The sequence below is a fragment of the Canis aureus genome, chromosome X (assembly GCF_053574225.1).
Source record: "Canis aureus isolate CA01 chromosome X, VMU_Caureus_v.1.0, whole genome shotgun sequence".
NCBI lineage: Eukaryota > Metazoa > Chordata > Mammalia > Carnivora > Canidae > Canis > Canis aureus.
In genome coordinates this window covers 32717038-32826394 of record NC_135649.1, presented here as the reverse complement: position 1 = coordinate 32826394, position 109357 = coordinate 32717038, and the positions used below count along the sequence as shown (strand labels likewise).

Here is a 109357-nt window from a genome sequence, read left to right as displayed (position 1 = left end):
AGGGGCTGAGGTGGGATGGGGAGGGACCGGTGTCAGTACTCCCCATATTGGCTTCTTCCAAGTAATGCAGGAATTTCCCAACTGTATTTGTCCACGTTCAGCCCAATGTAAAGGCATGCCCTGGTCAAGGAAGGAGGGTACAGGCCCCAAGGAACCCTGCCTCTGGATCTCTGAGCCCCCCTTTCCCCCCACTTTCTGGTTTTCTGTGATTGACTTTCCCATTCCAACCTATACTTGGATTGACCAGCCATCCATGTTTACTGCCCACCTTTATACACATGTATTAGCAAATATAATTATTACCTTTAAAAGCCCTGAAAAACCCTTCTCTTCCATCTACTGAAGTGCTGGCTCCAAACCCCACTGCAGAGTGCTGCCTAGCTTCCAGTGAGTTCATATTAACTATTTCTGGATGCCACAAAGTGCAACAAATTAAGTCCTGAAATAACCCACTCACGCGAAGTCCAGTTTTGCTCTCAAAATCTTGTTTCTCTTCCATTTTAGAGGTACATTGAAGGAATATTCAGCAGAGTCATGGGGGCAAGGGAGATCACTGCCCCTTTGGCCCTCAGGCTACCTATTGCCACTCCCAGCATACAGCTACATTCTCAGGGCCACATGCTCCTCCTATAAGCCCTACAAGGACCAGCCATGACGGGGGAACATTGTGCCCACAAGTGGCATCAAGCCCTCTGTTTAGGCCCTCTACAGGGATGAGTTCACTTGGAAGTGGCTAACTGTGATGACTGAAGTTGCTACATTTCACTTCCTGGGCAGAGCTTCATGCGTTCTCTTCTCATAGTCACTGGGTTTGGTCCTCCATCCTGATCAGGGAGGCTGTTTATGCCCAAACCCAAACAGCGGTCTTCTATTCAGCAAGCAGGAGTCATGTTCTTACACCCCGAGGCATCCACAGGCCCAGCTAATATCCATTAAATGTTCACTGCATGCCAGGCTCTTTACTAGGGTGTTTTGTTTTGCTTTTTAAGCATTTAGCTTCTCATTCGAGCCTCACTATAATCTACAGAGTAGATCTCTATTCCCATATTCTGGGTAAATAAACTGCTGCACAGGGTTGGTTATGTGACTTGCCTATGGTCCTCCCAGTGAAAATCCGGGCAGTCTGATTCCAGAGGCCACACCTTTAAATGCTACTATGAGTCACCCATGATGCAGTGGCGTGGACCCAGGACAGCGGCTCAGCTCGTGGATACCCTGCGGGGGAACTTCCAATAATAATGACAGCAAAACAGCAGCACTAGCAGCCCCCATTTATTGGGGGTGCACTACAGGCTGGGGCACTGTGCTCATCACAGTCTGGGTTAGTCCTGAGGCAGGTGCTATTGCTACCCACTGTTGACTGAGGACACTGTGGGGTCAGACAGCCTGGATTCCAGGCCTGGCCTCCCTCCTTCCTTGCTTTGTGGCCTTCCATGAGTTGCTTTCCCTTTGTGAGCCCCAGGGAGGAGAGTGGCAGGCCTTAATTCCTGTGTTCTAGTGTATTCTTTCTAATTCTAAACCCCCAGAGACTTACCCCTCTTCCATCTTTGGAGCCCTCCTCCTAAGTGACTACAAACTCAGGGGCGCCTGGCTGTCAACACGGCTTGCCCAGCTAGCTCCTCTCCCCTACCCACTTCTGTGGCTACCTGACTCTTCTCCCGTCAGCGAAATACGAGTGTAGATTTGGAGATCCAAAAGGTAAAACAAGGGAGAAAATCCAGATGCTGCAACCACATGGTTCTAAAGTCATACATCCCAGAGCCGGAGGAGGCCTGAAGAAATCATCAAGCCCAGTTTCCTGCTTCTGGCTGGTATTGTTCTCCATGAGGTCATGGCCAACTTAGAACCTCATATTTGATGCACACTCTACACATCAGGGGGGCTCCCAGCTGCCCCTCTTCACCTGGTGAATGTTCTGATGGGGGCGGGTATCTTGGAGATGGAGCTTTCATTGGGAAGAACAAAGAATTTTTTTAAAGCAGCTACAGCCTAGTTGGTAAGGCCCCTTTGGGGATGATTCTTTCTCGGTGTTTCCCCCTGCCCCCATTCACCCGCTGCCTCGCCTTTTTCTCTTCAGATGGCTTCTCCATTCAAGGAGCTTGTATTTCTCCCAACCTGCTATTTGGGAGCAACAAACTCTAGAGTCAGGCTATTTAGGTTAGACTCTTGCCCCCTGCCACTTAATACATATGTGATCTTAGCGGGTGATGAATGGGTTCCTCTCCTCATTTACATTTTTGTCCAAACATGGCCTTCTGGGGCAGGCTATTAACACATACTCAGCTGATTCCCCCGAAGGGGAGGGTTTTGTTGACCATCAGCAATACAGGGTTGTAAGTCCACAGACAAGGAACTTTTACGGTTGGTTAAAGGTGCTTTGAATTTTCCTGGGAGCAGGTTGTAACATCTTACTGGTTGCCTTACTAATTAATGAGTTAAATAAAATCTTGAACATGTTTAACATTAAAAAATAAATGAAGTGGGAAAGGAACCTTCTGGCACTCACATCTATCTCAAAGTTCAGATGTGGGGGTGTTCACCACAGGCATTTCCACCTATAGGAACTGCCAGGAAAATAGAGGCTCAGCTATAGTGGCAATTTCTAGTTCAGGCTCTATACAGACATTAAAACCTCTAGCTCATTCACTTCTTTTTTTTTAAAGATTTTTTTTATTTATTCATGAGAGACACACGGAGAGAGGCAGAGACATAGGCAGAGGGAGAAGCAGGCTCCCTGCAGGGAGCCTGATGCAGGACTCCATCCCAGGATCCCGGGAGCACTACTTGAGCCAGAGGCAGACACTAGCGCCGAGCCACCCAGATGCCCCCAGCTCATTCACTTCTTAATGGAACAAATGTTTGCAGGACACATATGCTAGGCATTGGGGTACAGAGAGGACCACAACACTCTGCGCCCTTGAGCGGCTCGCAACCTAGGGAGGAAAACACAGAGCGTCACACAGAGCATAGTGGTGCCTCAGAGGAAAGGCACCTCATCTTGCTTGGGGAGGGCTTCAGGGAAGGCTTCCTGGAGGAGGTGATGCAGGAGCTGAATCATGAAGGATAAGTTTTCCAGATGAAAGAATGGAAAAGGGTTGAGGAACATTCCAGGCAGAAGATACATGTGAAAGGATCTGGCGGTCTATAGAAAGAGGACTTGCCAGCCGTCCAGAATATGGTGAGCAATTCAGCCTCTCAGAGCACAGGGCTGACGGCAGAGCGGGAAAGCAGGGCCCGATCTCGGACACTTTCTTTTTGCCCTGACTTGAAACCACCAGCTGGCCTCGGGAGACCTGGGTGGCACACCCGGCACGGCGGAGGGGCCTCGTGAACGAGAGCCCTGCTTGCTGACCAGGTCAGGGTTTGTTGTGTAACCGCCACGGGTGACCTCTTGGCACCGTCTGACTTCTGGCGCTGAGCCCAGCAGCCCCCTCAGGGTTGGGAGGGGAGGAAGACAACGAGGGTTTGTGGGAATGAGAGCCAATCGTTAAGGTTTCAGAAATCTTACAAGCCAGTTGTTGCGGCCTTTACTTTAAAGATAAATTGCATACACTTACAATGAAATAGATTACTTCAAAAACAAATATACACACAATTAAATAGATTACATTAGAAACAAAGTATATACTCAAAGCTCATCACATCCTAATGATTGTACCACTTTTTACTCTTATACTAAGCTCTTATTTAGGTCCTACTGTGCCCTTAGGGTGGAAATGCTACATAATAGCTTGCCACTGAGCATCTCTTTCCAAGTCCCTGTTCAGTAACAAGTCAGGTCCCTGGCTGAAATTAGCCAGGGTGGGGGTATTTACACCACACTAGAAACTAGGCTCCCCTCCCTGAGAGCAATTTGCTGCATTTTTACCAGCACACCCTTGGCTCTGGGTCCTTTTCTTTCTCCCTCTCTGTACTTACCTCCAAGGCCAATCGCTGTTTTCAGGAAAAAGAGCAATCCTGAAAACTAATTTATGTGGATATGCGAAGTGCCAGGAGTCTAGATTTCTGGCTTGGGCTCTTAGGTAATTTGTTCTTCAGCAGAGATCTTCTGGAGTGGCCATGATGGTATGATCAAGAGATATTTTTAGACCTGCCTTTCCAGAGGCGGTCGAAATGTAGACGATAGGAGTACCTGGGGGGCTCAGTTGATGAAGCATCTGCCTTCTGCTCAGGTCATGCTCTCAGGGTCCTGAGATCTGAGCCCTGCAAGGTGGTCCCTGCTCAGCGGGGAGTCTGCTTCTCCCTCTCCCTCTGCCCCTCCTTGCTGCTTGTGCTCTTTTTCTCTCAAAAAAAAAAAAAAGTAAAATCTTTTTTTTTTCAAAGAAAGAAACGTACATGATAGACTACAATCTCCTACGCTTCTGCTTAAGATCATCGGTCAGCACCCACCCCTTTGAACCACAGGCTGCAATCATTCCCCCTGCTTAGGATTTCAGTGGAATTAAGCCACTGAATCCCATCCATTCCCACTGAGGTCGTGACAAAAATGGATGTACATTTTGTTCCCAGCCCAGGTACTCCCAACTTAGGGAGCTTTCCTTCCACCACCACTACACAAGGATTAAAAATAATAATCATAATCATAGCTGGCAGCAGCTAATAGATATTGAGTGCTTACAATGTGCCTTAACACTCAACAACAGGTCTATAAGGCAAATACTATTAATTACCATCCTCATCTTATAGACGAGCAAACCGAGGCTCAGAGAGATTGAGGAACTTGCAGGGAGGCACACAGCAATCAAGCGGTGGAGGGAGATGTAAACGAGGCAGTCAGCCTGTTTCCAGAGCTCTCCCATCTCACCACGGCAGGGAGCTTTCTCCCATCAGGGCTGCCCTGGTGGCCCTCCCCATGGCTCGGCCTGGGCTCAGCCCTTGCTCTCTCTGACCAGCCTTTTCCTCCTGCCTGGTCGTTGCAGGTTGGCACACACAGGGGCACTAGCCGAATGGCTGAACTTGAGTGTTAACGTGAGAAAATCACAGAAGCTGAGAAAGTCCCCGATCCTTGCCATCGTATGATCCTTCCAAAGAATAAAAAAACAAACAAGCAAGCAGATCCAAACTCAGGGTTTATATAAAAATTAATTTGTACTAAGCTATATGCAGTATGCTCTGGAAATGGAACGTGAATTTTAAGTCAAATGGTGAATATTGGCTTTGTCCAGTCCTGTGGGTGAAGCTTGGTGAATGTATGAAAAACAGTGTCCGTGAATGCAAGGCCTCGATCAAATGCTGCCCATCCATGTTGTGTTCTGACATGTGGCTTTTGGTAGCAGACGGTTCCTCACATTTACCATCAGGGCTACTGGGTTTCATGGCCCTGGCTCTCCCCGTAGCTTCTGGAGAAGCAGCAAAAGCTTGAAAGACCTTCCAGGCCAAGACCATCTTGTCCTGACGCTTTGGTCGTCTGAGCAGATGGTTGAGCTTTATTCCATCGTTCTTTATATTGCTGTACCTCAGTGGTTGTCATCATGATTGTGTCACACACAAATGCAGAACATTACATATCTGCTCTTTAGAAAAAGACACGCCCACGTGAACACATGCACACAGACGCACTATTTTAAATATACCCTGTGTAGAGTTTACAAACCTCTGAATCCATGAAGTCCATTCGTGTATTTTCTGTAAATGAACTTGCTACACACTTAAGTCCACAATCTTGAACAGGAAGCTGTAAGCCAGAAGTGTTTTGAAGCCACCAAGGTTAACATGAGAGCCCATCACAGTCCAGGGACTTGGTAGTGGTTCAGCACATCAGGATGATATGCTGAATTTGGACTTGACCCAAACTCCCAACTTTTCCAGTTTGAGAAGTTCAAGGACAGCCCCCCACACCTCCCTCTGACTCAGTCTCCCTGACATGCTGGCTGCTGGGCTACAGCCTAGAATTGTTTAGCTGTAGACAAGCAAATACAAATACTCACCAAGTCTCTCTGGGGCCATTCTGTGTAAAGAGAAAATGTATATAAGTTTTTCTGCCTTTGAGAATCAGCTAAAAGCCATATACATAGGTACGTATATCTGGGGGCTCTCAGCCCCCTGACATGTATCCATCACCCATCGTTCCCTATTTGCTTCCTGGCTTCTGATGTGGACCCTTCTTGGAAATAGTCCTCTGACTCTAGGGTTGTTTTTTTTTTTTATGATACTCACACACACACACACACACACACACACACAGAAAGAGAGAGAGAGGCAGAGACACAGGCAGAGGGAGAAGCAGGCTCCATGCACTGGGAGCCCGACGTGGGATTCGATCCCGGGTCTCCAGGATCGCGCCCTGGGCCAAAGGCAGGCGCCAAACCGCTGCGCCACCCAGGGATCCCGACTACAGCCACGTGGACATTGACTTCCTGTCTTACTCATCTGGTTGTCTCTGTCCTTGTCTCGCCACACTTGAGCCCTGCTGTCCTGGATCCATTGTCATATTTCCTGTTTCCCTCCCCTGATCCTTTAAGTGCTTATGTTCTTGAGGCCGGCATGACACTGTTCTGTCCTCTCTTCCCCCAGTAGCCTCTGAACACTGCATGGCTCTCCCAGCCCAGGGTCTCCCACAAAAGGGCTGCACCTTATTCTTCTGAAGAGGTCCATTATGGCTTTCTAACACAGATTTGCATTGAGATGATGATTCCCATGGATTTCAGCTTTGCCAAAACAAAACAAAATCCACGAAGGAGATTACACTTAACGTGATGAGCATTGCAAGATGTGTGAAATTATTAAATCACTATATTGTACACCAAAAATTAATATAACATTGTTTGCCAACTATAATACTTCAAGAATAAAAAAAACTTTTTTTAACCCCACAACTCAGGAAGCCACAGTGACACATTTTTTTAAGTCTAATCTGACTATCCTCTCTTCCTTTGGCTTCTACCATTCAAATCTCCCCCATTGCCAGGAGTAGCAATGCACCTCTCCCGACCTCTCCCACCCCTGAGCTGGGCAGCTAAAGACTAGAACATTGTTTCTACTTGGCTAAAGGAAAGACATCATCAGATTGAACCCATAGGCATATATGTGGGGGCTCATAAACAAAGTGACCTCATTTCATTCTCTTCAAACAGCATTTTAGCTAGATCAATTCTACTAACAGCCATGAACGCGGGGTGGGGGGGAGAGAAGGACTATCAGTTTACAAAACAGGATTATGGAAATCTGCAAAATGGGAGCTAGATAACTGTTGGGTGAACATTCCTCATTGACCTAAAAGTACATTGCGGGAAGAAAATAGTGCATTTCTGATAATGAATAAATGGCATCTCTCCCTAGCCTTTTAAAATTAACAGTGATGCATATACACTGTAATTTTTTTAAAGATTTTGTTTATTTATTCATGAGAGTCGTACAGAGAGAGGCAGAGACACAGGCAGAGAGAGAAGCAGGTTCCCCTCGGGGATCCCGATGTGGGACTCGATCCCAGGACCCCGGGGTCACGCCCTGAGCCGAAGGCAGACGCTCAAACGCTGAGCCACCCAGGCGTCCCATACTGTGATCTTTTCAAGGCAGTGGAACTGCATTCTGAATCATTGTCTCCAGAACTTATCTTGAGGAACATGATAGTCAAATGTTCCTAAGTATCTCCACTCATCTGGTCCTTGGGACATGAGTTGATACTTGTACAGGAACAATGTGCCACTAACTGTGCCAGTTTGGAGTCTCAATAGTTCATCTAGAAAAATATCGGAGCAGGAGGTTTAAGAACTCCAGGTGTTTTATTTTGGGAAAGTGCAGCCACGAAGCAGGCTGGGACTTCGATAGAGACCTGGTAGAGAAGAGAAAGCAGCATTAGGTAAGATGGAAGGTGGAGAGATTGCCTGGTTTGCCCTTGGGAGGGGGAGAGGGAGTGGAGTAGCGAGCTGTCCCAAACCAGTGGTGGCCACGACAGAGTGGCAAACTTGGGGAAATAGACATTTGTCCCTGTTGTGGGCTGATTTGTGTGCCCCCCCCACACACACACAAAATTCACATGCACAAACCCTAAGTCCCCAGAACCTCAGAATGTGACTGTATTTGGAGATACAGCATTTAGAGAGGTAATTAAGGTAAAATGAGGCCATCAGAGTGAGCACTGATCCCATCTGACTGGTGTCCTTATAAGAGGAAGGGCCACATGAGGACACAGAGAGAGGATGGCCATCTGCAAGCCAAGGAGAGAGGCAGGAAGCACCAGGCCTGCCGGCTGGACTTCCAGCCTTTACAGCTGTGGGAAAGTAAATTCCTGTCACGTAAGCCCTCCAGTCTCTTATTTGTCATGGCAGCTCTAGCGAACACACCCGGTCTCTCTTTTTTACTTCCTAGGCTCTAAACCTCCTGCTTATGGGGCTGGGGGAAGCCTCCACTGATGAGCACTGGGGGGCGGGGGGCAAGGCCTCTCTAGCAGCAGCGAAAGGTGCATCAGGATGGAGTTCGTCATCATTCTTGCTTGCACTGACCTGATCTTGGCTCCCTAGCCCCCCCCCCCGCCCCGCCCCGGGACTCTAGGAGCTACTAAACACCTGGAAATAACTACATTTTCTCCCTAAATCCATTAGAAATGGTTTCTGCGGCTTCTAATCAAGACCACCAACTTCTATGATTCAGGTCTACAAAGTCTCCTGAGGGTCACTCAGTTACAGATGCTGCTAAGTGTCAGGCAGGTTCAAAGTCTGCTGGGGGTGACGTCAGGCATCTCGGGCATCAGGCAATTTGGGCAGTGCTCCAGCCATCTGAGGTGCCGGCAAGGGGAACACCCGGCTGAGGGATTTTTAATGTGACCTGAGGCTCTGACTCGGACTTCTGATACCTCCAACCTTCCTCAGCTGTGTCTTAGCAATCCCTTGGTCTTCCTCGCTCCATTCCAGCCTGTGGAGTCCGGGCATGACTTGGAAGTTAATCCTTGGGCAGCAGCACGGACAGCTAAGGGGGTGATTCCGGATTTCTTCCTCCTCTGGAGGAACTCAATAGGATTACTCAACTGAAAAGGTGAAAATGCAAAATAAAACAAAAAAACCCAGGGGGTGGTACCTGGGTGGCTCAGTGGTTGAGCATCTGCCTTTGGCTCAGGGCACGGTCCCGGGGTCCTGAGATCGAGTCCTGCACCAGGCTCCCCGCAAGAGGCCTGCTTCTCCCTCTGCCTATGTCTCCGCCTCTCTCTCTGTGTCTCTCATGAATTCAAAAACAAAACAAATAAATAAATAATAAAAAAACAAAACGTGGATGGAACTGGAGGGTATTATGCTGAGTGAAGTAAGTCAGTCGGAGAAGGACAAACATTATATGTTCTCATTCATTTGGGGAATATAAATAATAGTGAAAGGGAAAATAAGGGAAGGGAGAAGAAATGGGTGGGAAATATCAGAAAGGGAGACAGAACGTAAAGACTGCTAACTCTGGGAAACGAACTAGGGGTGGTAGAAGGGGAGGAGGGCGGGGGGTGGGAGTGAATGGGTGACGGGCACTGGGTGTTATTCTGTATGTTAGTAAATTGAACACCAATAAAAAAAAAAATTAAAAAAAAAATAAAATAAAAAAAAAAAAAAAAAAAAAACAAAACAAAACAAAACCAAAAACCCAGGAGACAAATTGAATTTGTCTGAAGTAGAAGGCCTTCGGGCATTCCCTGTATGAAGGAGCATATTATACTTAAAGTTTACCCAATCCCTCCTTGAATAGTTAACTTTTAAAAACAAACAAACAAATAGCTTTTTCCTGGGGGGGAAGAAAAGGTCAGTAGAGCAAAGGTTTCTATAGCAACCTGGCAGCTGTACCTCTTGTAACCTATGAAATCATTACATTATGAGGTGCAAGTAGTCAGAGAAGAGCCTTCTGGGAATGGGCTGACCAGTAGTTAGTTACGTAACTGGAGTGAGCGAAGGTTTCGCCCGGGCCACTCCCCCAGTGGCCGAGGAGGAGGCAGCAGGTGTTTACAAACGCCCGAGGCCGGTCAGGCAGCCCCGGTGTGGGAAGGCTGTGGGGACTGGGAGTGTGGTGGCGGCGGCTAGGTCTTCAGGAGGGGGGTGCCGGAGGACAGAAGAACACGACACAGCAGAAAGCCTAAGACCCGGCTCTGCAAGCCTGGCGCTCCTTGGCGAGGAGACCCCCCACGGTCTGCTGCGCTGGCAAGAGCGGGCAGGCCTCTGTCTGGGAGGCCAGGGCGCAGGCGAGTCCAGGCCACCGGCCGTGAGAGCAGAGCCATGCGTGGGCAAGACACCCAGAAAGCCCAGGAGGTGCCTGCTCGTGGGTATACGCGCGCAAAACCCCCAACCAAGACCAAGCCCACGCTTGGGGGGCCAGCGGGGTTTAATTCCAAGATTAAATGGGCTAATCTGCCCGGGTCGCCACATCCCCTGCCCTCATTCGCATGCCACGACCTCTGACAACCACCATGGCCCTTCCCGTTGTGCCTGCAAGTGTCAGGTGAAAGCCGAGGATTAACACGGAGACTGCGGGAAAGGAGTACCCACCATTCGTTTCTTTCATCTCAGCGACAGCTCTGCAAACGCGACGGAAATAAATTAATCAACCCGTTTTCGTTGGGTGTGGGGGCCTGCGGGGCATTATGTAAGGCGGTTCTTCTATTCTGCACCTGCTGCTAAGAACGGGGTTCGATTTAGGGAAATTTGTTTCCAGTCTGGGTCATACACTAAAGGAGAGAGAGACACCCACCCACACCCTCCTCCGCCTGGGGGGGCGGGCGGGGAGGAAGTCTGTCACCTGATCAACATCAGCCCCCTGCAGAGGGGTCAGAGTCCCTAACCTCGCCAGGCACGCCAGTGCAAAACCACTTCCCGGACCCTAGAAGTGGCTCCTCGGTCAACCTCCTTTGGGTCTCGGAACCCACCTCTCCCCTCTCCATCCCCCCTCCAGGCAGCCAACTTGGGCACCTTATTTGTGGTCCCATTTGATCCCATTTGTCCGAAAGCAGGTAGGAGTAAAGATGGGAAGAAGGCGAGTGTGGAGTGGTGGGAAGAGGTGGCAGCTGGGGTTAACAAGCAGCCCTAGCACACTCAAGCGTTGGCTCTCATGCTAAAGTCCAGGGTCATTTCCAACTTGCTCAGTGACCTTCAGTCTTCCCTGAGTCACCGGGAAGACTCAGCTGCGGCTGAGTCATAGGCAGGAGGCTAGAGACTGTTTGCCTCTCGCATGCCTTCTTCTCTCTCTCCTCCCCTAGTCTCCCTAGCTGCTTGAGGAGGGGGCTGTGTCCTCTCTTCCTTTTATGAATGTCCTAATGGATTGGGAGTCACACAGAGCTGCCATTTATCGTCTATAGATGACTTCCTCCACCCGAGGCTTAATTTCCTTACCGACCATGTGGGGATGAAACAGTACCTCCATATTACAGTGCAGGATTATTGTGAAGTTTAAATGAAATAAGTCACGTAAATGATTTTTTTTTCAGAGTTCCTGTCACAGGGTGAGTACCTGAAGGTTGTGAATCATTAGGAAGTCATGCCCCCCAATTATTTTGGAAAGCTTTTGGCAAATCAGTCTGTGATGAGCTTGGTTAGTGAGAATGTTTTCCTTGGAACCTAATCACCCCAGAGGAGGAGGCAGTGACCCCATCAAATTTCTGCCTCTTAAAACCTAAGGACCAGCCCCAAGCATGTGTTTGGTCACATCAAAGGGCACATACCCCACAGAGCTGTGTGTGAGACCCGGGCTTCTCTCTGTGCCCCCCATCCCTTACCCCTGTGCATGGTAAGAAACAGATCATGCTCTAACTACCTTCTGTTTGTCAGACTTCTGCCAAGGGCAGAGTTGTCCCAGGCTTTTCCACAATTATGCTAATGGAATGGTTTGTCCAACCCATTTAGAAAAGTGCTATTGTTCTTACAGTCAGTAGAAAGTATCCTTTGGCCACCTGGATGCCCCCTGAGCTCCCTGCACCTCTGATGTCCCTTATAGGTGTCTCTTGGTCACTCTCACATACTCAGACAGTGGAACTGACCAGTCCTCAAATTGAAGGCTATTTTGCTAGTTTCTTTCTCTGGGAATAGTGCATTAATCAAGATGTTTTTCACTGCATGTCTTCCTTCCTTCCTCCCTCCCTTCCTTCCTTCCTTCCTTCCTTCCTTCCTTCCTTCCTTCCTTCCTTCTTTCCTTCCTCCCCTCTTTCCTCCTTCCTTTCTTTCTTTCTTTTTTCCTTCCTTCCATCCTTCTTTTTTCCTCCAGAGAAAGAAAAGTCTGCAAGTGAGTTTCCATTAAATGTTACCAGGTCTTTCCCACAACAGGCTCAGAAAGCCAATTTCAGAGCTGGTTGTGCTTTGACTACCCACCCCCCACCCTCGAAACAAAATGACCGATTTGCCATAGCCTTTCTTTTTTTTTTAATTCTTTAAATTTAAACTCAATTTGCCAACATATAGTATAACACCCAGTGTTCATCCCATCAAGTCTCACCACATAACCTTTCAATCCCAGATCATAGTCAGAAGAAATCGCCAGGCTTCCAGGCTCCAAAGGCAGTTTTTTTGTTTTTTGTTTTTTTAAACCCAGGAAGGAAGCTTCAGTATGGTTCACACACAAAAAGCCAAAGGCAAGATCAACGTGGATGTTTTAATTGTCTCTGAATCAGTCATCAAAGAACTACTGTGTGGGCGCCTCTGAAGCACCCCCTTGGGTTCCAAATGCAAAGAGGAGAGGCACATAAATGTCGATGATAAGGCGTGGGCTCAATGGCCTCATGCGGCTCCCTAATGACAATGACGCACTGGTGCGCAGTGCCAACCCTTTTCGCCCCCGGGTTACTGCGGGGCTCCTGCTGTCCCCTACCTGTCACAGTGGACTGGGGGCATGGGCAGAACAGGGCTGCAGTCCTGGCCAGAAGCCTGTACAGGCTTCCTCCGATAACCCCATGGACATGTTTTTAAATTGAAGCATATATAATTAATATGCAATGTTGTATTAGTGTCAGGTGTGCGACATCGTGATTCAATAATTCTACACATTACTCAGTGCTCACCGTCGAAAGGGGAGGCATGATCTGTCACCATACAAAATTATGACAGGATTATTGACTATGTTCCCTGTGCTATACTTTTCATCCCCATGACTGATTTATAACTGGAAGTTTGCTCCTTTCCTCTGTAACGGCATTTGTTTTACCTTAAATGATAATAGCTAATTTACCGACCCTTCTCCCTGTGCACCAGAAATTGTGCTAAACATTTAAGTGCATGATCATATGGCATTCACAGAACAACACTAAGAGGAGGAGACTTATATTTTCCCTGTTTATAGGCGGAGAGATAGAGGCTTAGGGGGGTCAAGTGAGCCAAGGTTATACATCACACCATACCACTCTCTTAATATTTAATTTACTAAGCTAATCAAGCCAATCCAAGAGGAAGACTACCCAGACCAAAGGGAATGTTCACACTGGCTGGTGTCTCTAAGGCAGCACGATAGAATTACATGTGCATTATTTATTTTAGTCCTGAGAAGATAATTTCCTGCATTAAAACTTGTAACTCTATTTCTGGGAGCTTCTAGCCCCCTTCTGAATGCTCTCAATGACACTCACCACTATATCACATTTAGGAATGGTAACATGATGAGACAGAGCAAAGCAGATCACCCTCCCTAATGGTGGGCCTCATCCAATCGGTTGAAGGCCTGCACAGACCACAAAGGCTGACCTTCCCCTAAGTAAACGAGAATTCCACCTGTCTGACTGTGAGCTAGGTCATCAGTTTTCTCCTGTCTTTGGACTCCACTGAGACATCAGCTCTTCCTGGATCTCAAGGCTGCTGGCTTTCAGAAGGGGAGTATAACATTGGCGCTCCTGGGGCTTCACCTTGCCCACTCACTCTGCAGATCTGGGAACTTGTCAATCTCCATAATCATGTGAGACAGTTCATTATAATAGATCTATCATCTCTCTCTTTCTCTCTCTTTCTCTCTCATTCTCTTTCACTGTAAATATAGAAGATATATACATAGCTCATTGGTCCTGTCTCCCTGGAGAACCCAGACTAATACATTGTGATACTTCGGTTGGGGTCCAAATCAATCAATACTCAGCCCTCCACCCTGCTACCAGCAATATCCATACCTGTGAATACTCCTAAATCTCTCTCAGTCTCTCTCTCACTCACTCCTTAGCTCCCACCTCTTGCTTTTGTTCCAAATTTAGAGTTAACTTGCTCAATATTTATTGAATGCATGTCCTAGGTGCTGTAGATGAAGTGCTGAATAAGAAAAAAAACCAGGTCCCTGCTCTCAGAGACCTTCTTTAGAATTAAAGGAGAGGAAGAATATAAACAAAGTAAACACATGAGAAAATATCAAGTAGTGATAAGCTCTATGATGAAAATGTAACCGAACAAAAAAAAGAAAAAAAAAAGGAAAAGAAAATGTAACCGAGCGATGTGATAGTGATGGAATCAAGTCAAGGAGCTAATTTGGTTTGGGAGGTCAGGCCTTCCTGAGGACATGATTTTTAAGGCACTAAGCGAATGGCAATAATGAGCCAACCTTTGATAGCTGTGGAGGGAAAAAGCTTGTTAGGCAGAGAAAAGGGCGAAAGCAAGACTCCATGACTGTAATGTGCATGATGTATTTGAGACACCGAAATCCAGGTAGAGTAATTGGAACATAGTGAGTAAGAAAGGGGATGGTACAACATCAGGGCATAAGGATAGGAAGAGTCCATATTGTATAAAGCATGTAGGATATGATTTAGATCTTCTCCTATGTGCCAGAGGAAGCCATTGCCAAGTTTTTTTAAACGAGCTTTACTCTCAGTGTGGGACTTGAGCAAAGGACCCTGAAAGTTTCATGCTCAACAAACTGAGCCAGCCATGTGCCCCAGTCATTGGCAAGTTTTAAGTAAAGGAATACCATGATCTGATTTATGTTTTTACAAGACTGCTCTGGAGTCTTATGGAGACTCCATATGGAGAATGGAGTATGTGTGTGTGATGAATTAAAGCAGAGAAACCAGCTAGGAGGCCATTGTAGTCACCTGGGAAAGAAAGGATAGTGGCTCGGCTTAATGTGGTGGTGGTATGGAGAATGGAGATAAGTGGATAGATTTGTGATATGCTTTGAAGGTAGAGGAAATAGGACTTGCTGAGAGATTGTAGGTGGAAGTAAAATAATGGAAGGAAACAAAGGTGACCATTAGGTTTTTGGCCTGAGCCAAAACATAGTTGGGACTAAAATAGGAAACACTGATTGGAAGTAGAAGAGAATCAAAAGTACTGTTTGGGGCATACTAAGTTTGAAATGCTGTACAAGTGGAGAGCTAGGTATACAAGCCTGGAGTTCATGGAAAAAAGTGAACTCTGGCAATAAAGTTTTGAGAGTCATCAGCATCAATAGTATTTAAAGCCATGGGACTGGATGAGATTGCTAGAGAGAATTTGTGGAGAACAAGAGTCTCAGGACAGGGCAGTCCAACACTTAGAGATTGAAACAGAGCTGTAGGATCCTGCAAAAGAAACTTAGAAGAAGGGGTTGGTGAATTATGAAAAAAATCAGGAGAGTACTCTCTAAGAGTAAATTAAGAGAGTGTTTCATGAAGGAAAGTGTGGTCAAGCATGTAGAATGTTGCAAAAAGGTCAAGGAAAAGGATAGAAAAATGATCACTAGATTTGGCGATACATCAGATTTCATCTAAAAGGTCTCTGTAGTGTCGGCATGGGTTAAGGGGTTGAGTGGGCAGGAGAGGATGGTAGGATTGGAAACAGGAGTATATACGTTAGAAAATCATTGTTATTGCAAGCACAAGGGAAAGATCATAAGCACTGAGACGGAGGTAGTGGTACTGAGGGTGGACAGGAGGAGATAAACACAGAAAATCTCTTCCACAATAAAACCAAAGTTCTCTTACAAACACTTCTTCCGCTTCACTTCAACTGTTCCTATTTCAAGACCTCATTATCTGTAGAAGCACAGGGCTTGGAAAAAACCTAGAGATAATCCAGACTGAGCTCTGATACAATGCTTCCTGAATTAAATAGTAAGATGTCATGCCCCTCGTCAAAAGCCTTCCATAGCAGGAAAAAGATTAACATACAAAAATCAGTTGTATTTCTCTATACTAGCAATGAACATTCCAAAAATTTAACTAAGAAAACAACTGTATTTATAATCGTACCAAAAATAATATCGGGGCACCTGGGTGGCACCTGGTTAAGCATCCAACTCTTGATTTTGGCTCAGGTCATCTCTGGGTCTGAGGATGGAGTCCTGCTTTGGGCTCCTCGCTTAGTGAGGAGCCTGCTTGAGATTCTCTCCCTCTCTCTCTGCCCCTCCCCCCACTCATACGCAGACAAGCGCGCGCGCGCGCTCTCTCTCTCTCTCTCTCTCAAATAAAAAAATCTTTAAAAAATATAATACTTAGGAGTAAATTAAACCAAGGAGGTATAAGATTTGTACACTGAAAACTACAAAACTTTGTTAAAAGAAATTAAAGAAAACTTAAATAAATGGAAAGCCGCCCTATATTCATGGATTAGAAAACTTAATATTGTTCAATGGCATACTTCCCAAACTGATCTACAGATTCAAGACAATCTCTGTTGAAAGCCTGGCTGAATTTTTTTTCCAGAAATAGACAATTTGATTCTAAAATTCATACAGAAATGCAAGGGACCCTAAACAGCCAAGACAATCTTAAAAAAAAAAAAAGAACAAATTTGGAATATGCTCACTTCCCAGTTTCAAAGCTTACTACCAAAGCTACAGTAATCTAGACAACATGATACTAGCATAAATATAGACATATAGGCCAATGGCATAGAATTGAGTCCAGAAATGAGTTCATGCATCTATGGCCAATTGATTGTTGACAAGGGTACAAAGACAATTCAAGAATATGCTCTTCAACAAATGATGCTGGGACAATTGGATATCCATATGTAAAAGAATGAAATTGTGTTCTTACTTCATATTATATATAAAAATTAGCTCAAAATGGATCCAGGATCTAAATGTAATAGGTAAGACTATAAAGCTCTTAGAAGAAAATAGAGGCATAAATCTTTGTGATCTTGGTTAGGCAATGGTTGATTAGGTATGACACCAAATGCACAAGCAACCAAAGAAAAAATGAGCAATTGGATGTCATCATAACTGAAATATTTCATGCTTCAAAGGATATCTTCAAGGAAATGAAAAGACAACCCATAGAAATCAGAGAAAATATTTGCAAATCATATTTCTGATAAGGTACTTGTGGCCAGAATAGATAAAGAACTCATAGAACTCAGCAATAAAAAGGCAACTTACTCAATTTAATGGGCACAAAAGATTTAAATAGACATTTTTCCAAAGAGAATATACAAAAGGCCAATGAGCACAGAATAAGATGCTCAGTATCATCAGCCATCGGAGAAATGCAAGTCAAAACCACCAGGAGATTCCATTTCACACCCCCAGGATGCCCTGTAAACAAAAATACCAGGTAATTCCAAGTGTCAATGAGGCGGTGGAGAAATTGGAACCCTCCTAGCTTGCTGATGAAAATAGAAAATGGTTCAATTGCTTTGGAAAACATTCTGGCAATCCCCTAAAAGGTTAAACATAGAGTTGCCATATATACCAGCAATTCCACTACTAGGTATATACCCCAAATACTTCCACTCAAAAATGTGTACACAAGTGTTTGTAGAAGCATCATTCATAATAGCCAAGAAGTTAAAATGCCACATATTATGACTCCATTTATATCAGATGTCCAGAATAAGCACAAAATTAGTGAAGTAGTGGTTTCTTAGGGATGGAGGAGGGTCCAGTGAAGAATGATATTGATGGCTAATACTTATGGGTTTCTTTGAAGAGGAATGAAGATGTTAAAATGGATCGTGTTGAAAGATGCATAAGTCTGTGAATATACTACAAAACAGTTGCACACTTACAGTAGGTGAATTGTACGGTATGTGAATTATATATCAAACATGTGTTTGAGGGATGCCTGGGTGGCTCAGTGGTTGAGCATCTGCCTTTGGCTCAGGGTGTGACCCCGGGATCCTGAGATCGAGTCCCTCATTGGGCTCCCCACAGGGAGCGTGCTTCTCCCTCTGCCTATGTCTCTGCCTCTCTCTCTGTGTCTCTCATGGATAAATAAATAAAATCTTTTTGAAAAAAACAAAACATGTGTTTGAGAAAGCCTCCCGTGGCTCCTCCTGCTTGCCTTGTTTCTCACCACTGTTCTACATCTATCCTCACCTCCAGCCACGTGTCAGTAAACCCCAATTACCAACCACACTCTCCTCCCTCCTAGCATTTGTTCCGTCTCAGCTGACTCCTTCCCATTTCTCAGGGTAGAAATCTCATCCAGCCTCATTTCCATTCGCTTCTCAATGGGCAGATACTCTAACCTGTACTGTAGCTATTGGCCATTGTTTTATGTTTTATGCCCATCATTACACTTCAATTCCTTGCGATCATAGTTCACGTCTGCTTTGCCACAGCGTGCAGCACCTGGCTAGGCCACAGTTCAGAGCTGGAATGAATTCACCGTGAACTAACAGGGTCCTCAGACAGGATGTTTCCTCCAGCCCTTTTTATCTTTGAAGTGCTACAATTTGTAGTTACCGTAAACTTTGAAAGTTTAGTTCTTGGGATCCCTGGGTGGCGCAGCGGTTTGGCGCCTGCCTTTGGCCCAGGGCGCTATCCTGGAGACCCGGGATCGAATCCCACATCGGGCTCCCGGTGCATGGAGCCTGCTTCTCCCTCTGCCTGTGTCTCTCCCTCTCTCTCTCTCTCTGCAACTATCATAAATAAATTAAAAAAAAATTAAAAAAAAAAAAAGAAAGTTTAGTTCTTAAGCTCCACCAGTCCTCCAGCCTCGATAGTTGTTTCATGACCATATCTGGATTCCTGCTGAGCTTTTAGCCTTTTGTTAGTCATCTGGTCATGGAACGCTAGGACTTCTAATCTTTCACTACCATTAATTAAACGTGTGTGTGTGTGTGTGTGTGTGTGTAATTTAAAAAATAGAGAAGGATTGAGAAAGAAAGGAAAGGAAGGAGGATGGGAGGGAGGAAGGAAAGAGAGAGTATCAATTGTGTATCAAAGGATACAAAGATGTTGAAGTCATTAAGAGTTAAGACTCATCAGTTCTCTGGTGCCTGGGTGGCTCAGTCAATTAAGCGTTGCCTTCCACTCAAGTCATGATCTCAAGGTCCTGGGGTTGGGCTCCTCCTTGGGCTCCCCGCTCAGCGGGGAGTCTGTTTCTACTTCTCCCTCTGCCCCTCCCCCCACCCCCACTCATGCAAGCTCTCTCTTAAATATATAAATAAATGCACTCCTTTAAAAAAGAGAGAGAGAGAGAGTGGGATGGTTGGGTGGCTCAGTGGTTGAGCGTCTGCCTTTGACTCAGGTCGTGATCTCAGGGTCCTGGGATTGAGTTCTGCATTGGGCTCCCCAAGGGGAGCCTGCTTCTCCCTCTGCCTATGTCTCTGCCTCTCTCTGTGTGTCTCTCATGGATAAATAAATAAATAAAACCTTTTATTTATTTATTTATTTTAATAAAACCTTTTAAAAGAGAGAGAGAGAGAGAGAGAGAGAGAGACTGTAGTCTTCATGGGTGGAAATGAAGGTGGGCATACACAGACAGGATACAACAGACCTAGCAATGCACAGAGGAAGTAACAACCAGCGGTGACCTCCTCAACCTGCCTTGCCCTACAAGTACTGGGACCCTTCAGGCTGCCCCAGTATGCTTTGAGGCCACATCTGCTTTACAGATTGGCTTGCTTAATTTCCAACCACATTGCTTTTCTTTTTGTTCTTGGTTTTGTCTTTTCAACCACACTGCTTTTGAAGTGTCTCATTCTCATCAAGTGTAAGAGTTTTGGTTATTTTTTCCCCTTGACTATGTATTAACTTGCTCTTACACAGATTGATTTTGTATACTGATTTATTTTAGCCTTTCTGTTGTCCCTTTTCTAAAGTTTAAAAGCCAATATGTTGAGAACAAATTCTTAATATAGAAGACATGATCTCTAGTCATCGAATCGAGTTACACTGTTTTTCATGAGTAACATACAGAAATAGAAAATGCCCATTTTATTATCACTGGCTTTATCTGATTATGCTTAAGAATGTTTTCACCAACTGCAGGCGAAAGCTATATTTAAATATAGGCCACAGATGCCCTCAGAAATAAGGGGGACAAAGACACAAATTTGCTAACACAGGAGTTATCCAATGGTTATTTCTATTAAAGGCACATTTACTTACTTTCTTGAACTTACCATAAATAAAAGTTAAGAGAATCCTAAAATAGTTTGAGGTAATCACAACTTTCTTTATATCCCTACAATTCTCTTTTGCTTTACTCGGTACTGACACCGATCTAGGGGCAAAAGAACTCAAATGGGCAAAAACCAACCACTGGACATTCTTGTTCTGATCAATGGAGGGTAGGACACAATGTATACTTTACTTATGCTTGGGGCCTCAAAAAATTTCCCCTAAAAATGTATGAATTGGCTTTCTTGCCTTGGCCTAATACTGATACTCTTCTCTGAAGTCTTCCCTAGACCAGACCTCCTGCTTAAAAATCTCAGCTCCCCTTACCTCTACCTCCTTAGCCTGTGTGTCTTCCTATCACTTATCATTAGCTCATACAGGAGATGATTTTGTTTATTGTCCGCCCACCTCTATTCCAATGTTGGGTTCATCCACGACTGTGTTTCCTCCCAGGCCTTCATTTTGGAAAAGTTTCAGAGTTGAGAAAATATTGCACAGTACAGAGAATTCCAGTCTCCTTGCTCTACTTGGCACCCAGTTTCTCCCACTGCTATCCTTGTACACCAGAAAGATGCATTTGTTGCAATTAGAGAACCAATGTTGACACATTATGATTAACTACAGTTGATGGTTTATTCAGATTTCCTTAGTTTTTACCTACTGTCTTTTCTCTGTTCTAGGATCGCATTAGGATAGCATATCACATGTAGTCATTAGGCCTCCTTGGACTCATCTCGGCTGTGATAGTTTCTCAGACTTCCCTTGGTTTTGAAGATCCTGATAATTTTGAGGTGTACAGTCAGGTATTTTATAGCCTGTTCCTCATTGGGATACATCTGGGTTTTTTTTTTCACACAATGTTATGTCAAATGTATTCAACAAAAAATTAAAAATAATGATAGCTTTATAAGTCTTGATTTCATGGGGACAGTGTAGAGCCTGCATTCATCATTAGTATTAGTAGTATTTGGTGTTATCCTGGCTTTTTATTCTTTGGTATAAATCTTACAATTAGCTTTTGAAAGAAAAATTGTGTTGGAATTGTATTGGATTTACATCTGGTGCTGTCTGGGGTTTTTTTGTTTGTTTGTTTGTTGTTTTGTTTTGTTTTGTTTTTTTAAGTAGGCTCCATGCCCAACATGGAGCCCAACTCAGGGCTTGAACTCAAACCATGAGATTGAGACCTGAGCTAAGATCAAGAGTCAAATGCTTAACCGACTGTTCCACCCAGGTGCCCTTACATGTGATGTTTTTTAACTTGAGTTTTTAAAAAAGTGTGGGAAGAGGAAAACCACAGAGGTCAAGTGCCATTCTCCTCACATCATATCAAGGGTACATGCTATCAATGTACTTATCACCGTTGATGTTGACTTTGGTCACCTGCCTGGAGGTAGTGTTTATCAGCTTTCTTGACTGTAACTTTACCCTTCCCCACCCTCCTTTTCCATACCACACTCTCTAGCACTATGCCCAGCCTGCCCTTAAAGAGTAGGGAGTTATGTTCCATCTCTTTAGGGGCAGAATATCTACATAAATTATTTGGAATTCTTCTACATGGGAGATTTGTCTCTCTCCTCTCACATTTACTTATTTATTCAATCACTTATTTGTATCAGGATGGACCCATAGATATTTACTTTATACTTTAGGTTATAATCCAATACTAGCCTTGCATATTTGTTTTAGCTTTGTTCACTGGAAATTCTTGCAGATTGGCTCCTGTGTCCTTTTGACCTAACCCCATCATTTGGGAAATTTTTTTTAGCACTTCCTTACTTTCTGGCACAACAAGATGTTTCAGGTTCATCTTGTATATTCCCTGCCCTCAACCTAGAATCAGCTATTTCCTCAAGGAGCCTTTTTCCTTTTATTGGAGAATAGCCTTACAAACCAATACCAGGGGATTGGGTGTGCTCACAGCTTCGGGGCTGTTGTTGCTTCTGGATCCTTGCAACGAACAGAGCTAGAAAGCGTATGCATACATACCAACCTATTTATGCACACATATCAGTGATTATTTCTGTATCTATTCATCTGTATTTGTGTTAAGCTGAACATGAGTTCATACTCGTATCTCCAACTCCAGTTCCTTACCACATGGGTCATTCTGGCGTCCTCTCCTTGCTTCTCCTCCCTCCACAACCTCCCACTCCAGGTGGGAACCTGGCTCCCACCATCTGCCATCCATTTACTTATGTGCTTCACATAGGCATGTACAGCCATTTCAGAATTGTACCTGTACCCCCATGAGAAACAACCAGAGTAGAGTGTTCATGCACTCTTTAGCTTTGGTCTTTAGCTTTATATTAACCAGACAATACACCGTTTTTGCAAAATTACTTTGGTCAGCATCATTTTCCCACTCTCCCTTCAGGAAGTTATGTTGTCCATCCGTAATGCAGTGCAATCCATTACTCTCAGTCTGCATTTCACCATTGGATTCTCCAACTTCCTGATTGATTTTTTAAAAAATCTTTTTTCATACATTAGGGTTTTACTCTTTGTGCTACAAAGTTCTAAGGGTTCTGGCAGATGCACAGCATCATGTATCACCACCAGGGTGGCATATTGATTGGTACCATCTGACTAGAAAAATCTCCTGTGCCTCTCCTAATCAAATTCTCCTCCTCTCCAAACTTCTGGCATCATGAATCCACATGAATTTCTTTTAACTCTGTTCTATTACGTTGATTTGTTATTTCTTCCTGCACTAAAATAACATTGTTTTAATTTCTGTAGTTTTTCATATATTTTGGTATCTGGTAGGGGGCCAAGTTTTTCACTGTTGTTCTGTTTTCTACCTCTCTAGTTTTGCCTTTTCTGGAACAGGTATGAATGGAATCATACATTATGTAGCCTGTTGGTCTGACTTCTTTCACTTAGCCAAACACATCTAAGATCCACCCATAATGTTGTATGGATTAGTAATTGATTTGTATCATTGAATGCCATCGTATGGCATTACCACCTTCATTGTATGGAAGTACCACCATCTGTTTATCCCCTCACATATTGAAGGATGCCTTGGTTGCTTCTGATTTTAGCCTCAGCACAACTCTGTATTCGTTCCAATTTGAAACTTAAATTCGGGAACACTTGCTGGGTGTTGCTCTAACCTTCCTGGAAGTTTTTAGTACCAGTAAAGTAACTGGATCTCTATTGCTCAGCGCTTCAGTTTGAAATGAAAGAGTGGTATTAAGGGAGTAGGAACAGATGCACATTACCAGGTGACACCTTTCTCACTTGCACTGTGTCACCCACAGCAGGTCAACAAGGGACAAGTCAATGGGGGAAAACCACATGGCAAACAACTTTAGGCAACTGAAAGGTTGCACAGCCAGAGATAAGTCCTTCAGAACTGGTTTTATGTTAATAACTCATTAACAAGATAAAGATGATAGGATTGAACATTTTACTGAGAACACTTAACGTATTTCAAAAGTTTCTAAAATCATGGCACATAGAACTTCCTTTACGTTATTATACTGAGTGGGCTGCTCCTGTGCAAGTCAGGAATCTAAATTGGAAGTTTCAGAGATAATTGGTGCAGGAGCATGAATTTGAATGTGTTATTGTGGGTCTGTGATTTATTCATAACTAAGGAAATACTATAATCAGTTTTAGAAAAAAAATGTCACCGTGTTACTAATTGAAAAGATGATACGTCCAAATGTTAAAGAATATTTTTAAAAGAAAATATGTTTAATAGCTGTAATCAGAGTTAACTTTCTTTAAGAATGTTAAATTTATCACAGTTCAAATGGAGTATTTTTAATTACAAAGCACAGAAATTCTAAGTCCTATACAGAAATGTTCTTTCCAGTTCACAGTTTCATAATTACCATTAGCTGTATTTCAAATATTTGACATTATTACCTTTTAAAAGATTAAGTAAAAGTTCAGTTTTTTCTACAAGGGGCATTTTAATAGACTTGAAAATGTATTATGTAAGCATGTTCCTTCAATGTCGAGTAGGCACATGAAATAAAACTAAAATACGTCTATGTAGGAACAATTTGTCATTCTAAGTCATTTCATACCCACTTTTGACTTTCTAGTCCATATGTTATTTTGATGCTAGGGATATTGATGGCAGTGACTGTGCTAAACACAAAGCAAAATAACAAGATCAAAAATTTAAAATGTGACTCATATTATACTGAAGATAAATCACGTTAAAATGAAATGAAGTTAAAATGTTAAAGATAGAATCTACATGCATAAAAAGATAAACAGAATTTGACCCTACATTTTAAAATTTTTATTGTTTTGGGGGACTTTTTGATTGTTTTGGGATTTTTTTCCCTCCAAATTTTTATTTAAATTCTAGTTAGTTAACATGTAGTGCAATAGTGATTTCAAGAGTAGAATTTAGTGATTCATCACTTACATATAACACCTAGTGCTCATCACAAAAAGTGCCCTCCTAAATACCCATCCCCCATCTACCTCACTCCATCAGTTTGTTCTATATCATTAACAGTATCTTATGGTTTGTTTTCCTCTCTCTTTTTTTCTCCTTCCTCTATGTTCATCTGTTTTGTTTCCTAAATTCATCATATGACTGAAATCATACAGTCTTTCTCTGACTGACTTATTTCACTTGGCATAATACACTCTAGCTCCATCCATGTCATTGCACATAGCAAGATTTCACTTTTTCTTTTTTTTAATTTTTATTTATTTATGATAGTAACACACACAGAGAGAGAGGCAGAGACATAGGCAGAGGGAGAAGCAGGCTCCATGCACCGGGAGCCCGACGTGGGATTCGATCCCGGGTCTCCAGGATCACGCCCTGGGCCAAAGGCAGGTGCTAAACCACTGCGCCACCCAGGGATCCCGATTTCACTTTTTCAATGGCTGAGTAATATTACATTATATATATATATACACACACACACACCACATCTTTATCCACTCATTAGTCGGTAGACAGTTGGGCCCTTTCCATAGTTTGGCTATTGTTGATAATCGTGCTATAAACATTGGGGTGAATGTACCCCCTTTGAATTTGTATTATTGTATTCTTTGGGTAAATACCGAGTAGTGCAATTGCTGGATCATAGGGTAGTTCTATTTTGGGGGAACCCCCATACTGTTTTCCAGAGTGGCGGCATCAGTTTGCCTTCCCACCAACAGTATAAGAGGGTTGCCCTTTCTCTGCATCCTTGCCAACATCTGTTTTTTCCTGTGGTGTTAATTTTAGCCATTCTGGCAGGTGCGAGATGGTATCTCATTGTAGTTTTGATTTTCGTTTCCCTGATGATGAGTGATGTTGAGCATCTCTGGATCTTTTAGCTACCTGGATGTCTTCTTTGGAAAAATGTCAATTCATATCTTCTGCCCATTTCTTAACTGGATTATTTGTTTTTGTTTTTTGGCTGTTGAGTTTGATAAGTTCTTTATAGACTTTGCATACTAACCCTTTATCTAATATGTTATTTGCAAATACCTTCCCCCATTCCATAGGTTGCCTTTTAGTTTTGTTGACTATTTCCTTTGCTGTGCAGAAGGTTTTTGTCTTGACAAAGGCCCAATAGTTCATTTTTGCTTTTGTTTCCCTTGCCTCTGGCGATGTATCTTGTAATAAGTTGCTGTGGCCAAGGTCAAAGAGATTGCTGCCTGTGTTCTCCTCTAGGATTTTGATGGTTTCCTGTCTCACATTAAGGTCTTTCATCCATTTTGAATTTATTTTTTGTATGGTGTAAGAAAGTGGTCCAGTTTCATTCTTCTGCATGTGGCTGTCCAGTTTTTCCAATGCTATATGTTGAAGAGACTGTCTTTTCTCCATTGGATATACTTTCCTGCTTTGTCAAAGATTAGCTGACCATAGAGTTGAGGGTCCATTTCTGAGTTTATTGGTCTGTTCCGCTGATGTATGTGTCTGTTTTTGTGCCAGTAACATACTGTCTTGATCACAGCTTTGTAATATAGCTTGAAGTCTGGAATTGTGATGCCTCCAGTTTTGCTTTTCTTTTTCAAGATTGCTTTGGCTCTTCAGGGTCTTTTATGGTTCAGTACCAATTTTAATATTGTTTATTCCAGCTCTGTGAAAAATGCTGATGGTATTTAGACAGGGATTGTACTACATGTGTAGATTGCTTTGGGTAGTATAGACATTTTAACAATGTTTGTTCTTCCAATTCATGAGCATGGAATGCTTTTCCATTTCTTCATGTTCTCTTCAATTCAGAAGTGTTCTATAGTTTTCAGAATACAGATCTTTTACCTCTTTAGTTAAGTCTACTCCTAGGTATCTTATGGTTTTCGGTGCAAGTGTAAACGAGATCAATTACTTGATTTCTTTTTTTGCTGCTTCATTTTTGGTGTGTAGAAATGCAACAGATTTCTGTACATTGATGACCCTATATTTTACAACAAAAAATGAAAATCCATAAAATGTGCAAAATATTTTATCTTTTCATTTCAATAAGCATTAGTTTATGCTTACTATGCAATATGCTTTTCCCTGTGTACTATAATGGGTTTTCCTTAAAGATATATTTTTCTGATCTTAAAAGTAATATACATTCATTCTAGAAGATTAAAAAATTAGAAGTTACAAAGAAGAACATTAAAATTACCCAGAATCCGACTACCCAGAAATCACCATTATCTTTTCTAGTCTTTTTTTGCATATATATTTGTAATCATTTAAAAAATAAAATGGGAAGCACGTTGCATCTACAACATAATATAAGTGTCCTATACATACACGAGAAGCAAAACTATAACAGTAGGAATGAATGCACTTTCCAGCAACAAATTTAAAGAGTCAATAACTCTTGATAATTGTGTAGCCAAATAGAAACTGATTTTCACAGTTGGTGGATGTGTTAAACAGTTCAAATATTGTGGGAAAAATTAGACACATATACTGAAAGTGACAAACACACAGCTCCTTTCTTTCTCTCTCATGAGGACTATAGCCCAAGAAAGTAAGATAAAAACATAAATCAAGAATGACATTAGTAGTAAAAAACACAGCAACTAGGTGCATGGATAAAGAAAATGTGGTAACATACAATGGAACACTGCTCAGCCTCAAAAAAAAAAAAGAAGGAAATTCTTCACTATGCAACAATATGGATGAGTTGGAGACATTATGATTATGCTAAGTGACATAAGCGAGCCACAAAGATGAATACCATGAATTCCATTTATATGAGGTATCTAAAATAGTCAAATTTATAGAATCAAAGAGTGGAATGGTAGTTGCCAGGGCCTAGGGGCAGGGGGAAATGAGAAGTCACTAATCACTGGACAGACATTTTCCATTAAGCAAGATGAATAAGCTCTAGATATCAGGTGTACAATATCACACCTATAGTTGATAGTAATGTATTGTACACTTCTCAAAAAGTTGAGAAGGTAGATCTTATGTTGTGTTCTTACCATAATTAAATAAAATTTTAAAAAACACAACTGAAATGAAGTCAACAACCATGCTGGAAATAAAAGTTTTCACTTTTGTTTCACTAAAGATATATCTTTAGTATAACTAAAGAAAATTATATTCTTCTAGTTATAAAGCAAATAAGTTGCAGAGACGAAAAGTACAGCCTAGGGAATTTAGTCATTAATATTGTAATATTCTGGCATGGTGACAGATGGTAACTACATTTATGGTGGTGAGCACTGAGTAGTGTATAAAATTATTTTATTTACTTATTTATTTTTAAAAGATTTTATTTTTAAGTAATCTCTGCACCCAACGTGGGGCTTGAACTCATGACTCCGAGATCGAGAATTGCATGCTCTACCGACTGAACCAGCCAGGTGCTCCAATGTATAGAATTATTGAATCAATACATGGTACACCTGAAACGCATGTGATATCATATGCTAATTATACTTCAATCAAAAAAAAAAGGAAATAACACCTAAAAAAAGAAAACCATTGCAATCAGAAAGACATTTTGAAAATCACACTACATGGAGGTGCCTGGCTGGCTCAGTTGGTTAAGTATCTGCCCCTCAGTTCAGGTCATGATTGAGCCCCTCATGGTCATGGACAGGGTCCCTTCTCATCGGGGAGCTTGCTTCACCCTCTCCCTCTGCCCCTCCCCCCTGCTCGCATGCTCTCTCTCAAATAAATAAATAAATAAAATCTTTAAAAAACAATCACACTACATGGAATCCTGTGTCTATTGAAAAAATGAGACCACAGAGAACTATGGGAACCACAGAGAAGCATGGGAACAAAGTATGTGAAATGTTATAAATAAAAATAAGAGTATGACCACACACTATTAGAATTGCTAAAATAAAATATAGTGGGGTACCTGGGTGGCTCAATGGTTGGATGCCTGCCTTTGGCTCAGGTAGTGATCCCGGGGTCCTGGGATCGAGTCCCACATCAGGCTCCCCACAGGGAACCTGCTTCTCCCCCAGCCTGTGTCTCTGCCTCTCTCTCTCTGTGTCTCTCATGAATAAATAATAAAATCTTTTTAAAAAGTAAAATGAAATGAAATATGGGGACAACATGGGGATCCCTGGGTGGCTCAGTGGTTTAGTGCCTGCTTTCAGCCCAAGGCATGATCCTGGAGTCCCGGGATCGAGTCCCACATCGGGCTTCCTGCTGGAGCCTGCTTCTCCCTCTGCCTGTGTCTCTGCCTCTCTCTCTTTCTGTGTGTGTGTGTGTGTGTGTGTGTGTGGTGAATAAATAAATAAAATCTTAAAAAAAAGAAATATAGTGACAACAAATAGCATCAGTGAGGACAAGTATCAGTCATCTGTGACAGGGGAGCTGGCTGATGTCAGTGATACAGGAACTCCCCCTGGCAGCCCCTTCAAATAGAAAACTGCAGGTCTTTACATGCTTGTGATCCTATGATTTTTTTCCAGGTGTGAGAAAATTGATATTTGATGAAATGTGCAGGTAGCTACTTGGCAACATTTCCCAGGATCCAGGATTGCAGCAAAAAGTGAAACATTCCCAGCACACCCAGGGTTGGCTCCAGTTGTCGTAAAGGAGTATTTGTAGGATTCCCTCAAAATTAATTAATTGTCCCACTTCTCTCTATACCAAAAATAAATGAAAGCATAAAATTCATCATCCTCCCTCAAACCCTTTGATCTCAATTGTATTTTACCCTCCCTTCTTCTTCTTCCACAAAGCCTTCCTGGACTCACCTGGCCCACCGTGAGATCTTGCTGTGAGAATTCCTCTTGCATTTATGGGACAAGTTCAGATGGCGTTCCAAGAACCATGTAATTTCGCACTTTCTTCTGTGTCCGTGTTCTTGTTCTGTTTGTCAACGATTTGCCAGCTCACCAGTCAGTTTGTTCCCTCCCTGAGACAAGGATTAGTGTCAGATACTTCCGTTATACTGCCTCTTCCACCACCTCAGTGGGTTACAGTTTGGAACCAAACAAATATCCAGGAACAATGGAGAACAGGCCCAGCAGAGTCATAAACACAATGTCTATGTCCCTATAAAGCATTTAAAAAATAGCTACAGGGCAGCCCCGGTGGCTCAGCGGTTTAGCGCCACCTTCAGCCCAGGGTGTGATCCTGGAGACTCAGGATCAAGTCCCACATCGGGCTTCCTGCATGGAGCCTGCTTCTCCCTCTGTCTGCGTCTCTGCCTCTCTCTGTCCCTCATGAATAAACAAATAAAATCTTTTAAAAAATTAAAAAATAAAAAATAGCTCCAAGGGCGCCTGGGTGGCTCAATCAGTTAAGCATCTGATTTTTGATCTCAGGGTCGTGAGTTCGAGCCCTGTGTTGGGCTCTGCACTGGAGGTGGAGCCTACTTAAAAAACAAAAACAAAAACAAAAAAACAAAAAACAACTATAAGAGGGCTCCTGCATGAGCATTAACTGCAATTTTCTCCTGACACTAAGACCATAAGCAGATCATGTTGGGCTCTGTATTTAACCAACTTCAAGCTTGTACCCACCTCCCCTGGGCCCCTCATCAGAGATTAGAGAAAACCCAGTCTTGGATGAATGCCTTGTTAGGAAGTGCAAAGCTACCATCCAGGTGTTGGTGTAGGGACCGCAGCAGGCAGGAGTGTGGTCATTTCTTGAACTGGGGCATGGTCAAGGTAAAGAAAAAGTGCTCTGGGACGCCTGGGTGGCTCAGTAGTTGAACATCTGCCTTCGGCTCGGGGTGTGATCCTGGAGTCCCGGGATCAGGTCCCGCATCCGGCTCCCTACACGGAGCCTGCTTCTCCCTCTGCCTGTGTCTCTGCCTCTCTCTGTGTGTCTCTCATGAATAAATAAAATAAAATCTTTGAGAGAGAGAGAGAGAGAGAGAGAGAGAAAGTGCTCTGCCCAGTGGATTGTGGGATTGTGATTTGTCGCCACCAGAAGACTTTCTTCTGTCTCTGCAGCACCTGTGATCGTCTGTCATTTTATTCACCAGGCTTTGTCATATGAGGAGGGGCTGCTTTGGTTTCAGAGGTGTCCTAAATTGTTTCTGCGCATTTTTGAGATTAAACTGGGTGGTGGGTCTGCACCCACAGCCCTCAATCATTTAAGTGAGAATGTCAATATTCTCTAGCCAAACACACCAGCAGCACACCAAACAGGTATTAATTAATATGTAAGAATTCAAGTTTCGGTTGGGTGACTTGGGTGAAGGTCAAAGGAAGCTGTGGTTCACTCCAGGGTGGGTGCTCTCCGAAAGCAGAACAATCCTGTGATTGTTATTATTGTTACTATTATTTCCGTAAATTTTATCTGGGGTGGGGGAGGGCAGATAAGAATGAAGCAGAAGCTGCAATTGGTGAAGAAGCAGTGGTCACTCATATTATCTGAGAGAGAGAGAGAGATTCGGTCACTCTGTGGTTTGGACAATGTTCATATTTTGTCTGGGTTCAGACATTAGGGAAGCATCTTGTTTTCTTTTTCTTTTTTAAAAAAAATTATTTATTCATGAGAGACACAGATAGAGAGAGGCAGAGACACAGGCAGAGGGAGAAGCAGGCTCCATGCAGGGGCCTGATGTGAGACTCGATCCCGGGACTCCAGGATCACACCCTGGGCCGAATGCAGGCGCCAAACCACTGAGCCACCCAGGGATCCCTCGTTTTCTTTCTTTCTTTCTTTCTTTCTTTCTTTCTTTCTTTCTTTCTTTCTTTCTTTCTATATTTTCTTTATTTATTTGAGAACGAGCTAGCGAGAGAGTGCGAGAGAGAGCACGAGCTGAGGTAGAGTCAGATGGAGAGGGAGAGTCAGACTCCTGCCAAGCGGGGAGCCTGATGTGGGGCTTGATCCTGGGATCATGACCCAGGCCAAGGGCAGACTTCCCAACCAGTTGAGCCCCCCACGTGCCCCAAGCATCTTGTTTTTGTCTTGATTCATCATAGTTGTGGGGTCGCCTTGTCTAATATGGATGTCCTGTGAAATTGTTGGTATTCAGTGGAACACCAAGCCCTAGTTTCGTGTTGCTGCCAGTGCCGGGCCAACTCCTGGCAACACCAAGGCTTAGCTGACGGTATCAACCTAGCTCCTGGGTGTTAAGAGATGCTCTTCTCTTTCTTATTTTAGTGTTTTCCCAGAAAGCCACGTGCCAGGGGCTTCCGCGTGTGCATTTCAGATAGGCCTGACCTCCTTCTCCATCCCATCGGCATCTCCATCTCTAAGCCCACATTCTCTTGTCCCCATTGCATTGACCCGTCTCCATCTCCCCAGCCCCTGCCGACAGCCGTACCCCTTCCACGAAGCTATCTCTGACTATTCTATCCCCCAGAAGGCTCTCTCACTGCTCTGATCTTGGTGTCTTTATTGTTTGCTCTACCTCACTGGCACTTTTCAGGTTATACCAAGACTGTCTGGGTCACTACCATGTCTTAGAGCCCAACACTAACGTGCAGTCTACGTGCATGGTGCTAAGTGGCGGCACGTACTATTTTTTTTTTTTTTTTGGCGGCACGTACTATTAATTGCATTTTCCTGCATGAGTCTTACCTTTCCAGATGAACTTGTAGCTACTTGAGGGGTGGGAATTGTGTGCTTAGAGCTCATCTATGTCCCAGGCTCTGTCCTAAGGGTTTGCATTAAATACAACAAGTCCATGAAGTAAGAACTACTATTAGCTCCATTTTCAGCTGAAAACAAAACACTACTTTCTAGTCCTTTTTGTTAGCCCTTCTGCCCCTTCCCCATCTAGTACAGTCAGAGGCTGGTTCCTGATGGACAGCAAAGGGCAGGGGAGCAGCATGTATGGATTTTCTCCCCAAGTACTATTCAAGTATAACTCACATTACATGATGCATGTTCTTGAAAATAGGCATTCATAAAATGTGTTTGCCTAAACGAGGTAGCTACCACTACTATGTGGGTCAGGGTAGCAATGCTGTGAAAGTCTATGAACACACTGCATGCCGAGTAAGAGCAATGTGACTTGGCATGCAGTATGTCCTTAGACTCTCACTGTGCTACCTTTATCCTCATTTTACAGGTAAGGAAACCAAGGCACAGAAAGGTTCCCAGGAAAAGAGGAAGATGGGATAAAGAAGCAAAAAAGAGGGATGCCTGAGTGGCTCAGTGGTTGAGTGTCTGCCTTTGGCTCAAGGAGTGATCTGGAGGTCCTGAGATCGAGTCCCACATCGAGCTCCCATGGGGAGCCTGATTCTCCCTCTGCCTATGTCTCTGCCTCTTCCTCTGCATCTCTCATGAATAAATATAATATTTAAAAAAATAAAAAGCAGAAAAGAAGGGGAAAAACGTGGGGCTACAGATCTGATGCAATCTTATTAAAATCCCAATCGCATTTTTCACGGAAATGGAATGAACAATCTTAAAATTCACATGAAGCTGGGATCCCTGGGTGGCGCAGCGGTTTGGCGCCTGCCTTTGGCCCGGGGCGCGATCCTGGAGACCCGGGATCGAGTCCCACGTCAGGCTCCCGGTGCATGGAGCCTGCTTCTCCCTCTGCCTGTGTCTCTGCCTCTCTCTCTCTCACTGCGTGCCTATCATAAATAAATAAATAAATTTAAAAAAAAATTCACATGAAGCTACAAAAGACCTCGAAGAGCCAAAGCAATCCTGAGAGAGAAGAACAAAGCTGCAGGCATCACACTTCCTGATCTCAAAGTTTATTGCAAAGTGACAGTAAGCAAAACAGTGTTGTACCTGCATGAGAAGATACAGAGGTCAATTGGACAGAATCAAGAGCCCGGAAATAAACCCACCCAAATACAATCATCTAATATTTGATAGAGGAGCCAAGAATATTCAATCAGGAAAGGATTGTTTATTCAATAACAGTTGTTAGGAAAACTAGATATTCACATGTGAAAGAATGAAATTAAATCCCCTCCTTGACACTGGTCTTGGCAATGAGTTTTTGGATATGAACCCAAAGTACAAACAACAAAAGCAAAAATCAACAAGTAGGATGACATCAAATCTTAGAGTGCCTCTGTGCTTTTGCACAGGAAAGGAAGCAATTGAAAAATGAAAAGGCAACCCTATGGAGTGGGAGAAGAAATTTGAAGGCCATATATCTGATAAGGAGTTAATATTCAAAATATACAGAGAACTCATAAAACTCAGTAGCAAAACAAAAACAACACCAACAGTTTAATTTAAAAATGGGCAAAGGACCTCACTAGACATTTTTCCAGGGAAGACATCTACATGGTCAAACAGGCACATGAAAAAATGTTCCACCTCACTCACTAATCATCAGGGAAATGCAAATCAAACCCGCAAGAAGCTATCACTTCACACCTGTTCGAATGGCCATCACCAAAAAAATAAGAGAGGACAAGTACTGGAGAGGTTGTGGAGGAAAGGGAACCCTCGTGCACCATTGGTGGGAATGCAAACTGGTGCAGCCGCTCCAGAAAACTGTATGGAGCGTCCTCCAAGAGTTAAAATTAGAGCTACCATGTGATCCAGCAATCCTCCTTCTGGCTATATATTTGGAGTGAATAAAATCACTATCTCAAAAAGATCCTGCACCCCTCCCCCGTTCATTGCAGCATTATTCACAATAACTAAGACATGAGAATAACCGAAGTGTCCATCAATGGATGAATGGATAAAGAAAATGTGGTATATATACAGTGGAATACTATTTAGCCATAAAGAAATAGGGAAATCCTGCCATTTGTGACATGAATGGACTTTGAGGGCATTATGCCAAGTGCTATTAAGTCAGACAGAGAGGGAGATCCCTGGGTGGCTCAGCGGTTTAGTGCCTGCCTTTGGCCCAGGGCGTGGCCCTGGAGTCTCAGGATCAAGTCCCACATCAGGCTCCCTGCATGGAACCTGCTTCTCCTTCTGCCTGTGTCTCTGCCTCTCTCTCTCTCTCTCTCTCATGAATAATAATTTTAAAAAGTCAGACAGAGAAAGACAAATACTGTATGCTCTCACTTATGTGAACTCTAAAGAGGCTGAACTCATAGAAACAGAGTAGCATGGTGATTGCCAGGGGCTGGGGAGTGGGGAAATAGGGAGATGTTGATCAAACGGTACAAACTTCCAGTTATAAGATGAGTAAGTCCTGGGGATGCAACGTATAGCATGGTCACTATAGTTAACAGTCCTGCCTTAGACACTTGAAAATTGCTAAGAGAATAGATCTTAAACATCTTCACTGGAAAAAGTGGTAGTGTTGTGACATGTTGGAAGCATTAACTTGTTAGTTAACAAAGTTAATAATTGAATGTAATCATTTCACCATATATATGCATATCAAATCATCACATTATAGACCTCAAATCTGCACACTGTTATATTGCAATCCTACCTCGATAAAGTTGGGGAAAAAGAGGTCAAGAGGAGGTCCAGAGGTGAGAAGATGGTGGCCAAGCTTTGTGGGGGTGGGTTAGAAGACGGGAGGGAAGCTCTAGGTGGGTGTCCTTGTATTGTCAACCAAGGGGGACAGGGGACACCCCAGAACTATAGCTTTCCTGAAGGCACTGGCTAGCCAACGCCCCTGGAGTGGGCTGAGGTCAGAGTCGCCAAACAAAGAAAAACGAAACAATGGCAACAAAATCCCCAAACCACAAAACCGGATTTGTCTTCTCCAGCTGTCACAAAGCCCAATCTCTAGTCCAAAACACGGTCACGTCTCCCCACCCAGTGGCCATGTCTAGGTAGTGCATCCGGAGTGTCTGCCGGAGCCACCCAGACGGAGTGCGGACCTCCGGTAGTGGAGAGGACTGGCTCGGTGTACATGCCTGTACATGCCGCCGCTCCTTAGGACTTTCCTCCTTTGTCTGCCACCTCTGAGTGCAGGACCGCGCATCGGGTGCTGGAGACACGGTCTTGCCCCCGACAGTCACGGAGGTTACAGGGAGAAAGAGAGCCAAGCAAATCTGTACGTTCAAACCGTTGATGAGCTCTATGAAGAAAACAGATCTACCGCGGTGGAGAAAGCGACAGAGGTCGGAGAAGGCCTCTTTGAGCAGGTGGCATTGGAGCCAAGACTTGGAGAAGGAGAAGCCAGGTCCGGGAAGGGCTGACGCAGGCCCTGCCCCAGCCCGAACGGTGCCTTTGGTCTGAGAGGAACATGACCTGCCCTCCGAGCACACAGAGCCCGTCTGACTCGGCCAGGTGCTCGCTGGCACTTGAGGGTCACCAGATAAAGATCTTTCCCCGGGCAATTACCACCCCACAGCTGGGCACGAGGCTGCCACAGCGGACTGTGAGCTCCATCTCAGCCCACCGTGTGCCTCAGCTCCATGGCCTTGTGTAGACCGCAGGCCATGCAAGCTCACACGGGAGTCCAGGGCCAGGGCGCCACCAGGGCTGACCTCAAGCAGATGGAATTGCACGTGCGGGAAAGCGCTTCCCGCCTTCTAGAAACTAGAAGACCAGTGGCAGGCAGAGGCCAGATCACACAGGGCCTTACAGGGTCGAAGAAGCGGTTTGTATCCAATTTAATCCATGAGGAGCCAGTGAAGGCTTTTAAGTAGAAGGAGTGGAAGAATCTGTGGTGTGTGTGTATATATATATATTTTTTAAATCACACCGATAGCTGTGCAGAGGATCTACTGGAGGCAACAAGATCCCTCCGATGCTGGCAACCCTGATTCCATCTGCAACCTGAATTCTCCTTTGCCATGTAACCTAAATACAGTCCCAGGGTTGGGGAGATGAGGATGTGGACATCCTGGCAGCAGCCAATACTCTACCTGCCACAGAGTGTTTATGACAAAAGTCAGTGGTGGACTCTAAGCTGGGTAAGGAGGCAAAGAGAGAAAATAGTAGACAGATAAGAGGCGAGGGGCGCCTGGTGGCTCAGTTCATGAAGCTTCTCCTTTTGGCTCAGGTCATGATCCTGAGGTCCTGGGATCAAGCCCCGCAGTGGGCTCCCTGCTCACAGAGAGTCTGCTTCCTGCTTCCTATCACTGTTCTCTCTCTCTCTCTCTCTCTCTCTCTCTCTCTCTCTCGGCTTGATGATCCATCCCACTGCCAGGGACTGGGCTCCAGGTCCTGGGCCTGTGCTGTGACTCTCCTGGGACAAGGTCTAGGCCCAAGAGACCAGCACTCCTGTAGGTCCCCCGCCCCTCCCATGGCTTCCACAAACAGCAGGAGGTGCTGGGCTTGAGGACCTTTCCCCTGAGGGCTTGGGGCTCTTGCAGGGGATGGCACCCCTGTATGGGTGCTTCTCTCGGCTGAGCACCCACAGTGCAGTCTGGCTGTGACACACTGGGACTAGGAGACCAGGGATGGGCCGAGTCACTCTGTGCGGGGCCAAGGCAGGGTCTCACCTGGGGGCTGCGGTCCCTCACTGCTCGGCATCACGGCACCACAAGCGTCACACCAGCCACAGGAGCAGGAACCTCATGGGAGGCTGTGGAGAGGATCTAAAGAGAGAGAGAGGAAGGAGGATAAGGCCCTTTGCAGACGGTCAAGCCCTAGGTGGGTAGAAGAGAGATGCCGTCGATCATGACAGTGACTGCAAAGCTCTTGGGAGTCCGTCAACAAACGTTTGCCAAACGCTTGCCCGAGCAAAGACACCATGGGTGTTACAACCTTGAAGGTCCGGATGTTTCTCCCCAGTGGCCGGTGCTCACAGGGAGCTAGACAATGTCCACACACGTCACTGTAATTCAGGACAGGCTGGGGGTGGGGTGGGGTGGGGTGGGGTGGGCAGCAGACACAGAAAAGAAGGCTGCCTGGAGGTGGTGAGTTTTGGACCGGGCTGGGCTGTGAAGGAGAGCTCTAGATTGGTTTTTGGGGAGTGGCCCTGGCCATGCCTGACATTCAAGGGAGCCCTCTGCAAGTTGGTGTGGCCTTGGGTCTTTCCCCCTGTCCCACTCTGACCCTGGTGACAGGACTGCAAAGGGCAAGGACTCAACCACTTCTGTTGACCAACAGGAGGAGAGGGGTGAGGAAAGAGCGCCTTTCCCTAAGGAACTCTGAAATCCCAGGTTGTGCCAATTTCCTGGCTAAGAGAAGATCAGAAGTTAGGGGGAAGAGGCTAGAGATGGAAGTCAGGCCTCAACTGCACCCCACAGTTAGGGAGTATGGCTCCCTGGTTTGATCTGCACCCCCTGGGAAGGCTCAGGAAGATGGCTGAGGCCCTAGATACTGTCCCTAGGACCTCTGGGCCACATCTTTCTCTGGAAGAGAGCCTGGGGGTGGAGCTAGAAGGAGACTCTCCCTCAGTTTTGCTTCAGGTTATTTCCTGAAGGCTCAGCTTTCTCTTTTTCCACTGTCTGAGGCTGCTAATTAGTTCTCCCTCCCAAAGGCTTGAAGTCCACTCCAACCATGGGGGGAGCGGGCCTGCTGCCCGGGTGAAAGGACCATTTCTCCCAGGGTCCTCCTCACTCCCGGCGTTTCATAGCCATGGTTTTTCATTAGCAGCAGCTCACTTCATGGCACCCCTAGTGCCCTGGCCCTCGTCCCTGAGTAAAGAAGAAGCTCAAGGGGCACACCTCTTTACCAGAGACTGCACGATTGATGGGAGTCATCATCTGTGTTTCAACCATGTGTGCGGACCAGTGAAGGAGGCAGCCGGAGGGGATATGACAGAGTAGATCGAAGTCTTGGCAAATCTATCAGAGCACTGACACTGCATGCAGCTGGGAGAGCTTGGCTTCCAGAGGTTTTTTTTTTTTTTTTTTTTTGGCTTCCAGAGGTTTTAACCACCCCTATCCCGGAGGCGCACAGGAGTGATGACGGGGGAGGCTCTAGGTTGGGGACCACGGACAGTTCTGCCATCTTTGGGCTTCGTGTGTCAAACAAGAACAGGCACAAGTGGCAGTTCCAATGGGACATGTTACCGGTACAATGGAAGGTACCCAATACATTTGGTAGGTGTGTAAATGCATGATTTCATAAATACAGCTGATCAGCTTGGGTGGGAGGGGAAGAAGATGGGAGGGCACCGTGCTAGGCAATGGGGGAAGGAAATGGTGGCACAAAGAGGGATATGTGCTTATACAGGAAGCAGAAGACTTTCTTAGTAATAATTATTAGCAGTACTAATTAATTAGTAGTAGTAGTAATGATGGCCTCAATCCACTTTCCAGACCTATCTGCCACTCTGGCCATGCTGGAGCCATTTAATTCTCTGGACAGATACACACACACACACACACACACACACACACAGGTGCACACATACATATATCTCTTGCACTGTTCATGCTGTTGCCTCTACCTGCAGCGAACCCCCTTTTTATCCCTCCCTTGCCATCCTTCATCACTAGGTAATTGAATGATCCAGGTGAAATGTCTCCTCTTGAGCACCTTCTCAGGCACCAATCCATTCCCCCAGCCCTGCCACGTAATCATTTTCTCTCATACCCCTGGTAGCACTTTGTGTTCATCCCTGTTTTTAGCACTTGCCACCTATGTTATCAATGTCCAAAGTGTCTGTTCTGTCCCTCTAGACCACGAACTCAGGGCAAGCCATGAGTCTTAGGCATCTGTGAATGGGAACTCATTAGCATAACTCCAGGCATACAGTAGGTGCTCAATACATGCCTAGTGAATGGATGACTAAGGTATGCAGCATATGTCCTGGAGCTTCATGAGTCATCACATGTTATTAATATGGCTACGTTGTTGTTTATTTGAATAGTCAATGCTGAATTATTGGTGGGTTGTTTTTGTTTTTATTTTTGTTTTTACATAGCGTTTCTGGGACTCTTCATATATGGGTTTTGTGAAGGGCAGAGTGCATTGGACAAGATCTTTCTGAACAAGTCCATAGAACTATTGTGAGGCTTCTCACCTCTGATCATAAGAGGTAGAGAAGTTTTCTGATAAACAGTGAGGTATTGTGTTCATTCATGAATAAAATACTTACCTGGTAGCTAAAATTATTGACAATAAAATGTCACAAAGAGGGCAGCCCGGGTGGCTCAGCGGTTTAGCTCCACCTTCGGCCCAGGGTGTGATCCTGGAGACCCGGGATCCAGTCCCACATTGGGTTCCCTGCGTGGAGCCTGTTTCTCTCTCTCTCTCTCTCTCTCTCTCTCTCTCTCTTTCTCTCTCTCTCTCTAATAAATAAAATCTTTTTTAAAAATGTCACAAAGAGAAAAGGCAGAAACCATTATATAAAGGCCAGCATACCCCTTGTGCTCTTCTGCGAATAGTGGCCATTTATTACTAAGTATTTTGACAGTGGTTTGTCTGAGTTCCTTAAATGTCTTTGGTTTAGCTGTCCTGTGTCCACTGCATATTGAGTGGCACAGAGAATTGACTTTGATGGTGGTAAGCCATGTAGCAGCTTATTGTTAAGTTATGGTGTGGGGTAAGGGACTTGGACATAACTTGGACTTAAAATGGAAGCTCACTTTCCATTGTATGGACTGAAGCAGTGTTTTAGCACCAAAGCCTATACTCGCACTACTGTCCCTCATGTGTGATTAGCCACTAGTGACTCAGCTCTGAGAACTAGTCATGGTACTCTACAATCATTTCATAGCCATGGTTTTTCAATGGCAGCTTTCTAACAAGCTCGTGTTTGGGATGCCAGTGGCAGACCTATGGACTTTTCTCAAGAGATTTGAGAGATGCAGCTAGTCAGATAGCATTATTTACTTTGGGGAAGCTTTGAGTCCCAAGACCTGCCTGCCCCAAGACTGTCCCAGTAGTACTTGCACTGACAAACCATGTCAAAAATTTCATATTTATCATCCCAAGAATTTGGCAATAATAGGACTGAGCAGACCAGGACTGAGAAGTTGGCAACTGCTGAGTTTAAAGTGACTGAAGAATTAGTATCTATGAATAGTCTGCAGGGAATCACTCTGGGGAGAATATTTCTGAAGAAGTTGAAAAAAACACTTACTATACCCTGCAGTGGAATCTGCTAAGATGTCTTACAACTCATGGTGGGAAAAATATGTGTGGAGCAGAAAAAGAGTTAGTGAACAGATCTTTTAAAACTTTTGAAAATGTGGGGCACCTGGGTGGCTCAGTGGTTGAGCATCTGCCTTTGGCTCAGGTCATGATCCCGGGGTCCTGGGATGGAGTTGCTCATCGGGCTCCCCACAGAGAGCCTGCTTCTCTCTCTGCCTATGTATCCGCCTCTCTCTGTGTGTCTCTCATGAATAAATAGATGAAATTTAAAAAAAAAAACTTGTGAAAATGTAAGGTCTTTAATGGTTTTATTCATGATACTTTTATCAGCAGTTACATTGAAGGCACTTGAATGTCTCATGTGTTACTAAATCAATGGGGAATTTCATTCACTGTCATGAATTTAACCATGGCAGTTCTATGAACTTGTGTCAAAAATGGAAGCTGGATACCCCGACTTGTGCTATCACACATGAGACATTCAAGTGGTAAAGGGATGTGTGAGTGCGTGTGTGATTTTTTGAGCTCAAGGTGGAGATTGAATTATTTTTGATTGAGAAAAATCTCCTGCAACTGTTATTATTGAACACTATATATTTTTGGAAAATAGCTTTTGTTGTGGATTTGGTAATATTTCTTAATAAATTCAGCTTAAAACTACCAAGTGAACAGTGCTTTTATACAAAACTTATACTTTGGCAAAGTCATTACAATGACAACTAGCATTGTTTGGATCAAAGTAATGTCAGGCTGCTTTATATACTTGCCATGTTGTCAAAAGGTAAAATAAGTGAGATTTCTATTCTTATACAAATTTGCAGTGGATATGTATCCAAGCTCAGACTATAGTTCCAGCAGCTTTTATCAGATCCCTGTGAGAGTACAAAGGAAATTTTCATATTTCAAACTCAATTGTGCAGTTGAAGAGCTTCCACATAAACTTCAAGTGGAAGTGATTAATCTGCAGTGTAATGACATGTTAAAGGCAAATATCAAAAGAAGACTCTAACAGAATTCTTTAAATGTCTTCCAAGAGATGAATAGGCTCAATGAAAATCATGTTTGTGGATTGATACGAGTATTTAGAAGGACCAACCTAACGGATTGATATCGATATTTGCCAATATCTCTGTGAAAAGACGTTTGCAAAGATGAACAGAGATCTCATTAGAGATCAACAGATGAACATACGCAATCAATTTTGATGACAGCACAAACCGTGAACCCTAACTAAACAAAATATTTTTCTCTCAAAAGAATTCCATTCTTCTCATTAGTAGGCCTCTACTATTAAAAAGTGTATGTAATTGTTATTATATTTTTAGTTTCAACAATCAAATATTTGTGTTAATTTGTTTTCTCTCTTTTTTTTTTTTTTTTTTTTAATTTTTATTTATTTATGATAGTCACAGAGAGAGAGAGAGAGAGGCAGAGACACAGGCAGAGGGAGAAGCAGGCTCCATGCACCGGGAGCCTGACGTGGGATTCGATCCCGGGTCTCCAGGATCCGCCCTGGGCCAAAGGCAGGCGCTAAACCACTGCGCCACCCAGGGATCCTGTTTTCTCTCTTTTTATAGAAGTACCTACGTAATGGTCTTGATTTTAACTCTGAGCTTCCCCAAACCCAAATGTTAACTATTTGCCCTTTATAGGAGTTTCTCCAACTTAGCCGGCAATATATTGGATGATTATGCTTTTTCAGAGACTTGTAAAAATAAAAGGACTGCAGTTGCGTGGCCCTAAAAGCCGTGGAGGGCCTAAGGCCTCGAAGCACAAGATGGTGACCAGGAGCAGCCCGGAGGCCAAGGGCCTAGGCCCTTCATTGGCGGCTGAGCACGTCAGTCCCTGCTTGTCGACGAATGAGCGCGCGCCCATTGTTGACGCGCCAGGCCCCGCCCCCCGCCGCAGCCTCGCAGAATCCCGGCCGCGCCGTCCGCTGTCCCCCGAGGGGAGGCCTGGGCGGGCCGCTCCTGACCTCCGCTCCCTTCCTTTCCCGTCGCGGACCTCCCCGGGCTCTGCCACAGACTGTCGTCCCCTCGGTGGGCGGCTCCTCGGCCGCCCGGCCCGCCCCGCTTCGGGCCGCGCTGCCCAGGGCCTCCGGTCGGCGGCGGCCCAGCCGACGGCCACCGTCTTCGCCCTCGGCGTCGCCTCCGCGCGGCCGACGCCCCAGCGAGGCGCTGCCCGGTGCCATGTCCGCCTCCGGAGACCCAGGCCAGGCCCCAGGAGGCCAGGATAGCCCCGTGGGCGCCGTGGGGGCGTGGGCCCCAGTGGCCGCTGGCGGCGGCGGCGGCGGCGGCGGCGGCAACGGGGTGGTCCTCGAGTCCGGGCCCCAGCAGGCGCAGGCGGCCGGAGTCGCCGGGTCGGCGGGAGGCGTCGGCCTGGAGGTCGTGGGTCTCCATCTGGCCGTCGACCCCGAGGGCGGCGGCGCCCACGCCGAGGAGGCCGAGGACGACTCGGACTTCGGGCCGGCGGACGAGGACGGGGAGGAGGCGCCGGAGGACGACCTGGACATCCTGGTGGACGCCCATCAGTTCCCCATGGTCAGTTTCCGTTTCATGTTCCTGGACTTGGTGCACTCGCTGCTGCACCGCATCAACTGCAACAACCATATCCTCGTGCGGCCCCGCGGCGGCGGCATGGTGGTCCCACCCCAGCCTCAGCTACGCGACAGCCTGGGCCAGCACCCCGTGCCCCTGGCTGCGCTGCCTACACCTGCAGCGGCCGCCGACGTCCACGAGTCCGAGGCCTCGTCCGAGGAGGAGGCCGACTGGGAGACGGCGGAGGAGCCGGACGAGGAGCCGGAGATGGGGCCGGCGGCCGCCGATGGTGAGGGGGGACCCGCGCGCTTCCTCCCGGCTGCGGGCGGCCCTGCGGGCGGAGGGTCGGTCGGGGCCCCCCCAACCCAAGCCCAGAGCCCCCCCCAAACCCAAGCCCAGGGCCCGAACAGGAGCCCCCTTCCCTAGCGACCTAAGGTTTGGAGAACCAAACTTGCGGCCCTCTGGCAGCCTCGGCCAAGAGACCCGAGGGCCGCGGGGGCAGCGCGCGAGCACTCAGGTCAACGTTGGCTCAGAGGGGAGGGGAGGGGGCGGGGCCAGGCGGAGGGTGGGGCTGGGGAGAGGGGGCGGGGCCATATGAAGGGCGGGGCCAGGGAGAGGGAGGGGCGGGCCAGGCAGAGGGCGGGGTCGGGGAGGGGGAGGGGCGGGCTAGGAGGGGGTGGGGTCAGGCGGAGGGTGGGGCTGGGGAGAGGGGGCGGGGCATATGAAGGGCGGGGCCAGGGAGAGGGAGGGGCCGGCCAGAAGGGGGCGGGGCCAGGCGGAGGGCGGGGCCAGGCGGGGCGGGGCCAGATGGAGGGAGAGGCCCAGGAGAGGGAGGGGCGGGCCAGGAGGGGGCGGGGCCAGGCGGGGCGGGGCCAGATGGAGGGAGAGGCCCAGGAGAGGGAGGGGCGGGCCAGGAGGGGGCGGGGCCAGGCGGAGGGCGGGGCCGGGGAGAGGGAGGGGTGGGCCAGGCGGGGGCGGGGCCAAGCGGAGGGCGGGGCTGGGGGAGGGGCGGGCCAGGCGGAGGGAGGGCCAGGCCGGGGAGGGGCCGGGCCTCGAGGGAAAGAGCCTGCCAATGGCACACCTCGTTTTTGTGCGTGGCTTTTAAAAATGTCAAGTCTTAGTTTGTCCCCATCATGGTGAACTGATACGTGGTTGAGGAACTAATGAGCTTCACTATAGAATGTGTCGTGGGGGCAAAACATTTCTGACAAAAACTTAGAGAATGGGGCAGACCCTGATGATTCCAATCCCTTCTCTGAAGGGGCCAAAAATAGCAGCACAGGGTGGCAGGTGGACTGGAAAGAGTGTCACTGCGAAAGTAAGTGATACAGCGGCGCAACAGTGAGGGCCCTGGAGAGGCTGCATCAATGAGTAGGAAGCTTCCCAGCTGTTATTTTCAGAGTTACTGCTATCCTCCTGCTTCTGCGGGTAGAGTACGGGATGTCACTATTCGCTATGCATCGGGTTGGTTTTTCCTGTGAATGTCTGCTCCAAAGTCTGTATTATTCTTCACCAAAGGGACAACTCCATACCAGTATGAAAACTCTGACAAAGAGGCCCAAGGCTCTGAGAGGGGGAAAGAAAAAGAGAAATTTGACAATAAACAAGACGGACCTAACTAGAAGGGATCCGGCCCAACAGAGAACAGGGCCAGAAAATCCAGGTATGGGTATAGCTTTGCACATCACCCGACCATTCCCGGCATTTACCTGTTACTGACAGTCTTCTTCTTTTTCAGTTCTCCTAGTAAATTAAGAAGTTTGCTTAAGATCAGTTTAAAAATTCAGTTTTAGCTGCTCAGAACATTAATAGAATACTAATGTATCTAGTAACAGAAATCACAGTATATTCTGAAATATATTTCCGTGGCTGCACATTCGTTCTTGTGAGGTCTTTTGTCCTCTACCTGTGAGACTACTAACGACCGGTAGATGTATCAGTAGCCGAGACCAATATTTGTTTAGAGAACAGTTACCGGAAGCAGCAGCGCAAGTGGCTGGGCTGTGCACTAATTGGACCTTCCTTACTTGGCCATGGAAATGTACTGCCTTGTGCTAACTAGGAGACGATGCCTTTGCCAATGTGATTACATACAAATAGCAAAAAGTCGAGAATTTCAAGTAGGACCACATTTAATGATTAATACCTAATATTCAGGTGTAGATTTTTGTATTTTATGTGAAAGTCTAAAGCAAGTTAGTCATAGTATGGTGATTACTTATCACTGAATTGGTAATGAAGTCTTGAGGTGTATCTTGTCTCTGAATATATTTAAATGATTAACTTTTTTTTTTTTTTTTTGCATTTCCACAGCTGTGTATTTCATTATCACAGCTTCTTTTTCATATGGTAGATATGGAAACCGAGGGTCTGGGAGAATAAGGGAGTAGCATTTGTGGAATGAGCATAGGCTTTTAAGGTGAAGAGATTTCCTTAAATCTCCGAATGGCCTCTCAAGGGTGGAGGGAAGCATTTACGGTGCTAGGCAAGAGGGAGACAAGGTTGGTAGGCTCACAAAATTGAAGCCATGGGTTGCACGAGCACCCTATACACAAGGGTACAGGTTACAAGAGTTAAATGTGTGGTACTCAACTTGAGATACAGCACACAAATGCAGCATGTACATAGAGCTATTTTCATAGGTTTAGAAAGTCACTGGTGCTGGTTAATGCTGTGGAACTGCTAATTTTCTCTCATTTCACCCTGCAGTTGGAAGAAATAGAAAGAAAATGAAGAAGCAAGAAACTGCTGTTCATTATTTTTAAGATTTTCTTTTCTTTTTTTTAGAAGCCCGTGGGAATTTTATTAACACCAATTCGGCATTCCAAACTGCATCACCAAAAAGACTCCTCTCTTACTTGTGACTGGTATATTTGACAGCATTTGTTCTGGTTAAAAATAAATTTGTTTTAAATTAATAAGATGGAACATAAGCAGATTTTATTTAGATAGATTATCCTGACTCAAATCTTTTTCCTCTGTGTTTTGATCCACTTCACCTTCACTGACACGTATCGCCCTCCACCATGCGGTGCGCCTACTTTAAATGGTTTTATTACAGTCCAAAATAAGTTAAAATGTTAAGTGTAAAACAATTTTTGTAAGGAGAGAGATGTAGGTCAAGCCTTTAGAGCTACACTGTCTACTACGTTAGTGATTAGCCATACGTGGCTACTGAAATATGGCTAGTCTAATTTGAAGTGTGCTGTTAAGTATAAAACATTACATTTAAGTCACTGATGATTTTATACTGATTACATGTTAAAACAATAGTATAGGGCAGACCGGTGCTGCAGCGGTTTAGCGCCGCCTGCAGCCCAGGGTGTGATCCTGGAGACCCTGGATCGAGTCCCACGTCAGGCTCTGCATGGAGCCTGCTTCTCCTTCTGCCTGTGTCTCTGCCTCTCTGTCTCTCATGAATAAATAAATAAATAAATAAATAAATAAATAAATAAATAAATAAATAAAATCTTAAAAAAACAAATTCATTTTGCCTGTTTCCTCTTACTTTTGAATGTGGCCATTAGAAAATTTTAAATTACACATGTGACTTGCATTATATGTCTGTTAGCACTGCTCTAGAGCAGGGTTTTGAAGGAAACCTCATGGATGGCTGAGCCAGCCCAGAGGCCAGATGGGGCGGCTGCACCTGGGCCCAGATGCTGATTAGAGCAGTGGTTCTGGAAGTTCAGTTCCCACAGCAGCAGCAGCAGCAGCAGCAGCACCCAGGAATTCTTAGGCTCTACCCAAGACCTACTGAATCAGAAACTCAGAGGGGAGGCCCAGCACTGTGTTTTAACCAGCCCTTCAGGGGATTCAGATGCAGCTAAGGGTCTCAGAAGCACTGGTTAAGAGCCACAGGGAAAGAAGCCAAGACTCACCAACCGTAGAACCAGCCTTGATTTACTAGCTTGGGGGTCGCAGGTAAAGTGAAGAGGATGGCAAAGCCTGGGCTGGGGTAGGGGTGGGGAGAGGCCCAAGGGCTGAGACACAGAAGGGGCTCAGATCAGCAGAAAGCTGCACAAGGGGAAAAGCTGGTGCCACAAGGATGCACAATGATCACCATGTGTTGATTGTGGATACAGATGTCTGGAGTAAAAAGCACGCATAGGAGAGACGCTTACACATGTAGCATGTGTGACAGTATGCGTGGGAAAGGTAAATAACTCCTTTAGGATGGTGGTTACTTCTTGGGGAAGCAAAGGGAGGGGAATCCTCTTGGAGAAGACTCCACAGTGGCTCAACTATATTTGTAATGTTACATTTCTTAAGCTGGGTGGTGGGTACGTAGATGTTGATAGGGTATTCTAATTCTGTGTAGATCTGAAATATTTCCTGATAAAAAAATGAAAAAAAAATAGAGGAAAGAGAGAGAATGGGCTTAATTTCTAGACTCTAAGGGGGAAAGAAGGTACAGTTGTACCTGAGCAGTGGATCAGAGAAGAGGAAAGGCCAGAGGGGAAGGGGCTTGAGAAGAGAGGGTCTCATTTCTGCATTTAGTTAAGGCCCCCCGGGGGGTACCCCTGGCAGCACTGTCTTCTCTCATATTCTGTGCTAGCACATTTCAGAAGCTAACTCACAATAGCATTATTGTTGAATTGATGTGGAATTCACTTAAAACCAACCATTTAAGGGCACCTGGGTGGCTCAGTGGTTGAGAGGCTGCCTTCAGCTCAGGTCGTGATCCCCAAAACTGGGATCGAGTCCCCGCATTGGGCTCCCCACATGGAACCTGCTTCTCCCTCTGCCATGTCTCTGCCTCTCTCTCTGTGTCTTTTTTTTTTTTTTTTTTTTTTTTTTTTTTTTCTCTGTGTCTTTCATGAATAAATAAATAAAATCTTCTAAAAAAAACCAACCATTTAAGAGTGAGCGATTCACTGACATCACAATGTTGTGCAACCACCACCTCTTTAATTCCAAGACGTTTTCATCAGCCCCAAACTCTGTACCCATTAAGCAGCCACTCCCCATTTCCCCCTCTTCCAGCCTCTGGAAACCAGCAGTTTGTTTTCCAACTCTATGAATTTCCCTATTCGAAGGGCATCTGGGTGGCTCAGTAGGTTAAGCCTCTGCCTTCAGCTCAGGTCATGATCCCGGGGTCCTAGGATCGGTCCTAGGATGGAGCCCTGCATCGGGCTCACAGCTTAGCAGGGAGCCTGCTTCTCCCTCTCCCACTGCTGCTCCCCCTGTTTGTGCTCTCTCATGCTCTCTCTCACTGTCAAGTAAGTAAAATCTTAAAAAAAAGTTTCCCTATTCTGGACATTTCATAGAAGTGAAATCATACAAATGTGAACTTTTGAGTCTGGCTTCTTTCACTTGGCATCATGTTTTTGAGATGCATCCATGTTGTAACAGGTATCCGTACTTCATTCCTTTTTATGACTGAATAATATCTTAGTGTGTGTATGCACCACAATTTGTTTATCCTTCTGCTCGTAGACATTTACTTTGTCTCTGCCATCTGGCTGTGGTGAATAGTCTCGCTATGAACATGCCTGTTTGAGGATTTGTGCATTATTTATACATGTGTGTGGATCCCTCCTCCCCCCTTCCCTCACCCCCCAGGATGGTGAACTTCTGAATGATTGGGACTATAAAAGGTTTGATCTTTTTTCCCCCTAAACCTTAGGCACTGAGTTTTTCAGTTAGTAGATACTCCACACTCAGGCCTCTTAAAGTGAAGTAAACCAAACACTTTGACGATCCTTTTTTTTTTTCTTTATCACTAGTGTTGATGTTTTACAATGTATTATATGCTCCTTAAGGCTCCACCCATGTGGTGACACAGAGGCACAGACGCCTGGTTATCATCACCTAAACTGAAAGGCCAGGTCAACAGAGAGTTTTCCGTACAGTGCGATTTGAGGGCCTTCAAACTGGTTCTGGTTGGTGTGTGTTGATGCTGTGCTCGTTGTACTATACTAGTGTTTTCAGACCCAAGCAAGAGGGACCCGCGTCCTGAGCTCCATGCTACAGAGGCCCCGCTTTGGTCCTCTTCCAGCCACCCCCTCCCTACAGGACTAGGATCCCAGCTCACGAGAAGGAGGGGTGTGCCCCTGCTAGCCTGTGCTCCTGGTACGTGGCGCCCCAGAATAGTCCCAAGCCTGTGGCCAGGGCCTGCGTGCTCCTCTTGGTGCTGTCCTCGGCAGGGCTGGCTGCACTGTGGGGGGGGGGTGTGTGCTCCCAGGCCTAAAGGGGAGGGGGTTTTGTGCCTGAAACAGGGAACAGGGCTGGTCTAGGACACGGGGTGAGGGGGCAGCTCTTCCTACACCATCGGGGCAGGACATAGAAGAGTCTGAGAATTCTAAATCCTTTCAGGTCATTATGAACATACACTTGTCGTGGAAGGAGATAAACCATTCAATAAAACATGCTGATCTAGACATTTCAAAAATATACATATATGGTATGTGGATCCCCAAATGAACTCTTTTTCTGACCCCTCCAAGTTTTACAAATGTTACGGCCAGTCCAGGTTAAGTATCTGGTCTATTAGCCCTTGCCCCTCTTCACTCCATGTTACACTTTATTACCTGGGCATAGTGAGGCCCCTGGCTTCTGAAAATATTTGTTCTTTTTAAATTTTTTATTTATTTATTCATGAGAGACACAGAGAGGGAGAGGCAGAGGGAGAAGCAGGCTCCATACAGGGAGCCCGATGTGGGACTCCATCCCAGGTCTCCAGGATCAGGCCCTGGGCTTAAGGTGGCACTAAACTGCTGAGCCACCTGAGTTGCCCAAAAATACTTGTTCTAACAGCCAATCTTGCTTCTAGTCCCTAGTCCAGGCTGGAGGACAGCCATCAACCATTCAGCTCCCTCTACTCCCCACTGGTTCCTTTCTTTGCTCGCCAGGTGTTTATACACAAAACCTCTCTTTAATACCACTTCCCTCTACAAATATCCACCTGGGGGGGCCATCAGCATGGTCAGGGCACATTTGTCCTCTGCACAGTCTCATAGGAACATCTTGCTTCTCTGACAACCCTCAGGTCTGAGTTATCAATATCTTAGTCAACTTCCCTCCCCACATGACAAAGTGACAAAGACAGACTATGGAACAAGCTTTATTGACTTTATTTGCTTTGCAGATATATACTAAAAATCAAGAACGCTGAAGGAGGGTGAAAACTTGTTAGAATGCGCATCTAGGTGTTAAAAACTTAACTTCATAACTTAAAAACAGTTGTGTTAGCTGTGGAAAAGAAATTATTAATGAAGAGCTCTCAAAGTGAGAAAAAGCTAATGGGGGTCTACTCTGAGGGAAGGGGGTAGGGGAGGTGTTACAACTAATTATGGGGATCACCTGGGTAAAGGGCATCTACCTAAATCAACTGTTCACTGTGGAAGTACAAAGGAAATCAAATCCAATCAATCAAAAACCCAGCATTATTAGAACGGCAAAGATACAGTATCAGGAAAAAAATAGATGCTTTATAAAGAAAATGCAAAATCCAGCATATGATCGTACAATGTCACGTTAAAGCATCCCCAGCAAAACCAAGCACCACGGGTTCAAATTAGCTCTGGCACCTCACTGCCTCAGTGAATCTGTTTGCAGGAGGCAGCATCCCACTCAGAATTTAAAGGCACAGTTAGTTGTCTCGGCTTACATTTCTGTTTTAGCAAAGTGGCCCTGTAGTGACAGAAGCAGACACAGTGAAAGGTAGAGCAAGACGCTTCTGGGTCTCCTAAGGAAATGAGCTAGGTATGTCCGGGCACCCAAAAGAAGCCTCCGTTGGTGTTTGGTGTGTTTGCAGGATGAATTAGAAGGAAAGGACTTGCGAGAGTGGTTCATGGGGGACGGGGTAGCCGGGGAGGCGGGGTGGGGACCTGTCTAGCCTAGTAACTTGTGTGAGGTGTGTAGCTCCAGGAATGAGGGCAGGGAGAAGCTAGGCTGATTTGAGCACCTAAGGCTTCTAGTTTGCAGAAAGTTAATTGTTCTATGGCTTTGGGGTTGTGGTCTTGCTTTGGGTTGAAATCTTTTGAAACAGAGGCTGCTGAGGGAACAGACAAGAAACTGGGCATGTGGAGGTTCCCTGTTAAAGCTGCTAAAAAAGTTAAAGCTTGTTAAAAAAAAAAAAAACAAGATATATATGCCATTCCAGTACATTTCTCAGCACCTAGAGAGTCACAGTGGCATTGGGGCAAGAGATCAAGCACTGATGAATTAGCCATCTAGGGGAGCCCTATAATCCCTGGGAAATGTTCAGCCTCGTAGGGAGGTGCTTACTGCTGCCAGGCTGGTGGTGCAGGGCATGCTCAGAGAGGGCTTTCTATAAGAGGCATTGGGGGGCTCCAGGGATACCAAGGTGGTGTCTCAAAAGGCAATGGCTAATCAGGGGACTAGCTGTGTGAAACTTTTCTTGAAGACCCAGAATTTTTACTTCCACCACCTCTTCTCAGGGTCTTCTGTGAAGCTTGAAGCAGCAACCAAAGAACTGAAGCATTTAACCAGGCTCATAAAACCTAAAAGCCAATCCTTGGGCCAAATCGTTTGGCCATTTCCATTCAAATTAATTTATTTGATCAAGGGAAATGACCAACCCCTCTTAGTTACTCCCACAAAATGTTTTTGCTTTCTCTCTTCTAAAATTCATTCATTGTCCAAAGTTAAAGATTTCCCAGTTCTATGGCTGTGCATTTTCCAGTTTTTATAGAGGAGATGCTAGGTTGTCAAATGTTGGCAGTGACTGTACTAAAAGTTAGGCATTCATGGCATTTGTTACATTCAAATAATTGTTAGCTTTAGTTGAAGGGTCTTTTGGTTAATAAAAAGTGGTTATGGTAAATAAATCACTACATGGCATTAATGAAGCTATTGGCAACGATCATTTGAAATGCTGAAGCTCCGCCCAGGAGCTATTTATTGCATGATTTCTGCTATATGGCTCCAAGCTTTGGCTTTCTTCTTGGCCAGGGAGAACCAAACTGGCTCATCTGGCTGTGCTGGCTCTTGGAGCACAGCTGGGAGAGTTGAAGATCGCCTGGTTTCTTTTTCCACTGCAGGCACTTGAACTATCTTCGGATCTTCAAATCCTATGAGAACCACAGAAGTAAGAAGCTCCAGAGACACTCGGGTATGTTAATGGGATATAGTAGATTTTTTCCTCCTTTCCAGTTTCCTCTGGCTTCCAAAAGTCAGTGCATGTGCACTGCTATGGGTGGTCTGTCGAAGGGATAAAATCTACATGGCTGTGGCCATGAGGGCCTGGGCATGGGAAGGCCTGAGAGAAAATACCTAGAGCTGGAACGGCCAAAGTTTGGGTGGTTATTATTAGATTATCTTACATTTTTGAATTGAGACCATAGAGGAAACAGACAATATGTTACCTATTCAGTTTTTTACATTTCAAATCAGGTAATGTTATTTTTGTTTGGCTGATCCATGTCACAGGAAATGACTAATGACTTGGTAGATCTACCCAGTAAAAGTCTGTGCTAAAGAACACCATACCACCTACTCTGACCAAGCAGACAACCGCCCCATCCCCCAGTTCTACTCCTTACTTCATCCTGCTTTATGGCTGACTGACTCAGTGGCTTAGACTCAACCAGTGTGCAGGCTACACATTAGAATCACCTAGGGCTCTCTCTCTCTCTCTCTCTCTCTTTTTTAAGCAACCAGACTTTTATTTGGTCAATTAGAATTGCAATTTTGGAAGACACAGATTTGGGTAGAAGCCTGACTGGTGTTATATAGCTAGAGCTTTTTAAAAAAATACCAATGACTAGGTGCACCTGGGTGGCTCATTTGGTTGAGCATCTGACTCTTAATTTCAGCTCAGGTCCTGATCTCAGGGTTGTGGGATCGAGCCCTGAATCAGACTCCATGAGCCTCCTTAAGATTCTCCCTCTCTCCCTCTTCCCCTCCCCTCCATCTCTAAAATAAATGAACAAATCTTTAAAAAATATATAAATGAATAAAAGTGCCAATGCCCACACTATTTCCTGAACTACTGGAATTAGTTAGCAATGGAGCTAACTAAAAAGCTCACCAGGCAATTCTAGCACAGTTAAGAACCACTTGACAGGAGTACAGTGCCCATGAGATTATTAATAACTATCAGCAGGTCAGGTGTTACTATTTCATGGCCAGACAATGGCTTCCTAAATTCCTAGTCTAATTTCTTCATGAAGGGGACTAAGGGAGAGGACAAAGATGATTCAATACATATCCATTCTCCCCTCCCCCTGCTCCAATGGAAAAGAAAATCCCTCTGGGACACAACTCTACTATTGAGACCATGTTCTATTCTATCCCAGTCCAGTGTTTGCTGGACTTGGAGAAACAAGACTTTTAAATAGTTAAAGGAAACAATTGGACACCACTGGGCCTTTACAGTGGATTACTTTAAAGTGTCACTGGGGCTGTAGCAGGTAAGAAAGTACTGCTTTGCTGTAAACTGGAAAGTAGCTTGGTGCTTTCCTCTTGAATCTCAGCCACAGGACCATTCTACCGAGTGATCACAGCTCTGTGCCTATATCAGCTTCCTCCATGCAGCAGAAGACTAGGAGACCCTCTGAAAGTTACATACCGGACTCAGAGTAGTCCTAACAATTAGATTTTCCTGAAACAAGCTAATATCTGTACCTAATGGAAGAGCCATGGGAATCATGAGGCCGATTTGAGGTGTGGGAGGGGTAGGGAAAGACATGTTGTCTGAGATTGAAATTGCTAAAGTTGCCCAATATGCTGCTAGGGCTCCTTCTTTGGGGGGGGGGGTGGCGGGGGAGGTGTTTTTACCTGCTTTGATGGACTTGATGGACAGCTTCTTCTGTGCCATCTTCTCCTGTTTATTGACAACAGAAGTAAAAATCTTTCTGGGTTGGTTTTCATTTGCAAGGCCAGCTCCCTTTAATACAAAAATGAAAACAAAAAGTTTGTTAAGTCCCAAGGTGGAAAAGAGCGAATTACTTATTCAGAATACCACAGAGTGCAAGTGCTGTTCCCTGGCTATTATGAGTTCAACATTAGTCAAAAGGAAAAAGAGAAAGACAAGGAAGGAAATAGCACTGTGAGGACCTTGGCTTAGAATTTAGGTTCACAAAACCTTAGCTAGGTCCAAGTTTACCACGTTTGAGATCTGGAAGGAAAGGTTGTCTAATCACACAAATAGCATAAATGGGCTAACAATTATTTAACTTGAGAACAATCCTTTCCCTAGCATGTTGCCAACACTTAACAACGAGCCAACATGTACTCCTTGCACTAGAAAGGGATGTAGCTACAAGTCTCTTCAGAACTGTACAGTTTTTAAGCTTTTCAAATGAACCTCTCCACAACTGGTCTAAATTAATGAGTTTATATACACTAGTGCATATCTCTTCATATGTACATGTGATGTTTTCTTAGGTCAGTGTTCTGTCATTTTGACAAGAAGGGTTCTCATCCCAGTACCTCCAAAGACATCACAAATGGGACAATGAAAGCAAAACATCATCCCGTCATCTTTGGTACACTTGTGGGAACATTAGTCTAGATCATCACGTAACTTTGCTTCTAACCTGCAGGGAGGTGCCACACCAAACCAAACCAATATGTAAAGCCCCAAATATCAAACATTACCTTTATAAGGTCAATCATTATGTATGATATAGAAAGGTGCCCAGAAATGAAATGTCAAATGAAAAATAGTACATATATTTTGATTCCATTTATACTGTCTTGAATGCATACATATATTCACAGGCATAAAATGCCTGTAAGGATAGTTACTCAACTCTCACCTCAGTGGTAACCTTGGGGGTTTTTTCCCCCGTAACTTATTCCTCACTGTTCAATCAATTTCATGGAATCCTGCTCTAGAATATTTAGGACAGGATTTTATTTACAGAACCTTCTCATACTCATTACATTTCACAAACTCTTTCAGAGCAAAAGTAGGGCACATTATTGTATGTGTACCAGGCAAGACTCTTCCCCCGAAGTGCACCCCCCGCTCCACCGCCTTGATTAATGTACCCAAAGTGTACACTGCACACTTGACAAAATTCCAGGTACAAGCTTAGTCAACCAACTCTAGTAACCTTTTGGAGTGATTTGTAGGGAGGCTCTACCCCTCTAGGCTCTTTGGCCTCAGCCCTGGCTCCAGCTTTGTTCTTGGTTTTTGCCTCTTTCTTAGGAACATAGACCTGGGAACTCTTCTGCCTCTGCTTTACCATGGTTATCCAAGCTGGCTCGAAGGTGCCATAATCTGCCTGTCGACCAGGAGCCTTTCCTGAGAAAGGAAAGACAGGAGTTAGTACTGAAGTGGGGCAGACAGGGTCTTGAGCCAGGTGGGGGCCTAACCCGCAATCATGTACCAGATGGGGTCCTTGTTAATTGCCAGATGAAAAGAAATAGAGATCATATAGAAAAGGGCCCCCTTCTTTTATGCCATCCTCATAACCTGGCTAAGCAGGAGCTACTTGTGTAGATAAGAGGCTGTACCTCAAAGTTTGCATACTGTCCTCTTACTGGTCCCATTCCCTCCCTTGTCCATCCCTCTTCCTATCCCCAAATCAGGGTAGGACCATGGTTTCCAGGTGGGCTGGGGAAACTCTCAGGAGGCCAGAAGCTCAGGCTGTTGATGTCATTCCTCTAACTCCAAGGAACATCCTATAGTATTTGGTATTTCATGGTCTCTCATGTGAGTGTGGGGCTACAGGGGCGTGGCTGTAGGCATGAAGGCCAGGTGATGGTCAGCGTGAAGGCACAAAGGCTTTGAGGGAGATTAGTCCCCAAAAGATCACCTCACTCTGGATTCATAGACATTTTAGGTGCGTGAAGAAGCTATGGAAGTATAAACATTTATAGTAAAGTAAGATTTCAAGCTGAGAGGCTGAACATAGTGCTCTACTAATGAGTTGGCTTTTAAAAACCACATGCTGGTGTGGGGGCAGCATACTATGTGTAAAGGTGTTTTGAGAAAAGTATAAAATTCCATCTAAATGCAAGGTGCACAGAGGGTTGGGGGAGAAGGAATAGGGAGATAGTAATGTGTCCATCACAGAATGTGGATGGATGTCCATGGCGGATCTCCTTGGGAGAGGGAAGACTCAAAATTTAACCATCTCCAAATCCATTAATTGAGAATGGGGCACCATCCTGTTCATAATATCCACAATCCAGCCCTATCAAAGCAACAACTAGCAGGCAAGTCTAGAAGAGACTCTACTCCCACCCATGCATTCAAGACTTTGATTTCTAGCTCTTTCCTCCACTTGGTACCTATGTGCCCTCTGGCAAGAGAAAGTCTCACCTGGGACCTTGTAAGCAGGTTGCTTCTTGATGAAGCATTCAGATTTGGGCCTGCTCTGTTGCTTTTCTGCAACTTCAAATGGGTAGGTGAGGTACTGTGCGGTGCCCAGGAGCCCCTGGGAAGCACTTCTGATTCGCTGTTCTTTACCTGCTGAAGATGAAACTGGGCCCAAGAAGAATGAAGAAAGCTTGGTAAGATCATCTTGTTTCTCCCTCTTGTACTTCTTCAAGGAAGGGACCTTTCTCAGGCGAACTCCAAAAAGGTTTTCCACACTAGCCCTAGTGGTGGACACATTTGGATGGCTGTTATTTTGATTGCTGCCCTCAAGACCCTCCTCCTTAGAGACAGTGCCCCCCAAAGTGGGCGCCTGCTTGGCAGGAGCAGTAGTGAACCTCACTGGTTTGGTAGCAAAGGTCAGGATATTCTTGATGGGGTCTTCAGAGCCTTGTTTATGTTTCTTGGCTTTGTTTGGAGAAGCTGGGCCTTTTGGTTGTGACCAGCTGTCAGAACCACCCTCAGAGGTGGTTCCCTCAGTGGAGGCGGCCCACACTGGACCTGAACGACCCTGTGGCTGATATTCAGGGCCTGCAAAAGCCTGACGAGGGTGTCTGGGAGGCTGAGGCTCCTCAGACCTGCTCCGCTTTACAGGTACGCTCACTGGGCCTGTTGAGAAAAGCTGTGGCTGTAATTTGGCCCCCTCTTTGGCTTGGGGAGGGCCTCTGAAAGGCAGCTGCCCTTGAGAACTCTTCCGTTCTTCATGAGAGCTCTGAGAGACAGAAAAGGAGATCCCTTGCTGGTACTCCAGCTTTCCCAGTGCCTGGGAAAGGTGTCCGGGGGGCAGCTGATCCTTGGAACGGCCCCACTTCAGGGGGGCACTCTCTGGATGTGAGAGAGCTTCTTTTGGGCCTTCAGGCTTCCCGGAGGGCTGTATAGGGTGTGGTGGCATAGGCAGTAGCTTCGAAGAAGTGCCTCCCTTGGTACTGGCATTCTCCAGCTCTGAGAAAGCTTGGTACTGGACTTTTGACCTCAGCAGAGGTTTGGAAGGTTGATTTGCAGGTGGAGGATTCCTAGGGCTTCTCCCCTCAGCAGTGGGCCTCTCTGAAAAGACCTGTTCTGCCATAAACTTCACAAATGACTGGGAAGGCTGCCTGGACACTGAAGCTTTCTTAGACTTGCCTCCTTCAGCAGCAGTGATCTCTAGACGTGAGGACAGCTCCTGAACCTTAGACCTCCCCAAGGGCTGGGGAGCTTGTTTGGAAGGCACTGACTTCCCTGAAATGGCTACCTGGACAGCATTCTCAAAAGTTGATGACATTTGCTGGACTTTGTATCTGGTGGGAGGCTGGGAAGGCTGCCTGGAAGGCCCTCTCTCTGTAGAAGCAACCCCCTCAATGGCAGCGCTTTTCAGAGCTGCAGGAGCCAGCTGCTTGCCCAGCGGTTTGGTCAGGGGCTGAGAAGACATTCTGGGAGGGGGCTGCTCAGTAGAACTGCTCCTCTGGGCCACAGAGCCCTCTGGAGCTGCCGAGGCTGGTTGCTTGCCCACTGGTTTGGTCTCAGGCTGAGAAGACACTCTGGGAGGGGGCTGCTCAGTAGAACCACTCCTCTGGGCCATGGAGCCTTCTGGAGCTGCCCAGGACGGCTGCTGCTTGCACACTGATTTGGTCAGAGACTGAGAAGACATTCTTGGAGGGAGCTGCTCCATAGAACTGCCCTTCTGGGCCACGGAACCCTCTGGAACTGCCCAGGATGGTTGCTGCTTGCTCACTGATTTGGTCAGGGACTGAGAAGACATTCTTGGAGGGAGCTGCTCCATAGAACCGCCCTTCTGGGCCACAAAGCTCTCTGGAATTGCCCAGGACACCTGCTGCTTGCTCACTGATTTGGTCAGGGTCTGAGAAGACATTCTGGAAGAGAGCTGCTCCATAGAACCCTCTGGAATTGCCCAGGACACCTGCTGCTTGCTCACTGATTTGGTCAGGGTCTGAGAAGACATTCTGGAAGAGAGCTGCTCCATAGAACCCTCTGGAATTGCCCAGGACACCTGCTGCTTGCTCACTGATTTGGTCAGGGTCTGAGAAGACATTCTTGGAGGGAGCTGCTCCATAGAACTGCCCTTCTGGGCCACAGAGCTCTCTGGAACTGCCCAGGACACCTGCTGCTTGCTCACTGATTTGGTCAGGGTCTGAGAAGACATTCTGGAAGGGAGCTGCTCCATAGAACCGCCCTTCTGGGCCACGGAACCCTCTGGAATTGCCCAGGACACCTGCTGCTTGCTCACTGATTTGGTCAGGGACTGAGAAGACATTCTTGGAGGGAGCTGCTCCATAGAACCGCCCTTCTGGGCCGTGGAGCCCTCTGGAACTGCCCAGGACGGCTGCTTGACTTTTGCGCTCCCTGGGGTCAGGGAAGCGCCTCTGGGAGGCTTTGGCTCCACCGGAGAGCTCCGTTCTCGGGCCGCAAGGCTCCTGGATTCCCGGGAGGCGGCTCGGGCCGCCGCCCGCCTCTTCCGGGTCTGAGAAGGCCTCCTGGGAGGCAGTGGCTCCAGAGAAATGCCCCACTCCAGAGCGGCGCTCTCCAGACTCGCAGAGCTCTGCTGCTCGAATGGGGAGCTCTGCCAGGACTGCAAGACGCTCCTGGGAGACGCCGGCCCCGCGGGTTGGTTGCACGCGGCAGAAGCGCCCGCCGTGTCCAGAGGAGGGAGCTGTGGCTGGAGTTTTGGCCTCACCGAGGGCTGGGCCGGGAACCCGGACGGCAGCTCCACAGACGCGCCCTCCTCGGCGGCGTTGTCTGACTCTTGCTGGGCTTCAGGATTCGGCAAGGACGGAGGAGCAGAATGTTCGGGGAGCGGTGGCTCCATTGCAATGACCTTCTCGGTGGCGGCACCCTCCAGGCCGGAGAACACGTCCGGTTCCACCTTGGGGTGCACCAAGGGCTGCACAAGCACTTGCAGAGGCTGGGGCTCAGCAAAGGGCACGGCGCTTCCCGCGCTCGCGGGGACCTGCCCCTGGACCAGAAGCGGCGCCGGGCGCTGGGAAGCATGTCTGGGCAGCGGCAGCGGCTCCACCACGACGTTCTCTTCGACCGGGGCGCTCTGCACGCTCAAGAACACTTGTTCCTCGACGGCTGGTCTCGCCAAGGCCCGGAACGGACCTCTGGGAGGCACCACCTCCACGGAGACGCTCCCCTCCACGACTGGGCGCTCGGGCCTCTCGGGGACGGCTTGCTCGGGTTTCAGCGGGGGCTGAGAAGGCTGTTTCGGGGGCAGCAGCTCCGCGGCCCTGCCCCCTACGGCAGTCGCCATTTCTGGACCTTTGGCGACTGGTTGCTCGATCCTGGGCTGCCCGGTGGGCCTAGAGGAGACTCTGGGGGGCAGCGGCTCCAGAGAAATGCTGCAGTCCTCAGCCGGGTTCTCGCGGCCCCCGGGGGCCTGATGCTCGGCCTGGGGGTGCAGCCAGGACGGGACAACCTTCCCGGCCGGCGCCGGCTCCACCAGGCTGCTCCTCTCCGACGACACTTGCTGCTGAAGCTTGGGCCTCGAAAAGGACCGAGCGAGCCCCTCCACGGAAACGCCCCAGTCCTCGGGGGCGCTCTTTGAACCCGAGGGGATCTCCAGTACGTCTGTGGGCTTCCCGGGGGCCTGGGCAGGGGGCCTGGGGCGCACATCTTCCTCCGAGGTGCTCCAGTCGTCAGCGCTGCTGTGCTTCGCGCCGTAGCTGTTGGATTCGGCGGAGGAGGCCCAGCCTTCCGCCTCCCCCAAGGCCCGGGACGCGCATCTGGGAGTCAGCTCCCCCTCTGAAGCCCTCGGGTCCCCGGAGCTTTTGGAGACTGAGAAGACTTGTAGGTAATCCTCAGGCATCCCCAAGGACTGCAAGGGGTGCCTGAGGGCCAGGTGCCGCCCCGAGTCGCTCTCGCCCTCTGAGGGACTGGCCGAATCCGAGGATGCTTCCTGAACTTTGGGCATTGTCAGGATCAGGGAAGAATACCGCGGAGCCAGCGGCTGCTCCGGCCTGCTCAGTTCCACAGCCGAACTTTCCGACTCTGTGAAGAATTTCTGGTCATCATCTCTGGGCTTCGCCAAAGACTGGAACGAACGGCCGCGAAGCAGCTGCAGCTCAGACCCGCTGGCCTCCTCTGAGGAGCTCTCTGAAGCCGAGGACCGCTCCTCAGCCTCGAGGTCCGCCAAGACCCAGGAGAGGCTTCTGGGAGGCAGCCTCTCTGCAGACACGGCCCCCTCGGCCTGAGTGCTCGTGGGACCCGAGATGCTGGCTGTAACGGCCCGCAGAATGCTTCCGGGAGACTTTTCTCTGCAGACCGCTGGAACATCTTGAACTGACTCCATTTTAAATTTGATGGCTTGCAAATCAAAGCTGAAAGCTTCCTCCCTTTCTGACTGGATATGAGAAGGATCCATAAACACTTGAGCCTCCATTGCAACTGAGAAGATGACATCTTCTTGGGTTGTGGACAGAGAAGCTCTGGCTGCTGGCTTCTCGGCTTCAGGGCATGGCGATGGATCGCTGACCGTGGACTCTGCCGAGTCTTCCGGGGTGGCTGGTGAGGCCAAGACTTTTCTGACTTTCAAATCGACACCGGCACCTCTCTTTCTGGTGGCATCTTTACCTGAAAGAAGCTCCTGAGGAGTAGGACTTTCTGCCTGTGGAGTCGTGGGCTGCTCCAGAACTTGCTGCTCCAAAGACAGGTTCCAGAGAAGATGATCTCTGGCACTCTGATTGGCAGGTGGGGATCCCGCCCTATCACTGCGGAGCCCTCGACTGGATTGTTTGAAGCTTCTTCCTCTGGGCACACACTCACTAGTTCCTGAAGCACTCGAACCTTTCTTTGCACCTCGTCTTCCATGTGCCGCTGACAATGGGTAGCTCTGACTCCCAGCAGCATCTGCACTTGCGGCCTGATCTACTGTCTTCTTATCGTAAGTTTCAGTTTTCTTGCTCTGTTCCAGGCCTGAGACACCTGTACCTAAGAAAAATAAGGAAAGGAAAAATATACATGCCTTTCACTTCCTAAAATTTGAACATTCTGCCCTGGCCCAGCGGGTACCTATTCACTACTGAATTCCTCCTTACAGAGAAGCAGCCATTCCGAAGAAAGTGAGTGACCTGGTCACTAATTAGCCTCTGCAGTTGGAAATTATTTTTGAAGATCTTTTTTTAATATTTTATTTATTTATTCATGACAGACACACACACAGAGAGAGAGAGAGAGAGAGAGGCAGAGACACAGGCAGGTGTGTGAGCAGGCTCCATGCAGGGAGCTTGATGTGGGACTCCATCCCAAATCTCCAGGATCACGCCCTGGGCCGAAGGCAGACGCTAAACCGCTGAGCCACCTGGAAATTTTTAAATCAAACTGAAATCTCAGTTTTATGAACTGATTGCAAGGTCAGCTCATCAACAGCAAATCAGTAGTTGGATCCACCTTTACCTGTGAGACACATTGCAAGTCAATTCCCCATTATCCAGTGATTATATGGAAAACCAAAGTAACTGCCCCCACAAACACAGAATTGGTCCTAGCCTCTGTGTGTAAAAGGGACAACTATTAAAAATAAGTAAGAGAAAAATATTTAAAAGAAAGAAAATTTGATTTTCATTTCATTTTCTTCTGTGTGTGTGTGTTCAAGACAGTTTTGTGGTTTTGTTAGTTTTCATGGATTAAACAAGCTGATAAACAAGCAAGCGCAAAATACCTCTCTGGTTAGAAATTCACTTAGATAGGATAGAGATCCAGGTAGAATCTTTTACCTTAATCCCATGCAAGTGGTAATGGTATTAGTCAGGCAGTATAGATGGAGAAACCTGGACCACTTTGATATGCATCTTAAGTTGAAAGCTCTCTGAGGACCAGGGGCAGACAGCAGCCTGGGTAAATCTTATATAGCTCCTGTCAAAAAGCACTGTGCAATTAAATTCATAATACACATTTCTGAATGAGTGTGCGGCTGTGCCAACCTGGATTGTCTTTTTTCGGCTTCTTTCGGTCAGCTTCTTTTGGTTTGGTTGTACTCTTCTCTTCTTCAGAAACCAGTAGAAGCATTGACTCCTCTTGCTTTGGTTTTGCCTGAAAGAGGGAAAGAAAGAGCTTCAGACTGAAGTGCTTCCCACTCACCCCTCCATGGTTGCCAAAGAAAATAACATTAGGAAAAAAGTTCTTGATATCCAAATAGCTCTGCTGGGAGCATAACAATAACCATAGAAATTATTTCCAATGGCATTAATTCCCTGGTGATCATTTCACCTACTATATGTGATCATTTTACCTATTGGAAGTGATTCACCTAGATTGGAAGTTTCTGGTCTCTAAGTGATATGCTGCAGAGAACCCTCTGTGACACCCCGGAAACTGCTGAACCACACTACAAGGCCATCAATCCAAAAGTGGGGTTGTTGGGCCTGATGGCAATCATATTCTTGGCAACATTGGAATTCCCAAATTGGCTTCAGCAGATTTGGGAGCCAAACTCAAATCCCATTTGGCTTCTTTTCAGGGAATTTAATGAAAGCATGAATTAAGCCTTTCCAGCTCAAAAGAAGAAAGAGAATCTGGGTTTTGCTGGGAAAGTAGAGGGAAAATAATGAAGGGTTCAACCCTTATGCTGAAAGAGTTGAAATTGATTTCATATAAACAAGGCTTGCAGATGATTACAGTGCAGCTTTGGAAATGTCAGAGTAGCACTGCACTGAACGGCTACCAGAATTTGCCTCATGTGAGCCTTTCTGCCATGCATCTAAAAGCAAATGTCCTACTCTTTACGCTACTACTCAGGGTGCCTGTGCAAACATACTCAGCTCAAAGTAATTTACTTTTGCATGAATGAGGTTGAGATAGGCCTGGGTTCGAATATCGGCTCCAGTATTTACTCACTGTGTGAGCCTCGCCAGGTTGTTCTCTAAATCTCTATGCCCACATCTATGTCTAAATCTCTATGCCCACCTCCATAAATTAGGGGTGAGGGGGAACCTAAGAAACTCCAAAGCAAGGAGCAAGTGGCAGCAGCCTCTGTGTCCAACATGATCCTGGACCCTTTCATATTCATCCATGTGTCAGGGAGAGTCACATGGAAGAAGACGTCCTGACCTTCTTAGAAAGTGATGCCCAGGCCTTTTCTTAATTAGGCTATGCTGAAGGAAGAGAGTCAGAGGCCCATACATCCTTTCCCTGAGCCAACATTCCCCATCTCCCAGGTTTGTGGTGAGACGTCCAGGTGATAATGCATATATAGTGTTTAGTGCATAGTAATTGGTCACCTTCTGCTTGACAACCAACCAAGGAGATACTCTCAGGGCCACCAGAGGGCCCCCCAGACCTGCTGTCCCTGACTGTTCTTCAATTCATATTTTGTTCTCTTTCTTTTTTTAAAAAAAAAAATTATTTATTTTTAGAGAGAGAGCATACAAGTTGGGGGAGGGACTGAGGGAGAGGGAGAGAATCCCAAACAGACTTCCTGCTGAACTGGGAGCCTGACGCGGGGCTCAATCCCACAACCCCAAGATCTGACTTGAGCTGAAATCAAGAGTCAGATGCTTAATGAACTAAGCCACCTAATTTCTAAAGTTAAATTGAGGTGTCTAAGCTTGATGCACTGTGGGGTGAAAAGAGTACAGGGCTGGAGGTCAACACTGGGTTCTGGTCCTAGCTCTACTACCATCTGGGTGTGTGACCTTAGGCAACTATTTGTACTTTAATGTCCTCCCCTGTAAAATGCTTATAACTACAAAATCTTTTAGTGTCTTCCAGTTCCAATTTACAACCCTTTACTTATACCCCAGAGTCACTGAAGAATTGAGTGTTTGACCAAAGTGAATCTTCCAGCTAACTGACACATCTTTTTAAACACCAACATCTTTTAGCAAATTAAAATTTACAACACCAATATCTTTTACCTTTTAGTAAAAATCTTTTCCAAAGGCACTATTTCCCTATCTTCTTAAACAGATATCAAACACAGATAAACTTTTCTTGATGACTTGGATAAATAAGGAACATGATCGATTACACTGGACTATGATATGTTGTGGCCCTGAGAGATTTAGATTTACTGAGGTGGGCATGGTTCTTGATCCCTCTACTAAATGGCCCCAGATCATTCCTGCCATCTTTCTCTGCTATCAACTGTCACTTCTCCTTGTTGTCAGATCTCTGAGTCTCGTGGCCATGTTTTTAACATAATTGGCTTGCCTAAATGTAGTTTTGCCTGCTAGAAAATCATGTGACACAACTTTGGGACATCTATGTGACAATGAGATTTCTAGGGGCATTAATAGCTGAATTCTGAATGCTTGGAGTTGCTGGAAGCCTTGCCTCCAAATGAGTTGAATGGGGCTGCAATTTGTAACTCATGGGTCTTACCTGATTAATAATTTCCTGATCTGGGCCATGGTTGAATGTCCTCTACAAAGAGGGCTGAATGAATTCCCAGACGCTAAGCCAATAAGCAATTCCTGGGGTTTAAGCCACTGTTTCTGCTTTCTTCAGTCCATTTTATGTAAATACCACATGGGTAGTACATCCTACCCACTAGATACAAGTTTGCTCACCTCTGGCGGGGTGAGGGGTTGTCAAACTTGGGATAGTGCCCTTGACTTTACCATCCTTACTTAGGGCATGGATCCCCTAAACCATAACACTCCCCAAGAAGCAGTTTGTGAAGGTTGGAACTCCTCTTTCACTATATGGGAGTTTGTTCTTAGGCCTCTTGAAGGACTTACACTGGTTTGAGGGTTCTTCTTTTTCTTTTGTTTCCGGGGGTTTAAAGCCATCTTGTGTCGAGCAGCTGAAGAATCCAAACAGCCCTTGGTGGTGGCCGGGGTGTTGAAACTCATGGGCAGGTGAGTGCTGCCAGGAGAGGCAATCATGGCAAACGTGGTCAACGACTGTGAGCGGATCGGTCCAGGTGAGGGCTCAAAGGAGCTCTGGAGAGAGGGGGAGAAAAGGAATGAGTCATCTCCCTATGCTGCCACTGGTCTCAAAAGCTGGAAACTTCTCTGGCTGAAGAATTCCTAAAGAAAAAAATCCTTCTGGTCAATAGACTCCTTAGAGGCAAGGCGCACACTTCTGCTGGGTCCCTTGTAGGTGAAAACAAGAAAGGGGAAATGAATTCAGGTTGCTCCCCTGCTTAGAAAGGATTCAGGAGCTCCCTTTTGCCCTCAGGACAGGAACTCAACCATTTAATGGAGTTCACAAGGTCAAAGGATTTGTGTTTTCCCTTGTCCTATACCCCTTTAATTAACAGGAGGGGCTGATTGGGGTGAGAGGCACAGTCTGTGTCAGGAAAACCCATCAGGGCTGTGGGGTTTCTCCATAGGAGGGCTGGGTAGAGGGGAGAAAATCAGGTTCAAAGAGGGCTTGTCTGTAAGCTGCATTTGCAGAAACAGCACACTACCTTTATTTAAATTTACTGTTCAAGGGCGCCAGGCTGATGGGAGGACCTGAGTACCCCCACCCCCAATGAGGTGAGGATGGAGCCTGTCACCTTGTCCTCATTATGGCTGGCTTCTACCTCTCTGAACTATCTGGTCCCTGGGGCTCCCAGTTGAGTTCCTCCTAGGAGCCTCAAACTACTCTCCTCTAGGCTTCTTGACATAGCATTTTCTACACCTCAAAAACACACCCCAGAGCACCTCCCACTCCTGAGAAGCTCCCAATATTTGCGTCAGGAGAGCCCCTTGGAAGGCCAGGTGATAAGCCATCTCTCTCCTGCACACCAATGGAAAGTGATACAATTGAGCAGGTGGACACAATCTTCATTTCTGTTTACTCACTAGCTCTTTCCAAACTAGCTTTACATAGCACTAGGGTCCCCTTTGGTATTTGCAGCTCTCACATCTCTTCATATTCCACCCACCCCCCACTACTTTGTGTTGGTTCAGTGATAACCTTAGCTACTATCTTGGTTCCAAATATGGTTCTTTTATGGCCAGAGATTCCAATGCCTGGGGTGTAACACAGTGCTAACGGGTCAGGCCAATGATAGATCCAGGTCACTGTTCTGTTTTTTATTCTAGGAAAAGGGGAAGGAATGGAATGCTAGTTATCTTTTGTGGGGTCAGTCACACAGAATTAAAAGTGGTTCCGGAGGCCTTTTCTAACTTGTTCATGCAACTCTCATCCATGAATTTATAGAACACCTCTTCTGGGTACTATATATTTGCTTGTGTGATCTGGTGGAGTTGTTAATTTAACATTCAGTGTACAGAGTAAGGTCTCTTGTTTTGTTGTTCTGAAATGTGTTCATACTTCAGGGCAATCTTATAGTTCCGGTATTTGGGGACTACATGATAAGGTCCATACTCCCACTAACCTCACATAATCTATCTCCCTGTTACCTCTGTGACTATGCCTCCCATCACTTTCTGTTCCAGACATACTGCTGGTTTGCTGAACTTCAAACATTCCATGTGTGCTCCTCCCTAAGGGCATGCTCTTCCTTCTGCTGGGCATGCTCTTCCCCCATGTACATGTGGCTGCCTCTCTCACTTCCTTCAAGTCCCAATACAAAAGCCACCTTCTCGGTGACATCTTCCCTGGCTAACCTATTTAAAATTGTATCCCTCCACCCTGACACTTCATCATCCCCTTCCTATGTTGTTTTTCTTTTCTCCTTGGCACTTTTATCACTAACATACTGTATATTTTGCTTATGTATCTTATTTATTGTCCACATCTCCCACTACACATATAAACTCCATGAAGAAGAGTTTTCATTTGTTTTATTCATGACAGTATCCCTAACCCCTAGTACTGTGCTTGGTACATAGTAGTTGCTCAATAAACGTTTGCTGAACTGGCAAATTGATTATGCTAAATGTTTCCGCCAGATGTTTCCTTTCTGAGAAATTGCTTGGAGAAAGCCCCTCTGTTCTCTGTATCATTTTAGTTACTCTTTCTGAGACCTCACTAGTTCCACCTGAAGGTAAATGGAAAAGTCAAGGAGGTCTATGGATCCAGAAGCCCTAAAGGAACACCATGTAACTGGCTTTTCATGAAAACTAACTTATGATGCCTAGACAGCAAGTAAATGCACATTTAATTTAAAATTTTTTTTTCAATTTCTTTGGCATCCTAAACCTTATGGTGTAAGCACTATAGACAAAAGCACTGTTTAGTGAGACTCTATAGCATAACAACGAAATCCGGCTCAGCAAAATTCTGGCAACTTGTAGATTGAGTGTGTGCAGGTGAGAGCTTAGCTGTTCCCAGCAATAGCTTAAACCAAGAGTCCATCAAACTTAAAAATAGCCACTAGTCTCGCCATGCCTGATTGGCTCTCATTAAGAAATCTCTAGGTATTAGACCTAAACACAGACCCATAGCTATCTTCGAAACTGGGCTAAAAATAAGAGAGCAGAGCCATCAAGCATTATCCTCACCTGACTATGGCACTCAAGTTCAAGCATGTGATTCAAAATAGCCCTAAGGGAATCTCTGTTGTTGAGTTTAGAGTATGTCATCTGGCTATAGAGTATGTGTATATTTTACAACTTCCCTTAAACTCATAAGTGAATTAAATAAACAGTTAATAAAATCAATGATTCAAATAGACCCTCTGGAACTCTGGGCAGTGAAAATATGGTCTAGGATCTCCCAACTCCCAGCATCAGAGTCACCTGTAGTGAATACTGAAAAAAATACATTTCAAAAGATATAGCAAGACCTGATGAATAAGACTATCATGGGAGGGGCCTTATAATAGGCTTAACAGGCTCTCCAAGTGAGTTTTCCGAGTTGTGAATCACTCCTAACTCTGGTGTGACAGAAGGCTCTCATTTTCAAACAGAAGCACAGCAAAATCAGGGGCGTCTGAGTGGTTCAGTGGTTGAGCATCTGCCTTTGGCTCAAGTCATGATCCCAGGGTCCTGGGATCGAGTCCTGCATTGGGCTCCCCACAGGGAGCCTACTTCACCCTCTGTATATGCTTCTGCCTCTCTCTGTGTGTCTCTCATGAATCAATAAATAAAATCTTAAAAAAAAGAAACTAGAAATCAATAACAGAGGGAAAGCTGGGAAATTTGCAAATAGGTGGAAATTAAACAACACAGCCTTAAGCAACCAATAAATCAAAGAAGAAACCAAAAGGAAAGTTACAAAATACTTTGTCGTGAATAAAACCTAAACCACAACACGAAATAATTTATGTGATACAGTAACAGCAGTCCCTGGAAATTCACAGATATACATGCCTATGTTAACAAAGAAGAAAGATCACAAATCAATAACCTAACTCCCCACCGTGAGGAACTAGAAGAAGAGAAGACTAAACCCAAAGCTAGCAAAAGGAAGGAAACGGTAAAGATTAAGGTGGAGATAACAAAAAAGAGAATAGAGAAACCATAGAGGAAATCAATGAAACCAAAAATGGGTTCTTTGAAAAGTAAAACAAAATGGACAAATCTTTAGCGAGATTTACTAAGGCAAAAGGAAGGAAGATACAAATTACTAAAATCAGAAGTGAAAGAGGACAATCACTACTGACCTTAAAAAAAAAAAACAAAAAGAACGATAGGACAATACTATACATAAATGTATGTCAACAAATTAGATGACCTAGATGAAAGGGATACATTCTTAGATACACCCAAATTACCAAAATTGACCCAAGAAGAAAAATAAAATCTGAATTGACTTGTAACAAGTAGAGATTGAATCAGTAATCAAAATTTCCCAACGACAACAAAGACCAGGACCAGATGGCCTCACTGGTGAATTCTACCACACTTTTAAGGAATAATTAAAACCAATCCTTACATATTTCAAAGACAAAGAAGAGGGAACACTTCCTTATTCTGCAAGGCCAGCATTGTCATGATTCCAAAGCCAGATAAAGGTATCATGAGAAAAGAACACTAGAGACCAATATCCCTCATAAAAACACATGCAAAAGTGCTAGCAAACCAAATCCAACAGCATATTAAGGCTATTGTATAGCATGACCAGTTGGGATTTACCCCAGGATTGCAAGGAGGTTTGCATATGAAAATCATCCGATGTAATACACTGTATTAATAAAATGAAGAAAAGGTAGCATGATCACCCCAATTGATGCAGAAAAGCATATGACAAAATCCAAGACCAATACCTATTCATGCTAAAAACACCTAACAAAATATGGGTGGAAAGTATATATGAAAAAATCTATAGCTAACATCATAATCGATGGTGAAGGACTTAAATTCTTCCCCCTAAGATCAGGAATAAGACAAGGATGTTCACTCTTGCCACTTTTATTCAACATTCTACTGGAAGTTCTAGCCAATTAAGCAAGGAAAAGAAACAAAAACATGCAAATTGGAAAGGAAGAGGTGAAACCAAATCTATTTACAAATGACTTGATCTTATGTATAGGAAATTATATACTAATAGGAAATTATATACTATATTATATATATTATAGATAGATAGATATAGTCAATACAATTATAATGAATAGTCAGGTGAGGGGTTTCTTTTTTTTTTTTAGGTGAGGGGTTTCAAAGAGAAATGCAAACTTTAAAAAAGCAACCAAACAGAAATTCCTAAAATTGAAAATTACAGTGTTTGGGGAAAAAAATTCCCAGATAGATTTTACATTCTTCATAAAAGCAGAAGAAAATACCAAGAGAATTTATACAGAGAAGTCAATAAAAAAGGTATAATATGAAAAAAAAGAAATTAAAAAATTAACAAAAAATAAAATTCTAAAGAATCTCCATAAATCTACAAGAGCTAATAAATGAATTAATCAAAATTAAAAGATACAGGATCAACACACTGAAATTAGTTGAACTTCTATACATTGGGCATGAATAACCTAAAAAGGTAATTAAGAAAACACTTCCATTCACAATGGCATCAAAAAGAAATAAAAAGTTAGAAATAAGCTTAACCAAAGAAATGCAAGATTTGTACACTATAAACTATAAAACATCCTGAAAGAAATTAAAGACCTAAATAAATGGACAGACATCCCATTCATGAATTGGAAGGCTTAATGTTAAGATGGTGATCAACTCCCCAAAGTGATCTAAAAATTCAAAGCAATCCCTATCACAATCCCAATGTGCTTTTTAAAAAATATTTTTAAAGATTTTATTTACTTATTTGACAGAGTGAGAGAGTACACAAGCTGAGAGACGGACAGAAAAAGGAGAGGGAGAAGCAGACTCCCTACTGAGCTCCCCATGGAGCCTGACGTGGGGCTCGATCCCAGAACCCTGAGATCAGGACCCTGAGATCAGGTGACCTTCCCGATGTGCTTTTTAGAAGATATAGAAAAACTTATTGGGATCCCTGGGTGGCGCAGCGGTTTAGCGCCTGCCTTTGGCCCAGGGCGCGATCCTGGAGACCCGGGATCGAATCCCACGTCAGGCTCCCAGTGCATGGAGCCTGCTTCTCCCTCTGCCTGTGTCTCTGCCTCTCTCTCTCTCTGTGTGACTATCATAAATAAATAAAAATAAAAAAAAGAAAAACTTATTGTAAAATTGATATGGAATTGCAAGGGACCCCAAAAAGCCTAAATGATCTTAAAGGGGAAAAAAGGAACAAAATAGGAAGATTCCCACTTCCTGATTTTGAACCTTACTACAAAACTAGATAAATCAAGACAGTGTAGTACTAGCATAAGGACAGACATAGAGATCAATGGAATAGAATTGGAAGTCCAGAAATAAATCCATTCATCTGTGGTTAACTGATTTGCAACAAGCATGCCAAGAACATTAAATGGAAGAAATAAGTCTTTTCAACAAATGGTGCTGTGACAACTGGATAGCCACATGCAAAAAATGAAGTTAGATCCTATCTCATACCATATATAGAAAAGAACTTGAAATGGATCAAAGACCTAAATATAAGAGCTAAAACTCTTAGAAGAAAACACAGGGGTAAATCTTCATGATCTAAGATGGGCAGTGGTTTCTTTGACATGACAGCAAAAGTACAAGTACTAAAAGAAAAAATATCAATAAACTGGACTTCATCAAAATTAAATTAAAAATTTTTTAATGTTATTCTTTTGAGAGAGTTAAAAAAGACAACTCACAGAATGGGGGAAGTGTTTGCAAATCATATACCTGAAAAGGGTCTAGTATCCACAATATATAAAGAACTCTTAACAAGAGAAAAACCAAACACAATTTAAAAATGGGCAAAGGACTTGAATAGACATTTCTCCAAAGGAGATCTATAAATGGTCAATAAACACATTAAAAGATGCTTAACTAACATCATTAGCCACTAGGGAAATGCAAATCAAAACCACAATGAGATACCACTTCACAGCCACGAGAATAATTTTTTTTAAATTGGAAAATAACAAGTGTTGGCCAGCATTTGGAGATATCAGAAGACTTACACATCAGCAGGAGGGAATGTAAAGTGGTGTAGCTGCTGGGGAAAACAGTTTGGTGGTTCCTCAAAAAGTTAAATGTAGAATTACCATACGATCCAACAGTTCCACTCCTAGGTAGGCACACAAAAGATTTGAAAACAAGGGCAGCCCAGCTGGCTCAGCGGTTTAGCACCTGCCTTTGTCCCAGGGTGTGATCCTGGAGTCACAGGATCAAGTCCCACATTGGGCTCCCTGCATGGAACCTGCTTCTCCCTCTGCCTGTGTCTCTGCCTCTCTCTCTGTCTTTCAAGAATAAATGAATAAAATCTTAGGAAAAAAAAGATTTGAAAACAAGTGTTCCAACAAAAACTTGTATATGATTGTTCATAGCAGCACTATTCACAATAGTCGATAGGTAGATAGGACCCAAATGTCTATCAGTGGATGAATAGCTAAACATGGTAGATCCATACAATGGAGTGCAATTCAGCCACAAAAAGGATTGAAATACTACAACATGGATGAACCTCAGAAACATCGTACTCAGTGAAAGAAGCCATTTGCAAAAGGCCATATACTGTATGATTACATATATATAAAGTGTCCAGAATAGGCAAATCCAGAGACAGAAAGCAGATTGGTGTGGTTGCCAGGGGCTGAGAGGAGGGAGGAATGATGAGTGACTGCCTAATAAGTATGGGGCTTCTGTTTGGGGGAACCAAACCTATTCGGGAACTAGACAGTGGGGATGGTTGCATAGCATTGTGAAAGTACTTAATGCCACTGAATTGTATACTTTAACATGATAAATTTTGTTATGTATATTTTATCACAGTAGAAATGTTATGTAATTCAGTCTTCCTACCAATTCAGACTAATTGGTCTGATTTAGCATATTCTGCAGAACATACATACAGTCTAGATCCATAAATCAGTGAGCATCCTTATCCACCTAACACCTGCCTGTGCTTTAACTTTGTTCCTAACTTGACCGCTTTTTTTTGTTGTTGACACATCTAACTGAAGTCTGCTTCCCTCCATAGGATCTTCTAACATCAAAACAGTTTTGTGCTGACTGGCATATTATCATCATTATCAATTACCTTTCTGTTTACTTTTTAAGTCCCAAAGGTTAATTATTCTAAACTCCATTTCACTTTAAAAGTCCTTTTAAGAGCAGCCCCTGTGGCGCAGCGGTTTGGTGCCGCCTGCAGCCTGGGGTGTGATCCTGGAGACCTGGGATGGAGTCCCACATCAGGCTCCCTGCATGGAGCCTGCTTCTTCCTCTGTCTGTGTCTCTGCCTCTCTCTCTCTCTCTCTCTCCTTCTCTCTCTCTCTCTCTGTGTGTGTGTGTGTCTATGAATAAATAAATAAATCTTTAAAAAAATAAATATCTCCTAATTATTAAAAAAAAAAAGTCCTTTTAAGTTTGGGTTGCCTGGGTGGCTCAGGTGGTTGAGCATCTGACTCTTGGTTTCAGCTCAGGTCATGATCTCAGGGTCGTGGGATTGAGCCCAAGGTTGGGTCAGCACAAAGTTGGCTTGTCCCTCTTCCTCCCCTTCTGCTCCTCTGCTCTCTCTCCCAAATACATACATACATACATACATATACACATACATAAAATCTCTAAAATTCCTTTCAAGTTCAATAACAACCAATTAAATTAACCACACATTAGTTTGAGAATGGAGGTACTGATACAGGCACAATCTACTAATTTTCCAATTGTATTGGATATTATTGGTTGATAAACCTACCTGTATAAAATGCACATACATGCCCTCTCATGTGTCAAATGATTTTTCATATAGGTGTATATCTACTAAACAATACTACATGCCCTAACCTTTGAGATTTTGGCATTCACAAACATAGAGGATTTACTTCCATAAAAATCTCCCTTGTTTTCTTCCTAAAATAACTGAAAATATCTGCAAACTATTATTGTTTTCTAAAATACCGTCTTCCCTTGCTTTCAAACAAAAGTGCTGATTATTCGGTTTGTAGAATTGGACAGAAAATGTAAATCACCATGCAAATCAAAAGTCAAAAATGGCCGTGGCTTCCTCAGATGCCCCCCTAGTGCTAAGCCACAGTAGAAGGAGTGCAAGAGATTATGCCTCTGACCTGTGCTCCCCAACAAAACCTACCAATTAGGATGGGGCTAACACTCACCTTCTTCAATGTCAAGATATTGTGTGGTAAAGCTTTCCTCCATGAGCTCTTAGGTGACTCTTCATCAACAGAGCTTACTTCAAAGTCATTAGAATTTGTGTCAGATTGGATTAGAGGTGGGCTGATGCTGGGTTGGCGTGGGCGCCGTGTTGGGATCTGTCAAGGACAGTATAAGGAAAAATTTAAAACTTGTGTGCTTTCCTCCAAATTATTGGTGTTTTCTTGTTGCTTAATGGATGGAGAGACTAAGAACCCAAAGTGAGAAAACAAGCCAAGAAAAGAATCTCCTACCTCCTTGTCTTCACTTCTTGTACCTATGCAAACCAGACCAATAGCCTTGGGTCATGCCCTGGATTGCTGCACACTTTTGCCAGTCCCCAAACAGAAACAGAAATTTTGAATTGCTTAATTGATCAAAATCAGAATTCTGGTGTTATCTCTCAACTAATGCTTACTATAAATCTTATTTCGGTCTGATCTTTGTTTTGGTTTTGGCCCTGTCTTTGGAAGTCTGGTTCTTGTGGAGGTTAAGTTTTAGGGTTAAGATCTAGGCTTCGCATCCAAACTATAACCCTTGCTCCTGTCATTCCAGGAATTGTCTGGATCATATCTTGACTCTATTGGTTGTTTATCTTAATCCTGTCAAGATTGGTCTTCTGTAATTATTAGAAAATCTACAGAACTAGCCCTGATTAGAACTGTTTTACTAGTTTTCCTAAGGGGATAAAAATTGATCATTTGGATTTTCCTTGGGCTTCAGCAGACTAATTTAGTTCATTCCAACTTGAACTTCATAGTACACTTGAATCTGAGGCACTGGTCTCTGCCATGGTCATTTCGATGTGGATCAGAATCTCTGATTTTATCTTTAACAAATGCCAGCTAAGCATCTACAGTGTGCCACAGCCCACTGTAAGCATTGGGCCTATAGCAATGACCCAAACAAAATCTTTGCTGTCATGGAACTGACATGCTTTCTTCTGTCATAGTCTCTGCTCCTGTTCAGGACAGATGGTCCTCAAATTCTCAAAGCCAAAGGAGGATTTTTCCAAGGTTCTGCCCCTGGAGCACTCCTGGCTAGAATCTAAGGTGCCCTCTTATTACTACCAGGCCCGCTGAGGGCTCTTGAGAAGAAGTCTCAAAGATTCACCAACCCCAAGTCCAATTCTAATAACAATAATGGCAATCATGACAACTAACTTTTACTGAGGGCTTTACTCTGCTTTAATCTGTATTCTTTCCTTCCTCTCACTAGCTTTGGGGTTAGTTTGCTCTCCTCTTTTAAGTTCCTTCAGGTGAAGAGGTAGGCAGTTACATTATTGATTTGATCTTTCTCCCTGTCAGGCAGGGCGCACTCTAGGTAGATGTATTTCATTTGAACTTTACAACAGTTCTTTGAAGCATCTGATCTTGTGATCCTCACCTTCCAGGTGGGGAAAACTGGGTCTGAATGAGGACGTGACTGGCCCTAATTCTCATGGTGGCAGAACAAGCATTTGAAAGGTCTGCTTGCCTTTATGGTCCATGTTCTTAACTATTGTGCACTCCTATCTCCTAACTATAAGGGCTCGGAAGGGGTGTCCCATGCTCAAGTTCAGGAAGTTTAAGGGCAAGAACCAGATGGTTGAGCATCTGCCTTTGGCTCAGGTCATGATCCTGCGATCCTGGGATCAAGTCCCACATCAGGTTCTCTGTGAGGAGCCTGCTTCTCCCTCTGCCTATGTATCCACCTCTTTCTGTGTGTCTCATGAATAAGTAAATAAAATCTTAAAAAGAGGGGGCCTCAGAGGGAGACCCAGGTCTGTGACTTTGCACCCTCTGTTCCTAAATTACTGAATTCAGTTTGATTCCACAAGAAGATGCTAACAATCTGCTAGTAAATCTTCTCATCTATTTTCCTCAAATAAAAGGAACATGAAATGTCTTGGAGAATAATCAAGGCACGCACATTCCTAACACTTCAGATAAAACATCAGGTGAAAATCTGTCAAGGGATAAAACGCTGGTTCAGTCTCAGTATTTCTGACAGAACTGTACACTGGGAGTTTGTCTCCCACAATCTTCCAGTTGCTCTGAATGTCACAGAATCCATTATGACTCCTGCCCCTTCAAGGGACCCAGCCATTGGTCAATTCCATACTTTCTCAGCTTCTATGCAGCATGGGGTATCAGGACCCTCAACTTAATGCTCTCAATGACCCTGTCATGGAGGGTTGTCACCTTGGCACCAAAAGGAAGATTCCCATGCAAAGGTGGATCTGGTGGTTGATGGCTCAGGTTCTGTTAACACCATACCCTGTCTTCAGCTCTGTTTCTCAGAAGAGGGACTGAGGGAACAGGCCAAAGATGTGAGGAGTGAGCCCAAACCAATCGTTTGAGAAAAATTGCCTTGGGACTATTGTTTGGCTTTTCCTAACCCCTTCATTGTGAGAGGAAATGCCCCTAGAATCTTTACCTTGAATTTTCACACCTCCCCCTCCACCCCCAACAAATCACCTTTTTAGAGAAACAGCATGTCTCTGCTATGAGAATCTCTCTGTCTGTTGCTGGGACTAAGAGAAGAAGGAGAGAGGGAGGCATCCAGGAAGCAGAATTCCCCTTTCTGAATGTGAGAAACAACTGTGTAGCACTCAGTCATGCACATCTGGATTTGTGCCCCTGAGTGGTGAGGGAGTGCAGCCGTGGAGACAAGTAAAAGCTCGTGTTGAGGTTCAAGACTGAGGACAGGAAAGTTTGCAGAAGTGACCTTTGCTGCTGTGGTGCAACAGGGCAACAGTCTGCTGACCCAGGGTCTGCTATACAACCATAAGATGGGCACCGTTGGCGACCATCTTGGTGTTTGCTTCTCTACCTTCCACGGTTAATGTAGCCAGCAGAGCTGCCACATACAGTACAGAAACCAGAACGGGAGATAAAGAGTCTTGAGCAGACATGTCAGAAATAAGCCCCAGTCACCTTTTGCCAAATGCGAAAGTAGAAAACGGGCTCCTCCTGGTATGGCCTTCTCAGTCACACAGGGATATTTGGGTATTATCCCACCCCCAAGTTGAGAGAAGGAGAAAGGTAGCTGCTGAGGGTTATGTCCCTGGCAATATTTCCAGCTCCCCCTAGAACATCTCTAGATCAGAGCTCCAGAAGAGTCTAACTGAGTAATGGTTAGGATTATCAGGAGGTAAGAGGCTGTTCTATGCATAGGCTACATCTGATGAAGACTAAAGGTATATCCTTCTCCCTGTTGAGGCAGGTACAAAGAAACTGAATATCTTAAAGCCTGGGGTACTAGAAAGACTGGGATACTAGAAAGACCATAGGTTTTGAGGTCAACGCATCTGGGTCAGATTACCACTTACTACCTGGGTGAGATTGAGCAATTTCTTTAACCTCTCTGAGTCTTTATTCTAGCCTCACAAACAACCGTTTGAGGTAGATATTAAATTTAATATTAATATTAATATTATACAGTGGGTATAATATTAATATACACTGGAAAGGAAGGCTCAGAGAGGTTAAGCAATCAGCCCAAGATCACATAGCCAGCAAGTAGCACGAGAATTCAAGCATAGGTCTATCTGTTTGACTCAGCTGCCAAACTTTGCACAATTCCACTCTATTACCTCAGGGGCCTTGGAGCCTCCAACCCAGATTCCACTTTTGGGCACATATTGGGGCATAGCCTCAAACATAAGTCCAGAAACATCTCCATGCACATTACTAGTTCCAGTTCTAGGCAGAGTTCGGGAAACCAGAGTTCGCTGTTGAAGAAAGAAAAAACACGGCAGTTGGAATGCCTGCACATTGACAGTGGAATGTCACCGTCTTAATACTTAAAGCATTCTTGAGGTGCGTCAAGAAAAGTGAATATGGTTATGCCAGACAACACTGTGTGCTGGGCACTAGGTAATCACACCATATATTTATACACTCTCCATTCTTTACAATAACTCCGTGGGGTAGAATCAGCTGAGAAACAAGGCCAAATTCCCCACTCCTTGCTTTTTTGGCAGATTAGGACTAGGGAATGGAAGAGGAGTAGTCTAATTAGGCACTGATGCTTGAGTTCACTATTACCTGTAGAGGTCTGCCTCTCTTGGGCTCTGGAGAGGGACAGAGTTGATGGGTTGATCTTTCAAGCTCGGGTTCCAACATGAAGATGCTGTCATGGGACAGGGATTTGCTACCCATGTTGCTCTTGATCCTGAACAGGAAGGAAAAGGTCTGTAAAAGCAGCCCAAGGGCCATAGGAACTAAAGACACGTGTATATGCATAGTATGACATATCACAGTTACTTCAGAAAGAGGGCAATGATGTGCATGTGTGGACATAGAAAGTTTTCCATAAGATATTGAGTCAAAAAATAAAGAATAGTATGGTCTCATTTAATATATACACCTACGGGCGCCTGGGTGGCTCAGTCCATTAAGCATCTGCCTTTGGTTCAGGTCATGATCCCAGGATCCTGGGATCGAGGCCTGTGTCAGGGGGGGTCCCCACTCAGCAGGGAGCCTGCCTCTGCCCTTCGCCTCTTCCCACTCATGCTCTCTCTTTCTCAAATAAATAAATAAATAACGCTTATTACACACATATATAGTTTATGTTCATAGAAAAAAATCCAGAAGGATATCCACCAAATAATTAGTGGTAGATCCCCCTGAGGAATGGCACTGGGGGCAGGAGTAGGAAATACTTTAATTTCCTACTTTATGTACTTCTGTATGATTTTGATTTTTAAATTATCAACACATATCTTTGTTATATGATAGTTTTGAGATACAGTTTACATACCATCCAATTCACCCATTTATTTTTTTAAAGATTTTATTTATTTATTCATGAGACACACACACACAGAGAGAGAGAGAGAGAGAGAGAGAGAGAGGCAGAGACACAGGCAGAGGGAGAAGCAGGCTCCACGCAGGGAGCCTGATGTGGGACTCGATCCCGGGACTCCAGGATCACGCCCGGAGCCAAAGGCAGGCGCTAAACCACTGAGCCACCCAGGGATTCCCTAATTCACCCATTAAAAGTCTACAATTCAATAGTGGCAACCCCGTGGAATGAGAGGGAAGACCCTGAGTCTTTCTGTTATTAAGGTAAGAGTTGTCAAAGATCTTTCACACCCAAATTTCTCTCTAGTGTTTTTGTTTTGATTTAAAATATCAAACATCTGCCCAGATCTTGGAGGCTCTCATTCACTAGATCTTTTCTTCTTTCACATGAGGGTTCCGTGATACATCTGTCTGATTTTCAAAGCTATCTTATGCACCTACTCTACCTCACCCCCACCCTCATCTTGCTAAACCCAGATGGAAATACCCTCTGATTGGGAATGAAGACAGATTGATGACAATTAAGTGCTAAGATAAATCAGGGGAAAGTTAGAAACAAATAAAAGGCTAAAGGCACAAAAGACTCCTTTTGGAATGTGGGAAGATATTTTACCTTTTAAAAATTTCACCCAAAGACATCAGAAGAAAACTAAAAACTAATACCTCTTATGAAATGGATATAAAAATCTTCAATAAAATACTAGTCATCTGAATCCAGCAACGTAAGGAATTATACACTATTACCAGGTAGAACTTGCAAGAAATATAAGGTTTTCTAATATATGAAAATCAATCAATGTAGTACACCATATCAGCAGAATAAAAGCAAAAACCATGTAGTTATTTCAACAGATACAGAAAAAGCATTTGTAAAGTCCAAATACGTAATAAATACACTCAACCTTGGCAGAGGACATCTGTGAGAAACTCTCAGCTAATGTCATATTTAATGATGAAAGACTGAATGTTTTCTCCCTCATCGGGAACAAGACAAGGATGTCTGCTCTTGCCACTTCTATTTAACATTGTCCTGGGGGTTGCAGCGAGAGCAATTAGGTAAGAAAATTAAATAAAAGACATCCATATTGGACAAGAAGAAGTGAAATTATCTCTAATCATAGATGACACAACCTCATGTATAAAACTCCTAAGGAATCCAATAAAAACTACTGGAACCAATAAGTGAGTTCAGCAAGGTTGCAGGATAAAAGACCAATATACGACAATCAATTGTATTTCTGTATCCTTGCAATGAGCAATCCTAAAATGAAATGACAAAACCACTTCCAATTTTCATTTACAATAACATCAGTAAGAATAAAACACTTAGGAATACATTTAATGAAAAGTGTCTAAAAATTATACTCTGGTCACTCTAAAACCCTAATGAAATAAATTAAAGAAGGAAACCTAAGGAAATGAAAAAGCAACCTATGCTCATGGTTTGGGAGACCTAATCTTGTCAAGAGGGCAATAAAGTCTGCAAACTGATCTACAGATTTCAGGTGATCACTACTGAAATTCTGGCTGCCTTTTTGTTATTCTTTTGCAGAAGTGGGCAAGATTATCCTTAAACTCATAGAGAAATGTAAGGGGTTACATACTGATAAACTTGAAAAGTAAGAACAACATTGGAGAACTCACACTTGCCAATTTCAAAACGTACTTCAAAGCTACCTTCATCAAGATAGTGAGTACTGGCATGAGGATAAACATATAGATTGTTGCTATTTGTAGAGATGACACAGAGTAGACCCAAAATCCCCTCTCCTTGCCCTCCCCCCCCCCCAGTTTATAGCAGGGCTAGTCTTAGCCTCACTTAGAGCTGTAAGGTTGTGGTCTATACAATGGCATCATTTGTAACGTGTGAAACAAGCCCCTCTGTCCATAACCATCTCCTGCTCTCTGAGATTCCTCACGTTCAATGCACTAATTAAGGTCCTTAAGGAAACCTAGGTGTTAGCAGTCAGGGAGTAGTATAACAAGTATAACACGTTACTGAGTGTCCCATTTCCAGCAAGCAAAGCCTTGAGGGAAAAGGTAACAGCACGGGTGAGCTCTATGGGCAGCCCAAATAAGTCTGGCAAGTTGGGCTCAAGTGGAACTCCGTAGGCGGGGATCTGATGGATACAGGAACAGCTGGGGGTACTGGACGTTCAGATACAGAAGGGGGGCATCACAGATGAAAATCTGAATAGAGGTGGCTGAGAAAGAGGCTCCCCCATTCCGGGACCAGTTCCAGCATTTTCCATACCCCCTCTGTCTCCTGTGATGGAGGGAGAAATGGATTTGGGGTTCTTGGTTTGTTTGCTTGTTTCTTTGTCTTTACATTAACACAAGTGATTTAAAGCTTTGGCCTCCACCCAGCTAGAGGCTTCTGTCTCTGAGATTTTAATCACACATTAAGAGATGTAGCTCCCTCCCCCCCAACCCCGCTGGGGAAATCACAGACCTATACTCTGAGGGCCAGGCAGGCAAACCAGGCCCAGCTTCCCAAATGAGGTAGGATGTCTTTACTTGAAACAGAGGCCTCCAGCTCCTCACTAGTGGTAGGCGCCATGTGGCTGTGATGGGAAACTCTGCCCTCATCTACTGGTACCCAGTGCTCTCGGGGTCAGGGGTGTGCAGCTGCCCAACCTACTGAGCTATGCACCCCAGACCACAAGCATACGTGTGAGCACAGAAAAGGCCCCCTGGCAGTGGCTGTAGCCCCCCTGAGCTTACCTGGGCTCAGTTCGCTGACCTTCTCGAACTGGCTCCAGAGAAGAAATGTTAATACTGCTGCTGGACAAGCTTGGTTTTAGCCTCCTCCCTCCCTGGGCATCTTCAGACTCTTTTTTCTTCTTCTTGCCAAAAAAGTTCTTGAAGGCTTTAAATTTGGATTTCTTCTTTCCTGGAAGTTAGGGAACAAAAGCAAAGCAGAGTATGACAGCGGAAGGGAGGGTGGAGAGGAAACAGGGCCTTTGTGACAGGAACAAGGACTGTGATCCCCGATGCCCTGCAGGCCTGGCCCTCGCCGCCACTCCCCAAGCCCACAACACCATCCACTTGGCCTGGTCCCTTCTTCACAACTCATTATGACAAAGTGTCTGAGTTTCTGGGGTGAGCAGAAGCTCAGGCCCAGCTCGTGGTCTTCAGAGGGGCCTCTCTTCATGCCCAACCCACCAGGCATCCACCTGCCTCTCCACTCCAACGCACACCTCTTTCCTGACCTAAGAAGCTCATTCACGTGCAGCAATTACTGAACCCCACAGAATCACTGGGGACTACCCCCTGACTTCCCTCTGGTGGCTGGGATCACTGCTGTCCAGTTGGGGAGCCAAGCTTCCACAGGGGAAAAAACCCCTGGGGACCCCAGAGTTCTAGGTGGGAGCTGGTACCGCCCACCTTGGGTGTTGAAGGACACACATCCAAGGGGTGAGTGCTGTCAGGGCAGTGCGGTGAGGGAAGCCATCCTCGAGGAGGGAACTTAGGAGCAAGGGAGAGAGCTGGGAAGAAAGGGCCACCAGGTAAAGAAGCTGCCTGTGCAAAAGTCATGACAATCAGATACCACAGGGTTTTGCAAGGAGTGCATGCGTGCATGTGTGCATGTGTGTGCTATGTGCGCTGTATGTGTTCTTCAATTATTGCCGGCTGGTTTGGATTATCTACAGGGCTACTGCCCTCTGCACATGCAAATAATTGAAAGTTTGCTCTATCTACATTAACTACCGGGGCAGCAGTGAGGAATGGGACCTTGAGATGCTCCTAAGGCTCTATTTGGCTTTTGTGAATTTCCTAACAAGCACACATATCTTTACTGGGGCTCAGCAGAAGATGGGCAAGGGGAGGGGAGTCGGTGCTGCATTCCTCAAAGGGAAGGAATCAGCTCTTACTGCTTTTACATGCAGTAATTCACCAGCGTAGGTGTCTCATCCAAATTCTCAACAGTCTGGTCTCTGGAAGGCCTCCTGCCAGCAAAACAGGGCTGCGCTGGCAGGGAAGGGCCCAGGCAAGGTAGTTGCCAATGAGGCTGCCACTAGAAAGGCTTAGTGGGATAATGGAAAGTACCACCCAAGAGTCAGAACACTCTGGAATCCTTGGCTTGCCTCTGCTATCAATTAGCTTTGTGACTCTGGGTAAATCACTCAACCTCTCTGGAACTCAGCAGGGAAGTAAAGGGATCCCAATAATCAGCATTTTCCAAAGTCTGTTCAGAGGGTGGTCATAGGCCTATTGCATGGATCTGCAGGCCAGTCATTCTGAGAAATGCTGAGTTAGACAAAGTTTAGGACTCTGCTTTCCAACAAGACTTTTCTGGAACTTCAACATACCTATATGTATGGTGAAGCCCTAAGATACTGGGCACAATACTGTCTCCCAAATGCATGCAAGCAGAATGTCTGGCAAAACACACTTTGGGAAATGCTACAGTAGGGTTCTTCTAGCTCTGGAATCCTATGGCCTGTTTGTATACTGATTCCTAAAAAGCCTACCTATTAGAAAGGTTTCTAAAGTTCAAGGCCTGCCTTCAGTCCAGTGTCCCACCAACCTCAATAATCAACCCTTTTCTCTCTACACACCTGAAACTTGACTGTTGGCCCTTCAAGTTTTACATCTGAATGCTCTCTAGTCTGTTTATCCATCCATCCATCCATCCATCCATCCATCCATCCATCCATCCATCCAACAAATGTTTAAGACCAAGCACTTACTATGTTTTGGGTATCAATGAGAAAGGAATAAGATACAGTTCTGTGTCTTAGCTACCGACCCCTACATCAAGGCTGTAGGCAGGCCCTCTTTAGCATCCTCATTAGCAACCAGCACAGTGAAAGGCATGCGATAGCACCCCAGAAACCACTGAGCCCTTTGAGGAGTGCAGAATACCAACACGACTGTCAATTCCCTTAAATTGAGGTCACTGAGCAGTCATCACTGAGCATCGTATAATTTAAACACTGGCCCTTGTCAGGATTGATATAAATTGTAAAAAATGTAAGTAAAGAGTTTAGCATAGGATCTGGTGTGGTGCAAGTGCTAATAAATGTGAGCTAGTACTAGGGAATCAATATTAATTTCTCTAAAAAAATGTTTTTGCATAAGCTCTACACCCAGCGTGGGGCTTGAACTCACAACCCTGAGATCAAGAATTGCATGCTCTACTGACTGGGTCAGCCAGGTATCCCAATAATTACTTGTTTATTATGCCAGATTCAATTCTATCTGTAGAATCGATCTATCACTTCTATCTATAGATAAGGGGAAGCAGCCCCACATCTACCATTCAATAGTAAATTGCATGCATGTGCAATATGCATGATTAGAAGCAGAAGCCGGCATGGGGTGGGACAATGCAAGACCAGAGGACTGTTTGCTTGATAATCACCACTTAACTCATTGCAGTTGGGATGGCTTGGGCAATTTCTCATCTACTAGGATGTATCTAAATAGGGTCACAATTGGGACCAACTTACCAGTCCTACCAGTAAAAAGAATAAAACATGAAGATACAGCAGGAAACCGAGTTTCCTTCTGTATTTTTTTTCAGGAAAAAATTCAACTAATTTCTATAATCATAAATCATTTAGAATGATGCCTGGGATGCTCGAAAATGACTGCGCATTCCTCTACTATACCAATTACTGAAATCAGTTCTTTGCTGGAAAAAGATTTACCAACTGGACCCCTGGGGAGAAATGCCCTTCTCTGTGGTATCTGCCTATTTCTCTGGTGTAAAAGGCCCCCCATTTTCACCCACAAGGAGTAAGAGTTACAGATTCTTGACGGTTGGTCTCCTCCTGGCCTTCTGAAAGAGGAACAACTTTATGCTCAATGTGTTTAGAAACACAGATTGTTGCCCGTCTTCGCTTCAAAATCCCAGACTAGAAGGGAGGAGGGCAAACCTGCTTCTCATAAACTGGCAAAGGCAGAGAGGTGATTCTCAGCAGCTGGTAGCTGCACTTGTGACACAATCTAGAAACACTTAATAATTGAATAAAAACACTTTTAGGGATGCCTGGGTGGCTCAGTGGTTGAGCATCTGCCTTCGGCTCAGGGCGTGATCCTGGGATCTGGGATCGAGTCCCACATTGGGCACCTTGCAGGGAGCCTGCTTCTCCTTCTGCCTGTGTCTCTGCCTCTCTCTGTGTGTCTCTCATGAATAAATAAATAAAATCTTAAAAAAAACACTTTTAAAACTCTCCAGGCTGTAAAACTGAACGCAGCAAATGTAATCATTGTACAGGCAGACAAAAATTATTATGCACTGACACTCTTTCACGTCCCTAAGTTAGCAAAATGATTAGTGACTTCAGAACTGTAACAGGTGCTAAAATTTACTTACATGTGTATTTCAATCCCATCCTGACTCCTGCGAATTTCCATTTTGCTGGGCAAAAACCACAACATATTTTCCCACAAGCATCAAAAATACCTTCAGTAATATGAGTCTCTTTCAACCATGGGCACTAGAAAGAAAACAATGTTTCCATTCGGTCCTGCAGGGGAGCTCTGAGGATGGGCGTGCGAGCGCTTTGTTGGCGGAGTTGGGGGTACGCTGAGAGCCGGTGACCACCACACTCGGCAGGTTGGTTGCTCACTGACCTAGGATGGTGACTTGGAAGCTGGACACTGCCTTACCGAATAACCCATTACCACACATCCAATCTCAGCTGCAAGGGTCCAAGTCTTTGGCGTCTTTTGGCTTGGGAGACCCCTCCAGCACCAACTACATCGGACCCCACGTGTGGAGACCAGCTCTAGGAAATAGATACAAATCCAGGAACTGTCCACACACTATGTCTTTTGAAACCATAATGAAATCTGGGACGGCTGCCATATATTCAAGCGTATGAATTAATCTCCCAAGCTTTCTTTTGTAAAGGGGTGCCTGGCAGCTGAGACCCCTGCACAAGCTGGTTTTCAAAGCTGCTGAAGTGCCAAAGGGTAGATAGACCTAGGTAGCAAGTGAGGGTTGAAACGTCTGTATCCAGCAATGTTCATGTAGGGTTGCCTCTACACAGGGTAACTCATGCCCTGTCAGGTACAGCAGTGGTGGTCAGTGGCTGCCAGCTGTCTGAACTTCTCCTACAATAAAGCCATTGATTGCACTATGGATTCCAAAACAGGCAGTAGCTTTCCACATCCTCATCCAATGAGGACTGTGTGTCACATTCCAGAAAATAGCTCCCAGAAGGCAGGTTTTTACCCCCAGAGAAGAAAACACCATTAACTCCAAAGAAGAAATCATTGCTTCTGGATTATATATGTGCTTATCCACCAAGCATAAAGGCAGCCCACCTGGGTTGACCTTAATGGGCTTTAAAAATGCATCACATAATGGTACCTTGTTCCCTCATATCACTGCTTGGGAAGAAAACATTTCTACCTTAGCCTTTCTTTCCATCGACCTCTGAACAGCCATGTTATTCTCTGGCTAGCAATGACTAGTTCTCAAAACACACTCAAATGTCTGGTCTTTTAAAAAACAAAACCTTGGGAACAGAGAAAAGGCATTTCCTTACCTCCACTCTTTATCAAGATGCACCGCATTGCCACCTTCTTTTGTAGGCATCTGTCTAGCTCATATCCAAAAAGATAGGTCAGTTGGTAATTGGGGCTGTCTTGGTGTAGAGGCCTATCATTCATTTATTTATTCATTCATTGATTAAATATTTGGGGGTACCGAAGGACTCTCTCTGAGACCCAATTAATCAATGGTGACGCAGACATGAAGACCCAAACCCTGCCCTCAAGGATCTATGCATCAGGTTAGGCATCCCCTGCCCCACATCATCAGTGAAATCAGGCCTCTAGGAAACCACAGGAAGGTTCCATTCTGTTCTTCCAGACCACGTCCTCCACATCACACACTACTTCCACAAAAATTGAAGAACAAGACAGTGAACTGTTACATTTCATTCTGTCTTTAATCAATGTCTTATTTTATGTCCAATGGTTCCTTTGGCAGGGGTGTGGAGTCAGTGAAGCTTATCATTGTCTAGTGACTTTTACCTCCCTCATGGTCGCATATCCCTCATAGGTGGTTCCTCAAATGAAGAAATGGACACACATCTGAGTAAGTTTTACAGAAGAAGTTTTGTAAATTGAGTCCTACTTAGCCAAAGCCTGTGGGTGCATCTTTTGTTTGTATTCTCCCTTTATTCCTCAAAGTACAAATTTAGCTGTTGGTTAAATCTGGATCACTAGCTACAGTACAACCTCAGTTGAATCTCTCAGACATGGTCTACTCTCATTTTTTTTCCCGGATTAAGCAGAAATACTTCTCTTACCTTAGTATGCAGAACCTGGTAACCATCCCAAAAGAAGATTGAAGGCCTCAGATAAACCTCTTCTGATATCAGAGTTGGACCCAAAAAGTTTGCTTGTGACTTGATTTTTTCTTAGGAGTTAAATGTAGTAAACAAATCTAGTTCTAGTTTACAAGATATTACTGGGCTACTTACCATCCTCGCTGGCCTCCAGAACCTCCAGACTTCCAGAAACTTCACTTAGTGATTCAGCCATACTAGTATCACTAAAATATTGAGTGAAAAAGCAAAAGATCATTATTTGATATCCAGGGTAGTTTTACCCTACCCCTTATTCTTCCATTAGACTCTTAAACCATTCAAGGAAAACCAGACAAAGAGAATTGCCATTAGGGAAAATTACCCTTCCTTAAAAAGATCATAATTTCATGTATATGAAATGTCTAGAACAGGCAAATACATAGACACAGCAAGTGTCTTGCTTGGGGTTGGGAAAATGGGTTTGTTTGTGAATAATACATCTAGGAAATACTACTTGCAACAAATATAGATATAAGGACCAACCTTCTTAATTTGTCAAGAGCACGTATAAATCAACAAGAGACAAATGACTCCGTGTAAAAGAGGATAAAGGATACAATTGGCAGTGTATGGAAAAAGAAATACCAATAGTTAATAACCACATGAAGAAAGACCCTGTCCCACTCCTAATGAAGGAAATGTAAATCAAAAGATCAGGTTAATATTTCCACCTATCAGATTGTCAAAAAAGTTTGACATTCTAATTCTAATGATGTTCCATTGCCGACAAGGATAAGAAACATAAACACTCCCATACACTATGGAGTGTAAACTGCTCTGTGAAGAACAGTTTCGCAGAATCAAGAGTCCTTAAAATGCACATACCTTTTGATCCAGTACCATTGCTGCTAGAACTTTACACTGTAGATATATTCACACTTGTACACAGAAACATACATGCAAAAATTTTTATCACCGCATTGTTTTAAAATAACAAAAATGGGAAACAATCCAAATGGCCATTAAAAGGCTAATTCTCCCATGACTCTTATTCTATGTCATGGGAGAATCACCTGTCCTTGTGCTTTTCTCCATCAGTACAGATCATCGATTGAGCATCAACTGTAAATTTTCCATTTAATCTAGCCTTCTAGCAAAAGCTAGGGTCAACAGGCCTAGGGAAACGTGTCTGTGGATAATCCAATATTTATAAATCAATGCTGACGTTTTTTATGGGAGTTTGTGTGGGGTCAGGAGGGGGACCTGATCAGTACCCTAACCCAGAGAAAGCCTGCTCTATATTCATACACAGCTTGGAAGCTGTAGAAAGGCGGGCAGAGGGGATCCCTGGGTGGCGCAGTGGTTTGGCGCCTGCCTTTGGCCCAGGGCGCGATCCTGGAGACCCGGGATCGAGTCCCATGTCAGGCTCCCGGTGCATGGAGCCTGCTTCTCCCTGTGCCTATGTCTCTGCCTCTCTCTCTCTCTGTGTGACTATCATAAATAAATAAAAATTAAAAAAAAAAAAAAAAAAAGAAAGGCGGGCAGAGATGGGCCTCATAAGAGCTCCCCCTAGGGTCTTGATCTGACTGAAGTACCATCAAGCAGCAGGGTTAAGTAGGTTCTGGAGCCTCCCTCCCCACCCCAGATCTGCTCTGCTCCCAGACATAGTTAAACTGCCATTGCTATTTCGTGGATGGACTCCAGGCCCGTGTGGTCCAGCCCTCCAGCCATAAGCCCCTGATACATCTCCAGAGGTAGAGAGGGATGCCTGTAGGCTCTAAGGTGGCTTCAGACCCTCTTAGCAAGAAGTCCTAATATTTCCTACAGTGAGTGTTCTTTCTTATCGTGATGAGTAATAAACACAACTCGTTTGACGACGGGTGTGATCCTGGTGGGCTTTGGCTGAAAGGTATTGACATTCGTTCAAGTCACTCAAGTTCTATGAGCTAGAATCACAATTCTGCGTGAAAATGACTTAATCCCAAGCCCACACAATCCTCACTAATGGTCACACGCATACACGCATGCACACACACAAAAGTTCTACCTGGAGATTTGGGAGGAGCAAAGGGATAGTAAAGTTCAGAGGCCCCTCAGAAATTCCAAGGGAGGATAGGAGAATTCCTTGGGCCAGGAGCAATTCACATCACGGGTGAGATCCTGGGCCACCTTCATAAACATGGCAGCACTCCCACACCCAATACTAAGGAAGGCTTTTTCGACACTGGGGAAATAAACTGTCTCTGAGCTTTGGAGAAGTCCGTAGAAAGGGAGTCTGCCTTCCAAAATACCGGGCCACAGTAGGCTAATATTGTCCTTAACCCATCCAACACTGTCAGGGCTAGAAGAAAGGTAAGCAACAGTCAAAGAGAAAAATACAGAAGCCAACAGGGAGAACAAAGAGGACATCTTGGCAGCATCTGAATCCCTTAGGGCACTTACTAGAGTCACTCAAGTTGACTAACTCTTGAGTGTAGACTGTCTCCGATTCTGCAAGGCACACCTGCCTCATCCTCCCAAGCAAATCCCAAATGCCTTGAAGAAGGCACCGCCATCAGCTGCGCTGTCTCCCTGTCTCCATCAACCAACCGAAAACCACAGGGAAACACACACACCTCCTCTTGATTTGAAATTCTCTTACCACTCCACGTCTCCGCATCTCTTTCAAGCAGAGCTTACAAGAGGCATGTCATCCATACTTACTATCCTTCTGTCTTCGCTTATTCTCCTGGGCTCGCTCTCTTCGGGCTCCAGACCCAAAGTGCCTACAAAGCCCTCGACCAAACTGATTCTTGTTAAATGAGGCCACGGGTGCTTTGATTTCCCTGTGACATCAGCCACTCCCTCCTTATTTGAATAACTTCATTGCTCTGCCTTTTTGAACATTGCACTCCCCTCATTTTCCTCCGATCTCATTGGCTGTTCCTCCTCAAACTCCTTCACTTGGATCTTTCACCTCTCCCTGGATCCGAAATATTGTTGCTCCTAAAGGCACTGTCCTTGGCCCTCTGTATCTATTCCTGCTTCCTCAACCGGGGCCCTTCAGTAGATACATGACCATGAGCCACAACAGCAAGCCACTGTGTAGCTTGCTTCTAGTAGCCCCGTTTAAAAAAGCAAAAAGAAATCAGTGACGTTGGGTAGAGCCGAAACATTATCCTATTTTATTTAACTCAACAGAACCAAAATAGGAGCCTTTCAATGTGTAATCATTACAAAACGAATATCAAGGGGACATTTGACATTTTTTCACGCTAAGTCTTTGAAATCGGGTTTGCATTTCACACATACAGCACATCTCAATTAGAGCTGGCCAATTTCAAGGGCTCAGGGTCACGTGTGGCTAGTGGCTACCACGTCCTAAGTGGTCTCATTCAGACTGGAAGTACCATCTATATACTGGACTCCATGGTATCTCTCTCTAGCCTGGATGTCTCCTCTGTACTCCAGAGCCCTATAACCAACTGCCTGGTCGACACCTCCAACTAACAGTGCATGGAACTCTTGCTTTGCCTCATACCCATCCTCTGCAGTTTTCCCTAGCTCTGAAAAACTTCAGATTGAAATTTAGGAGCTCTTGATTCCTCTCTTTCCATTGTATGTATGCCACATCTAATCTGATAGTAAATCCTATGAGTCCTCTTTGCACATATTTCTATAATTTGACCATCTCTGTCCTCGTCTGAGCTGTCATTGTCTTGTTGCTGCATCACAGCAATGATCTAGCTTGTGTCCCAGCTTCCATTTTTGCCTCCCTATTCTCCACACGGTGGCCAAATCAGTCACATGTACCCCCTGCTAAAACCCCCCTAGTGGCTTGCCACCATGCTCAGAGCAAAGTCCCAGCTCCTTACACCTGGGGCCTAATGTGATCTGACACTAAGCCTCCTGACTACCAATTCTGCTCCCTCCCCCCACCCTTTCTCCCTCTGCTGCAGCCTCATTGACTGCACCAGGCCCTTTCAGTCTCAGGATCTTTGCACTTGCTGCTCCCTTTGCCCAGAAGGCTCTTCCTCCAGCTAGCTACATGGTTGACTCTTTTGTAGCTTTCAGGTCAGCTCAGTTGTTTGCTCCCAGAGAAGACCTCCATGACCACCCTAGTTAGAGCCCCCAGTCTCTCTCCATCACATGACCCTTTCTGAACATCTTTATAGCCCTCAGTGCTACTTGAAATTATATTTTATATTAATTTACTTGTTTCTCATCTGTCTTCTCTGCTGGAGTGTAAATTCCATAAGGTCGAAGGCCTTGTGTATTTTGTACATCACTGGATTTCCCAGCCCCTAGAATGGTACCTAGCACACAGCAGGCACTCAATAAATGATTGCTGCCCGAATGCCTAAATTCAATAAAAGAAGGACAGGGAATGTAAGAGCCATCGTTGTGGACAGAAATTTCTTAGAAGTAGAGGCATACTGTTGGAGGCAGAGGAACACTTGGCCTGGGGGAGGGACCCCCTGATTCCCACCTTTTTGAGGCCTCACTTCACTCCTAGCCAGGTGGGCCCCACTCGTAGGTTATTCGCCATCCAGAACCAAGCACATTTGGGTCCCCCCTGTCCTCGGTGTAGAGAATCCACTCCTAGGTGTCCCAGCCACCAGCATCCTAGTAGAGAGCCCCACTACACTAGGCTGGACCCAGAACCTCACGGAGGAGGCTTCAGGAATGGGCACCTTGCCTCCTCCTACTCTCCCACTGGCAAAACTTCTTTTCGGTTGCCCCCGCCCCCGGCCCGGACTAACTTTATTGACCAGAACTTGGCTTCTCATAGGGACATCATTGTATTTCTTTCATGTGTCTCATTGTGGCTAATAGAAATCTAAAGTGACCTTGTTCCTTTGTTACAGCAGGGCTCTTTCAGAGTGGCCTTTCGACCACCTCATCTGGCCTCTACTTTTGTATATTATATTTAGCAAAAACTCTTTGTCAGCTCACTGATATCTCAAAAAAGTCACAATGTTTGGTCTCAAATACCAGCTTGACTCAGACCCTCCCCTGCTTAAACTAGTTTATCAACTTCCCACTGCTGGCAGGATGGGAGGCAAGTTCTTGACATCCAAGGCCCTCTGCAACCTGGTCTCCCCTGCTCCCCTCCAGTGAACCAGAAGTCCACCCCTACTCATACCCTCATGGCCAGAATTACCAGTCATTCCTCAAACACACCATGTTCTCTTACGTTTAGTGCTCTGTGTGGGCTGTCCACTTGGCCTAGAACATTGACCCCCTGATCCCCACATCCTTTAAATCCTACATGTTCCTCAAGATCCAGCTCAAAGGTCACCACCCATGTCCCACGCCCTCGGACCTTTGCACATGCCTCTCTCATAGCTTATATCACCTTGAAGACAGGGACCACATCTTGCCTATCTGGATGTCACCAGCACCTAGCACAGTACCAGGCACACAGAAGGTGCTCGCTGCAATTTTTTATGGATGGATGAACGCAGGAGCAGGGAGTAGGGGAGGAACTGCAGTAACAAATAGGAAATCGGTGGGAAACATGGTCCCCCCCTTTTTTTTTTACATGGTCCCCTTTTTTAAACACATGGAGACAATATGAGACAGGCTTTCAGTAAAAATCCCCTCCGCACGAAATCCATGAAAAAGCTGTCAAGCTGAGTAAGGAAAGAGGAGGTAATGTATGTTTTTATCCTGTAAATGAGAGGCCTTCAGAAGCACTTCCAGGGAGCATAAAGTCATGTAATAATGGTCATCAGGAAGCCTGGCCCAGCAGAGGCATAAAGTTCCATTATGGGTCAGCATTTCAAGGCTTGCTTGCTCTCTCTCGGCCAACCCTAGACACATAGGCCTCACAGCTACCTTCTGCTTCTCAAAATATCTGACTTGAGGGCTGAACAAGGGGGAAAAAGAGAAACAACACGAGAATAAGGTCTGTCTTCTGAGGCTGTTGAAATGTCTTAACCACAGCCAGGTTTCAGGTTCAAGGATTCAGAAGATTTTGCTTGACAGCTTAGCCGCCTTCCCAGAGTGGGGAATGCTAATGGAAAGCAGCTGGCCTCGGTGTTTAGAAAATAATCTGATAGGCCAAGGTGCTTTTTCATAGAGTCTGTGGTGGGAAGAATTCTAAGCGTGCCTATCCTGCAAATCCCCTCCCCTTGAGTATGGGTGGGCCTAGCCTAATCAGGTAAGCTCTCTTTAAAAGCATGTCCAGAGGTTGGATACAGAAGTCAGAGAGATTTGAAGCCACGCAGATACTCTCTTGTTGGGCTTGAAGGAACCCCCTGCTATGTCGTGGTGAGTAAGGACCACATGTCAGGGAATGGCAGGTGGCCTCCGGTATAGGCAAACAAGCCTTAGTTGACAGCCAGCCAGAAAGTGGGGACCTCAGTCCACCTTCACAACCTCATAAACCTGAATGCAGCCTCCAACCAGTCCATTTGGAATAAAACCTTGAGCCTCAGATGAGCCCCCAGCCACAGCTGATCCGCTGAGTGCAGCCTTGCGAGAGCCCAAGCTCCTGCCTCACGGACACTGAGAGGGAGGAAATCTATACTGTGTGAGACACCAAAATGTCACTGGCTACAGAGCAATAGAAAATGAACACGAGCCCGAGGGGCGCCAGCTCTAGTTGAGGAAGAAGGCAGAAATGGGGTAGGGTTTGGAGTCATGTCAGCTGAAACCCAGAACTTGGTAAATAGCCCTTGAGGGGATTATTGTTCCCTTCCCCCAGCCAGGGTAGTTCTAGAACTTCTGGCTTACGCTCCCAGGAGCAGAGTTGAGCCCCCTCGTGGCATCCTGGGTGGAGGAAAACAATCTTGATGGTCATTCATCCTGGTCTGAGAGTCCTTGGGTAGACAGCTGCCCAAAGCAGAAAGTGCCACATAGCTTGGGGGCCACCTTATATGAAGTGACATCTTCAGTGACTTCCGCAAAGCCACAACCCCGAATGCCCATGGGTGTCAGGAGGAAGGCATGCAAGAGGGATAGACGGTCACTTCTCTACACTCCACAGCCTCACCTGTGGGTGTCTGACCACCAGAACCATCCAGCAAATGCCTCAGCACACTCTAGGGAAAGCAAAGAACCTGGCCTAAAAGCTTCTTTCTGCCATTTCTCCAGTGGCCTCGAAGCCTAGCTGATGGGGAGTCCCATTCTGTCTTGTCAGCCCACATATAGTATGATAAAGTTTCTGTTCTTGCTGTCAAGGGTGATTAATATTACCCAATTAAGAGGCACCTGGGTGGCTCAGTGGTTGAGCATTTGCCTTTGGCTCATGTCGTGATCTCAGGGTCCTAGGATCAAGTCCCACACACATCAGGCTCCCCACAGGGAGCTTGCTTCTTCCTCTGCCTATGTCTCTGCTTCTCTGTGTGTATCTCATGAATACATAAATAAAATCTTAAAAAATATTACCCAATTAATACAATAACAAAACTGTGGAGCCCCTACTCTGTGCCAGGCAAGCACCGTGAAAACTGATTTTAGGGGTGTCGGGGTGACTCAGTCGATTGGGCATCTACCTTTGGCTCAGGTCATGATCCCAGGGTCCTGGGATTGAGCCCCATGTCGGACTCCCTGCTCAGTGGGGAGTCTGCTTCTCCCTCTGCCTCTGACATTCCTGCTCCATCTCTCTCACCCTCTCTCTCAAATAAATAAATAAAATCTAAAAGCAAAAGAAAAACCCCTGGTTTTACATGCATTCTTCACTGAACCCTCACAAAAGCCCTATGAGGTGGGCATTATTGTTTTCATCCCCATTTCCCAAATGAGGAAACTGAGTCTCACTGAAATGAGGTAAGCTGCGCAAGGTTGCACACATAGTATATAACAGACCTAGAACTCACCTCCAGTTCTGGAGGATTTCAGAGCCAATGATTCTACAACTACAGTCTATAGTCAGCAAAATCTGGTGAGCATTAAATGCTCACCCTCTCCTGCCCCCAAAGAATCTCACATACTGGCCTATGACAGGATGGGCAAAATAGGACAACTAGCCAGGTTACTCTCAGCCCCTACCATCTTGACAAGATTCATTGGCCATTTTAACAATGAAGAATATTGCCCCAAATGGCTCACTAGACACACATATTGCAATGATCCATCACATGGGCCCCTGGGGCAGCCAGGCTGAGGTAGGGTACCAGCTGGGGGAGAAAGAAGCATGTGGACCCTGGGGGGCTCAAGGTAGAGCCAGAATTGAGTCAAGGGGCCCTGAGGATGGAATTCACACCTTTGGGTGTGTGTGTCGGGTGCCAAGAGCTCTGGTCCCCAACTCTCTGCCTGAGCTCAAGTGTACCCCAAGCAGAGTGTGTCTGTGGCTTTTGATTGTATGAGATATTTGTTGAGGTTGCTGTTATTACAGCTCCTAGCAGTCAATAATCCATCAGTTTGGAGGTGGAGGATTGTGTGAAAAATCTCCAAGGTGGGAGGAAGGGCAAAAGGAGAAAGAGGGTGGTGGTGCTGGTGAGGACATGAGTTCCATATGGCTGGTTGGACTCTGTGGGCCACAACATGGATGCTTCCTGACCTTTGAATTTGAAACACCCCTAGAAGAGGAGACATGGGGATTCGTCTTCTGGCAGGGGAGGTAGAGGAGATAAAAGAGGGAGAAAATCCAGCCACTGGAATGTTGCCCCCATGCCAAGCCTCGTGTCTTTTACAAAGGCAACTTGTAGCTTTTTAGTTTCATCTTAAACCCGCGGGGTGGGGGTTGGGGCAGGCAATCTCAGTTTTACCTCCTGGTTATGATAAATAGTCCTCAGCCTCCCAGTTCCCAGAACAGAGGTCCCAGAGTGCACTGTGCCTTAACATGGAGGGGATGGATGGGCAAGGCAGGGGGTGGGGGGAAGCTGCCTGCAATGGGCACGTGCCCCTTGAAATAATGCATACAAATCTAAGAGCCCTGGCCATTCTTGGTCAAGGTGATATTGAGAGCCTAAGGCCCCAGATTTCCTTAACTCTTAACCCCACAGACATCCCTGCAGGCAGGCAGAGACCCAAAGGTTCCCTGATCCACAAATCTCTCCCCTTCCCCTATCCATGGCACTGTTCCTCTCTTTCCATGTGGCCTCGGATACCCATCATTGGAATCACTCCCTCTGAACCAGGCAACAAAGTCAGAACAGTCTTTCCCAAGGCCTCTCCTAGCCAGAAAGCTAAGATTCCTCTTTGCTACCCCAAGGTCTTTATGCAGACCTACTACAGGCTCAGACCTGCAATGACAAAATATGGCAGTTAACACTTGCTGGACAGCTAATATGGGCATGCATCATCTCATTCGATCCTCGGAACAATCCTATGAGGCTGGTACCATTTATTCTTGGTCCTCCCCATTCTGTAGATGAGGGAGCCCAAAAGGCTAAGTAACAACCTAGGGTCACACACAAGTCCACAAGCAAGGCGAGAGAGTCTGATTCCAGGGCCCATAGGTGCTACATAAAATGACCCTTGCTGGCAAGAAATAAACCCACGTGAAGAATTTGAGAGCAGTATTTGATTAGGAACCAGAAGGCTTGGGTCCTAATTTTGCCCTTCCAACAGATTATCTTTGGGGCCTGGCCACAAAGTCATACCTCCTCCATACTGGACCTCAGTTCCCACATTTGTCACATCAGGAGGTGAGACTAAATTATCACGTGTTCTCTTATGGCATTTTATGACAAGGACCCAAAAGCTAAACTCTAGGGTATTGACTGCATATAGAAGGGGTTTGTAGGCCCCAGGAGTCTTGGAACAGGAAGCCGGAATATGCGTGGCTTGTACGTGCAGTACGGGGGAGGGGGGGGCCGAGGGCGGAAAGGATGCCAGGGGCCAAGATTAGGCCAGAGAAGTGTGTCCAAAATACATCACCAAGCCAAGCCAGAGAGCTAAGATCTCCAAGTAAAAGAACAAGGAAAGGGGAGAGTGATGGGGAAGAGCTGGTGGAAGAATCGGGGAATGGGAGGCGTGTGACCACAGAAAGTTCTAGAGGGTGATTTTGTGGGTAGCTCCATTTAAAGCAGTACAAGGGACAAAGAGGGACCTAGCCGCACAGGCTGGAGTAATCATGAAAGGCCTGACAGATGAGGCCCACGTCAAAAGGGGCCATCTGCTGGGCAGAAACATTTACTGACAGCTTAAGCACTGAGGCACTTAAAAGTCAGCGTAGGTGAGTCGGGGTGGGGGTGGGGACAGAGAAGGCAGATGACAGCCACAGACCCTGGGTGATGGGGAAGAGCCCAAGGACTCTGGCCCCCAAGGATATGCTAGGGCACAGGTGGGGCTGGCCTCCCTTCCATCCCTCTTCTCTTGGCTCTGGTCTGGTCTCACACCTGACTCTCATACCTCTTTGGTGGTCCAGGGCCTGGAAAAGAAGCCAGAAGCTCCTGGAACAATCCTGACAGGCCACAGGAAGGAGGCTGTAGGCCCGGGGGACACAGGACAACAACTGATTTGGAAAAATGGAGCGCTAGACCAGAGAAGGAGGGACCTCCGGAAGGAGGGCCTGGAGCCAGGCCAAGCTAGAAGGCAGCTAGCCTAGGGAGAAGAGAAAGATGGCCAAGGGCAGAACGAAGATTCCCGGTACCCTTCTCCCTATGTTCGCTGCTGACCACAGAAGCAGAAAGGATCCCCAAGCGCAGTCTCTGTCAAGCATTCTCACCCCCACTCACACTCTCACTCAGCCCAGGCCACTCTCTGGCAGAGAAAGGAGTTGGATTGCCACTTGGAAGAAGTAAGTGATGGGTGCCGAGCTCTTCCCAATGGGATCACCAGCTCAGAGGAAAAGAAGAGTGGCAGGGAGAACTTGCAGAGTAGAAGTCTACCAGGCTTCCTTAAACTTTAGTCAGAATGGCCTGGGATAAGAAGAAAAGGACACACTGGGAGGAGGGCCTGGGAGGAGTGCTTCAGTGAGGGTGGGAGGTACCGACACTTTCCCCCCACATCCTCCCCCCCATGGATACTTGAGAGTGACGGGGAAGTATACAGCTGGCGTCCAAGGAATAAAGGAGATAGTGCGTGAAAAAGAGCCCAGTACAAAGAAAGGGCTCACTGAATAGTGGGATTTTTGAAACAACTACAGCAGACAGAGACGAGGGCATGAGAAATGGGTTGGAGGCGGAAGTCTACATCTTGTCTACCAAACACGGACTCATGAGTGAGGGGACTCTGATTCCTCAATGGTGACAGGCCCAGAGATCTGCTTGTTTGACAGGCTCCCGGGCAATCCTGAGGTAGAGGGGCCAGGCGCCCCACTTGGAAGAAATCCTGCTATGAATCATGTTGGACAGTGCACATGGCCAAGACAGAAAAGCTGGAGTGGGAAGCCATAAGAAGTAAACGGCAAGGCCCAATGGCATAGAAAAAACAATCTGAGTGATGTCTAGAGAGAACTGTGACCGTGAAGGAAGGTATTTTGTTTTTCTAATAAACATCTCTAAAATTTGAGCCTCCGATGAGGCCCACAGAAACTTTTGGAGAGTTGACCTCCCAGCTCTGCTATTAATTAGCCATGAGGCCTGATCACGCCAAATGCCTTCTCTGGGCCTGTTTCCTCACCTAAGGACTAAGGAATCCAATTAGACTTGGAGTCTAGGATTCCTTTTAGCCCGGGCATTCTAGGATTTTATGATTCATTGAGACAATCTACCTAAATTCCCAGTTCATCCCCAGAAAGGCCAGAGAGGCCCACCACAAGCCCTGCTTGCATTGGCCAAGAGGGGACCATCCTTCAGAGCAGACCCTTCAGAAGCCTGTCGATATTTTCAGCAAACTCTCCTACTTGCAGATTGTTTAGAAACCTAAGCTGGGTTTTTTTTTTTCCATTTTAAAAATGCAGAGGCTGTGGAAAACAGTATGGAGTTTCCTTAAAAAAATAACAATAGGATTACCATATGATCTAGTAGTTCCATTACTGGAATATTACTGATATTTACCCACATAAAACAAAAACGCTAATTTGTAAAGCTGTATGCACCCCTATGTTTATTGCAGCATTATTTATAATAGCCAAGATATGGGGACAGCCCAAGTGTCCATCAATAGATGAATGGATAAAGAAGATGTGATATATCAATCGATTGATATATAATGGAATATTACTCAGCCATCAAAAAAATGAAATCTTGCCATATGCAATAGCATGGATGTACCTACAGGATATAATGCCAAGTGAAATAAGTCAGTCAGAGAAAGACAAATACCACATGACTTCACTCATATGTAGGATTTAAGGAACAAAGCAAACAAATAAACAAAGAAAAAAACGAGACCAAGAAAATCAGGCTATTAAATACAGAGAACAAACTGGTGGTTGCCAGAAGGGAGGTAGGTGGGGAAGTAGATAAAGGGGATTCAGAGTACACTTGTCATGATGATCCCTGAGTAATATACAGAATTGTGCAATCACTATATTATACCCCTGAAATTGACATAACACTGTATGTTAATTATACTTTGACTTAAAAAAATAACAAAATATTTGCACAGGGTTGCAGGAGATTTGACTTAAGCTTCCCCACTTATTCTTTCCACCCCTTTAAAAAAATATTTTTAAGACCTTTCAAATCAGGAATCCATCACTATTAGGGAGCTAACTACCTCATCCCAAAGAGCTTCCTGCTTCCTCCAAGTCTGAAAGAGTGAACACAGGCCTTCTCAGCATGAAATAAGGTCTTGGATCTTTGACATTTGGCTTCTGGAGCCATAGGCACAGAAGAAACCAACATTCCGGGATCCCTGGGTGGCGCAGTGGTTTAGCGCCTGCCTTTGGCCCAGGGCGCGATCCTGGAGACCCGGGATCGAATCCCACGTCGGGCTCCCGGTGCATGGAGCCTGCTTCTCCCTCTGCCTATGTCTCTGCCTCTCTCTCTCTCTCTCTCTGTGTGACTATCATAAATAAATAAAAATTAAAAAAAAAGAAACCAACATTCCTCACACATCAAAGAAAAATTAGCTTCTTCAAAAACAGGTGATGGAGGTTTAGTGGGAATCTCCCCTCACTTCATTCCTTTAGAGGGCTTCTAGAGACCCCCTCTAAGTATCACACATGAATAGTGAACTAACACAGAAACCTCTGTCCATGTGCTTTATGCAAATTCAGGGAGAGCAGACTTCCTCTGCCTTCTCTTCTGAGCTCTGCTGAACATGTGGAGAGGCAGATGTGCCTGGGCTCCCCAACCCCATGGACATCAGACGAGTCCCCCTTTGACTTACTATTCTCCCCATTTTTCCAGAAAGCTTGGGCCTAGGGAAAGGAGAGATCAAAGCAGCAAGATCTGAAGCAGGGTGGGGAAGTAACATGACCCACAGCTTATAGGATGGGCTGGTCTTTGGCCTTTGAGGTCCACGGGACAGAAAATAAGAGAAATGACCTTGTTGGTATAAAAATGCAACATGGCTTCAGCAATCCTCAGTAGCAGTCTTCTGTGAGATACAGTGCCTACCAGTTGTTGCTCTTTCCTTATCCATATCTAGATGTTCTCATGCCCTGTATCTCTTCTTTTTCTCCCCTCTTGTTTCCATTCCTTGTTTTGGACATCTCCCTTATATGTTATAGCGGACAAATGAATTAAATTGTTATAATCTTGCTGTGTTTGTAACAACGGATACAGCTTCAAGTGTTCAAATTAGATGAATAAAATGTTTTATGTTTCTACTTTCAGAAAAAATTTCAAGTCAGCTGCTTTAACAATATGGAACCCTTTGTTAATTTTTTCCCCCGTTTAGCCTTGGCCCTAATAGATGAAACTCTTCCTCTCCTTCTCAGCCTCTGTGTCTTTTAAGGATAGAAACTCAAACTAATGAAGAGCTACATCCTATGTGACCCAGGACAAGTCATATAATTTATTCGTGCCTCAGTTTCTTTATCCATGAAACGAATCTGCCTGCAGACAGAATGTGGTACGTGGAGGCAGGAGGTAGGATGGAGGTATGGAGGTCACAATATCATGTCTTTCTGTGGTGCTCTTGATTCTGTGACCCAGTAGTGTCTGAGCTGACATTCCTTTATTGCAGAAAGAGAAATCTGGCACCTTGTTTTTCTGAAGAGGAAGCATAATATGGTTGCAAAAGGGTTAAGCTATGGAGCTGGACAAATCCAGGTTTGGATCTTGGCTCTTGCTTAAGATCAGAAAAGAAAAAGCGTCCTGGTGTTGCAGGCAGTTGATGAACTAGCTCATAGAATGCTCTGGGCGTGTGGCATAACACATAGTAAGCCCTCAGGACGTGCTGGCTATTCTCATCATCATTCTCACCCCATGGTGTTGAGGACCTAGGTCCCCTGTTCTTCCTCTCTGCTATCCCAAAAGTAAGGGATAAAACTTTCTGCCTTTAGCCATACTGTCTCCGGTGGCCCCCTGGTGGCCTGCTGCGTTAAATGGCCATCTGCATTGAGGGCTGGGACCCATGGCTACATGAGCGAAAGCCAGCAGGATCCAACCTGTGCCCTTTGCTCATTAGGATCCTCCAGCCACAGATATGGCTTGAGTTTAAATTCCTGATGCCTGGGAAACCCACTGTCCCCAGAAAGCCTCTCTCTGGGCACATGGAGCATGATGACTTCTTTCAGGGTGCTCCCCAGTTCAGGCAAGGCTGCCCAGGCTCCTCATGAACACTGTAGTTGTGACTAACTCAGAGGCCTTTGCTTTATCCTTTGTCCTCCTCTGTCCCTAAATGGTTTGGACTGCTCTTCTGGGCTTGGCAAGGCTCCTGGCTCCTGGCTCCTGGCAAAGAGACTCCTGTCCCCCTTTCCTCCTCTCAAGAAAGACCTAAACAGCTTTCCCACACCATCAGCCAATACCTTCATTGCCATTTCCATCCCAGAGGAAGAGAAGTGGGATTCTGACTAATTAAGTGGCTAAAAGTTGCTCGTCAGGTGGTGAGGGAACTCATGTTTACTGAGGGCTTAGCCACGTGCCCATCAGTTACCTGACTTACTGCTGGTGACAACCCCTGGAGGTAGGAATCGTTATACCCATTTTATAGAGGAGACAAGTAAGGGTCAGGCGGGCTTAAGGCCTTCATTCACCCATGGCCATACAGCTAGTAAGTAACACCGCGAGGATTCAAAACCATGTCTAACCCCAAGGCATCATGCACCTTCCACTATAGGGTGCCCATGATTTTCAGCATGTGTGCCTCTCAGGCCAGACACTGTGCTAGGTGGCCGAGCCCTTGGAGGACATGGCCTTGATGGCACACCGTGAGCTGCTGTGAGGCCCTCCCGGGCCCCCCGGGCCAGATGCCTTGCTCCTTCATTAGCAGCCTGGGAGCCAGCCTGCCCCTACACTGCTCTGATTCCCCAACTCCAAATGCAGAGCTTCCATATATCCTTCAAGTGGTTCCTGGACTCTCCCGGCACATGTTTGGCTGGGCGACAGAGGGAGAAGGACCTGACATTGTGAAGACCTCCTGGTTTCCCGCTACTCTCCAATACAACTGTCCCGGTTCGGGAACTCTCATTTCGAATGTACGATAGTTCCACCAAAGCAGAACTTCTGTGCCGAATCTAAACAAAAGCACCCCTGCGTGCAAACTCAGAACATAAGCCTTGCGCTTATGGAGGGCTTTGTCGTCTTCAAACCACTCTCAGAGCCATTTGGCCCTCCCAGCAATTCTGTGGCATTGACAGCAAGGGAAGTAGCATTGCTGTGCTTATCATTTTTATTATTCCCATTTTACAGATGAGAAAAGCAAAGCCCAAAGAGGCACGCCTGTGGCCGTGCAGTGAGGACCAAGAGTCAGGGCTCTGCCTGGGAGGTGGCCTTTCAAAAATATTGCAGAGGAGGTCTTGTTTAGAAGCCCTGCGGAAGCCCCACTTACATGACGATAATTACTATACTGACCACAGACCCCTGGCAATAATTAACATCTTTCAAACGCTTACTGCTCTAGGCAACGCATTACATACTTTATAGCTCATGAATTATTGGATTGGATATTCATAATTTTCCAAGGAGGAGGTCCCGTTATTACCATCATATTACAGATAAGGATACTGAGGCTCAGAAGGCTTAGGTGACTCAAGACTGTCAAGCTAGACAGTGGTGGTCCAAGAACACAGACCTAAGACTCTCTGGTCCCAGAGCCACACTCCACTAGGGCCGCCGTGCTGCTAAAGTTGAGTCTAATATGGAAACCACTCAGCACATGTGGCTATTTCAGTCTAAATTTATTTTAGTGAAATAAAATAAAAATTCAGTTACCCGGTCATGCTAGCCACACGGCAAATGCTCATTAGCTACACATGGCTGATGGTTCTCATTACTGGACAGAACAGATAGAGAACACCCCAGAAACTTCCATCACCACAGAAGCTTCTATTGGATAATGCTGGTCTAAACACTTAGGGTGCTCCTCTTCGGACATCTACTTTGGTAAAATGTTATTAGTTTCAGGCAGGGTTTCTCAATCTTGACACTACTGACATTTGGGACTGAAAAATTCTTTGTTGCGGGGGGGTGGGGGGTGGGGGGGTGGAGGGGGGTGGAGAGGTGGTAAGGGGAAGGAGGTGGCTTTTCCTGAGCACTGCGGGATTTTTAGCGGCATCCCTAGCCTCTACCCACTAGATGTCAGTAGAATACCTTCCCCCTAGTTGTCACAGCTAAGTGTCTCCAGACATTGCCACATGTCCCCTGGGGAGCAAAAACCACTTCCCACGTCTCTGCTGAGAATCTCTGGGTTAAGGTTAGCAATGTATTTAAAATAATAAGTGAAGTAAATGGCCAATCTTTCACTACCTTAACTTGGCCTTCTGAAAACAAGCTGTTTCACCCAAATTCATTTCTCCTACTGAATCATGATTTATAGCAATTTGCATTGAATGTGTGGTTTTAATAGCTATCGGAGATTTCATGAAAAGAATAAAGGCATTTAAAGCAGCAGCACATGAGTGAAGATGCCAAGAGGGGATTACTGTAATGTCCTGTATGATTAGTTCCTCAAATTTCCTAGCCACCAACAATAACTATGAGTTTATAAAGGAAAGATACAAAAAAAAGGAAAGATACAAAATGGATTATTTTTTAAAAGCTAGAAGAATGTTAAAGGAGAAAATCAATTAGGAAATAACAGGAGAAGCCATATGGCATACTACATTTGGCTACTGATCTCCAAAAATAACAAACAACAGAAATTGTGCCACTTGAGAAATTAGCAAAAGAATCCCCCAAATGCTAAAGTTGGCCCAACAGAAAACAGGCTTTCAAAGGCTTCAAATGAAACTAGTATAAATATTCTCATATAAAATGCTGAAATTTTGGTTACTGATGAAATAATGTATGTTTCCACATTTTAAATATATTCCCAAGGAAATGAAACCTCCCTGCAGCAAATGGAACACTCAGGATGCTGCTAGAGACCAAATATAACCCACCAACTATGTCTCCAGAGAAATCTCCAAAAGCTTTTTTTTTAAGATTTATTTATTAATTTGAGATAGAGATCATGAGCAGGGGTCTAGGGGTAAGGACAAGCAGACTCCCTACTGAGCAGGGACCCCGATGCAGGGCTCAACGCAGGGCTCAATCAATCCCAGAACCTTGAGATCATGACCTCAGCTGAAAGCAGATGCTTAGCAGACTGAGCCACCCAGGAGCCCCTCCAAAAGCTTTAAGCTTTTAAAACCATCTCCTCCTAATGAATTTTTACAGATTTAACAAGTTTAGCTATCTTACAAATAGTCCAAAAAGGCAAACTTTTGGTAAACCGGTAGATATGTCAGGTAGTTTATTTGAGAAAGGTCCCCGGGTGAGGCTGGGGACCTGGGACAGTGCTCCCCATGGTGGGCACCTGCTACTTCACCAGCTCTCCTATGGCTCTCATGAATGGAAAGTGCCTCTGATAAGATGTCACGGGTAAATGCAGGTTAGCAAAATGCAATACCCAGTCGGGGTCCCTTGCCAGGGAACTGGACTTAAGAGCTTTTCTTCTAAAACTAGAAGGAGAAGGAGGAGGAGGAGAAAAGAAAAAAGAAAGAAAAACACTGGGAAGAAGAGAAAATGAGAAGGAAGCAAAGCGTCACAGGGATCTCTAATGACCTTCTCAAGTGCTTAATTGCAGTGAGGAGTGGAAGGTGGGAAGGTGGGTCTGAGCTGGGAGGCTGAGTAGTAGCAGCTACACATTTATGGTGCTTTTAGGTAGCTTATGTTTGCCTTCCCCAGCTGGAAGCTCACACGGGGCCTGGCTTTGCATTCAGCAGAACAGGCTACTGATCAAATCTATGAGGTGAGACCTCTTCCAGCATCTGGGTGTCAGGAGCCTCTGCAGGATGAAGAAGGAATGCACGGGTCCCCTGAATACCTGCAACTAGAACTCCTAAAAAGTCAGTATTTGTGGCCTCTGGTCTCCAATAGAGTCCATACTGCTTCTGGGGAAGGGAGACATCAGGACACATAATTCAAGACTACTAGTATGTTCTCCTTTCTACCCATAAGCATATTCACTAATCCCTTGATAAATTCCAGTCCCCTGCTGTCATACCGCATCTGTGAAAATAACAGGACTTGATAGCTAGTTACCTCAAACAACTATAGGACTATACCTACAATAACCAGTTCAGAACTCTAACACCAGAACTGGTCCCTGAGTGGCTGGAGCAGAGCAAGGTATCAGTGAGGCTGGTGGCAGGGAGTCAAGGCCTACAAGGGTATGGGTGGCTCTGAATATATACCCATTTCCACCACGGGCCAAACACCTCAAATATCTCCAACCCATAAAATAAACGCACGCACCTATAGATAAAATCTACACTGCAAGTGTGAGCTGGAGAGGAACTGAGCTAAGCCTGTGTTTCCACCCTGCATTTCAACTCCCAAGGCCTGCCTCCTGGGGTTCCTTGAAAGGGTACAACCCTCCCTATATGGCCAAGCTATGATTCTGGGAAACCCTCTTGTTGGGCAGGGGGTTGTTGGGAGGATGGAGGGTGGGAGAGAATCAAAGTCTTCCGGGGCAGGCAGTGAACGAGCAGCACGATTGCCGTGACTTGCAGCAGGCCTGGGAAAGGCTCACAGAAGAGGACCCTGACGCCACATCCGGTAACTGAGAGGCTGTATCTTGTACATCTTTGAAGAAATTTAGAAAACTTAAGATGATTCAGTAAATGTAAGGTGTTTTCTCCATTCACCTCAAATTCCACTCTCGCTTGCCCTTTCTGTCTCATTCCCCCAGGCTCTCCCATTTCGGGCCCGGCTCCTCCATCCTCCTTTACATTCTCTCTGACTGAGCTTCTACAGAACTCCCACCCCACCTCTGGCAAACTGCTGTTTACCGGGCGCTCCATAAGAAGGCAAGCTTCTCGAGGGTATCTTGGTTCAGTCGACAACATGCGTTACACAAACGCTCGTGCCAGGCACCATGCTCTCTTGGCTCCAGGCAAGGAAAGCACGCATTTCCCCCCGGAAGGTGTTGAGCACAAAACTTGCTCCAGAGCAGGTACACAATACTTTTCAATGACCTACCTATACCTGTTAGGTCCTTCAAGGGACTTTAAGCCACTTACTAATAGAGGCTGGGGCTCCTTAATCTCAAATGCCTCCTTATCACTTCTCCCATTCCTTCAGCCTATATTCAATAAATGGTCAGATGAGCTCAGGCCTTCAACTGTGGCTACAGGAATAGCCATCAGCCCCCTGAGTGTGTCTTCTCCACCCCAAAGATCTCAGACTGCCCCGGATCACCAGCCCCCCCACCCCCCACCCCTGCCATGGAAGACAGACATCAGGATGAAGGGCCCAGAGAAAGGCCCCCTCTATTATCTGCAAGCAGGAGAATCTAATATAAAGGGGGCAGCACTGTACACCAGGGAAGAAGGGCAGGACACTCACCTGGGAGTGATAACATTATCATTGTCACCTCTCATGGCAGTGGTGTTATCACCCTTGCCTCCCAAGGCCTCCACACCAACCTCTCTGCAATCTGGTGGCTATAAGGAATTACGCAGAGAAAGCCTTGGATGGTTTCCAAGGTGGTGGAGGGCAAGACACTCAGGGGAGCCCTGGAGTGGGGGTTTTCAAAGAGCTGCCAGGACACTTCACAGGCCCAGACTCCAGGCCCACTCATTCACCATCAAGAGCAGGAGCGGGCTGCGGTGTCAGTTTCCCAGCAGCAGCAGAAGGGACGGTGGATCTCCCCACACCTCCCTGCCCTAACCACCTCCTGTCAGCACTCCAAAGGGAGCCCGAGCGGAAATCACATGGAAGGCCACTTGGGGCCTTGAAGGCCAGAGGCTAATCAGTGCTTTTCCGTGGGGGGAGAGGGGGCAGGTGCTGCTGGAGGTCTACAGTGAGAGTGAGGTGAATTTCTGGCTGTGATTCCAGATTGTGACAGCCTCACAGAAGAAACTAGAAAAATAATCCTATATACTCGCAGACCCATTAATGAGCCATGGGCCTGGATCCATTTTGCTGAGGATCTTATTGTCACTGCCGGCAATAGGCACACACGACATCCCAAGGCACCCCCATAGGTGCACAGGGACAGTAAAGGACTCGGTGCTGACCTTCCACCCCTGCCCAGTAACTAGGAGCACACAGTTCCTAGGGCTGACACCAACTTTAGAAAATTAAGGCAACTCAGAAATGTTAAAGAGATTTTCTCCACTCATCCAAATTCTGCTCTTTCATCCCTCTTGTCCTCCTTTGTCCTCTTCCTCTCTCTTCTTCTCTCTCTCTCTCTCCATCTCTGTCTTTGTCCTGTGTCTCTCACTCCTTGCTCGCCAACCCCCCCCCCGCATCTCCGCCCCCCAATATCTGTATTGGCAGCCCCACTGGCTGCTGACTATGTATGTTTTTTACCTAGGTAGGTTTTGACCACATCAAAACGCTTGGCGTCCCTGAAACCCATTCATTATTTCACCGAACAATTACTGCGAAGGTGACTTCAGTGGTGCTCTCAGTCCACGAAATTTAGCCTTGTAAAATCCAGGGCTGTGCGGTGCTTTATTTTCAGAGGACATGGGCTAGGTTTAGCGACAAGTGCACATCGGAACCTGTAGCTCTGCCTTCGTCTGTCTCTCTCCTGGCCCGCCTGTGATAGGAACATCCTGGTGGTGCAGCTGTCCCTTCTCAGACCCTCGAGCCACTCCTCGCACGCTCCAGCGTCCCCCGCCCGGGAGAGGGAGGTGGGGCGGCGCGCTGCGCGGGGAAGGAGTCCCCGGGAATAGCGGGACTCCCGGGCCATCTCCGCCCCTCGCCGCCTCTGCCCTACGGTGCGGCGCTCCTAGCCTCTGCGAGGAGACCAATCAATGACCTCAGCGGCCCCGGCGGGACGTCCCGCCTCCTCGGCCCGGCCCGCGCCTCCCCACGGGGACGCAGGTGAGCCAGGTGTGGCCGGCCTCAAGGGACAGAGAGTCCGCCGCGCCCACGCTTCCCCCCACCGCCACCCCAAGCAGGCCGGCGCCGCTTTCCCACGCCCACCTGCCGGAGACTACCGGCGCGTGCTGTCCCCAAGCGGAGGGTTCGAGCCCCGGCCCCGGTCGGCTCCGCGCGGGCCCGGTGGGCGGCGAGCGCCAGGTCTGGGAGCAGAGAGACCCCCCGCGGCGGCGACCTAGAGCTCCGCCGCCCTCGGCTGCGGGGAGCTAGTCGGAGCCCTGCCTGCGCCCGCCACTTACTCTGGAGCCCTCAGGCAGCTGTAGAAGCCAGCCATGGTGCTTCGGAAGCGCCACACTGCCCAGGGGCGAGCGCAGCGGGCGTGCGGACCGGACAGCTCTGCAGCCGGGCGGTCACACGCATGCAGCCCACGTCTGCGGGCCGATGCACTAATCCAGATAAAGTTTCTGCTCCGAGACCTCTTGTTGTCTTCTGAATCGGGTCCAAAAAAGGCTGGGCTTGTTCCTTACAAGGCCAGGAACTGTTAACTCCCCTTTTTCCCCTCTGCCTCCGGCTTCACACGACCACAGCATCCTTGGTGCAAAATACCAGATGCTCTGTCTTAGGCTGTCTGTATCCCCGCAAAGCTAACAAGTGTCCGGGGCGGGGGGGCGGGGGGGGAGAGATCTTTAGGAGGGGAAGCCCTCGGGGCTTAGCCGAGACCTTTACCTGGGCAGGGAGGAACACTCAACAGCTTTGGGGAGGTAATGTGAATAAGTCACTTTTTGGCATTTTAGCTTCTGCAGGCTAGAGAATGGGGGGGCAGAGGGGAGAAGAGAGAGGAGAGGAGAGGAAAGGAGAGGAGAGGAGAGGAGAGGAGGGGAGGGGAGGGGAGGGGAGGGGAGGGGAGGGGAGGGGAGAAGAAAAAGAAGCACGAATGTCCTTAAAGTTGTGAAATTTCAATGCCCTTCAGATTGAGGTTCCCAGCAAAGACTGTGCATACACAGTGGATCCCTATTATAACATGATTTACATTACATGGATTCAGATATACTGCTGATCAGATTGTGTCTGCAGAAAACCCGAAAAGAACTAGAGAAAGAGCAGAAGTGCCACCTAATGGTTGCTGCCTGAAAGACCCAGTAGGGGCATCTTTCCCAACCCCAGTTCACTAAAAAGGCATCCCTTCCTAGCATCTGAAATTTGGAGGCAATATTTGATTTTGCAATATTTTGCAATTGTTTTGATTTTTGAAGTGTCTGGTGACAGTGTGAAAAGCAAGGCAAATGTGGATGCGGGCTTTGGCTTTTTAAAA

At 45.7% G+C, this 109357-nt stretch overlaps 2 protein-coding genes across 9 annotated transcripts; one reads left to right on the top strand and one right to left on the bottom strand.

The window, feature by feature from the left end:
* Window positions 1-42267: 42267 nt before the first annotated feature.
* Window positions 42268-45881, top strand: CT47C1 (cancer/testis antigen family 47 member C1). 2 transcript variants are annotated; one of them, XM_077887848.1, is made up of 3 exons: window positions 42268-43249; window positions 44479-44623; window positions 45748-45881. In XM_077887848.1, exons 1-2 carry the CDS (start codon window positions 42283-42285, stop codon window positions 44580-44582), a joined length of 1071 nt encoding a protein of 356 aa, XP_077743974.1. In that variant the 5' UTR covers window positions 42268-42282; the 3' UTR covers window positions 44583-44623; window positions 45748-45881. The 2 variants fall into 2 exon arrangements, with proteins under 2 accessions (XP_077743974.1, XP_077743975.1); XM_077887849.1 differs by having other exon boundaries at window positions 45670-45881.
* A 4129-nt stretch (window positions 45882-50010) lies between these two features.
* KIAA1210 (KIAA1210 ortholog) lies at window positions 50011-108500 on the bottom strand. Of its 7 annotated transcripts, none has more exons than XM_077889816.1 (12): window positions 108345-108500; window positions 86975-87045; window positions 81252-81420; window positions 77769-77895; window positions 77315-77452; window positions 73701-73856; window positions 64930-65133; window positions 62173-62281; window positions 56351-61180; window positions 55122-55180; window positions 53707-53815; window positions 50011-51998 (listed from the first exon to the last, which is right to left on the bottom strand). In XM_077889816.1, the coding sequence occupies exons 1-12, from the start codon at window positions 108377-108379 to the stop codon at window positions 51826-51828; spliced, it is 6180 nt and encodes a 2059-aa protein (XP_077745942.1). In that variant the 5' UTR covers window positions 108380-108500; the 3' UTR covers window positions 50011-51825. The 7 variants fall into 7 exon arrangements, with proteins under 7 accessions (XP_077745942.1, XP_077745939.1, XP_077745941.1 ...); XM_077889813.1 differs by having other exon boundaries at window positions 56204-61180; window positions 108345-108499; XM_077889815.1 differs by having other exon boundaries at window positions 54990-55180; window positions 108345-108499.
* Between the last annotated feature and the right edge of the window lie 857 nt (window positions 108501-109357).

What these genes read in the sequence shown, in the direction of transcription:
- KIAA1210 (XM_077889810.1), bottom strand. Translation starts at nt 108,379, where the DNA reads ATGGCTGGCTTCTACAGCTGCCTGAGGGCTCCAGA. An exon ending in ATATCTTGACATTGAAGAAG is followed by an intron (nt 65,134 to 73,700) that starts GTGAGTGTTAGC and finishes CCCTCTCTCCAG; the next exon opens with AGCTCCTTTGAGCCCTCACC. An exon ending in AGAAGAACCCTCAAACCAGT is followed by an intron (nt 62,282 to 64,929) that starts GTAAGTCCTTCA and finishes TCCCTCTTTCAG; the next exon opens with GCAAAACCAAAGCAAGAGGA.
- CT47C1 (XM_077887848.1), top strand. Translation starts at nt 42,283, where the DNA reads ATGAGCGCGCGCCCATTGTTGACGCGCCAGGCCCCGCCCCCCGCCGCA. An exon ending in GGGGCCGGCGGCCGCCGATG is followed by an intron (nt 43,250 to 44,478) that starts GTGAGGGGGGAC and finishes TCTTCACCAAAG; the next exon opens with GGACAACTCCATACCAGTAT.